At 43.3% G+C, this 126,393-nt stretch overlaps 1 protein-coding gene, 1 non-coding gene and 1 pseudogene across 3 annotated transcripts; all 3 read left to right on the top strand.

The window, feature by feature from the left end:
- The first annotated feature begins 20,797 nt into the window (after positions 1–20,797).
- On the top strand, positions 20,798–95,232 carry AGTR1 (angiotensin II receptor type 1). Of its 2 annotated transcripts, XM_029074924.2 has the most exons (3): positions 20,798–20,994; positions 87,752–87,831; positions 92,784–95,232. In XM_029074924.2, the coding sequence occupies exon 3, from the start codon at positions 92,833–92,835 to the stop codon at positions 93,910–93,912; it is 1,080 nt and encodes a 359-aa protein (XP_028930757.1). In that variant the 5' UTR covers positions 20,798–20,994; positions 87,752–87,831; positions 92,784–92,832; the 3' UTR covers positions 93,913–95,232. The 2 variants fall into 2 exon arrangements, with proteins under 2 accessions (XP_028930757.1, XP_028930749.1); XM_029074916.2 differs by lacking the exon at positions 87,752–87,831.
- LOC114817415 lies at positions 90,342–90,479 on the top strand. The gene has a single exon (XR_003765273.1). It is a non-coding gene; the product is annotated as a small nucleolar RNA SNORA7 (small nucleolar RNA).
- Positions 95,233–104,442: 9,210 nt separating the features above from the next.
- LOC100077092 lies at positions 104,443–123,573 on the top strand (annotated as a pseudogene).
- The last annotated feature ends 2,820 nt before the right edge of the window (positions 123,574–126,393 follow it).

Below are 126,393 nucleotides of genomic sequence, written 5' to 3'. Positions count from 1 at the left end.
ACAGTGAAGTGACTTGCCCAGTCTCAAACAGACAAGTGGTGGAGCCAGTATTAGAATCTATAACCTTCTGATTCCCAGGTCTGGGGTCTATTCATGAGACCATGCTGCTAAGCAACTAACCTCCTCCCACCTCAACCCCCAAAAATCAAACAATGAATCACAATCTCCTCTAAGGATATAGAACTTGATGAGAAATAGCTTAGCCCAGTGGAAGGAGGATGGGCCTGCGAGTTAGAACCTGGTTCTAGTTTCAGCTCTACCATTTGTCCGCTATTTGACTTTGGCAAGTCAATTACCTTCTCTGTCCCTCAGTTTCCTCATTTGCAAAATGAAAGATGATAATTTACTTTCTCTCTTCCCCTTCGACTGTGAGCCCCTTCTGGGAACAGACTGTGTGCCTGATCTGCTGCTTATCTTGTACCTACCCCCATGCTTGGCACTTTACAAATCCTACAATACTATTATTGATTTTTTCAGGTAAACAGAGAACAAAAGGAGTGTAACAAAATTAAGATGGGTGGAAAGACTGGCTCATTGGGTTTTCAAAATGTCAATGATGCCAGGGTCATCTCCAATGATTTCCTGTCCCTGCTTTGGTAGGGGAACACCCCAGTAGTGCTAGAGATAGTGGAGCCCTCCGTCTCAGCCACTAGGAGTGCTTCTGCCATTACAAAGTGAAAGGACATAGGAAGGTTCAATATTTTATACTGGAAATTTTGATTTTTTTAACAACTTTTTGAATTTGTCATGTGGGGGAAGGTGACAGGTACAGAAGGTCTATCTCAGAGTGGGTAAAGGGGCATAATAAATATAAAATGGAAGGGGCTGGCAGCATCCAGAGGTTGGGCTCTAGCCTGGAGACCGTAAGGGAACAGCATATGTTATCTCAATTAATCATTCATTCATTCATTCATTCAATAGTATTTATTGAGCGCTTACTATGTGCAGAGCACTGTACTAAGTGCTTGGGATGAACAAGTCGGCAACAGATAGAGGCAGTCCCTGCCGTTTGACGGGCTTACAGTCTAATTGGGGGACACGGACAGACAAGAACAATGGCACTAAACAGCGTCAAGGGGAAGAACATCTCGTAAAAACAATGGCAACTAAATAGAATCAAGGCGATGTCAGCCTTCTCTCTGACCTCCCTTCCTCCTCTCTCGCCCCGCTCCGGTCTATTCTTCACTCCGCTGCCCGGCTCATCTTCCTGCAGAAACGATCTGGGCATGTCACTCCCCTTCTTAAACAACTCCAGTGGTTGCCTATCGACCTCCGCTCCAAACAAAAACTCCTCACTCTAGGCTTCAAGGCTCTCCATCACCTTGCCCCTTCCTACCTCTCCTCCCTTCTCTCTTTCTACCGCCCACCCCGCACGCTCCGCTCCTCTGCCGCCCACCTCCTCACCGTCCCTCGGTCTCGCCTATCCCGCCGTCGACCCCTGGGTCACGTCCTCCCGCTTACTCATTGAGCAATTACTGTATTCACAGAACTATACTAAGCACTTGGGAGAGTACAATATCCCAGAGTTGGTAGACTTGCCCACAAAGCGTGGGAAGCAGTGTGAACTTGTGGATAGAGCAGGGGCCTGGGAGCCAGAGGAGTTGGATTCTATTTCCGACTCTGCTGCTTACCTACTGTGTGACCTTCAAGTCACTTAACTTCTCTAAGCCTCAATTTCCTCAAATATGTTAAACAGTCATTGTATTTATTGAACACTGTGTGCAGAGCAACATTCTAAGCACTTGGGAGAGTACCATAAACAGACACATTCCCTGCCCAAGTGAGTTTAGAGTGGGGGAAAAAACAGCAATATAAATAAATGTTACAGATATGTACATAAGTGATATGGGACTGGGAGGGGGGAAGAACAAATGGAGAAAATCAGGGTGACAAAGCAGAAGGGAGTGGGAGAAGAGGAAAGGGGGCAGTGCTTAATCTGGGAAGCCCTGTTGGAGGAGAAGTGCCTTCAATAAGGCTTTGAAGGCAGGGAGAATAATTGTCTACTGGATTTGAGGAGGGAGAGTGTTCCAGGCCGAAGGCAGGATGTGGGCCAGGGGTTGGTGGCAAAATTGGTGAGATCGAGGCACATTGAGAAGACTAGCATTAGAGGAGCAAATTGTGAGAACAGGGTTTTAGTAGGAGAGTGGCAAGGTGAACTAGGAGGAGGTAAAGTGACTGTTTTAAAGCCAATGGTGAAGAATTTGTTTGCTGAAGTGGATGGGCAACCATTGGAATTTTTTGAGGTGTAAGAAGACGTGTTGAACAATTTTGAAGAAAAATGATCGGGGCTGCAGAGTGAAGTATGGGCTGGAGTGGGGAGAGATGGGAGGCTGATGCAGTAATCCAGGAGGGATAAGATGAGTGACTCTAATAATGTCATAGTTTGGAGAGGAAAAAATAGGGATTCAACAATGACTGTTCCTCCTATTTGACTGAGCCCCATGTAGGTTAGGGCCTGTAACCAGCCTGGCTACCTGTATCTTACCTTATCTTATCCACACGGCAAGCACTTAACAGATATCATAAAAAAGGGAATTTACCATTTACAGTCCCAAATGCCACAATGAGCAGGAAATTGTGGTGGCCACCATAGAGACAATCTCATGGCTGAGATCTGAAGCAAGTCTGGATCTGTTAGGGGTTCTACTGCAAATGTAGCCTATGATGGGGATAGCTGGGGTGAAGGGAGGGCCTGAGGGAAAGAGGAGAGCCAGAGAGAGCACAGAAAGCTAGGTGACAAAGCATTTCCTCAGCTGCATTCTCTGCCCCAGAACTTTACTCATAAGGAAGGTCCAGCACAACTAGCCTAAAGTTTCCTGCATCGCCAGCCTCTAAAGTATGAGACTCATGGAGAGCAAAGGCTTATGCTGGGCTGAAGTCAAGAGGCTCTCACTGGACAGAGGATATGCATACCAACTCCATTGTATTGAGAAGCAGCATGGCTTAGTAGACCACAGGCCTGGGAGTCAGAAGAACTAATCACAGCTCTGCCACCTGTCTGTGTGACCTCGGGCAAGTCACTTATCTTCTCTGTGCCTGTTACCTCATCTGTAAAATGGGGATGAAAACTATGAGACAGGGACTGGGTCCAACCCAATTACCTTGTATCTACCCCAGCACTTAATTCAGTGACTGGTACATAGTAAGCACTTATATACAACTATTATTATGATTATTAATGTTGGGTCTACCACTTTGTGTGACCTTGGGCAAGTCATTTAATTTCTCTGTGCCTCAATTCCATCATCTGGAAAATAGGGATTAAGACCATGAGCCCTGTGGGACAGGGACTATACAGAAAGGCCTGGAGACCATCACTTCTTCATAGTCTCTTTAATGGGCAGGAACCTTTGGTCAATCCACACCCCAGGGGATTGGAAATCAAAGGGGAGGTAAAATTTCATATTTTTCTCTAAAAAATTTCTGCAGCTCTTGAAGCAGCAATTCCCAGAGAACTTTGAACAAGCAGGCAGCAGCACAGACAGGGAGCGGAGCAGAGGAATGATGCAAGAGTAGAGAAGCAGGTCAGATGAGCAGTGTCTGGGCCAGGATGAGAGAATGGTGGATGACACAGGTTTTATGGACCTGCTCATTAATAGAGCTCATTAGTGACTTCCGAAGATAGACGCTCCACAGCTGGAGCCTCACAGGCTGAAAAAAGTCTCAAAGCAACCATGGCACAAGTTGTTGTAAGGTCTCAAGTTTAGCCCAGTAGCCTTTCTCTACTCTGCTGCTGAGAAGCAGCATGGCTCAGTGGAACGAGCACGGGCTTTGGAGTCAGAGGTCATGAGTTCAAATCCCAGCTCTGCCACATGTCAGCTGTGTGACTGTGGGCAAGTCACTTAACTTCTCTGTGCCTCAGTTACCTCATCTGTAAAATGGGGATTAAGACTGTGAGCCCCACGTGGGACAACCTGATTTCCCTGTGTCTACCCCAGCACTTAGAACAGTGCTCTGCACATAGTAAGCGCTTAACAAATACCAACATTATTATTATTACTGCTAGTAGGACATCTCCTGGTGCTGTTCCAGGAAAGCTGAGCTAAATGCCAACTCCCTCCCCTCACTGCTTGCCCTTTGCCTGCCCACACGTATCGGGTTTGTAGCATGGTGAGTCATGACTGGACCTTAAGACTTGAGAGTTACATGTGCAGTGAGACCATATCTATACCAAACGCAAGATACCCTCCTCTTGGGCGTTCAGCACTTATAGCTAGATCACCTAGCAGAAGGCACTTGGTGTTTTTTGTTGTTTTTTTAAAGATAAACTGTTGACATGTCTGCAATTATTATGGTATTTAAGTGTTTACTATATGCAAGGCTTTGTACTAAGCCCTGGGATGGATAAAAGTAAATTGGGTTGGACACAGTCCCTTGTCTGGCATGGAGTTCACAATCCCCATTTTACTGATGAGGTAACTGAGGCACAGAGGACTTAAGTGACTTGCCCAAGGTCGCATAGCAGACAATTGTCAGAATCAGGATTAGAACCCATGACCTTCTGACTCCCAGGCCCGTTCTCTAGCCACTAGACCATGCTGCTTCTGCATGCTTCTTCTGCATTTTTCCTTGTTCCTTATTCCTCGACCCTTGTTCCCACTGCCTTGCCCACTGGCTCTTCATAATAATTTTGGTCTTTTGATAAGTGCTTACTCTGTGCCAAGCACTGTACTACACACTGGGGAAGATGGAGTATAAGCAGATCTAATACGGTCCTGCCCACGGGCTCGTCTTCATAACTTTGGTCTTTGGTAAGTGCTTACTATCTATCAATCAGTCCATTATATGTACTGAGTGCTTACTGCGTGCAGAGAACTGTACTAAGCACTTGAGAGAATATGAGCCAAACACTGCATTTAAACCCTGGGGAAGATATAGTATAAGCAGATCTAACACAGACCCTGTCCCATATGAGGCTTACAGTCCTAAAGGGGAAGGAGAACATCTTATCCCCATTTTTTTTTTTTTTACAGATGAGGAAAGTGAGGCTTTGAAAAGTTAACTGATTTGCCTTAAGTCACACAGCAGGCAAAGGGCAGAAATCTCCTGACTTCCAGGCACAGACTCTTTTCTCTAGGTCATGCCGCCTCTTCAGCGCCATAACGTCCTGGAGGAAGTTAGAATTTTAACACTCAAACCCATCTTGGTGGCCACTTAAAATTCGACACTAGATTTCTGATCCATAGACACCAGTCTACGTTCCAGGGTTAAATGACTTTTTAATTTAACAGCCATAATAGTCCCATTCATGTTCTGAAAATTTTGTTTTAACCACCACTTTGGATAGTTGAGTTAGGAACCAGATGTTCAGATAACTCCCTCAGTGGAGAGACATGCATTTTATAGTTACAGGAAGCTGTTAAAGAGGCTTTGGGATTAGGAGAATGGCAGCACTTCCTTTTGTTTGGAGAGGACCACGTTTTTCTTTGTGGTTAACTGGTTCCAAATCTAATTTTCAGTCAATCAATCAATCATCTGTGGCCTTTTCTGACCATTTATTGGGTGCCAGGATGTGTAGGGAAGCAGCGTGGCTCAGTGGAAAGAGCCCGGGCTTGGGAGTCAGAGGTCCTGTGTTCTAATCCTGACTTCGCCGCTTGTCAGCTGTGTGACTTTGGGCAAGTCACTTAACTTCCCTATGCCTCAGTGACCTCATCTGTAAAATGGGGATGAAGACTGTGAGCCCCACGTGGGACAACCTGATCACCTTGTATCCCCCCAGCACTTAGTACAGTGCTTTACACATTGTAAGTGCTTAACAAATGCCATCATTATTGTTACTATTAAAAAGAGCTTGGGAGAAGTTTTGTTTGTTCTTTCCCAAGTTCTTAGTACAGTGTCACGCACATAGTAAGCTCTCAAATACAATTGATTGATTACAATATAACAGGGTTGGCAAACGTTCCCTGCCCACCAGGAGCTTAACAATTTAGGGGTCCTGAATCCCAAGGTCTGGGGCTATGGTTTCCAGCTTTGATTGTAGACCACCAGAAACATCCCCACCATGGGACAACCCATTCACTGTCCCATCACACTATTGCCTACAAATATCTAACTTCTTATATATGGCACTGGCCAGAAGAGCAGGCCTAAAGGCTTCTGTTTTTAATATTGGAAGTGCTTAAGTCAGAGGCACACAGACAACTGGACACATTCAAGGATTCATTTTGCAAAAATTGCTTGCCCATTGGCCCTGTCTTTGACCCTTTTGGCTAGTTCCTCTGAAGTGCCAGGGATTTTTTGGCATTGCCTTCAGATGGTCATGATATTTTCAGTAGATGGACTGCATTTTGGTTCCTGTACTTGATGACCTTAATTGGAGCCAAGTAATATTTCAGTATATAGGAAGATCTTGATAGATTTTGATACACTGCCTTTACTCATACAATTACTCTACTCCTTTTTTCATAATTAGTGTACCATTTAAACAGTGGTGGGGATATTATGTGGATCATTTAGGAAGTAGGTCTAGTTATGGAGCTGTGTGGGGAGAAAAGGAGGAAAGGTGAGATCCCTGCCTTGAGAGTAGGGACTGAGTCCATTTATTGTACTGTAATAATAAAAATGATGGTATCTGTTACATGCTTACTATGTGCCAAGCACTGTTCTAAGCACTGGGGTGGGGAATACAAGGTAATCAGGTTGTCCCATGAGGGGTTCAAAATTTTAAATCCCCATTTTACAGATGAGGGAACTGAGGCTAAGAGAAGTTGTGACTTGCCCAAAGTTACACAGATGACAAGTAGCAGAGCCAGCATTAGAACCTAGCATTGTACTCTCCCAAGGCTTTTATATAGTGCTCTGAACCCAGCATGTCTTCAAAAAATGTCATTAATTGAAAGGAGAATGAAAAGGAAGGCACTTGAAACAGTCTATCTTCTATTGCATTCTGACTATTGCTGCACAAAGGCACATATTATGTACTGCATAGTTTTCCCTTGTCCTTCATTCTGTTCTAGTGTTTTGGTGTTTCATTGCTCCCAATGTCTGTCTCCAGTCCTCCCCACTCTACTAGATTCATAGATTGTGAACCCTTCCCAGGTCAGGATCCAAATCTAATTCCCACCTGCATATTCTTTCCTAGTGCTTAGTACAGTTATCTGCACACAGAAAGCACTCAACTATATTGATTTGGAAGGATTCCCTGGGGATGCTAGGTTGAGATCTAAATGTTTTTTTGAAAATGTGAGGCTACATAAACATTCAGGGATGACCTGAAACTATTTTTAAGAATTTCAAGGAAGTGAACTTTGTGTGAGAAACACTGTTCATCTATTCAGAAGGGCATATTGAGCTTCAGGAAATAAATGGGGTGGATGTAGGAAAAATCGTACAATTCTGCCAATTCTTCCTAAACAACATCTCCTAGATCCCACCCCTTCCTCTCTGCTCAAATTGCTGCCAACATGGTACAAGTTCTGGTTTAGACTATTGCTTCAACCTCCTCACTGGTATCCCAGCCTCAACTTCTCCGGTCTAAACTACCCATGATTACGAGGATCATCTTCTTCCAGCATCCCTCAGTTCTCATGTCTCTCCTCAAAACCCTCCACTGGCTTCTCACAGCCAAAAGCTTGTGTCATTGTAGCTTTGAGGCTCAATTCAGCCTGCTGTCATGCTCCAGCTGGGGAGTGTCTATCTTGGAAAATCACAAATGAGCTCCATTTAATGAGCAAATCAGTAAAATCTGTGTCCACCACACTTGTCTCATCCTGGCCCAGACATTGCAAGAGGTTTTCACTGTTGGCTTCAAGTTTCTCCACCAACTCACCCTCTGTAGATATTAGAGAAGGAGCATGGGGTAGTGGATGGAGCATGGGCCTGAGCATCAGAAGGTCACGAGTTCTAATTCCAGGTCTGCTACTTGCCTCCTGTGTGACCTTGGGCAAGTCACTTAACTTCTCTATGCCTCCATTACCTCATCTGTAAAATGGGGATTGAGACTGTGAGCCTCACATGGGACAGGGACTCTGTCCAACTTGATTTGCTTGTATCCATACGCAATTAGTACAGTGCCTGGCACATAATGAGCACTTAAATGTCATCATTTATTATCACTATTATTATCTGCTCTCTTCACCCATTACTCCCCAACCTATTTAATTTATTCCTCCCAAGATCTCCTTTGTCTGTGTCTTACTGTGTCACATCCCCTCTACACCTAAACTCAATGCACATACGTACCTGCTCAATGAATGGCATTTGAGTACTTACTGTGTGCAGAGCACTGTACTCAGTACTGGGCAGAGTACGACAGAGGTGTTCCCTTCCCACAATGTGCTCTTTCCCAGCTACTAATCCTTATTCCTCTTTCACTAGCTTCCAGCTCTTATTCATTCATTCAGTAGTATTTATTGAGCACTAACTGTGCAGAGCACTGTACTAAGGGCTTGGAATGTATAATTCTGCAACATATAGAGACAATCCCTGCCCAATGATGGGCTCGCAGTCTAACTGGGGGAGACAGACAGCAGAGCAAAGCAGAATGAAACAAAAACAAGACATTATCCCAATAAATAGAATCAAGGGGATGTACTCTTAACCAACCCATTCACTGTCTCTCATTCTTGCCTCCTCAACACATATCATCCACTTACTACTCACTACTACTACGTGCCTCAAAGACCCACTACTGCATCGCTGGATTGAATTGTCATCTTTCTCATCTTCTTCCTCTGACCCATGAAGACTTGAACATCTAAGTTGTTTATTGACTGCCTTCTGACCACCCACTTCCAACAAAACTCCATTCTGCTGTCAACAGATACACCTTGCAACAGCTCCACCTCACATGAATATACTATGGGTCTGCACTTCCGCCATCACTAACTTCATCTCCTACACCTTTCATTCTCTGTCACTAACATCCCCTTGTCCTCCACCAAGGCCTCTCAACAATCCCTTCAGTCTGATTATTTGAAAACATTTCACAAAGAATCCAAATTGTTCTCTGATGTCTGCTTCCAGATCCAAAAATGCTCTTGAGCATTGTGCCATTAAAAAAAGGTTGATCAGGATGGACCTAGTGTCCATCCCAGCTTAAATTCATTGCTAGTAGACAAAACATCAGACAAGGCCAGAGTTAACCATATCATATAAAATGCAAGAAGAGCATAATGCCTAAATATTGTTACTGAGGAAATGGCACAAAATTCAAAATGCCACCATCGTCACCATCTTCAAAAATAAAAGGGTAAAGGCTGGTTTTGGAAACTATCATAGGATCTCACTTCTCTCTGCCAGTTGCAAATCCTAGCCACAGACTTAGGCCCAATTGCTGAAAGCATCTTTAAATGTGTGTGACTTCTAATTGCAGTGGGACAGATATTTGCTGCACGGCAGGTGCCAAGGAATGCAGGAAACTGTGTCCAGAGACCTTTCAAAAGTTTTGGTCTCTAACAAGACTTAAAGCTTTGGTGACTGAGAAGTATCCCCAGATCCTAACATTACTTCACAATGAAATGTCTGTGTCAGAGTTGGAAGGGTTCTCTCTGATCCTTTGCCCAATATCAACAGAGTAAGGGAGTGCTGTGAACTAGATCCAGTCTTGGTATATGACCATGTTTACAGATACTTCAAAAATCATGGATGCTGGAGTCATAGTTTAGTTCCTAACCTCTGGAAAATCCTTTCAACTTGATGGGTTGAGTACTTCAGAAGTTTTTGAATCATTAATGCAGGAATTCCTAGATTTTGTGGAGCCTCTCCTGGTGGAAATCCAAACACCAGCCTGACCTCGTCCACCTCAAATTCATCCTCACACTAACTTTGCCCTCTCCTCCTCCTAGGAACACTATTTGTCCATCCTTATTGACTCCCATGCCCAGTTCCCATGCTAGCTATTTCAGATGTCTAATTACTTCTTCAAAGTCCTATCCCTCTTAACTCCCCATTTCTTTCCCCTAATGACCTGACCATGTATTTTATTGATAAAATTGACACCTTGTCCATGATCTCCCTCTGGCCCAGAACTCCCTCCTGCTTCTTTTCCAGCAGGCTAGCACTCTATCTTCAAACACCATATTAAAATCACATCTCCTCCAGGGAAGTCTTCCCTGTCTAAGCTCTCATTTACTCTACTCCCCCCTCCTTCTGCGTTGCCTGTGCATTTTGATCTGTTTGATTTAAACACTTGATATTCACCCCACCCCCACAGCACTTATGTACGTATCTGTAATTTATTTCAATGTCTGTCTCCCTGTCTAGACTGTAAACTCCTTGTTGGTAGGGCATGTGTCTACCATTTCTGTTAAAAATGGCTTTTGGCTTCTACCATTTCTATTGTACTCTCCCAAGCACTTAGAACAGTTCTGCACTCAATAATAATAATAATAATAATAATAATGTTGGTATTTATTAAGGGCTTACTGTGGGCCGAGCACTGTTCAAAGCGCTGGGGTAGATACAGGGTAATAAGGTTGTCCCATGTGAGGCTCACAGTCATATCCCCATTTTACAGATGAGGTAACTGCGGCACCGAGACGTTAAGTGACTTGCCCAAAGTCACAGAGCTGACAGGTGGCAGAGCAGGGATTAGAATCAATGACCCCTGAGTCCTAAACCCGTGCTCTTTCAACTGACCCATGCTGCTTCTCATAAATAGCAATAAATAAAGAGCACTGATTGCTTGATCAACACATACTGTTAACTAGGCATTGACAAACCCTGGTTTGAAAATGGAGGCTATGTGTAGGGTTTGCCTGATGTGAGTTTTTTTATATAACCTTGCTCTTTCTGAAGAAGATTTAGGGACTGACAGTTTTACTGAAGTCCAAAGATACATATATATATATATATGTATATATATATACAAGATACATATATATACAGAAGTCCCCAACTGGCAAACATTAGACAGAGCTTAACAGTCTCCATTTGAAAATGATAGCTGAAAGCTAGCATTGAAATCTGTTTCCTGGGGGAAGTGCATCGTCTAATGACACATAAATAAACAAGAAGGTAGAAAACCAAATCAAGACTGTAAACTCCTTGTGGGCAAGGAATATGTCTACCAATCCTGTTATACTTTACTCTCTGAAGCACTTAGTAATGCACTGTGCCTACAGTAAGCACGCAATAAAACTGGGAAGCAGCATGGCCTAGTGGAAAGAGGCAGACTCCTAGTGAGAGTCAGAGAACCTGAGTTTTAATCCCAACTACACCACTTTTCTGTTGTGACACCTTGGGCAAGTTACTTAACTTCTCTGGACCTCATTTACCTCCTCTGTAAAATGGGGATCAAAGCTGTGACCCACATGTGGGACATGGACTATGTCCAACTTGATTAATTTGTACCTATCCCAGCATTTAGTACAGTGCCTGGCACATAGTAAGCACGTAACAGATACCATTAAAAAATCATAATAAATGAATAAGTATGATTTATTGGAGAAGATAATGAGGACTTTGGAAGACTAAAAGACTGGATATGGTGGCAATATGACTTCTTCAAGATTCAGACCAAACAGAAGTTCTGTAGAGCCATTTAAGTTCCCACATTTCTTTAAGCCTATGAGAGCTAGACCATGCAAGGAAGCCACATCCCCACACTTCCACATACCCATGTTTCCCCTATTCCAAAAAAAAAACCCCTCCCTTGACCCCATCTTATTATCTCCACTTATCTCCCCATCTCCCTCCTACCATTCCTCTCCAAACTCCTTGAACAAATAGTCTATATTTATGTCTCAAATTCCTCTCCTCCAATTCTCTCCTAGACTACCTCCAATCTGTCTTCTACCACCTTCACTCCACAAAACACCCCCTCAAAGGTCTCAACTGATCTTCTTGCCAAATCCAATGGCCTCTACTCCATCCTAATCCTCCTTGACCTCTCAGATGCCTTCGACACTGGGGACCACCCCCTTCATCTGGAAACATTATCCAACCTTGCCTTCACTGACTCTGTACTCTCCTGGTTCTTCTCATCTCTCTGGCCGGTCATTCTCAGTCTCCTCTCTGGACGCCTCCTCTGCTATGCCTTCCCCCGCAAAATGTGGGGGTCCCTCAAAGTGCAGTTCCAGGTTCCCGTCTATTCTCTATCAACACTCTCTCCCTTGGAGAACTCTTTGTAGGGAGGGAATGTCACTCTTTATAGTTGTGTTTTACTTTCCCAAGTGCTTAATACAGTGCTCTGCACACAGTAAGTGCTCAATAAATATGATTGAATGAATTCCCTCCCAAGGCTTCAACTACCATCTCTAAGAGGATAATACTGAAATCTACATCTCCAGCCCTGAACTCGCTCCCTCTCTAGTCTCGCATTTTCTCTTGCCTTCAAGACACCTCTACTTGGATGTCCTCCCAGCACCTTAAACTTAACATGTCCTCATGTCCAAAACAGAACGCCTTATCTTCCCACACAAACTCTGGCCTCTCCCTGACTTTCCCATCAGTGTAGATGGCACGACCATCCTTCTTATCTCACAAGCCCGTAACCTTAGTGTTATTCTTGACTCGTCTCCCTTATTCAACCCACATATTCAACCTATCATTAAAATCTGTCAATCCCACCTTCACAACATAGCTACAATCCACCCTTTCCTTTCCATCCAAACTGCTACCATGTTAATACAATCATTCGTCCTGTCCCGCCTGGATTACTGCATCAACCTCCTGGCTGATCTTCCAGCCTCCTGTCTCTCCCCATTCCAGTCCATATTTCACTCTGCTGCCCAATTCATTTTTCTGCAAAAATGTTCAGGACGTGTCACCCCCCTCTTCTAAAAACTCCAGTGGTTGCCCATCCACCTCCACATCAAATAAAATGCCTCACCCTTGGCTTTAAAGTACTCCACCACCTTGATCTCTCCTACCTCACGTCGCTATTCTCCTTTTGCAACCCAGCTCTCACACTTCGCTCCTCTAGTGCTAACCTTCTCACTGCCCTTCAATCTTGCCTATCTTGCCACTGACCCCATAGCTCTTATCCTGCCTCTGGCCTGGAACTCCCCGCTCCCCACTCCCCCTCAAATGAGACAGTCAATTACTCTTCCCCTACTTCAAAGCCTTAATGACGGCATACCTCCTCCAAGAGGCCCTCCCAGACTAAGTTCTGACTCTCCTCTTCTCCCACTCCCGTCTATGTCACCCTGACTTGCTCCTTTGGTTCTTTCCCCTCTCCCAGCCCACAGCACTTTTGCACATATCTGTAATTTATTTGTAGTGATGTCTGCCTCCCTTGCTCTAGACTGTAAGTTTGATTGTTTATTGTTGTATTGTACTCTCCTGAGTGCTTAGTACAGTGCTCTGCACACAGTTATCATACAATAAATATGAATGAATGAGCACCTCAATGCCAACAGGAGCACAACGTTGAACTCCTGAAATCAGTATCAAAGGCCACATTTGATCAACCAATTAATTGATGGTATTTATTGAGTGCTTACTGTGTGCAGAGCACTGTAATAAGCAGTTGGGAGAGTACAAAACATCAAAATTAGTAGAAACACTCTCTGCCCAAAATGAGCTTCAGATCTTCACCTTGTGGAACATGTAAGAAGTAGAGCACTGCACCCAAAGGGCTCCTTTATGTTGAACTAAAACGGACAAAATAATTGATTAGTTTGTAAGTTGTTTGAGGATTAGGATCTTGTGAATTGCTTCTGCTTTACTGCCCCAAGCACACAACTGCTTCACGCTCAGTAAGTATCCAAAAAATACCATTGACTGATAGACTGACAGAGGACGTGGGTTCTAATCCCAACTCCGCCACTTGTCTCCTGTGTGACCTTGGGCAAGTCACTTAACTTCTCTATGCCTCAGTTACCTCATCTGTAAAATGGGGATTGGGACTTTGTAAGGGACTCTGTCCAACCTGATTAACTTGTATCTACCCCAGAGCTTAGAACAGTGATCGGCACAAGGCAAGTGCTTAACAAATACCATAATTATTAATTATTATTATTATTATTGGACTGATACATGAAATGCTGTAAAGACAAACCGAAGCCTCAAACAATAACAAAATATTTGGGAGGCAGCAGCAGAAGAAGACTGATCAACTTGATGTGCAGAAATCAGAAATAGGATGAATGTCTTAGAGCTGAGGCTTTGGGAAGACTATGACACCAAGAGGTAGAGATGAAAACAGCACTCATCTCTTTGGTTAGCAAATTCCACAATGTATTAAGAGGCCATTTTCACCTAAACATGTTGCAAATGTGATTGTCAGCCACTCTCCGCTCTTATCAGCCACTCTTGCAGACACTGATAAAATCTTACATCCTGAAGGTAGTTATATATTTAGTCACGGGAAACTAAAATAAAGTATTTCAACTCAAAACTGAAAGGAGGGTGGCTCTGTCAAGGCAGTGAAATTTAAAGATTGAAGTAGGGAAATCATTTTCAACTGCTTTCCTAAATCTTATTTTTTCATTTTTTTAACGTAATAATAATGTTGTTATTAAGTGTTTACTATGTGCAGAGCACTGTTCTAAGAGCTGGGGTAGATACAGGGTAATCAGGTTGTCCCACTTGAGGCTTGCAGTTAATTCCCATTTTACAGATGAGGTAACTGAGGCACAGAGAAGTTAAGTGACTTGCCCACAGTCACACAGCTGCCAAGCGGCAGAGCAGGTATTTAAGTGCTTACTATGTGCCATGCGCTGTTCTAAGCCCTTGGGTAATGCCAGTTAATCATTTTAAAGAACTAAGGATAATTTAGTAAGTAGTTTTACCAATAAAAGCAAACAGAAAAGTGAGTCTAACAATGAAGATTTGGCATCTGTGCTTTTCAAATGATAATTTGAGGTGCAATTTTTTGTATCATATTATGCTACACAGCCTTATTATTTCTGAATATAATGGGCATTTTAGAAATTTTTTATCAGTTCTCATTACATTAAGAGTATTATGCATACATATACATAGAGTGTACTATGAAGATCAGGGAACACTAAACTAATGAATCTTCATTTAAAAGTCCTGTTTATACTGCTCATGAAAAATTTTCCATAGTGATCAGTACTCTTTCCCTTTGAGTTTCTACAAATGAACTCTTCTAATTTGATCATTTCAATTTTTCATTCCTGGAAACCCTACTGAGTATTAAAAAAGCATGTTTTTCAACATTTCAACATTACTTTTAACACCTTTCATTAGCATTTTTAGTCTCGCACTTAGGTTACATTTTAAAATACAAACTAAGAATTGCTTTATGCTGGAAACTCTTTCTAAATATTATCCATAAAATAAAATGTTTGGTATTTTTATGAATTTTGAGTCATTCTAATGTTGCTCTTCAATCAGGGGTTCTGTGGAAAGTCGTGAATGGTGTTTGGTCAGGGAAATTCGAGGAAATAATTATAGCGATAATAATTCTGCTCTTCAAGATGTGCCAAAGGGAAGAGCTGGGAAATTATCAACCAGTTAGCTTAACCTCAATACTGGGAAAATATTAAAACTAATAACGAGGCCGTTGATCTGGAAGCACTTAGACAAAAACAATTTAATGAGCAACAAGCAGCATGAGTTCATGAGGAGACGATCAGGCCTGACAAATCCAACTTCAGATGGAAGTCCAAGACCAGTAAGCTAATGGGACTTGAAGGGTGACATATCCAAGTTTTGCTAGCTTTTTTTCCTGGAAGAATTTATAGAAGATGGCTAGTGGGAATGCCATTTTCCCCAACTATGTTTGCCAATCAAAAAAGAAAATAGAATCAACTACTAATGAAATGCCCCTTTAGCTTTCCTGGGACCTGCCCAAGAAAGAAATGGGGCAGAGTCAGTAAAATGACCACAACAGTGAGAAAATAATAATAATGTTGGTATTTGTTAAGCACTTACTATGTGCAGAGCACTGTTCTAAGCGCTGGGGTAAACACAGGGGAATCAGGTTGTCCCACGTGGGGCTCACAGCCTTAATCCCCATTTTACAGATGAGGGAACTGAGGCACAGAGAAGTTAAGTGACTTGCCCACAGTCACACAGCTGACAAGTGGTAGAGCTGGGATTCAAACTCATGAGCCCTGACTCCAAAGCCCGTGCTCTTTCCACTGCGCCATGCTGCTTCTCTGAGAAAAAAGGCAGTACATCATTGTAAGCTCTTTGTGGGAAAGGATGATGCCTCAGTTCCTCTTTCTCTCTCTCTCAAAGCCGTACTGATTCTGCTGTCATGTCTCTAGAATCTTTTCTTTCCTTGTCATCCAAACTCCTACTATAATGATCCAAGTACTTATTCCCACCTGGACTACTGCATCAACCTCCTCACTGACCACCTTGCATCCTGTCTTGCCTCTCTCCCGTCCATACTTCACTCTGCTGCCCAGATCATTTTTCTAAAAAAGGTTCAGCCGCATCTCCCCACTCCTCAAAAACAGCAGCATTAGAAGCACTGTGGCCTAGTGGATAGAGCACAGGTCTGGGAGTCTGAAGGACCTGGGTTCTGATCCCTACTCTGCCACCTGTCTTTTGTGTGACTTTGGACAGGTCATTTCACTTCTCTGAGCCTCAGTTACCTCTTCTGTAAAATGGAGAATAAAACTGTGAGCTGTATAAGGGACAGAGACTGTGTCCAACCTGATTAGTTTTGCATCTACCCCAGAGCTTCCTATAGTGCCTGGCAAATAGTAAGCACTTAACAAATACCATAAAAAAAACCCTCCAGTGGTTGTCTATCCCTCTCCACATCAAACAGAAGCTTCATAGCATCAAATTCATTATTGTTAGTAGTAGTAGTAACAATAATAATAAAAACTATAGTATTTAACTATATCACATGCTGGAGTCCCTCCTACCTTACCTCAGCAATCTCCGACTATAATAATAATAATAATTCTGGAAATTAAGTACTTACTATGTACTGGGCACTGTACTAAGCTCTGGGATGGATACAAGCAAAGTGGGTTAAACACAGTCTCTGTCCAGCATAGGGCTCACAGTCTTAATCTCCATTTTACAGATGAGATAACTGAGGCCCAGAGAAGTAAAGTGACTTGCTCAAGGTCACACAGCCTTCCCTAACTAATCTCTCAGCTACCCACCCTATTTCTCTCCCTCCTGCATTACCTGTGCATTGAATCCTTACTCCTTAAGCACTTAAGTACTCATCCTACCAACTCTCCCCACAGTAATTGAGGGTACGGATCATATCTGCCTATTCTACTGTACTCTTCCAAGTGCTTAGCATAGTATTCTACTCACAGCAAGTACTCAAGTACTGTTGACGGATTGACTGCCATACTATTCGAAAAGGAATGGAGCCCATCCATCCAGGCAGAAAAGTGAACAGCTGTCTTTTGTCCAAACAACACTGTTTGATACAAAAGTGTGAAACTGCTTGAGAAAAGACTTTCCACTGGCTCTTAGCTAGTTGTCCTAATCTCCAGCTGTGCCAACCACTTTTTCTTCACTCCACTAAAATAAATTTCTCAATCACCTCCTTCTCGATTCCCTTATCTCTGACCCATTGATCATTCCTTTCCCCAGGCTTGGGACCACCTATGAGTTTAGACTTGCCAAATAATAATAGTAATGGAATTTGTTAAAGTGTTTACTATGTGCCAGGCACTGTTCTAAGCCCTGATATCATATCATATTCATTCATTCAGTAGTATTTATTGAGCACTTACTATGTGCAGAGCACTGTACTAAGCGCTTGGAATGTAATAATAATAATGTTGGTATTTGTTAAGCACTTACTATGTGCAGAGCACTGTTCTAAGGGCTGGGGTAGATACAGGGTAATCAAGTTGTCCCACATGAGCCTCACAGTCTTAATTCCCATTTTACAGATGAGGGAACTGAGGCACAGAGAAGTGAAGTGACTTGCCCACAGTCACACAACTGACAAGTGGCAGAGCCAGGATATGAACCCGTGACCTCTGACTCCCAAGCCCATACTCATTCCACTGAGCCACACTGAATGTACAAATCGGTAACAGATAGAGACAGTCCCTGCCCTCTGATGGGCTTACAGTCTAATCGGGGACATCACCTCTCTATCAAACCCTTCTAAAAAGCCACCATCCTTCCCTATGAAGCGTTTACTGATTAATTTCCTCCCACCACCACTGCCCTTTCAGGCATTCGTTCAGCAAACATGGGTCACCTTATATGCAGTGTGGCCTAGTGGATAGAGCACTCTCCTGGGAATCAGAAGGACCTGGGTTCTAATCCTGTCAATAATATTTTTCTGCTGTGTGATCTTGGGCAAGTCATTTAACTTCTCTGTTTCTCAGTTCCCTCTTCAGTAAAATGGGTATTAAGACTGTAAACCCTATTTGGGATAGGGACTGTATCCAACCCAATTATCTTCTATCTACCCCAGCACTTAGAACAATGCCCGTCACAAAGTAAGCACTTAACAGATACCACAATTATTATTATTATGCAATTACCTGTTCGTCATTTAGTGTTTCATGCTTTTTATTTTCATCTAAGATCTCGAGCCACTCCCAAGCATGGGTCATTGGCTGTCCTACAGATGCTTATCTTCCTCATTTTAGCAAAAACTTCTGAGGATGTCCCTGGGCTCCACTGAGCATTTATGTGTGCTCAGCAATGTACTAAGCACTTGGGAGAGTACAGTTCAGCAGAGTCGGTAGACAGCTTCCCTGTCCCCCACGAGCTTGTAGTCTAAAGGCGGAATCCGTCTAGAAGATTCTAATTCTCCGCAATCGTGCGAGCGGTTGGGAAGTCAAGCATCTCAACTTGGACTATGAGGGAGAAATAATAATATTGGTATTTGTATTTGTTAAGCGCTTACTATGTGCCGAGCACTGTTCTAAGCACTGGGGTAGACATAGGGGAATCAGGTTGTCCCACGTGGGGCTCACAGTCTTAATCCCCATTTTACAGATGAGGGAACTGAGGCACAGAGAAGTTAAGTGACTTGCCCACAGTCACACAGCCAACAAGTGGCAGAGCTGGGATTCGAACTCATGAGCCCTGACTCCAAAGCCCATGCTCTTTCCACTGAGCCACGCTGCTTCTCCATGATGGACAGTGATTGAACCCTGGCCCTTGGACGAGGTTACGCCCTCTGCAGCTGTGGATGGACACGAGGCCTGGACAGTAGGTCTGCTCGAGGATTCAGGATGCAGATCTGAAGTTCCCTGTGCCAAAGGAACTCAGATTGCAGCCCCTTTGTCAAGACATTCCCCCAACACTTCCTGGCTTTCCAACCCCTGAGTGAACACCTTGGACGCATGCGCTCCAGCAGCCAACAGTAACGACCGTGCTAAGCATTCATTGATTCATTCAGTTGTAATCATTCAATAGTGTTTATTGAGCACTTACTATGCGCAGAGCACTGTACTAAGCGCTTGGAATGTACAATTTGGCAACAGATAGACAATCCCTGCCCAATAATCCAGAATTTAGAACTGTGCTCAGTGCTTAGAACAGTGCTTGGCACATAATAAGCGCTTAATAAATACCATCATTATTTACTGAGCATTTACTGTGTGCAGAGCACTGTCCTAAGCGCTTGGAAAGCACAATTCAGCAACAAAGAGAGTCAATCCCTGCCCACAACAGGCTAACGGTCTGGAAGGAGGGGAGACAGTAAAACAAGTAAACAGGCATCATTCAATAGTATTTACTGAACGCTTACTATCTGCAGAGCACTGTACTAAGCGCTTGGAATGTACAGTTCGGCATCAGTAGCATCAACGAAAATAAATCTAATTAGAGATAGATATACACATCAGAACAAGTGCAGTTTCAGAACATTTCTTGCTTCCAGACCAGCACGAGGTCTGTGCTGTTTGGGTGTTTGGGAGGAAGACCGCCACCCCTCCAAATAGCCGAACCTGTGGGACACGGAGGAAGGCGTGAGATGCTCCGAGCCAAATGCCCTTCTGAACCCCGGGGAGAAAGGTTGGAAGCCACTTCCACTCCCTCTCCGAGGAGAGTTTTGTTTTGTTTTGTTTTGTCCGTTAGGTGTCTGAAAGGAGAAGGTAAAAGGGACATCCGGTGCGCGGGATCCCACTCCCTTCCACCCCCTGACCTGAAGAAATCCGAGGGGGGGACGGGGGGAAGGAGGGAAGAGATCGGTTGAAGTTTAAATGGGGGGGAGGAGAACTTCCACGCAGCCGGGGGCGTCTCAGCCATAGCGGTTGCCCCGCGAATTATAATAATAATAATGATGATAATATTTAAGCACTTACTATGTGCCAAGCACTGTTCTTAATAATAATAATAATGGCATTAAGCGCTTACTAGGTGCCAGACACTGATCTAAGCGCTGGATGATAACGATGGTATTTGTTAAGCGCTTACTATGTGCTAGGCACCGATCTAAGCGCTGGATAATAATGATGGTATTTGTTAGGTGCTTAGTATTTGCCAGGGACTGTTCTAAGCGCTGGATTATAACGATGGCATTTGTTAAGCGCTTACTATGTGCCAGGTACTGTTCTTTAAAATGATTAAGAATAGTGTTTGGCACATAGTAAGCGCTTAACAAATACCATAATTATTATTAATGGTATTTGTTAAGCGCTTACTATGTTCGAGGCACTTTTCTAAGCGCTGGAAACTAACGATGGTATTTGTGAAGCACTTACTATGTGCCAGGCACTGTTCTAAGCGTTGGGGGAGACACAAGGTCATCAGGCTGTCCCACCTGGGGCTCCCAGTCTTCATCCCCATTTGACAGATGAGGTCACTGAGGCACAGAGACGTGAAGTGGCTTGCCCAAGATCACACAGCAGACAAGCGGCACGGGAAGCCAGGCCGGAGTCCTGCCGGGGGCTGGGGGGGGAGAGGGAGGGTCTCCTCGATGAGGAGGGTGGGGGGAGAGAGAGGAGGGGGAGGGGAAATGCAAAGCAGCCCCCTCCCTCCCCCCAGTCCCCTTCCGCCCGGGCAGCAACGCCCCCTCTATAAAGAGGGGGCCAGCTAGGAGTCGGGAGAGTCGGGGGGCCAAAGTGGGCGCAACGGCCGGGCTGCAAGACTGAGCTGCAGGAGTTGCAGGACTGAGCTGCAGGACTGAGCTGCAGGAGGAAGAGCGGCCCTGGCGCGATTTGGAGAGGCAGAGGAGCCGCCCAGCCCGTAAGCTCGCCCGCGCGTCCTGGGGGGACAGGACAGGACAGGAGAGGGGTCCATCCTTTTGTCCGTCCTTCCTTCCATCCCGTCCCCTCCTCTCCCCTCCCCGCCCGGTCAGGGTGTGCTGTCCGAGGCTTGGGCCCGGGAGGTTTTGTGCCCTGAAAGCCAGCGGGCAGGAGGCGACCCTGGACCTCTCTCCAAACTTGGGCGCAGTAGGCAGCGCTGGCAGGGAAAGCGCTGGGGCTGTGCCAAGCAAGGGCAAACCCAGACCCCCCAGAGGCGCCCTCTTTGCCCTTCTGATCCCTTTGGCCTCCACCGGCCCCGGGCGGGAGCTCTCCCCGGCTCGTCCTGTCCTCCGGCGGGGGTCTCCTTCGCAGCGTTTGGGGCAGGAGTCACCCGGGCTGGGGTCTCTGGCTCTCCGGGACCCGGCCCTTTGCCAGGGCGGTAAACGCCCCTCCGAGCTGGGCACCCCCTCTTCCAACCTCCTGGGTCTCTGTCCCGGCCCTGACCTCCCCAGCTCCGGCCCAGCACTCCTCTGGATTTAGGACCTTAGGGATCGTGCCCCTCAACTGGCCAGGACCCGGGCTCAGATCCCTACCCACCCGCCGCCCAGCCCCAGATTCCTCCCCTTCACCCCTTTGGAAAAGTGTTAGTAAAAGTATTTATTGGACACCCGCTCAGTGCGATGCAAGCTGTGATGATCATGGCATTTGTTAAGCCCTTACTATGACCCAGGCACCATACTAAGCGCTGGGGTGGAGACAAGCAAATCGCGTTGCACATAATCCCCATCCCTCATGGGCATCACAGTCTCGATCCCCACTTTCCAGAAGAGCAACCACAGAGGATTTAAGTGACTTAGGCCCAGAGAAGTTGAGTGATTTGCCCCAGGTCACACAGCAGTCAAAGGGCAGAGCCAGGATTAGAATCCATGACCTTCTGACTCCCAGGCTGGTGCTTTGTCCACTATACCATGCTGTTTCTCTGTACTACACGCTACAACAGAAACAGGAATCTGACTTCTTTGATCCTTGCCAACTCCACAACCTCCCTACTTACTCTCCAGACAGGAGATGTTTCACAGAGAAACCAGATCTTCCTAAGGTTCTCAATCTACCCCCCACCCCATGTGGATAGAGCCGTGATCTGAAAGTCAGAAGGACCTGGGTTCTAATTCCTGCTTCACCACTTGTCTGCTGGGTGACTCTGGGCACATCATTTTAACTTCTCTGTGCCTCAGTTACCTCATCTGTATAATGTGAAACGGACTGCGTCCAACCTGATGTGCTTGTATCCATCCCAGAGTTTAGTACAGTACCTGGCACGGTGTAAATGCTTAAAATGCTCTGCACATAGTAAGCGCTCAATAAATACTATTGAATGAATAAATACCAACAATTATTATTATTATTATGCTCCCCACTCCCTTTACTGATGGGTCTTATCCTGAGCTAGAAACCGGCCTCAATCAGCCTTTCCAATTTCAGATTGGTAGTGTCCAGGTCCATCCCTTTCAAGGAGAAGCAGTGTGCGCTAGTAGTTAGAGCACAGGTGGGCCTAGGAGTCAGAGGACCTGAGTCCTAATCCCAACTCCACCACTTGTCTGCTTTGTGACCCTAGGCAAGTGACTGAACTTCTCTGGGCCTCAATTACCTTACAGTAAAATGGAGATTAAGACTGTGAGCCCATGTGGAACATGCACTGTGTCCAAACTGAATAAATTAACAATAAAAATAAAAATGGTATTTGATAAATGTTTATTTTGTCGGGCACTGTACTAAGAGCTGAGTGGATACAAGGAAATCAGGTTGGACACAGTCCCTGTCCTGCATGGGGCTCACAGTCTTAATCCCCATTTTACAGATGAGGTAACTGATGCACAGAGAATAATAATAATAATAATAATGTTGGTATTTGTTAAGCGCTTACTATGTGCCGAGCACTGTTCTAAGCACTGGGGTAGACACAAGGGAATCAGGTTGTCCCACGTGGGGCTCACAGTCTTAATCCACATTTTACAGATGAGGTAACTGAGGCACAGAGAAGTGAAGTGACTTGCCCACAGTCACACAACTGACAAGTCGCGGAGCTGGGATTCGAACCCATGTTGCCCAAAGCCACACAGCTGACGAGTGGGGGAGCTGGGGCCCATGACTTTTTGACTCCCAGGCCGTTGCTGTATCCATCTACCCTGGTGCTTAGTACAGTGTCTGGCACACAGTAAGCGCTTAATGAATACCATAAAAAGACCCCTTCTGAGATGTGCCCTCACTAGTTAGAATGGGGCTTCTCAGGACTCAACCCTTTCCCGGTGGTAGTTTGAGCCCCTGAGCTGCCATCCACCCATCTCTCAGCAACCTGCCTCTTGCTCTGTCCCTGGAGAGAGTCTAAAACCAAGTCTCTCTCTGGGATCCCACTTGTGAACTCCCCTTTTGGGGACTCTGACTGCAGAGGCAAGAGGGAGCCTCTACCCCAGGGGAACATGAACTCAGGACCTTAATCACAGGGTCACACAGAAGCAGAGTCAAGTTTCTTCATTTGGTCAGTCATGAGTCTTCCCACTGCTGGGAGAGCACTGATCCTTCCCTTTCCCGGTATATGGGAAAGGGAACCCCCAAAGCCACCGTCATGAATGGGGGTGCCTGGTCCTGACTTTGACTCGCAGCCCTAGATTTCCTGGTTCTTCTCTTAAAATCTTTCAGGTCAATTGATCCACTGAGGGTAATTATTTGGTGCTTAATGTGTGCAGACCCCTGCTGTAAACACTTGGGAGAGTACAATATGCAGTAGAGTTGTCACAGCCTTTAATGTCGTGGAGCCAAACTTTTGCCACTATTCTTGTGACCCTTCTCCATGTTGGCCTCCTCTTCATTTAGGGTCCCTCTGTTTGCCCAATTACACATGCTCTTTCCTCAGGCTCTTATTCTACCTAGATGACTCTGTTTGAAAAGTTCAGCCCTAGTCTAAGATGTTGGGTACATGTGGCCATGGAACTTCTTCACAGAGCTGTGATGTATTTGAAGTTCACATTTTTTCTTTTAATGATATTTATTAGCTCTTACTTTGCTTCAGGCACTGTACTAAGCACTGGGGTTGATACAAGATAAGCAGGTTGGGCACAGTCCATGTCCCACATGGGGCTCGTGGTCATCATCCCCATTTTAAGATGAGATAACTAAGGCAAGTGACTTGTCCAAAGTCACGCAGCAGACAAGTGGTTGAGGTATGATGGTAGCAGAGCTGCTTCTTGCTGAGTGCTCCAAAGTGAGGACTCCAGAGAGCCTAGCAAGAAACAGAGCAGCAACAAGTGGAGTGGGTGAGAAGAGAAATTGCTCCCGCCACTGTCATTTCCATGCCATGCCACTTTCTCCCAGTTTCTGCCTGAACCCAGTATTGTGGAGCAGTTTCTCTCACACCAGCTACTGCTGCCTTATGCCCCAGTGAGCTTTCCCTCGTGAGGTGGGCAGTGGGGAAAGGAGGAAGGCTCTTCAGAAGACCCTTTGGGATTGTGAGTTATAGGTTCTAAAAGAATGAGTAACAAGCCTTTCTTAACTACTCAGTGGCTTTGGCTTCTGCGAGACTTGGAAAGGTTGGACAGCTGGCTTTTCAAATGAACCTGGCTGTCTGGCCCTGGGGTACCATCTGTAGGTCAGCTCTTCCCTGCTCCAAACTGTCACCCTATGTATCTGATCATTCATAAGTGTTTATCTAGGATGTGGCCCTTTCAATTTTCACCTTTCTTAGTGCATCAAGCTCACCACCCTGCCTCCTCAGACTCTGTCTCTTCCAATCTTGTGATCACTGGCCTTAATTCTTGGGTCAGATCCTCTCTGCCCCCCACCTCAACCTGACTACCATGTACTCGTGTGACTAAAGCTCTAAACTTTCTCAGAGAGTCTTAAAAGTTGTTTTATTTTTGTTTTTTGTTTTGTATTGTCATGGGCTAGATCTTCTTGCAACTCCTGCTTTTAGTATTGTTTAGGAATCTTAAGGGATAAAAACACTTCCAAGTATAGTATCCCAGAGTCTTGTTTACAGCTTTGAGAAACTTGCACTTGACTATTGCTAATTTAAGAATTATGAACCAGTGTGTGGGTAATCTAGGCCTCATAGTTCTCTCAGCCACCAAGCTTTTATGATTTGATAAGCAGCTGAACCCAGAGGATGGGAAGAGCAAGAAAAGGGGGATAGTGCTCCAGAAAGTCCATTACAGTTGGTGGGCCATTTTCTGCAATGAGGAGAGAGGGGAGAGGAGAGAGAGAAGGGGAGATGGTGAGAAGGGAGAGAGAAAGGGAGAGGGTGAGAACGGAGAGGAAGGGGAGAGGAACAGTAAGCCCAGTGTGGGCAGGGATTGTTTCTCTCTATTGCTGAATTGTATTTTCCAAGCGCTTAGTACAGTTCTCTGTACTCAATAAAGTGCTCAATAAATATGACTGACAATGAATAAAATAAGAGAGAACAAAGGGAGAGGGGAAGAAGGGAGAGCAAAGGGGAGAGGGTGAGAAGGGAGAGAAAAGGGGAGAGAGTGAGAAGGGAGGGTAAAGGGGAGAGAGAAGGGTGAGAGGGAGAAAAAAGGGGGAGGAGAAGAGGGAAGAGAGAGGAGAGAAGGAAAAGAGAAGGGTAAAGGAAGGAGAGAGGGGGTCGGGAGGGAGAGGATTGTGGAGGGAGGTAGACCAGGGGGAAAGAAAAGTATGAGAGAGAGAGGTTCAGCAGATGGTTAAAGTAAAGGGTTTGCATTCTCTGCAAATTTTTCTGATCCACCCTCTCCCTGAAACCCATCTGCGTGGATCACCAAAAGTTGGCTCGAGTTTGCTTGTCAAATTGTTTCCAGGAGAGACACTGAGAGGCAGGACCAAGGCCAGTTCGGGAAGCCCACGCCTTGCATTTATCTCATTAGTCAATCGCAAGATAAATCTTGCTCACACATTCATGGCCACATGTGAGCACCCCTCAGCCTCTTAGCAGCAGTTATAGCTAATAGAGAGAGGAAGGTTCCACTTGCAAGAAGCTGTGATTTCATGTATTTGTAAATCTAGCTATGGTAGAGTGGGGTACTAGAGACTCCTAAGTCAACTTCCACGAAGGCTTAAACAATAAATGTTTCTGTTAAAATCTGGATTTCCTCAAACTCCCTAAATGTGAGCTAGTACCTCTACATGAATGCAAGAGCAGCGCAAATTCTGAGCAAAAATTGTTTTCATCATAATGAGCTGCTTAGCATAGTTTGTCCCGAAACAAAGCATAATTTTCAAAAGTCAATGCAGAATTTTATTTTATTACGATTATAGTATTTTTATGTGCTTACTATGTGCCAGGCACTGTTCTAAGTGCTGTGATAGATACAAAGTAATCAGGTTGGACACAGTCCATGCCCCCACATGGAGCTCACAGGCTTAACCCCCATTAACTGAGGCTCAGAGAAGTCAAGTGACATGTCCAAGGTCGCACAGCCGACAGAGGAAGAGTTGGGATTAGAAGCCAGGTCCTTCTGACTACCAGGCCCATACTTTCTGGAGTTATCTAGCCCTCGCATATTTCATTGGCTTATTGATTATTTCAGATCAACTCAAAGCACTGTACTGTAGGAAAATCGGGCGGGTGAAAGCTTGCTGATATGGTCATGCATTTTTGTAGCCATTTCTCCTCGTTGTAAATGTATAAACATAATAGACATTCTTATTCATTAGAACATCAGTGTATTTTTATATTGCATTAACCAGTTGTGTTCCACCGTGAATTACATAACACTGTATTAGTGTACAATTGAAGGACTTTAGTTTTTGAGGGAGTACACTCTGTTGCGCTCTATTATCACTTTTATATTTTTTTTTTATTTTAAACCACCCTGTACCTGTATGGATCCACAAGATAAACTGGTTTGGAAAGAATTGATTGTGGTTTCTTCCTGTAGATTTTAAGCAGGGATTTTGCTTACTATACTGTACTTTCCCAAGCACTGTATACTGTAAGCGTGCAGTAATCATTCATTCATTCACTCATTTATTGAGCATTTACTGTTTACAGAGCAGTGTACTGAGTGCTTGGGAAAGTACAATATAACATTAAACAGAAACATTCCCTGCCCAGGAAATACCACTGGTTGATTGGTTGGTTAATGCTCCCAACTGTTTTGCAAGGGATGTTTTCCTACTGAAAAGAAGCTTTGGCTATTTTTTTAAAAAAAATTATTAAAAATTTTATTTGCCAACACCTGAAGATAAAAGGGACTTAATGGAGGCTGGCTGCCTGACTAGAAGAGCCGGACAAAACAGGCTGCCTTCCAGCTTCCAGTACTGATGATGGTCTTCCTTCAGATTTGTCTGTTTGTCCTTTAACCTATACATTTCTAGCATTTAACTTTCCTATAGGCAACACTGAAGGATATTTTTTGTGTATTGGATTGTACTTTTTTCACTTAGTCTGTTCAATGTTGTGACTCGTATGAGAACGTAAAGGCAACTTTCGGTGTCTGGAACAGTGTGATGATTAATAGAAGTGTGTATTCCCAAATATAAGGTTTGAGAGGTTAGTGGTGTCTAATCCCTGGAACTTTATCTTAAACCTTGAGCCAAATCCAAAAGCCTTAATCTTAAACTCCTAAGGCAATCAAGCCTCCCTTTCTTAAAAAAAATACTTAATCCACTAAAGGAACCATTGGTTCAAGTATGCATCATGTGTTTACTGTCTCAAAACTATTTCTGTCAAATCTAGGAGCCAAATGTTTAAACTTGGAACTTAAGTGCCTTCATTTCTCTCCAGCAATTCACTCTTTTTCCCTCCATCCTTTATTTCCCCTGTGTGAAAAATGAAACACATCTATGGACTTTTTCCAAATTCAACAAGCAAGGTGTACTTGGAAACAGCATCATAAATTGAAGTAACAAATACTGTATTGTAGAAAAGGGTTAACCAATCTCTCTTGCTTCATTAGTTCTGCTGAATATAAACCTCTCTGTCTAGCTTCCTTCCATATGCTGGACAAGTTACTCCCAAGGGATGGAGTAAAGGCTGGAAGCCAGTAAATTTCTTACTAACCATCCCAAAAAGGAGGTGAGGCAAGTCACTTTAGCCTTCTCTGCTCCAGAGCCAATCATATAATGACTCTCATCGTTTCGCCCCAGGGCCTTGGGGAGAGGGCCAAGGTCTAGGCAGGAAAAGAGAGTTCCCAGGAACATAAAGAAGAGCCAAGGTTGTCTATGGTTGGAGGCGGTTCACGTGGGAATCCTTGGAAGGTGGGACCAGAAGGCCTCTGCTTCCTGCTGCCTGGCCCTGGAACGTAACCTCTCTCCTCTCGACCAGTGCCCTGACTCAGCCTGCTTCCCCTCTGGGGCCTCTTGCATACCGACTAATTAAGACTTCACAAGATAGAATGTTAGGGTGTCTTCCCCAATTTGAATGTGTCTTGTGGACCATGGCACACCCTCCCTCTGGCCTGGAACTCCACTCCCTTCATATGTGACAGACCACAGGTCTCCCCACCTTCAAGGTCCTCCTAAAATCACATCTCCTAATAATAATAATTGTAGTATTTAAGTGCTTACTATGTGCCAGGCACAGTACTAAGCGCCAATCTAGATGCAAGTTAATCAGGTCAGGTTCACAGTATAAATAGGAGGGCGAACAGTATTGAACCCCCATTTTGCAGTTGACGAAACGGAGGCACAGAGAAATTTAACGACATGCCCAAGGTCACACAGCAGTCAAGTGGTGGAGCTGGAATTAGAACGCTGGTTCTCCAGCTCCTGAACCAGTACTATAACCACCAGGCTACGCTCCTTCTGAGTACTATACTCTTTCCAAATGTTTAGTACAGTGCTCCGTATGCAGTAAGCAGCGAGAAGCAACGAGGCCTAGTGGATAGAGCCTGGGGCTGGGAGTCAGAAGGAGCTGGGTTCTAATCCCAGCTCCACCACTTGTCTTCTGTGTGACCTTGGGCAAGTCACTTCTCTGTACCTCAATTCCCCTATCTGTAAAATGGGGATTAATACTGTGAGCCCCACGTGGGACCGGGACTTTGTCCAACCTGAATAACCCATATCCACCCCAGTGCTTAGAGCAATGCTTGGAACATAGTAAGCACTTTACAAATACCATCATTATATTATCATTACAGTAAGAACTCAACGAATACCACTGGTTGAAGAAACTCACCCAGACCATTAGTGGGAGCCATTTCTGGCCACACCGGAAGAATACTCAGGGCCCTTGGAGTGCTGCCTCCAACACAGACAGATGACCATGGTGCCGTGCTTCCAATTTCCGGCCACCACAGCCACCTATGGCTGCCTATCACTATTGCCACCCAAACTGTGGGAATGGCAGCGGATGACATCAACAAAGAATATTGGAGGGCTTTGGCGACAGCAGGGCTTTGGCAACAGCAGTACTGAAAAAGGTGTGGGGGCGGAAGTGGGAATGGGCATCTGTTCTTACCCATTTCTTCTATTTCCAAATCCTCTCCCTCTCCCCCATAGCACCTTCTCCCTTTCCTCCCTCAGTTCTACTCACTCTCTGCCTCTTTACCTCTCCCTAGTCCTGCTCACTGACCAGCACCTACCCTTGGGTCAACTCAGATGGTGTCAGTGGGATGCTGAGTCCCTCACACCCACAGTTGCAATGCTGGAAGGATATTGAGGTAGGGGGAATAAGGCAAAGACTGGGGTGGGGTGCAGGAGGCTGAGAGAATGTGCTTGGGGGAAGACTAGAGGGGCTGTATGAAGAGGGGGAAGAAGACCGTCTCCTCCCAGCCCCACTACCTTGTAAGATCCTTGTGGGCAGGAATCATGTCTACCAACTAAACTGTGTTTTCCAAGCACTCTGTGTGGTGTCCTGCTTACAGTCAGTGCTCAGTAAATACCATTGATTGACTGCCCATTTCCCACTCTTGTCCTTACCATTTCTTCCCATTCTTTCCTTTTTCTTGCTTCCTCATTCCCTTTCTCCTCTCCTTCCCCATTCCCCTACTTTTACCTCCCCTTTTCTCACCAAGTTTCCTCCTTGCCACCCCACACAGGACAGTGAGTGGGGTCCAAGCAGCAGAGGGGAAAGGCTCATCGGGGCATGTCTGCCAACTCTATTGCATTGATGTGTATAGTAAATGCTCAGTAAATACCATTGATGATCATCCTCCAGACTGCAAGCTCTTTATGGGCAGGGACATGTCTACCAAATCTGTTATGCTGAACTCTCCCAAGCTCTTGAGAAGCAGCATGGCCTAGTGGATAAGACATAGGCCTGGAAGTAAGAAGGACCTGAGTTCTAATCCCAGCTTCAGCACTCGTCTGCTGTGTGACTTTGGGCAAGTCTCTTCACTTCTCTGTTCCTCAGTTACCTCTCTGTAAAATGGGGATTAAGGCTGTGAGCCCCATGTGGGACATGGACTGAATCCAATCTGTTTAGCTTGCATCTAATAATAATAATAATGTTGGTATTTGTTAAGCGCTTACTATGTGCAGAGCACTCTTCTAAGCGCTGGGGTAAACACAGGGGAATCAGGTTGTCCCACGTGGGGCTCACAGTCTTAATCCTCATTTTACAGATGAGGGAATTGAGGCACAGAGAAGTTAAGTGACTTGCCCACAATCACATAGCTGACAAGTGGCAGAGCTGGGATTCGAACTCATGAGCCCTGACTCCAAAGCCCGTGCTCTTTCCACTGAGCCACGCTGCTTCTGTATCTACCCTGAGCTTAGTGCAGTGCCTGGCACATAGTAGATGCATAATGAATACCATAAAAAAGCACTTAGTCTCAGGAATAGTAAGTGCTCAATATAAACCTCTGATGATGATGATGAAAATGAAAGAGTGTAGGGAAGGTTTTCTTGTCCACCCTTTTCTCCTTTTCTACAGCAGACAGTATTGATTGGCTTGAACCAAAAATAGACTTTGGAAACAGCCGATTAGAATCGGTGATTTGGGGGACAGATGGGATCACTATGAACTGGGATCAAGTGGCCTGGATAGAGCAGAGCTGTTAGGTTGGGAGGAACGTCTCACTTGGAACAAACACCAGGGGTCCCGGATGATCTTGGAAGCAAGTTGTGCCTGATCTCTCACAGTGTATCAACAGGGTGTGTCTCTTTCTGGAATTACTTGAAATCTCAGTGCCAGCACAGATGTGAAATTCCTTTCTTGGTCAGCCATTCATTCTGGGACTTTTCTCCCACCCTTGGTACATAAATTTCCAAGAAAATGGCCCAGAGTACTTGCTTCTATGTCTCACAATTGCCCTCTGCAGGCCACATTGTTGGCTTCCAATTTTGGCACCCTCATTTTCTCTAAAAGCAAAAAGGTCGCTTTCTAACCTTAATATATCTTGTCCATTGCTGCTGACGCAGTTCTCAGGCTTTGAAGTCTACAAGGTATGGTCCCGGGATAGGAATTTCCTACTCAAAGAGCTTCTGATAGCCAAACACTTTCTGCAAATGATGTCATTTGGTATCTATCTATAACCAGATAATCTTCACACAATTCCCTGCTGGCACCTCAAGGACTAAGAGACATCACCATACAGATGCTCTGTATCTACAGTTCATTCCGTCCATTGTTATTATGCCTTGGACACATTCCACTCATTGAAGGAGACTCAAGTCTTCAATGAGTGGAATGTGTACATATTTATTGCTCTATTTTATTAATGATGTGCATTTATCTATGGTTCTATTTATTTTGATGGTAGTGATGCCTGTCATTTTGTTTTGTTGTCTGTCTCTCCCTTCTAGACTGTGAGCCGTTTGTCTCTATCTGTTGCTGAATTGTACTTCCCAAGTGCTTAGTACAGTTCTCTGCACACAGTAAGCACTCAGTAAATACTATTGAATGAATGAATGAAAAGTCTTGAGACTGATCTCCAATCACACCTGCCTTTATTCCTTCAAATCTCTGCCAGTCACATGACCTGGAGAGCTCATCATTCTTCTCCAAAAATCTCTTACTTTTGGCTTCTAGCTGAATTTCATTTATTAGACCTTCCCTGACTAAAAGCAGCATGGCTCAGTGGAAAGACCCCCGGGCTTGGGAGTCATAGGTCATGGGTTCGAATCCCGGCTCTGCCACTTGTCAGCTGTGTGACTGTGGGCAAGTCACTTCACTTCTCTGTGCCTCAGCGACCTCATCTGTAAAATGGGGATTAACTGTGAGCCTCACGTGGGACAACCTGATGACCCGGTATCTACCCCAGCTCTTAGAACAGTGCTCTGCACATAGTAAGTGCTTAACAAATACCAACATTATTATTATTATTATTATTAAGCCCTCCTTTCCTCTTCTCCCACTCCTATCTGCGTCTCCCTGAATCAGTCCTTTTACCCATTCTCCTTCCCAGCAGTTATGTACATATCTGTAATTTATTTAAATGAATGTCTGTCTCCCCCTCTAGACTTCAAGCTCGTTGTGGACAGGGAATGTGTCTGTTCATTATTTTATTGTACTCTCCCAATTGCTTAGTACAGTGCACTGCATACAGTAAACATTTTAATAATAGTAAAGGTATTTGTTAAGCTCTTACTATGTGTCAAGCACTGTTCTAAGCTCTGGGGTAGATCCAAGGTAATCAGGTTGTCCCACTTGGGGCTCACTGTCTTAATCCACATTTTACAGATGAGGTAACTGAGGCACGAAGAAGTTAAGTGACTTGCCCAAGGTCATGCAGCTGACAAGAGGCGGAGCCAGGATTAGAAACCATGACCTCCGACTCCCAAACCTGTGCTCTTTCCATTAAGCCACTCTGCTTTTAATAAATACAATTGACTATAATTGACAATTTAGTATGCCACAGGGCAGTCTGACCTGGGGAGAATGTGAAACTGCTCCCTTTATTAATCCTCCTTCCCAGTCCCACAGTATGTATTCACATAGCTGTAATTTTATTTATATTATTGTCAATCTCCCTTCTAGATTGTAAACTCGTTTTGGGCAGGGAATGTGTTGGTTATATTGTACTCTCCCAAGTGCTTACTACAGTGCTCTGCACATAGTAAGCACTCAATAAATACTATTGACTGACTATTAATTGGCCCTACTATGTATCTATTATCTTCCAGGTCAGCTCTTCAACTTTGTCAATATTCATTTCCGCAAACAGGGTGGGCAGTAATTTGAAATCGAATTTATAGGAAAGCAAATCATAATTGCCAAGGAAAATGAAATGTTAAAATATCGTGCTAAGCACAGTATTCAAGAGATTCAAGACAATCAGATCAGTAATGATCACAGTGTCTGTCCCAAATAGTTCTCACACAGGGAGTAAGAACAGGTATCTTATTCCCACATTGCAGATAGGGAAGCTGAGACATAATAAATCAATCAGTGGTATTTATTCAATGCTTATTGTGTGTAGAATGCAGTACTAAGCATATGGGAGAGTACACTATAGGAGGTAGACAAAACATCTGCCTCCAAGGCACAAATCAATCAATCAGTGGTATGGAGTGTTTGCTGTGTGCAGAGTATTGTGTGTTTAAGTGCTTACCTTGGGCAGAACACTGTACCAAGCATTTGGAGGAGTACAGTATGACAGAGTCGTTAGACATGTTCATTGCCCACGAGGAACTTAGTCACAGAGAGTACATTCCTTTTGTATAGAAAAATGTCTTTTTTTTTATTTCCTGGTATTTCCCAAGCTCTTACACCATGTGTTGAGTCCAGGAGGTCCTCAATAAATATAACTATTCTTATCCAGGGTCTTGCCCAGGGTCACACAGCAGCCCAGTGGAAGAGCTGGGATTAGAATTTAGGCTTCCTGACTCCATCTCATGCTCTTTCCATAAAGCCATACTAGTATAACCATGTAACATCAACGCTGAAAAAAATGATCTATTTATAGAAGGGGAGCTGGAGCTACTTATTATTCGTATCATTAATTCTGAGCCTAAGGATACATTTTGGGTCTCAATTATCTGGGTCTTTCAGGGTCCCAAAAGTCTCATCTAAATATTTCACCCAAATATTTCACCCAAAATAGTTTCCTCATGTGTAGAATGGGGATTCCATCAATTATCTATCAGTCAGTCATTTATTGAGCATTTACTATGTGCAGAGCTCTGTAATAAGCGCTTGGGAGAGTACACTACAACCGAATTAGCAGTAACGTTCCCTGCTTACAGTCTAGAAGAGATGTGGTATCTGTTCTCCTTCCTACTTAAACTATGGCCTCCATGTAGGACAGGGACTAGATCTGACTTGACTATCATATATTTATCTCAGTGCTCAGTATAGTGTTTGGAAAGTAAACTCGTTGTAGGCAGGGAATGAATCCATTAACTATTGTATTGTACTCTCCAAAGTGCTTAGTATAGTGCTCTGTACACAGTAAGCACTCAATAAATCCCATTGATTGACTAACAAATAGCACGATTATTATTATGATCATTATTATTCAAAAAGTTAAGGTTTATGGCTCTTTTGGCATTTATGACATTTTGCTGATGAGTTTGTCCAAGTAATTTGTAGCACAATCACAACTTTAAAGTACTCTGAATTTCTTGGTCTAAAATATTTTGCAATAGAATACTGAATACACTTAGAGTTATCATCCATTACTATCTCATTTTTTCAGATCTGACACGTGATAGAGCAGCTTAAATTGCCAAACTTTCTCCTGGACAATAATTAAACAGGAAACCATCACTATGATTTTAATTGTATCTGTTAAGTGCTTGCTACATGTCAAGCACTGTCCCAAATGCTGGAGTAAATATAAGTTATTCAGGTTGGACACAGTCTCTGTCTCACATGGGGTTCAGGGTCTAAAGTAGAAGGGAGAACAGGCATTGAATCCCCAATTTAGATGAGGAAACTGTGGCACAGAAGTTAAATGACTTGCCCAAGGTCCCATAGCAGGCACATGACAGAGCTGGACTTAGAACCCAGGTCCTCCGAAGTGTGTTCTTCACAACACTTTCCTAACTCCTAAGGCTCTCACAGGCTCCAAAAGTCAAGCATCTGAAGTTGCATCATAATTGAGGGATAGAGTCAGTGTTAGAACCCAATTGTTCTGACTCACAATTGTGTTTTTCTGTTGTTTTTTTATGGTATTTATTAAGTGCTCACTAAGTGCCACACACTAAGCCCTGTAGTAGATACAAGACAATCAGGTTGTGCCCAGTCCATGTCCCACATGAGGCTCACAGTCTAAATCCCCATTTTACAGTTAAGGTAACTAAGATAGAGGGAGATGATTTACCCAAGGTGACACAAGTGGAGGAACCAGGATTAGAATCCAGGTCTTTTGACTCCCCAGTCCCAGGCTCTTTCCATTAGGCCACGCTGCTTTATGCAATTCATGGCTGCATAGAAAAAGCAGTTTTGGAAATGATTTAGCTCTTGGAAAGATCTCTTTTGGTCCAAAAGTTGGGTGGAAACAATAGATTCTGGCACCTAGAGCACCCCCTAACTCTGGGGCTGACTCAGTGCTGGCAACCTAATCTTTCTTTGAGCCTCTAATCTTTAGTACAAATTCAGACCCCAACTCATGGTATTTCATGGATTTTTTTCAACTTCCAACCCTTTGCCTCTGTCCCTGTTACCCCCTCAGAAGCTCTGGATAAATATAGAGTCATAGAGACATGATGAATTATATAATAGATTATACATTATTACAACCTTATTATAAAAGTTGCATGATCATTGCTAACTAGATTAGATAAGTGATGAAGGGAAAATTAATAGTCTCTGAGAGGGATAGCCCTGAAATAATCAATGATATTTATTAAGCACTTACTCTAAGTGGAGCACCTGTACTTAGCCCTTGAGAAAGTATAATAGAGTCCTGTAGACTGTAAGCTCCTTGTGGGTGGGTAGGGAACATCTACCAATTCGGTCGTCCTATACTCTCCCAAGCATTTAGTACAGTGCTCTGCATGCAGCAAGGACTCAATAAATAGCATTGATTGATTAATTTGATCCCTGCCCTCCAGGAGCTTACAATCTTGAAGGAGAACCAAATGATAAAAATAAAAATTACAGGTAGAAGATTGTCAACTCTGTGGTTTTTCCAGTGACAGTGTAAGAATCCAGAAGCTGGACAGTGAAAAAACAGGATAGAAAGAACATCAATTCTTTTGAAATGTGGTGTTGGAGAAGGCTTTTGCGAATACCATGGACTGCCTGAAAAACAAACAAATGAATTTTGGAGCAAATTAAACCAAAGTGGTCTTTGAAGGCCAAATGCCTTGACTTAGATTAACATGTTTTAAACATATAATCAGGAGGACTAATTCTCTGGAGAAGACACTAATGCTAGGAAAAATCCAGGGAAAACATGGAAGAGGCAGACCAGCAGCTAGATGGATAGAGACCATAACAATGATAATGGAAGAATCATTAGGTTGCAGATTATGTCGGAGGACAGGACGTTCTAGAGAACGTATATCCATGGAGTCACTATGAATCGGAAACAACTCTGACGGCACTTAATAATGAGGAGGCATTGTATAATGATATGTACATATAAACAACTGGAGGATGTGAGTAACCAAGTGCTTGGTTGATACAGACATATTAAAGTGGCAGCTGAAGGCAGGGACATGTGTTTCATCAGGAAGGGCTTCCTGGAGAAGATATAATTTCAGAAGATAGAGTTAGCAGAGGTGCTAGATGTTAAGAGGAAGGGAATTTCAAACTGTTCTCCCTAAAAGAACATAAAACAAGCGTGATCCCGGTTTGCAGTCTGTCTGTGGCCCAAATTGATATTTCCACAGATAAAATGAGTAGAGTAAGGTCCAATAATAAGTTAAAAGCACATTCGCAGGTAACTATCTTTCATTCTTGACCCTACTACTTCCAGCTTGGAATATTCTCTCCTCATTTTAGCAAAACCCTACTCTTTATAAAGTCCTTCTGGCAAGCCACCTCCTCCAGGAGGTATTCCCTGATTAATCCACTCACCTTTCCAGTCATGCCACCTCTTAAGTCACCTCAGCAGTTTTAGGCACTTGCCTGTTTATTTGATATTGATTTATCAATTTGTTCATTATTTTTTACCTATTCTCATTATTCAGATTGCCATTTCGTAAATGTTCTTGTACTCTGTTTCCCCTATCTGTAGTCTATTTTAATGTCTGTCTCCCCCGTATACTCTAAGATACATAATAATTAATAATAGTACTTGCTAAGCACTTACTATGTAATAGTTCTAGGACCTGGGGTTGGTATAAGGTAATCAGATTGGACATAGCCTCTGTCCCACAAGGGATTCACAGTCTAAGTTGGAGGGAGCGGGATTTAATCCCCATTTTACAGATAAGGTAACTGAGGTAAAGAGAAGTTAAGTAACTTGCCCAAGGTCACACCATAGAGTCGGGATTAGAATCCAGGTCTTCTGACTCCCAGGCTCATGCTCTTTACACTAGACCTCACTGCTTCACCTGTGGACAGGTATCACATTTACCAACTCTGTTGTACTGGACTTTCCCAAGCACTTTGTACAGTGTGCAGTAGTGCTCAGTAAATACTACTGATTGATCCTTGTGGGTTTTTTTCCCATTAGTGTAAACTTGTATTGCACCCAGTAGGGGCTCAGTAATTACCCCGATTACTACTACTTACCCTCTTCAAATTGTTTCACATGTTTATGTCTGCTTGTCTCCTCCATTAGACTACTAGCTCCTCAAGGCCAAGAATCACTTCTTTTCCTTTTTCTAAATGTTCCCCAAGTAGTTGATTCCAGGAAGACAATCAAGTCGTCAGCCCTTTTCCTCTAATTCCCCACATGCATGTCTTCCAGGAAGGTTGAAAATTTTATCTGTTGGTTTGTTTCTTAGTCAGAAGTTTCTAACCAAAGCAAAAGGGGAAGGGGTGAAGTAGGTTTTTACAACACACTTTTAATAATGTTGATTTGACTCTGCCTATGGTCGTGGATGATTCACCTGTGTTGGGCAGCAGCGGCACGGGAAAGAGTCAAGGGCCAGTGATCAAAACGTTGATCGAAGACAACAGCAGAGACTCAAGTTTTTACTGTGCTGAAGAAGGCAACGGTAAACCACTTCTGTAACTTTAGCAAGAAAATTATATGTATATTCATACCAGAATAACTTTATGGCAAAATATGGGATGTTCTGGAAAGGGTGAGTACATAGAGTCGCTATGGATCAGAAAAGATTTGGTGGCATTTGAAGAAGATGATCATGGACTATGCAGTGTGAGTCATTTTCTAGAATACATATTGACATTGCTACGTTCCTCCAAAATTTTGACATAGTTTTGCAGTTGTAGAACCCTGACCCCTTATTGATTCACCCCATTATTGATTTTAACTAACTTTTGTTTCACAACAGTCAAGAAACTAGTTTATTCGGATCAAAGGGCTTATGATGAAATCTATTTACCAAAAAAACCCACAAAAAAAACAGAATAATTTGGTAGCACCTTTAAAGGAATAAGCTCTCCTTTCTCCCATGTCATCAGAACCTTAAGTAGAGGCTGTGGAATTGGAAGTGCCGATATGTTTACTAATTGAGTCTGGAGTCTCCATAGTGAAAAGCAGCATGGTCTGTCATTAAAGCAAAGTCCTGTAGTCATAGGACCTGGTTTCTGATCCCAGCTCCATTACTTGTCTGCTGTGTGACCTAAATAATGTTGGTATTTAAGTGCTTACTATGTGCAGAGCACTTTTCTAAGCGCTGGGGTAGATACAGGGTAATCAGGTTGTCCCACGTGAGGCTCACAGTTAATCCCCATTTTACAGATGAGGGAACTGAGGCACAGAGAAGTGAAGTGACTTGCCCACAATCACACAGCTGACAAGTGGCAGAGCCAGGAGTCAAACTCATGACCTCTGACTCCAAAGCCCAGGCTCTTTCCACTGAGCCAGCAGGTCACTTCACTTCTTTGTGCCTAGGTTACCTCATCTATAAAATGGGGATTAAGACTGTGAGCTCCATGTGGGGCAGGGATTGGGTCCTACCTCATTAGCTTGTAGCTATCCCAGAACTTAAAACAGTGCCTGGCATATAGTAAGTGCTTAACAAATGTTGTCCTATGCTATCGAGTCGTATCCGACCCATAGCGACACCATAGACACATCTCTCCCAGAACGCCCCAACTCCACCTGCAATCATTCTGGTAGTGTATCCATAGAGTTTTCTTGGTAAAACTACGGAAATGGTTTACAATTGCCTCCTTCCATGCTGTAAACAAGTCTCTGCCCTTGACTCTCTCCCATGCTGCTGCTGCTGCCAAACACAGGTGAGTTTTGACTTGTAGCAGATTGCCTGCCACTCACTAGCCACTAGCCAAACTAGGATATGCCTTTGCTTGACTCTCCCTCCTGTAGTCATGACTGGTAGAATACTAGAAACTCTCCAGGTGTGACCCTGAGAAGGGGCTTAACAAGTACCATTTAAAAAAAATAAAAAGCTAGCTGTCCCATGGGGTACTCATAACTCAGAGTTACCACTGTGCTGTTCCTGCCACCAAGTTGCCTGGTTTGGGGGATGGCCCTGAGAACTCCTAGGAAGGAAGTGGGTGTAGATGGGTCAGTTGGATGTCTAAATGCTCTATTACCAGTCAAGCAAACAAGATGGCAACACAATTCTGGAAAGGGCATAGAGGTAAGGCTCATATCACTTACCAGGAGTAACTTGTAATGTGGTATCAAGCAAGGATTTTGCCCCTGGCCCAAGCAGAATTTCCCACTCAAATTTCCTCTCCCTGAAATGTATTTTCCTGATAATAATAATAGTGTGATATTTGTTTGCCACCTACTATGCGCCAGACATTGAACTAAGCTCTGGGATAGATGCAAGATGATCAGGTTAGACATGGGGCTCACAGTCTAAGTAGAACTAAATAGAAAGGGGGCATGGATAATGAATGTCAACGTAACAGCTGTTTCAGCAGGCTGCCACTTCGGTTAGTGACTCAGTCCAACTGAATTTATTGAGCACTTATTGTGTGCAGAGAACTGTTCTAAGCACTTGGGAGAGTACAGTAAAGCAATATAATAGACACATTCCATTCCCACAGTGAACTTAGAGTCTAGAGGGGGAGTGTGGCAAAACAGTGGGGTATAGAAAGTCTTGACCACTTTTATCAACTTGAACCATTCCTTGTTGTGGAACTCACCTCCATTCTTCAGCAGAAGATTGGCCAGCTGTAAGTTTATCCAGGTGGCACATTTTTCTTCCAAAGAAACCATCTGGAGTTGCCAAATAAGAGAAGATTGTTGTTTTTCCAATCCCTCCTCTGATCGATTTTTCTAACTTGTTTTCTCATTTGCATCACTAGTTCTAAGGCCTGGAACTAGCATCAAGAGATTAGGTCGATGGAGACAGATTTAAGTCTCTAAAGGTTTCATTTTATTCAACATAAACTTTTGAAGAGTGCAAGTGTTGCTCTGTTTGGAAAGGACTCACATTCCTTCTCTGAGTCTACTCGTAAGTAGTTAAGATGTTATTAAGAATCTTCAATCAATCATGCTTGTTTCCATCCACCATCTAACATATGCCCCATTGATAGTTTTTGTCCCATTAAAATAGCACCAAACTCAGTTATTTTACACTTTTACCTAGTGACCTATTTACAGGTGCTTTTTTAATTAATGAAGAATTAAAAACAAATGTATTGTGTAGCTCTGGAGCATTAAGTATTTGAAGTATATAAATAATCAACTGGGAAGGGATTCGTGGGCTCCAGATTTACATCCCAGACTCTACTTGATCAAAATATTAGCCTTTTTTAATGGTATTTTTAAAGTGCTTACTGTGTATCAAGCACTGTATTATTATCATCATTATTATTATTATTATTATTATTATCATTATTAAGTGCTGTCGGAGTCGTTTCCTATTCATAGTGACTCCATTGATATACTTTCTCCAGAAAGTCCTGTCTTCTGACATAATCCACAGCCTAATGGTTCTTCCATTATCATTGTTATGGTCTCTACCCATCTAGCTGCTGATCTGCCTCTTCCATGTTCTCCCTGGGCTTTTCCTAGCATTAGTTTCTTCTCCAGAGAATTAGTCCTCCTGATTGTGTCCAAAATATGCTTATCGAAGTCAAGTCATTTAGCCTTCCAAAGGCCACTTTGGCTTAATTTGCTCCAAAATCCATTTGTCTTTCAGGCAGTCCATGGTATTCACAAGACTTCTCCAACACCACATTTCAAAAGAATTGATGTTCTTTCTAGCCTGTTTTTTCAGTGTCCAGCTTTCAAGATCCATACATTATAAAGGAACCTGTACAATAATTGTCAAGTTTAGTTGTATCTCCTTTCTTCTGTATTGGAACATAAACTGATCTCTTCCAATTATATGGCCATTGAGTGGTTAGCCATACCTGTTGACATAATTTGGCAGGGTTTTTAACCAATTCCCCTCCAGCTGCCTGAAACACTCAATAGGAAACCTATCAAAGCCAGGTGGCTTATTTTTGGCAAGGCAGTGTAAAGCTGCTCGAATTTCACTTTCCATGATGAGTGGCTCTAAAAAGGAACTTCTTCAAATACTTCTTGAATATTGCTATAGTAAATACAAGTTATTCAAGCCAGATATAGTCCCTGTCCTACATGTGGCTCACAGTTTGTTTCAGCATTCAGATATGAAAACACTCAAACACAATTTTATTTGTCCAAGTAAATAAAAAATATTAAATTTCTGAAAAAAAATTTACAAAACCTACAAATAGAGTGTAATCTGAACCTAACAGATTTAGGCAAGAGAGAACATATGGTTTGGGCTTACATGCAGTTGTTTTTCTGTAATTCTACCTGTTCAGAACACATTATTGGCACACATATAGGTGTGAATGGAAACACCATGCTTTGCATGAGTAAATATAGCCAGAATGAATTTTTAAGGTGTTCTGCATTGTAGTTCTGAATTCTGCACTAAACCACACTCCATTGAGAAGCAGCATTGCTTAATAAAAAGAGCCTGGGCCTGGGAATTAGAGGACCTGGGTTCTAATTCCAGCTCTGTCTCATGACTGCTGTGTGAATTTGGGCAAATCACTTAACAACTTCTTACCTCAGTTGCCTCATCTCTAAAATGGGGATTCAATATTTGTCTTGTTGTGGGCAGGGAACATGTCTACCAACTTTGTTATATTGTACTCACTCTTCGTTATATTGTACTCACCCAAACTCTTAGTACAGTGCTTTGCACATATGAAATGCTCAGTAAATACAATTGACTGATTGCTTGTTCTCCCTCCTACTTAGATTGTGAGTCTTATTTGGGACAAGGACTGTGTCTCTGACCTGATTATCTCACATCTTCCCTAGTGCTTAGAACAGTACTTGACACATGCAGCATGGCCTAGTGGATAGATCCTGGGCCTGGGAGTCGAAAGGACCTGGGTTCGAATCCTGACTCCCCCACTTGTCTGCTGTGAGACCATGGGCAAGTCTCTCAACTTCTCTTTGCCTCAGTTACCTCATCTGTAAAATGGGGATTAAGACTGTGAGCCATATGTGGGACAGAGACTGTATCCAACCCAATTTTCTTGTATCCACCCAACACTTAGTACAGTACCTGGCATACAGTAAGAGCTTAACAAATACCATTATCATCATCATCACTTAACACCACAATTATTATTATTTTTGTTAGTTCAGTTTACCACCCTCCCATCTGCCAGCCACTAATATTCCAGCAGTCCTAATGCTGTAATGTCATTAGTTTGCCTCTTTGCCCGTTATTGTGCAAACCTGCAGATTTGGCCTCCCCCAAGAACAACAGTTTCTTGAAGTGGAGCTCTGTGCGTTTATGCTTGGGTAGATAAATGGATCTTCGATTTTGAGCTTCTATAGATGTATCTGTGTTCCCCTCTGTGTCTTACCAGGGCAGTAATAATATTTCTTCAACCTCATCTTTAGTTTTTCCCACAAACAGAGCAGTGGACTGTTTTCTTGGGAGTCTGTATCTCTGCAGTATGCTAGAGATTTCTGGTTCTGTCTGTGTGTCTGACTGTAGCAGCACTTTTGTCTCTAGATCAGTGATCTAATGGTCTAATGGTCTCTCTCAGCATTTCTTTGGCTCTTTTTCTACGCATTCCTTTGTCTCCATGCCCAACTGTATAAGTAGCATCTATGCCTCATGAGTGAGTTTCTGTGATTATACTCTCACCTATGTTGCTGTATGTATTTCAGTTGGAATAATAATAATTATGACGGTGACATTTGTTAAGCACATACTATGTACCAGATTAAGTGCTAGGGTGGGTACAGGCAAATTGGATTGGGCACAGTCCCTGTCCCACATGGAGCTCACAGGCTTAATCTCTATTTTCCAGAAGAGGTAACTGAGCTCCAGTGAAATGACTTGCCCAGGGTCACACAGCAGACAAGTGGCAGAGCCAGGATTAGAACCTAAATCCTTTTGACACCCAGGTCCATGCTCTATCTATTAGGCCCTACCTCTTTTCCCATTTTGTTATATTTCTAGGCTGAGTGATTTTTGTTGTTGTTACAGTGTATTCCAAACAGATTTCAATGATTTTAGGTTTTTATATAAAAAGTACTGCATTACCAAACCTTTGGACTAACATTTGCCAGTGTTTTCCATTCTTCCATTTGCTTCCACAGTCACTGTGAAGTCGCATGCCATGTCAATCTGTCTGCCTTCCTTCAATCAATGGTATTTATTGAGCACTTACCATGTAAGGAGCACCCTTCCATCTTTCACCAATCCTCAGTTTTGCTGTTGCCTCATCCGTCCCTTTGGTGTATCTTTAAACTAAGTCTCTTAATTTCTCTGTGCCTCAGTTACCTCATCTGTAGAATGGGGATTAAGATGCAAGCCCCATGTGGGACAGGAATTATGATCAAGCTGATTATCTTGTATCTACCCCAGCACTTAGTACAGTGCTTGGCACATAGTAAGCACTTCACAGATACTTAGATAAAGCACTGGCTACTGGAAAAGCCCCCTCTGGCTTGGTAGATGACAGCCTGTCCAAATGACTTCAGGAGCCTAGAAATCAGCTCTCTTTGACTCTGATAGTCTTCACAGTAAATAAGGAAGACTGTGAGAGGGAGAGACTTTGAAGTGGCATGCATATGTTGGAGAGCCTACTTGTCCACAGCTCTGGGACTTCCCTGAACCCTGAAGAAGATGAGGCTTCCTGACTTTGGATGAAGGTGCGTGGTTGGGGTGGAAGGAAAGGGATGCATTTTAGAAAGGTGGGATTGAAGAAGATTGTGGAGTTACGAGATGTTAGGAATCACATATCAGAAGGCCTAGGAAATAAAGGAAATGTCACCTTATAGAATTCAAAATGGTATCTAAAAAGTAGTCATGATGGTCCTAAATAGCAATGAGGTCTAGTGAAAAGAGCAAGGGTCATCTGGGAGTCAAAGACGTGAATTCTAATCCCTGCTCTGCCGCTTGTCTTCTCTAACTATCCCAGTGTGTAGAACAGTGCTTGATGCATAGTAACCACTTAACAAATATTACTATTACGATGAACATTATTGTTATTATTATTGTTAAATATCCCTTCCAAATCCAGGCCAAATATTTTAGTGGACTGTATCCTGAAGTCATTTTCTGATTTGATTTTGTGTGAATTTGGGGACCTTGAAATATATACTTCAGGGCTTCAGTGACCCTGAGAAATTACTAACAACTCTGTCTTGGAGCATCTGCCTTGAAGATGCAAACAAAGGGTGCAGAGAAGGCAGAAACTGTGGATGGAGGGAAACCTATTTTTTTCTTTTATTGCTTGGATGTAAGTAATGTTGATTGTTTGAGGGGTCTCCCAATCCATACCCAGAGACCCACTTAATTATTCAGGGTTAAGAGGACAGAAAGTGCAGTAATAAGATGAGAACAAATGAAATCAGTAGAGCCATTAGCCATCAATCAATCAATGGTATTCATTGAATGCCTACTATGTGCAGAACACTGTACAAAGTGCTTGGGAGAGTACAACAGAGTTGGTTGTCTTGTTCTCTACCCACATTGAGCTTACAGTCCAGTGGGGGAGCAAATAATAATATAAGTAAATAAATTAACCATGCCTGTATTTTAAGAAATTCACAGTCTGTGACAGAACGGGACTTGCAAGCCAAATAGGTATGACTTTGGAGTTCCCCAGTTTGAAAGCTGCTGCAGTAGGAACTGTCCCAGGTAGCTAGGGCCAGATTTTTGGTGGACTAGCCTTTCTATTCTCTTTTTAAAGGAAGCAACAATTAAAAATAAAAAGTATCTTTTTCTGTCCTCCTTTTCATCACCATTTTCTAATGAGGGTTAGGAAACAGTCACATTTAGAAATCTGTTTGCAGGTTGGGAATGAGAAAATGAAGATTAATAGTTGTTTCTCTCCTGCTAATTTGATTTTTGCAACTCCTCTCCTGCCAGCTCGGCAGAGAGGGTTTAGTAACTCTTTCCAGCTGATGGAGGCAGGAAGAAGGTGAAAGTGCCATGACGTCATGCCTCCCAACACGAGACCAGCTGGCTCGCTCTTCAATTAAAGACTTTCCGCTCATTCAGAAATGAGGATCCACTTGGACCTAAGTGAGAAAAACCTCACTTTCTCTTCTCCGACCATATAGCCCCTTGGCTGGAAAAGAAGGATTTAGAGGAATTTCATTCCGAAAATGAAGCTAGACTCTGCTCTCTCTTCTGCCCGATGCACAGCTTGTTAGCTGAACCCTGTCCCTGTCCCCATCACTCTCCTGACTGGAATTATGACAGAACTATTTTAGGGCTGGCCACCTCGTTGGTGTCCCAGTAGTGAGGAGGGCAGACAGTATTTCAAGTCTAGAAGTATATTCAGGTTCTGAAAGTGGCAAGATTCTTAGGATTATATTGCCATTCTACTAAGAATTGTTACTGATTTCCCATGGTCTCCCATTCAATTTTGATCCTTTCCATGCCTATCGGAATGATAATAGCAATAATAATGTATTTGTTAGGCATTTACTATGTCCCAAGCACTGTACTAAGATCTGGGAAGGTGCAAGGTAATTAGGTCCGACACACGGACCTGTCCCAGATGGAGCTCACAGTCTAATTAGGAGAGAGAACGGGATTGAATTGGATTCCCATTGTACAGATGGGAAACTCAGGCACAGAGAAGTTAAGTGTTTACTATGTGTCAAGCACTATTCTAAGCACTGGAGTAGATACAGATTGGTCAGATCAGACACAGTCTCTGTCCCACATGGGGCTCACAGTGTAAGTAGGAGGGAGAGTTGTTACTGAATCCTCATTTTTCAATGAGGAAACTGAGGCACAGAGAAGTAGCGTGGCTCAGTGGAAAGAGCCTGGGCTTCGGAGTCAGAGGTCATGGGTTCGACTCCTAGCCCTGCCCTTTGTCAGCTGTGTGACTGTGGGCAAGTCACTTCACTTCTCTGGGCCTCAGTTACCTCATCTGTAAAATGGGGATTAACTATGAGCCTCATGTGGGACAACCTGATTAGCCTGTATCTACCCCAGTGCTTAGAACAGTGCTCTGCACATAGTAAGCGCTTAACAAATACCAACATTATTAAGTGACTTACCCAGGGTATTATAGCAGGAGATTTTTTTAAGGGTATTTGTTAACTGCTTACAGTGTGCCAGGCACGGTACTAAATGCTGGAGTAAATGCAAGCTAATCAGGTTGGACATAGTCCATGACCTGCATGGGGTTTGGTCTTAATTCCCATTTTACAGAAGAATAACTGAATCCCAGAGATATTAATTAACTTGTCTGCTGTGTGTGACCTTGGGCAAGTGGTGGAGCTGGGATTAGAACCCAAGTCCTTCTGACTCTCAGGCCAGGACTCCTTCTATTAGGCCACACTGCTTTTAGGAGTCAGATTGTTTGTGCTATAAAAAAATTTGATGAAAAATTAGCAAGTGGACCTCAACCATCTTCATCAAAAAGAAATTCATTCATAGGAATAAGCCAATCCAGTGGTAATCCTTCCAGAAGAGCTTTTGAGTCTCTCATCATTCAGTGTTCAGGATTTGAGACCCTTTTTGATTATTAGCTCCTTGTAGGCAGTGATCACTTCTACCAATTCTGTTTTATTATATTCCCCCAAGAGCTTAGTACAGTATTCTGCATACAGTAAGCACTTATCAAATAACATCGATCTGTTTGTGTTCAGGCTTCTAGGTTAGGGAGAGAAAGTGTGAATTCTAAGGAATATTGGGAGGGTAGGAGGATGAACAAAGGCTGAATGTCATGAGGTTTTATGCACAGCATCAAAAGACACCTTTAGGGTTTGCGTCTGGAAGCGTGACAACCATGATGCAATAGATCTCTCTGCCTGTGACTCGCTGGGTGGGATTGAGAATTATTTTTGTGGCTGAGGTCTAATTTCAAATCTAAATGAAATCACCACATCAACTATCACCTATAATGCCACAGGACCTATCCACTGGGGAAACAGGATGGTAGAGAAAGGACATTTTATAGCCCTGGACAGCCCCAACCTAGAATTGGCTTGTGAGGTTCTCAATTCCAGTGCTCCTACCAACTCATCAAATCACTGTACATCACCAGGGACATGCAGTGTCCACCAGTTAGAACAGCCTCATGTGGTAATAAATCAATGGTATTTATGAAGTGCTTACTATGTGTAGAACATTGTTCTTGAGTATCATTTGAGACAAAATTATTCAAACAGTGAATGTTATTCAGCTGACAACACCAACAATTGTAGACAATCCCTAAAACTCCCAACCTGAACATCATCAGTTTCTGGACAGGAGGAAGAAAGCAGTTTAATAATTACAATCCACCAAGCTGAAAACTGACAGGAAATTCAAGCTTACTTAGCTCCTTTATACCCCAAGGTTTGTAACTGGAGTAATTTCATACACTTTGCACTGGGTACCTCTCGATAATGACCCAAACTGGGCTTGTTTCCTGTGCTTGATGGAACTCTAAAGAGTTCAAAAAATACTTAGAATTACCTGTAGGAGCTTTGGCAAGAGTTTATTTTTTAAGTATTAAGTTCTGAGGTGAATCCAATTGATCTTCCAAATAACATTTTCAAACTATCCTGATTTTCTGAAAGTGACAGTTTCATACTGCTTATTCTCCTCAAAACATCCAGTGCATCTACATGATGCATTAATGCTTCTTAAAAGAGAGAGAGGGAGAGAAAGAAGCCTTTGGTTTTACACTTTGCCTTGCAAAACATGTAGTTTTTGCAGTGGAAGTGCTAGAATTATACTCCATGACAATCATGCATTAATCACTCCCAAGCTTAACGTAAGAGTTAGTAAATCATGATTCTTAGGTCTAGTAATTTCCAACAAATACATTTCATTGAATGGAAGGATACATATATTTTTTTTAATTAAATAAGTCTAACCAAAGGAAAGGCAGACCTAGTTTGACCAGGCATCGCTATTAGAGAAGATCATTTCATCTTACCCACAATGCATGGGTATTTTATTTTTTAATCTTTGCTTGTAGAACTTTCTGAACAACACAATAACTCTCATCATCCCCATAAAGTCACAGGGCATAATGACATTTTCATCATGACCCAAACCATAAAATGTGGTTAATAACAAAAGGAAAAGGGAGTGAATGAAACTATGGACTCGCAATTAAGGATGGAAAACAGTGGTTTTGTTTTTTGTAGTTCCTGCCACTCTCTAGTTGAAAATCTGGGTTTGTAGTGTAGTCCGATATAGGATTCAAGTGCCCCTACTGATGCACTTGCTAAATATAAACATTGAGGGAGTGAAAACTTTGTGGAACTTTCAAATTTGGGAAATGTAAAGGCAGCAACATCTCTATTATGTAAGAATAATTGTTTTGTGGTGTAAAATGATTTTGAGTCCAGGTTGTTTTAAGGTTTTAGTTTAAAGCAAGATGAAGCAATTGTGAAGCGAGGTGAAGGGTACATGAGAAGCAGCGTGGCTCAGTGGAAAGAGCCTGGGCTTGGAAGTCAGAGGTCATGGGTTCTAATCCTGGCTCTGCTGCTTGCCAGTTGTGTGACTTTGGGCAAGTCACTTAATTTCTCTGGGCCTCAATTACCTCATCTGTAAAATGGGGATTAAAACTGTGAGCCCCACGTGGACAGCCTCACCTTGTATCCCTCCAGCACTTAGAACAATGCTTTGCACATAGTAAGCTCTTAAATGCCACCATTATTATTATTATTATTACCAGTGGACAAATGTGAGGCAGCATCTATCAGTGGTTTTTATTGATCAATCATTCATATTTATTGAGCCTTGATTGTGTGCAGAGCACTGTACTAAGTGTTTGTATAGTACACTATAACAGAGTTGGGAGACATGTACCTTGCTCAGAAGAAGCTTACAGTTTAGATAGGGAGACAGATATATGTAAGTAGGTGCTGTGGGGCCAAGGGTGGGGTGAATAAAAGGTACAAATCCAAGTTCAAGGGTAATGCAGAAGGGAGAGGGAGTTGAGGAATGAGGGCTTAGTCAAGGAAGACTTCTTGGAGGAGATGTATTTTTAATGAAAATGGGGAGAGTGATCATTTTTCAGATATGAGGGGCAGGGAGTTCCAGATAGGAGGCAGAACGTTGTGAGGGATCTACAATGAGATGAGATCAAAGTACAGTGAATAGGTTGGTATTAGAGAAGCAAAGTGTTCATGCTGGGTTGTAGAAGAATATCTTTAGGTGTCAAGGGGACATCCAAGTAGAGATGTCCTGAAAGCAGGAGGAAATTCAATACTGAGGAGGAGGATCAATCAATTAATCAATTGCATTTATTGATCACTTACCATGTTCAGAGAATTGTACTACACACTGTGAGAGTACAATATTAGTAGACATGTTCCCTACCAGGCTGGAGCTGTTGATTTGAGAATCAGCCACTTCTATTAGAGATGGTAGTTGAAGCCACAGGAGTCAATGAATTCTCCAAGGGAGTTGGTGGAGATGAAGAATAGAAGGGGACCCTGAGCTGAGCCTTGAAGAAGTCTCACAGTCAGAGGGTCAGAGGCAGTGGAGTGGGCCCCCAAAGAGACTGAGAATGAGTGACCAAAGAGATAGGAGGAGAACCACAAGAGAAAAATATCAGTGAAGTCAATTTAGATGTTACTTCCCAGAGTAGGGGATAGTTGACAATGTTGAAGGTAGCTGAGAGTTCGAGAAGAATTAGGAGAGAGTAGAGGCCATTGAATTTAGCAAGAAAGAAATCATTAGTGACCTTTGAGAGGGCAGTTTCTGTGGAGTGTTGGGGACAAGAGCCAGATTGGAAGGGGAAAGGAAATGGAGGCAATGAGTGTAGACAAACTGCTCAAGGAGATGTTTGAAAGCATTAGGGAAGAAGTGAAGAGTTGAAGATGACAGGAAGGGAAGAAGGGACAGGGCAAGTGTTTTGATAAGGTGAGAAGGGTTGGGGTCGAATGTACAAGAGGAGATGGTAGATTTTGAGAAGCGGTGAGAAAGCTCCCTTTGAACTACTATTAGGAAAGATGAGAAAGTTGAAGAAGAGGCAGGAGGAAGGAGGGGCTGGGAGAGAAACGGGAGATTTTAGGGAGATCACACCTGACGATATGTGGCCAGATCATTTGGTGTAAGAGATGCAGGGCCAGGGGGACAGGAGGTTTGAAGAGGGAGTTGAACATCTGAAACAACTGGTGAGGACAATGGAGCATGGGAACCAATAAGGATGAAGAAATAATTGCCAGGTGGAGGAGAAGGCAGAGTTAAAGCAGCGAGATGAATTTGAGATGGACCAGGGTCAGCCTAACATCTGTATTTCCACCAACAGCACTCTGCAGCATGTGCACAGGAGTGAAGGAAGAGTTTTGTGGAGAAGATCTAGGAGTTTGTTATAAGAACTGAAGGGATAGGGGAGAGAATGAGTGGAGTTCAGAAGAGAGGGTGGTGGTTGAGGGTGTCAATTTTGTGCATTGAGGAAAGGTAGGGTTTGGAGTCTAAATGAGGTATGATGACTTGTGAAAATTTGTGGGTCCAAAGATTGGGGTCTCTGTTAAGGAACAGATATATTTTGGGGAGGGGGTGTGTAGAAAAGAAGGCAGATGAGGAGGTCATGGTCAGATAGAGGGAATTCAGAGATGGTGAGGGTAGCAATTGAACAGTGACTAGAGGTGATGTGGTCAAGTATGTGTCCAAGTTGATTAGTGAGTGAGGTGGAGTACAGCAGGTGGAGTTGAGGAGTGATGAGAAGTGGATAATGGACAGGTCATTGGGAACATCCTTATGGATACTGAAGTCCCCAAGGATCAAAGTAGGGATAGAGAAAGAGAGAAGGAATATGAGAAAGGGATCAGATGGTTCAGAAATTTGGAAATAGTGCCTGAGGGGACAGTAGATAACTATGACTAGAAACTGGATTGGGCGATAGAGACCCTCTTCAAAGGAAGAAAAAGAAAGGGATGGGGGAGGTGGAATGATTCAACAGCAGCATTAGGGAGTGAGAAGGTAGCTGACTCCTCCATCTTTCCCAGTGAGTTTTGGGAAGAGAGAGAAGGTGAGGCACCCTCTAGAGAAAGTGACAGGAGTGACTGTGTCATCTGGGAAGAAGTGCGGCCTAGTGGATAAAACATGGGCCCAGAAGCCAGAGACCCTGGGTTTTAATTCTGGCTCCATCACTTGCCTGTAATATTACCATAGGCAAGTCACTTAACTTCCTGTGCCTCAGTTTCCTCAACTGCAAAATGTGATTTCAGTACCTGTTCTCTTTCCTACTTAGACTCTAAGCCCCATGTGAGGCAGGGACTGTAGCTGGCTTTATTTACATTTTTTAATATATGTGGTATTTGTTAATAATAATTATAATAATAATAATTGTGTGGTATTTAAGCACTTACTACGTGCCAAACACTGTACTAAGTGCTGGGGTGGATACAAGCAAATCAGGTTGGACACAGTCTCTGTCACACGTGGGGCTCACAGTCTCAATTCCCATTTTACAGATGAGGTAACTGAGGCAGAGAGAAGTGAAGTAACTTGCCCAAGGTCACACAGCAGACAAGTGACAGAACAGGAATTAGAATGCATGATCTTATGACTCCCAGGCTCATGGTCTGTCCACTACTCCATGCTGCTTCTCTTATCTGTTAAGCACTCTCCTCGTGGGGCTCATAGTCCAAATAGGATGGAGAACTTGTGCTTGACACATACTAAGCATTTAACAAATTCTATTAAAAAAGTCTTGGGGCCCAAGTCTTCTCCTTGATGGCCAGGAGAAACTAATAATGTTGGTATTTGTAAAGCGCTTACTATGTGCCAAGCACTGTTCTAAGCGCTGGGGTAGACATAGGGGAATCAGGTTGTCCCACGTGGGGCTCACAGTCTTAATCCCCATTTTACAGATGAGGGAACTGAGGCACAGAGAAGTTAAGTGACTTGCCCACAGTCACACAGCCGACAAGTGGCAGAGCTGGGATTCGAACTCATGAGCCCTGACTCCAAAGCCCGTGCTCTTTCCACTGAGCCACGCTGTGACTGGGGCAGGAGTAGGTCAAAGATGCAGGGAAACTTTCCCATGATGGAGTGGGGGTTCCACAGGCCACACTTGGCTAAGGCTTGGTGTGGGAGGGGAGGGAAGCACAGCTTGAGGGGTGTGGAGGGATTAGATGGGAATGAGCTGGTAGGGGTCAGAGCAGGGGGTGGGAGATGAGGGACTGCTTGAGAAAAAACAATAATAATTGTGGTATTGGTTTAGCTCTTACTATGTGCCAGGCACTGTACTAAATGCTCGGGTGGATACAAGCAAATCAGGTTGGATTCAGTCCCTGTCCCATGTGGAGTTCACAGGCTCAATCGCCATTTTATAGATGAGGTAACTGAGGCCCAGAGAAGTGAAGTTTCTTGCCCAAGATCACACAGCAGACAAGTTGCGCGGAAATGGGATTAGAATTTATGACCTCTGACTCCCAGGCCCGTGCTCTATAAGGACAAGGATGGGGCAGTGTGGCGGGGAGGGGATGCTATGAGGAATGGGATGGGGTTGAATGAAGGCGGTGCTGGGAAGAAGTGACAGAGTGGGCTGATTAGAGGGAGGGGACTAAGGGAACATGGTGAAATCAGAAAAATTTAAGACTTACTGTGTGCAGAACACTGTGCAAAGTCACCCAATTGTATTTATTAAATGGTGGTTGTGTGCAGAGCTCAGTACTAAGCACTTGGGAGAGTACAGTATAACAATAGAACAGACAATTCCCGTCCCACTTTGAGCTTACAGTCTAGAGCACTGTACTAGGAGTTTGAACTATAGAGTTAGAAGACCTTAATAATAATGATGGCATTTGTTAAGCGCTTACTGTGTACCAAGCACTGTTCTAAACGCTGGGGTAGATATAAGGTAATCAGGTTGTCCCACGTGGGGTTCACAGCTTTAATCCCCATTTTACAGATGAGGTAACTGAGTCCCAGAGAAGTGAAGTGACTTGCCCAAAGTCACACAGCTGACCAGTGGCGGAGCCGGGATTAGAACCCACGACCTCTGACTCTCAAGCTCGGGCTCTTTCCACTAGAAGAATGTACAGTCGAGCAGCAGTCAGAAATTGGTGACTGTTTTAGAACATAGGCTTCGGGAAAATTGTGACATAAAGTGAGAGAAATAAAAATGGTGACAGCAGCCCCACTAGACTGTAAATCCATCGTTGGCAGGGAATTTGTCTACCAACTATGTTATATTGTACTCCGTAAATAAGATTGATTGCAGCAAGATAAAATCTTGACATCTTGAGGAAGGAATCAGGAATCTCAACCTGGTCAACATCTACATGCTGAAAATCTCCCTATTAGTAGTGATTTTCGAATCTAAAAGACTGTGATTTATGACTATTATGATAAAATGCCATCCATGAAATTTACAATTGGGCAAAACAAAATCATTTTTAATGCAGGTTAGGATCAGTCAGGAAACAAAAACTCATGGAACCTCAAAAACAAAACAATCAAAAAACAAAACATTAAATTGTGAAACAAATGTCTGAACCAATTAAGCCTGGAGTTAATTAAAATTACTTTCAGTTTTCCTCTTCTGCTAACAGGAAAACATGCTGCATAAATGATAAATCACAGTAATCATGAAAGAACTGAACAATACAAAGTTTAAGCATTGGTCATTTTCATTTTCATTTTCAAGGAAAATATTTTACATGGTACAAATGTGTTTTCTTGATTTGGTTGAGGAAATTCAAGGAGAAAAAATTGGTATTCTAAGCAAAATTAATGTTGACTTTTGTTTGTGATCTTACTTTGTAATATTATAGAGCTGAGTATTCATCAATAATAACAAAGTAATGTGAAAATCCCCCAAGTAGGCCTACAGAATTACTTCTGGTGGGCCTGTCTTCTCCACTTCTGAAGAACCAGGAGCCCTCAAAATCTCCCTTATTTGAAGCAAATACTTAATGTTGACATAGTTGAGTAATTACAAGTTGGTAGACTGGAATTTTTTTGAAACAGGTAATACAGACCTCTAGCGGTGGAAGCACATATATTTAAAAGGTTCTTTATTTTTTTTTTCTGCCAAAGCAGAGTAGCAAAGTCCATGTGAACAGTGACTATTATTAAACAGTCCTTTCTGCAATTAAAAAAGCATGCCTCAGCCACAAATAAATGCAATTTTTTAACTATTTTAAGGGATCTGGTTTATTTTTTCATATACCAATTGCAAAGTCTGGGATGCGGTCCAGTATCTAGTTTAATCATATTAGCAAGCATTTTGTCTCAATGAGGAGGTGTAGGTGACTGTGGGCACAGTTGTGAGACTTTTTGGTAGTTCCCTTGAGTTTCTTCCCCTCTAGACAGTAAGCTCCTTACGTGCAAGGAACATGTCTACTAACTACTCTCACTAGTGCTTAGTACAGTGCTCTGCTAAGGGCTAACTAAATACCATTGATTGCTTGTTTTCTTTTTTAGCATTTTTGCAAATATTGAACCCTCATCCTATTTTTTTCCCATGTGTCTCACTGTAGAGTTTTAAAACAAAAGTTATTTTCTACGTGCCCATTCTCGGTTCTCAATGCCCACCTTTTCTGTTTCAAATAGTTTAGATCTCAAGTTCAAACTCAGTTCTTTGAAAAATAATGTACTTAGTGGGCTACTTTTTTGAGTGGGTGAGAACTCCTGTCTCTCAACCCATGAATTTCCTGTACAACTGCGGGGGTAATAACACCTCTAATTACCTAGTTTGTGGGGAAAAGAAATCATTGTAGGTGGGAGGAAAAATTCTAAAGGTCCAAGTTGCATCCACATTGGAAAATGACAGAATAAATAGCACTGTTTGATAGCATAATAGTCACAGATCAGATTGAATAATATGGAAACTTATTTTCAGATGAATTCTATTGAAGTAACTCAGCTGGAGAAAGCTTTAGTACATTATCAAGCCATGGTGTGAAAACCATAATTTTGGTACACCCTGTGTCATGAACTAGTCAGAAAGGGCAGCCTAGAAACTTTTATCATTTATTTTTCAATAAAAATGATATTAAGCTTTTGCTGGCAAGAAAAGAACATAAATTATTAGGCCTGTATGGTAATTTCCATACTCTCCTCAAGCATGACTTAGCTGAAATAATTATGTACAATACTTAACAATATGAAAGTTATTAGTCTAACTGCCTCATTCTACCACGGCCTAAATAAACACGTCATCTAAATAAATGTTAGAATTTTATTTGATTTCATTTTCTTGTCAACTTTCCATTTCAGTTAGTTGGGGTGTAGTGATTTTGAAGTGAAACTGAGCTTCTATTCAGTCAGTCAATCAGTGATACTTATTGAGCGTATTCCATGTGCAGAGCACTCTAATTACTATGTGCTTGGGAGAATACAATACCACAGAGTTGGTAGTCTTGATCCCTGCTCTCCAGGAGCTTAAAATCCAGTGGGAGAGATGGACATTAAAGTGAATTACAAATAGGTGAAGCAGCAGAGTATGAGGATATGTTCGGAACTGTTGTGGGGCTGAGGGTGAGGTAAGTATTAGAGTTCTTAAGGGGTACAAACACAAATGAATAGGTGATGCAGAAGAGAGGGCAAAAAGGGTGGGGATGCATGGATGGAACTGTAAACTGTTTGTGGGAAGGAATGGTCTGTTTATTGTTGTAGCGTACTCTCCCAAACACTTGTATAGTATGCTGCATACAGTAAGTGTTCAGTGAATATGATGGAACGAAGTGAATGAATACAAATCTACCATTTTGGTTAGGGAACTTCCATCATTCATGTTTTTAATGAGTTCTCCTTCTTGGGAGGGGTGAATATTAAAGTTCTTAAAGGGTGCCAACCCAAATGAACAGGCAATGCGGAAGGGAGAGTAAATAAGGTAGGGATGGATGGATGGATACAGACTTACTATTTTTTGTTTGGGTAACTTCCACCTTTCATGTTTATAATGAGTTCTCCTTCATGGGAGTCCCATGAAGATTGTTATCTCATTTTGGGAAATACAATGGTATTTGTTGAGCACCTACTATATGCCAGGCACTGTACTAACTGCTGGGGTGGATACCAGCAAATGGAGTTGGACACAGTCTCTGTCCCCTGTGGGACTCACAGTCTCAATCCATTTTACAGATGAGGAAACTGAAGCCCAGAGAAGTTATGTTGGTATAAGCGCTTACTATGTGCCGAGCACTGTTCTAAGCGCTGGGGTAGACACAGGGGAATCAGGTTGTCCCACGTGGGGCTCACAGTCTTAATCCCCATTTTATAGATGAGGGAACTGAGGCACAGAGAAGTTAAGTGACTTGCCCACAGTCACACAGCCAAGTGGCAGAGCTGGGATTCGAACTCATGAGCCCTGACTCCAAAGCCCGTGCTCTTTCCACTGAGCCACGCTGCTTGCCCAAAGTGACACAGCAGAGCAGTGGCAGAGCTAGAATTAGAACCCACATCCTCTGACTCCCAAACCCGTGCTCTTTCCACTAGATACGTGCATCAAACAGAAACTCCTTACCATCGACTTCAAAGAACTCAATAGCCTTGCCCACTTGTACCTCATCTTGCTACTCTCCTACAACCCAGCCCTCACACTTCATTCAGTCTTCTAATGCCAACCTATTCACTGTACCTCAATCTCATCTATCTTACTGCTGACCTCTTGCGTACATCCTGCCTGTGGCCTGGACACCCTCCCTCTTCATATCCAGCAATCACTTTCGCCTCCTTCAAAGCCTTATTGAAGGCACATCTCCTCCAAGAGGTCATTTCCTTTTCTCCTACTTCCTTCTGGGTCATCCTGATTTGCTCCCTTTATTCACCCCACGCTCAGCTCCACAGAACTTATATACATATCTGTAATTTATCTGTAATTAATGTCTGTCTCCCCCTCAAGACTGTTAGTTCCTTGTGGGCAGGGAATGTGTCTCATATGGTTATATTGCCCTCTCCCAAGCGCTTCCTAATAATAATAGTAACGTTGGTATTTGTTAAGTGCTTACTTTGTCTGAAGGACTGTTGTAAACACTGGGGTAGATAGAAGGTAATCAGGTTGTCCCACGTGGGGCTCACAGTCTTCATCACCATTTTACAGATGAGGTAACTGAGGCACAGAGAAGTTAAGTGACTTGCCCAAGGTCACACAGCTGACAAGCGGCGGAGCCGGGATTAGAACCCATGACCTCTGACTCCCAAACCCGTGCTCTTTCCACCAAGCCACGCACTGCACAGAGTAAGTGTTCAATAAATCTGTTTGATTAATTGAGGGACACAAAAGAAAGTATATCTGATGCTCCAGGGTCCAGGTTACACAGGTCTACCCCATGGAGTCTTCTCCCACAGAAAAGAACTCTAACATGGAAGATTTTGCCTCTAAAGACCCCTATATGGCACAAGGACTGTGTCCAATCCATTTATCTTATATCTACTCCAGAGCTTAGAACAGTACCTGACATATAGTAAGAACTTAGCAAATACAACAATTATTATTATTAATGAGAAAAAGAAGACGAGCTTCCAAGGGGGAAAGAGTCTCATCCTCTTCCTTTTTTTCCCTTTGGTACTTGTTAAACATTTACTATGTGTCAACCACTATTCTAAGTGCTGGCAAAGATACAAGGTAATCTGGTAGGACACTGTCCTCTTTCTCACGGGCCTCACAGTCAAGAGCAGCATGGCTTAGTGGGTAGAGCATGGGCCTGGGAATCAGAAAGTCATGGGTTCTAATCCCAGCTCTGCCACTTGTCTGCTTTGTGACCTTGGACAAGTCACTTTACTTCTCTGTGCTTCAATTTCTCATGACGTCACTTCACTTCTCTGTGCCTCAGTTTCCTCATCTGTAAAATGGGTATTGGGACCGTGAGCCCCATGTGGGACAGGGACTGTGTCCAACCCCATTGTCTTGTATCCACCCCAGCACTTAGTACAGTGCCTGGTGCACAGTAAACACTTAATCGGTACCATAATTATTATTAATAATATTAGTTACTGACTCTCTGTTTTACAGTTGGGAAAACTGAGGCATAGAGAAGTGAAGTGACTTGCTCAAGGTCACACAATAGACAAATGGCAGAGATGGGATTAGAACTCATGACCTTCTGACTCTGAGGCCCTTGCTCTATCCACTTCACCATACTGCTTTTGTACAGTGTTTGGCACATACTAAATTTATTACATTTAATAAAATGGAGTTGGTAAACATGTTTCCCCTCATACAAGGAGCTTACAGTCTAAAGGATGAACTTTATACATGTTTTAGAATTGCTTGTTGGGATAGAGAGGCCAAGAACATGGAAGTAGCCCAACTGGATAGAATTTCAGGGGTGAATTAGGGTGCCAGCCCAATCAAGAGGTACATATATGAAGGCTATCACTGTTACCGCCGTTCAACTGTGAGGCACGCCAGTGATTGGGAAGGGAGAGTCGTGTGGACGGCTTAGTAAATCACATACATAGTCACTAATTCCTGGATTAGACAAACTTCTCTCTCAGGGGAGGAGAGGACCCAGAGGGTCCCAATATCTGTAGGGGGCAAACACATAAGGAGAATGCCAGTCCTCGGAAGGCAATCGTAGGAAACAGCATGGCACAGTGGGAAAAGCCTGAGCTAGGAATCAGAAGGACTTGGGTTCTAATCCTGACTCTGCCACTTGTCTGCTGTCACTTCAAGTCACTTCACTTCTCTGTGTCTCAGTTCCCTCATCTGTAAAAGGGGGATTGAAACTGTGAGCCCCACTTGGGAGGAGGCCGTGTCCAACCTGATTTGTTTGTATTCACCCCAGTGCTTAGTGCAATGCATGGCACATAGTAAGCACTTAACAAATACTATTATTATTATGCTCTCCCAAGTGCTTAGTCCAATGCTTTGCATACAGTAAGCACTAAGTAAATACCATTGATGGAGAAGCAGTGTGGCTCAGTGGAAAGAGCATGGGCTTTGGAGTCAGAGGTCATGAGTTCGAATCCCGGCTCTGCCACTTGTCAGCTGTGTGACCGTGGGCAAGTCACTTAACTTCTCTGTGCCTCAGTTACCTCATCTGTAAAATGGGGATTAAGACTGTGAGCCCCACATGGGGCATCCTGGTTCCCGTGTCTACCCCAGCACTTAGAACAGTGCTCGGCACATAGTAAGCGCTTAACAAATACCAACATTATTATTCAGAGAAAAGACATTATGCAAATTCCTGGTAATAGCAGGATTGTGCCTCCCTCACACAAAATATTATGAATTCTCTAAAAGTCACAAAAGGTCTGTCTTTCCATTCCACCAGCTTTACTGAGATTAAGACATCTCTGTTATATTTTCCAAGGCATCTGGACATTTTGTTTCACTGGCTAGGATATTTTATTAGAACTAGAATCCCAAATGTACAGTTCGTGTTGCACTATTCAGTTAATCAGAAACGTACTGGATTCATCCCATATTCACCTCGCACTAGGCACTAAAACTAATTCAGTCAATTCATCTGCTTAGTCTACAGCTCTATATTTTTAGCCCGCTGGTTATGAAAACAGAAATGAACAATTATAATAGTCGGTAAAATCTCCTCTTTACACCTTGCACTCTTGGTGCCCAAATCAAGAATGAGCAAACTCATCAAAGATGATATTAACAAAAGATAGTATGTAGCTTTGATGTCTTTGATATTTACATTTATGGAGCAAATCTCATTTTGAAGAGAATTTTATTTCTTTAATGAACCTTTTTAAGTGGAGAATATTTTCTCAACATAAGCAGGCCTAGATATAAAGGTTTGTAAATGATCTATATCACTGATGTCATCATCAGTATGTATTCAGTACCCACTGTGGATCTGGAGGCATATCGGGTGCCAGAGGGGTTTACAGAGCAAAAGATGGAAGTCCTGCCTTGATGGCTCACAATTGTTTCCACAAGCCTAGGAAAACCAAGAATTTCCAGGATCCTCAAATATAACATGATAGTCACATTGCTAGTGATTAGCAGTCACAAGGCAAGGAATATATAGCAGATGACCCTTCTGGCCACTGCAGGACCAGGAAAATGCTAAATCCAGGGAATAAAAATCATAGACTGATCCTAAGGAAATTGAATTCATTTACTTTAAACTTGAAAGGAGCTACTTTTCCTTTGGCAAGTTAGCGTCCTCCACATCGAACATTCACACAGTACCTCCATTTTCTAGATGATCCAGGTAATTGGAACCTAAATCAGTCAAAATGTACTTGTCTGCCATGACACCTTGGGCAAGTCATTAATTCCTCTGGGTCTCAGTTATTGCGTCTGTAAAATGGAGATTAAGACTGTGAGCCCCATGTGAGGCTGTGTCCAACCTGATTAACTTGTCTCTACCCCAGTGCTTAGAACAGTACTTGGGATATAGTAAGCACTTAACATGTACCAAAGTAATAGTAATAATATCATTATTGTTATCTACTCCAGCACTTAGAACAGTGCAGCGTGGCTAAGTGGAAAGAGCCCGAGCTTGGGAGTCAGAGGTCATGGGTTCGAATCCCAGCTCCGCCACTTGTCAACTGTATGACTTTGGGCAAGTCACTTAACTTCTCTGGGCCTAAATTCCGTCATCTGTAAAATGGGGATTAACTGTGAGCCTCACGTGGGACAACTTGATTACCCTGTATGTATCTACCTCAGTGCTTAGAACAGTGCTCTGCACATAGTAAGCACTTAACAAATACCAGCATTATTATTATTACTTGGCACATAAGTATTTAAAACAAATACCAAAATATTAATAATAATATTAATAATTACCCCATACATACATATATACAAGAAAAACCACATGGCTTAGTGGAAAGACCCCAGACTAGGGAGTCAGAGGACATGGTTTCTAATCTCAACTCTGCCACTTCTCTGCTGTGAGACCTTGGGCAAGCCACTTAATTTCTCTGTACCTCAGTTACCTCATCTGTAAAATGGGGATTAAGACTGTGAGCCCCATGTGGGACAACCTAATTACCTTGCATCTACCCCAGCTCTTAGAACAGTGCTTAGCACATAGCGCTTAACAAATACCATAATTTTTTATTATTGTAATCATTATTATTAATGCACTTTGGGGATATTTAATGCATACTTTGTAAGCCCATCAAATGGCAGGGACTGTCTCTATCTGTTTCCGACTTGTTCATTCCAAGTGCTTAGTACAGTGCTCTGCACATAGTAAGCACTCAATAAATACTATTGAATGAATGAATATTTTGACGTGATACTATTAGTGGTGATGATGATGATGGTGACGGAGCCAGGGGTATTTTAATTCCAAGGATTTTTATCACTTTGATATCTAAATACAACTTTCGCTTTTACAATTTTTCAAGTGAACTGAAAGGGAAAACCAATAAAAAGTAAATAAAATAGCCATTTAACTTGTTACGGTGAATTTGCAGGACCTAAAATTCAGACTCCCAAGCCTTCTTTCTCTGGTTAAGTGCTTTAATGCAAATATATCCAATATGGTTTTCTAATTTATTCATCAGCAAACACATGTTAATGGTAGTTTAATGCACTGTGTGGATAATCTCTCTGATCGGTTAATGGGTGGGTGGAAACCCATCCCTAAGAATTGTTTATACAGTTATACATACTGGAAGAGCAGTGATTTTTACAAAATCAGACGGCTTGGAACCTATACCTATCAAGGGAAGGGAAGAAATGTGCCATTTACAAAATGTGCCTTTTACAAGTCCAAAGACTTCTCATGAATTATAATTCAAAATCTGGCTTGAAATATATCTGAGTAGAGAACTGTTGAGTGAAATATTTTCAGTCTTTTAATTTTTAGTTCATTGTTTTAGCAAAGTAAATTGATAGACATGAAATGTAGTTCCCAGTAACAATTTAGAGGTGTGTAATTGATAGACTGTAAGTATCACATGGAGGCTGTGTGGCCTCATGGAAAGAGCACGGTTCATGGAAACAAAGGTCATGGGTTCTAATCCCAACTCAGCCACTTGCCTACTGTGTGACCTTGGACAAGTCACTTAACTTTGCTGTGCCTCACTTTCCTCTTCTGTAAAATGGGGAGTCAATTCCTGCCTCCTTGTTACTTAGAATGTGAGCTCCATGTGGATCTGGGACTCTGGCCCACCTAAATATCTTTTATCTGCCCCAGCACTGAGAACTGTGCTTGACACATTATAAGTGCTTGATAGAAACCATAATTAGAATTGTAAATTAATCACAAAAGTAGAGTAAGGGACCCTCAGTTTACAACACAGCTGAGGAGAGATTTGGAAGAGAAAACTTCTTGAGGTCTGTCCAATATGGGGTAGCTTCCCCAGTTGAGTGACTGAAAGGTCACCCTAACCTCAAAGTATAAGAAGAGCTTGTTTTCCCATTCCTTGACTCCTGATAACTGGAAAACCATAATGTTAAGGTACCCAGTGTCCAGCTCCATTACTCCTGTCCATCCCTGAAGAAGAGTGAAGCATGGACTTGGCTTTCTGTATTCAATGAAGAATTTCTACTATGTATTTTTATTTAATGGCATTTGTTAAGGGTTTACTGTGTGCCAAGCACTGTACTAAGTGACTATCCAGTGCCAGCCCAGTGAAAGTGGAGACTGAGGTTTTGGAGTCATGCTTCCCTAATCTCCTTTCTCCCACATGCCCTAGGAGTTCACATGTCAATGTGTCTACAGACTCACCAGGCATTTCAGGATTTTCAGTTCCATCAGGCCTTCCTGCCCCCTCTCAGTGTCCAGTTCCATAATATGGAGCTCCATATAGGGAGGGGGTCCCCAGTTGTCCCAAAACCAGATCCACTGCTGGTGAGTGTGGTTTAACAAATTTAAAAGGAGATGGAGTCCCAGGCAAGGGGAAGGACATGAGCAAGGGACTGTAGGTTGGAGAGGCAAGAGTTTGGGACAGTGTCTACAGGAAATGTGTCTACCAACTATAATATTGTACTCTCCCAAGCTTTTAGTACTCTTAGTACAAACAGTAGGCACTCAATAAATGTCACTGATTGATTGGAGGAGCTGGGGAAGAGAACCAAAAAGTAATTGATCAATCAATCAGTGGTATTTACTAATCGCTTAATGTGTGCCGAGCACAGTACTAAGCGTTTGGGAAAGTACAATACAAGAGAGTTGGTTGACATGGTCCTTACCTTCAAGTAGTTTTCCAAATATTTAAGTTATTTTCTGGAGTAGATAACCTATTGGACATAGACTGTGCCCCATGTGGGACAGGGACAGGAGAGAGCACAGGCATTTAATCTCTATTTTACAAATGATGAAACTGAGGCATACAGAAGTTGTGATTTTCCCAGGATCATCCAGCAGGAGCCAGGATCAGAACCCAGATTCCTGATTCCTAGGTCTGTGCTCTTTCCAATAGGGCATGTTGCTTGGAGAGAGAACTAGTGAAGAGCCTTGAAATCAGTAATCAGGATTGAGCAGTTTTTGTTTAGTGTAGCGGGGACGTGGGCATCCGTTGGAGAGTTCTTTGGTGGAAAAAGACATGAGTTGAATACGTTCTTAAAAAGATCTGGATCGATAGTATAGATTGAGAAGGGAAGAGGTTGGAACTAAAGAGACTTTCAGGAGGCCACTGCAGTAATCTAGTTAGGAGAAAATGACTTTGAAATAAGGTGCTGGTCATTTGACTAGAAAGAAAGAGGCTAATCTGAGAAAGATTATGGTAAATAATGGCAAGATTTAGCAGCTAAATGAATGAGAGTAAAAATATGAGTCAGAGTTGACTCATGGCTGTGAGTTTCAGGGTAAAGTGGTGGGAAACTGAGTTGAAGATCTAAGTTTAGGATGGAAGTTGAGTTCTACTTCAGTTCTGTTTTTTAATGGTATGTGTTGTCCTTACTAAATGTTCAGCACTGTTCTATGCACTGGGGTAGATTCCAGTTGATCAAGTCATACACAGTCTCTGTTCCACATGGGACTCACAGTCTAAGTATCAAATTCCCATTTTTCACTTGAGGAAACTGAGGCCAAGAGATGTTAAGCAACTTGCCCAAGGTCACACAGCAGGCAAGTGGCAGAGCTGGGATTAGAATCCAGGACCTCTGATTCATTCATTCATTCAGTAGTATTTATTGAGCGCTTACTATGTGCAGAGCACTGTACTAAGCACTTGAAATATACAAATCGGCAACAGATAGAGACAGTCCTTTGACGGGCTTACAGTCTAATCGGGGAAGACAGACAGACAAGAACAATGGCAATAAAGTCAAGGAGAAGAACATCTCATTAAAACAATAGCAAATAGAATCAGGGTGATGTACATCTCATTAAACAAAATAAATAGGGTGTTGAAGATATATACAGTTGAGTGGACGAGTACAGTGCTGAGGGGATGGGATGGGAGAGGGGGAGGAGCAGAGGGAAAGGGGGGAGAAGAGGGTTTAGCTGCAGAGAGGTGAAGGGGGGGTAGAGGGAGCAGAGGGAAAAGGGGAGATCAGTCTGGGAAGGCCTCTTGGAGGAGGTGAGTTTTAAGTAGGAATTTGAAGAGAAGAAGAGAATTAGTTTGGCGGAGGTGAGGAGGCAGGGCATTCCAGGACCGTGGGAGGACGTGGCCCAGGGGTCGGCGGTGGGATAGGTGAGACCGAGGGATGGTGAGGAGGTGGGCAGCAGAGGAGCAGAGCGTGCGGGGTGGGCAGTAGAAAGAGAGAAGGCCCATGCTTTTTCTATGAGGACACTGGGTGCCAGGGAATTGATTGTGCCAACAGGCAACTACTTGGAGCTGAACTGGAATGAGGAGAAAATGTGAGATGATAGAGCAGGTGACAGGTTGGAGCCAGTGAAGCCAATTTGGGAGACATCCGCCCAGAGCTGGAGCCATGTAAGTGAGTGAGAAGAAGTTAGAAGAGAAGGGGATACAAAGCCTCGAGGGACACCCACAGTCACAAGACGAAAGGTGGGTTAAGAGCTAAGGAAAGAACCTAAGCAGGAGTGGTCAAAGAGGTAGCATAAAAAACAGGTTTTTAGAGTGTCAAAGGTAGTAGCATCTCTGGGAGAAGAGACCAGTCAACTCGTGTCAAAGGCAACTAAGGGGCCAAGAAAGGTTAAGGTAGACTAGAGGCCTTTGGGCTTGGCTGAAGGTAGTCAAAGAAGACCTTGGCATGTCTGGCCTCAGTAGAGTGAAGGGCCCAAAGTTCAGTTTGCAGAAGATCAGAAAGAGAGATGAAGCAGAGGAAATAGTGAAAGCGGCTGTTATCAGTTAATCAGTGGGATTAATTGAGTGCTTACTTTGAGCAGAGCACTGAGCTAAGCGCTTGGGAGAATAAACATAACAGAGTTGGTAAAAATGTTCCCTAACCACAAGGAGCTTACAGTCTAGAGGGTGTATTGTTTGAGATGTTTATGTAGGAAAGAGGGGAGGGAGATGGGGATTCAATACCAGTTCTTCCTCCTACTTAGACTGTGAGGCCCATGTGGGACAGGGACTGTGTCTCTCCTGATTAACTTGAATCTACCCCAGTGTTTAGAACAGTGCTTGGCACATACAGAGTACATGCTTAACACATACTATAAAAAAATAGGGTGATAGCTGGAGGGAGTAGTGAGATTCAGAGGCTTTTCAAAATAGGAGACTATTATTTGCTTGAAGACTTGAGGGGAGAAGCCAACATAGATGCTCCTTGAGATCGCATTTGAACCGTGTAGATTCTCTTGGGTTTCTTGAATCTTGGCAATGCTCGAGTGGATCAGATTGCAAGAAGAATTAATGGGCTCTTTTCTTCCCTTGTAAATCCAAGAGGAGGCAACAGAAATAAGAGGGTGAGAAAGTAGCCTTCATCCTCTTCCTGAGTCTTGATTGGAAGCCAGCCTTAGCCAGCTGGAGAAGAGTTTAGTGAAGCTAGGAGGAGAGAGAATAGGTTTCCCTCAAAATTTCCTTCCTTACATGCACAAAGCTCTGGCTCAGTGGAAAGAGCATGGGCTTAGGAGTCAGACATCATGGGTTCTAATCCCAGCTCTGCCACCTGTCAGCTATGTGACTTTGGGCAAGTCATTTAACTTCTCTGTGCCTCAGTTACCTCATCTGTGAAATGGGGATTAAGACTGAGCCTCATGTGGGACAACCCAATTACCCTGTATCTACCCCAGTGCTTAGAACAGTGTTCAGCATATAGTAAGTGCTTAACAAATACCAACATTATTATTATCATTATTATTATCCCATATAATAGACATGTTTTATGCAAATGATCACTTGCACCGTTAATCAGTCAATGGTATTTATTATGCATTTACTATGTATGCAGTACCACACTAAATGATTGGAAGAGTACAATACAACAGATTTGGTTGGCACATTCCCTGTCCACAGTGAGTTTACAGACTAAAGCACCTGGGATGGGTCTGGGATGCCAAATCACATACCAGCCCTAGGCATCATCAAGACAAAGGAAGAGCTATTTTTCCACTTACTATGGTGCATTCTTCCCCTTTTGGTGCAGATGGAATTCATAGCCTGATAGAAAGAACACAGACCTGGGAGTCAGAAGGACCTGGATTCTAAACCCGACTCCCCCACTTGTCTGCTGTATGGCCTGATTTACCACTTCTCCATGCCTGATTTACCTCATCTGTAAATGGGGATTAAAACTCAGATCCCCATGTGTGACATAGACTGTGTTCAACCTGATTAATTTGCATCCCAGTGCTTAATATAGTGTCTGGCACATAGGAAGTGCTTAAATACCAAGAAAAAGTGATCGCGTGTTTCAACAGCTATTCCAACTTCCCCCTTTACTGAAGTAATTGTGTGACAGTTTGAAATTGCCAAGGGACACAAAACTTTATTTTCAGCCAAAGTATTTGTTTATAAAACCAGGGAGGACTCCGCAAGTCTGTCGAGTTAGCTTGTCATTTTCCATTTTGGGGACTAAACTGAAATTTAGTCTCGTGGGGGTTCTCTTCTTACAACATTGACTTTGGATGGAGGCCTGTTAATTGTGTGGACTGAAAAGCAGCTCATCTGTAAGGAAAGTGGGACAGAATGCAATTTTGGGAAGAAGCAGGTGAAATATTGAAGTTGGCTTTTTTTTTCCCATCTGGGACAGAAAGAGAGAAGTTTGGCAGCTTTTGCCTTTCAAGACCTTGTGGTTATGGTAAAGGTAGAAACCACATAATAGTAAAATAACCATATAACAGAGAAGCAGCAAGGCCTAGTGGAAAGAGCACAGGTCTGGGAGTCAAAGGACCTGGGTTCTCTTCCTGGCTCTGCTACTTGTCTGCTCTGTGACCTTGGGCAAGTCAGTTAACTTCTCTGTGCCTCAGTTTTCTCATGTACAAAATGGGGATCTGGTACCTGTTCTACCCCCTACTTAGACTGTGACCCTTCTCTAAGACCTGTTGATCTTGATCTCCCATAGTTTAGTATAACATTTGACACCTGCAAGTGCTTAACAAAAAACACTACTTTTGTTATGCTAATAATAATAGTAATAATTATAGAACAGATTTAATACTTAATCTGTGTTTAGGCAGTGGGATGAAAAGAAGATAATCAGGCAACGTTTGGAAAGGTGTGAACACAGCAGAAAGAGAAATAGCTGGGGTGAAGTTCAAGAAAACAAGAGACAACATAACTCTTGGAGTGGAACAGAATGTTCCAGCCCAAACCAGTTCTTAAGGAGTTCCTGCGGTCTGAGGAACACAATGTTTCACTCTCCAAACCTCTACAAGCAGAGGGACATGTCTTATTTTGCATTTATAGGAGGAACAAATAATCCATCAATCATTCTGAAAGAATTGTGCATTTACATTACTCAGCTCCCTTGCAGGGAGTTTGACTTCCCTATTCATAGTCAGTCTGAACCCAAATCCTGGAAATATATTTTAATTTCAACTCTCTGATGGGTGACAGCTGTTTACTCATTTATTGCTAATGGAATTTTCACGGGAAGCAGGAGCCACTGATATCTCATCTTATTTTTCATTTGGCCAGTGTTGTTTGCCAGACTTAGCAGTTTAATTAGAAAGCAGATATCTGAACTTAGACAGTGAGGGGTGATATAGAGTGGATAGACTGGTCTGAGGCATTGCTTGCAATCAATGACCTATTTAAATTGAGATCGTTTATGAAAGTGTAAAAACTAGATAATAAGAGGTCAGCAACTTAGCATTCAGTTAATCAGTCAAGGGTATTTCTTGAGCCTTTACCTGTGCAGAGCATTATACTAAGTTATTAGGAAAGTTCAGTATTGTAGTTTATAAATACAATTCCTGCACTCAAGGATACAACCTAAGGGAATTTAACAGAAGCATTACTATAGGACAGAATAACAAGTCACATCCTTATGTCATCAATTACTCTCCAGCTTTTTGGCAAAAATGTCCACAGGGCTGACAACTTTATATATAAACTACTACTCTCCCAGTTCTTTTATGATTTGATTTTATCAGGGATCACCAGGATTTAAACTAAATTCAAAGAATTCATGTTTTATACGGATAAATACAATGCCAACAGATTTCAGCTTTCAATTTACCAATCCCATCTGGAAGCTTGCCCATTTCTCCTCTCCTCATTACGGAGATGTGAGACTGAAATTCCTATTTTATGTAGCATGGAGTGAATTTAGTGAATAAAAAGATTCATTTGATTAAGGTTTTTTCATGGAAATTCCACATGAGTCTCTGGAGGCAGTGAACTCAACTCCAATTGGAGTTTTCTTTGAGTAAATTCTATAAGACCTACAGAATTGGTGACGATTTATTCAGTAAAGATAAAATGTACCAAATGCACATCTATTTTTCCAATCAACTGGCAGAAAGATTAACTAGTGACAGTGTCCTGGGAAAAATTAGTTTCCAAGAGGCCAAATTTCCTCTCCCCTCTCAGGATCGCATCTGGAGAGTTTCCAGTACTCTACCATTCTCTAGGGAAGGGAGAGTCAAGCAGAGGCATACTTAATCCATTCCTAGCTTGGGTAGTGTCTAGCGAGTGGAAGGCAATCTGCTACAAGTCAAGTCTCCCCTGTGCTAGGCAGCAGTGGCATGGGAGAGAGTTGAGGGCAGAGACTCAAGCTTACTGCACGGCAGAAGGTGATGGTTAACCACTTCTGTATTTTTACCAAGAAAGTTCCATGCATATACTACCAAAACAATTGCAGATGGACAGTGGGGCGTTCTGGGAGAGATGTGTCCACAGAATCGCTATGGGTTGGAGACAACTCGATGGCATAATACAAGACAAATTTCCTCTAGTGTTTACTCTGATATCCCTGTGCTGCTTCAGAATTCTCTGCACATTTCCAGTGGTGGGTATTCTCTCCTAAATAGAATGAAAACACAATGAAACCTTAGAAATGGAAAAAGCCAACATAATTGTTTTCATAGCTGTTTGCCAGTTCCCTTTAAAAAGCTGGTAGATGTTTAAGTAAAAATGTTATTTGTGATATAAGCTAGTTTAGGCCGCAGAGATTAAAAAAGGAATGGAAGCTTTTGCAGAAACAGGAGTGCTGGGTTTTCAATTATTCCCGATGACTGAGGCAAGAGCATTAATTAGAGATTTTCCCTCTCTATATAAACATACACTTGTTTTCTCAACTTTTTTTGTTTTTTTGTGAGAGTTCATAGGCATGAAATTCCAACTTCTTGGACTGGGTGAAAAATGCCAATAGATGATCAGTAAATGTCAACAATCAACAGTGGGAGACCAAACAATTAAAAAAGATATCTTTATAATAATTATGATATTAAGCATGTACTATAGTCTGGAGCAATATGTTAAGAACTGGGATAGATAGATATACAGTGATTATTACAGTGGAGGAAGGAGAGCATTCCAGCATCTACCTGGTCTTTGCTGCCACCAAACAATTGTCCAAAGGTCCAGCCTTCAGGAGTGGGAAATTCTACTGACCTTCCCTCCTGGTGTCAAACCCACCCTAGGATCCAGATAGTTTCCATGACAGCCTGAGGGAAATCACTTCCTGAGGAGGTGATTTGCATTTGCCGATTTATCAGCCCTTCCCAGTCTCCTCCAAAAAGCCATGCCCTCTCTAAGGTCATCAGTGACCTCCTTCTTGCCAAATCCAAAGGCTGCTTAATACATTTTAATCCTTCTTGACCTCTCAGATGACCTCAACACTGTGGACTGCCCCCTTCTCCTGGAAACATTGTCTAAACTTAGCCTCACTGACACTGTTGTCTCCTGGTTCTCTGCTTATTCATCTCTTTCACAGCTCCTCCTCTGCCTCCTTACCATCGGCTTTAAAATACTCAATCACCATGTCCCTTCTTAACTTACCTCTGATTTCTTACTACAACCCAGAGTGTGCTAACCTCCACACTCTATCTCAGTCTCATTTACTTCGTCGCTGACTCCTTGCCTGTGTTCTCCTGGGCTGGAACTCCCTCCCCCTTCATATATGACAGACCACAAGTCTCTCCATCTTCCCCAACTCCCTCTCCCTTCTGCATTGTCCATTCACTTAGAACTGCACCTTTTAAGCACTTGATAGTTCATTTACTCAATTGTATTTACTGAGCACTTACTGTGTGAGAGCAATGTACTAAGCTCTTGGGAGAGTACTAAACAACAATAGACACATTCCCTGCCCACACAAGCTTAGGGTCTAGAGGAAGGAGGCAAACATCAATACAAATAAATTACAGATATGTACATAAATGCTGTGGGGCTGGTAGGGGGACAGAACAAAGGGAGCAAGTCAGGATGAGGCCAAAGGGAGTGGGAGATGAGGAGGGTCATCCCACCTTCAGGCTCGCAGAATTTATATCCATATCCTTACCTCTCCCCAATCCCCTATCAGTATTTTTTTAAATGTCTGTCTTCCCCTCTATATTGTAAACTTGTGGGCAAGGACTGTGTCTACCACCTCTGTTGTATTATACAATCCCAAGCACTTAATACAGTGTTCTGCACATAGTAAGCACTCCGTAAGCACTTTGATAGATTCATTACCATGAAAGTTTGGAATCAAAGATTTTTGGCATCAAAGATTATTTAACATATAATCAATTGTATTAACTGAGCGCTTACTGTGTGCAAAACACTGTACTAAGCGCCTGAGAGAGTACAGTATACCAGAGTTGGTAGATGCAGTCCTTGCCCACAGGGAGTTTACAGTGAAGAGGGGAAGACAGATATTAATATAAATAAATTATGGATAGTGTTAGCAGTGCTGGAGGGCTGAGGTGGGATGAATAAAGGGTACAAATCCAGGTGCAAGTACCATGCAGAAGAGAATGGGAGAAGAGGAAATATAGGCTTAGTCGGGGGAAGACCTCTAAGAAGAAATGTGATTTTAATGTCTCTGAAGGTGGGGAGAGTGATCATTTGTCAGATATAAAAGGGGAAGGAATTCCAGGCCAGGGGCAGAATATGTGGGCAGAGGGTCAGTGGGAAAATAGACAAGATTGAGATATAGTGAATAGAGTGGCATTAGAGTGAAATGTGCAAAGGGAGAAGGGGATTGGGTGATTTAAATCCAATGGTAAGGAGTTTCTGTTTGAGGTGGAGGTGGATGGGCAACCACTGGAGATACTTGAGGAGTACTTGAGGAGTGGGAAAACTTGGACTGAATTGTTTTGTAAAAAATGATCTGGGCAGCAATGTAAATATGGACTCTAAGTGGGGAGAGGCAGGCGGCAAGGAGGTCCACAAAGATGCTGAAGTAGTAATCATAGTGGCATAGGATAAGTGCTCGGATTAACATGGTAGTAATTTGGATGAAGAGGAAAGGGTGGATTTTAGCAGTGCTGTGAAGGTTGAACCAACAGGGTTTGGGAACAGATTGAATATGTGGGTTAAATGAGACTTTGGGACTGTAAAATCTTTGTGGCAGGCCACATACCTGTTACATTATACTCTCCCATGTGTGTAGTTCAGTGCTTTGCACACAGTAAGCACTGAATAAATACAATTGACTGACTGACATGGAGCTAGTGAAGGGTTAGGCCAAGGTTATGGACTTATGGGTCAGGGAGGATGGTGGTGCTCTCTAGAGTGATGGGAAAGTCAGGGAGAGGACAGAGTTTCTCTGTTTTGGACACGTTAAGTTTGAGGTATCAGCAGGACATCCAAGTAGGAAGAAATATGAGACTTCAGTGAAGAAGAATGATCAGGGCTGGAGAAGTAGATTTGGGAATCATCCATGTAGAGTTGATGCCATGGGAGCATGTAAATTCTCCGAAGGAATAAATGTAGATGGAGGATAGAAGGGGATCCAGAACTGAGGCTTGAGAAACTCCCACAATGAGGGGGTGGGAGACAGAGGAGGAGCCCACAAAGGAGACTGAGAATCAGCTGCCAGAAAGATAGGAGAACCAGGGGAGGACCGTGTCAGTGAAACTAAGTTTGGATAATGTTTCTAGGAGAAGGGAATGTTCTACTGTGTGAAAAAAATGTGAGGCACCCAAAGCTGTAATTGTAAAGATCCCTCAAGCATTTCCTCATTGTACTAAAGATTGCTGGAAATCACTAATGATGGGGCCTCCTGTCGAGAATGACAGATGGGCATCAGTCCTAACACTTTAGGATTGAGAATCATATAAAGGAATTGATTATAAGCACTAAAAGCTAGGGACATTGTGAGGAACACAGTGTGTGGGAAGTGACTCATGGGGAGTTTTCTGGACTTGTTTCAAGGAAAAGAATTTTGAAACAACTGTACAGTAGATGGCAATTCGGATTATGTTCTGATCATGTACTATAGGAAATGCAGTGCCAAGAAACAAGAACTGTTCATCTTGTTAAACAAAGCTCAAATCAAAAAAAACTGTTCCACATCAAGCCATGTGTATAAGTCTAAATGCCTGCCTGATTTGCATTATTACTATAGATAGATGACACATCATTCTCATTTTCAACTTTCCCTGCTACTAACCTCTTGCTCATGCCCTTCCTTATTCAAGGTACTCCTTCCCATTTCACATCCGTCTTCTTCTCCTAGAAGCCTTCCCCAGTTACTTTTTACGCATCCCACCTTATCTCCCAAGAGCTTGGTACAGTGCTCTCCACATAGTAAGTGCTTAATAAATAATTGATCGATTGATGGATATACCCACCCCTACTATTTCAGCACTTTGCCTTTAAGCACTTAAATTCCCAAAAACCCCTGTAGCACTTAAATATGGTTCTTTATTATTTGATTACTTCCTCCAGTCTGTCATTTATTTTAGTGTCTATTTTCCCCGGTATGATATAAGTTTCTTAAGGGCAGAATTTCTATTGCAGTTCTCCCAAATGCATAGTTCAGTTCTCTGCAAATGGATGACATTCAGTAAATTCTTTTGACAGATGGTTGCTTGAGAGACCAGTAGCCTTATTGTAGGCATATTGAATCAATCAATCAATCAGTGGTATTTATTGTCCACTTACTTTGTGCAGAGCATTGTATTAAACATTTAGAAGTGTACTTTGTAACACAGTTGGTAGACTTGTTCCCTGTCCAGAAAGAGCTACAGTCTAGAGAGGAGCTTACAGTCTATTGAAGATTGAACTCTACATCTCCAACCTCGGCTTTGCTGACACTGTCCTCTCCTGAATCTCCTCCTATCTCTCTGTCCACTCATTCTGAGTCTCTTTCGCAGGCTCCTCCTCTGCTTCCCACCTCTTAACTGTGCATATCCCCTTCTATTCTCTGTCTAGACCCACTCCCTTGGATAACTCATCTGCTCCCATGGCTTCACCTATCACCTCTATGCAAATGATACCCAAATCTACACCTCTAGCCTCAATCTAATGTCCTAACATCCCTCTCTGCAGTCTCACATTTCTTTCTGTCTTCAAGACACCTCTACTTGGATGTCCTCCCATCACTTCAAACTTAACATGTCTAAAACAGAACTTATCTTGCTACCCAAACCCTGTCCTTCCCTTGACTTTCCCATCACTGTAGATGGCACTACTATCCTTCCTGTCTTACAAACCCATAACCTTGGCATTATCCTTGACTCCTCTCTCTCTTTCAACCCACATATTCAATCCATCACTAAATCCCTCACAGCATCGCTAAAATTTGCCCTTTCCTCTCCATCCAAAGTGCTACCACATTTATCCAATCATTTATCCTATCCACTTTGATTACTGTATCAGCCTCCTTGCTGATCTCCCTGCCTCCTGTCTCTCCCCACTCCAGTCCATACTTCACTCTGCAAAAATATTCAGGCCATGTTTCCCCTCTCCTCAAGCACCTCCAGTGGTTGCCCTTCCACCTCTGCATCAAACAAAAACTCCTCACCAATGGCTTTAAAACACTCAATCATCTTGCCCCCTGCTACCTCACCTCGCTATTCTCCTACTACAATCCAGCCCACACACTTCACTCATCTAATGCTAACCTTCTTACTGTACCTCTGATCTCATCTATTTCTCCACTTACCTCCTGCCTATGTCCTACCTCTGGCCTGGAATGCCCTCCCTCCTCAAATCTGACAATTACTCTCCCTTCCTTCAAAGCCTTACTGAAGGCCCATCTCCTCCAAGAGACCTTCCCTAACTAAGCCCTCCTTTCCTCTTCTCCCTTTCCCATCTACATTATCCTGACTTGCCCCCTTCATTTATCCCTTCTCCCAACCCCAGTGCACTATGTACATATCTGTAATGTATTTGTGTAATGTATTTTCCCATCTACATTATCCTGACTTGCCCCCTTCATTCATCCCTTCTCCCAACCCCAGTGCACTTATGTACATATCTGTAATGTATTTGTGTTTATTAATGTCTCTCTTCCCCTCTAGACTGTAACTTTATTGTGGGAAGAGAATATGTCTGCTATACTGTACTTACATCTCCTTTATAAACCCACTGTTTTGCCTGAAATTTAATGCATAGGGCCACTTGATCAGCTTTCCAGAAGAGGTTCGTGTCTTCTTGGTTCCATTTTCCACTCATTCGTCCGTCACTGTGGCAGCTTTGAATGCCGTTATTAACATTGGAAATGTTTGGTTGTGCTTTCAATTCCCTTGGTGTGGTTGTTACACAAACTCAGTTATGCTGTTCTGGGCACTTTTCTTGTTTTCTATTTGCAATAGAGATCTGTCTAAAATCTCACTGACATTCAGGAAGTGCCTGGATGTCACTGTTTTTCAGAAGCTGGTTCAGAATGAGAAGGGGGTTCAGAATGACTCTAGCTGTGTCTGCTCTGTGATCTCCCAGCAGGAGAGAACACTGAGCTGCTATAATTGCCCGCAATCAGTTTTCTCACCTTCTTGAAGATAATGTTGATGGTGACATCTCTTATATCTTATGGTATTTTCTAGGCATGCCATATATTCAGAAGAAATCATTGCAGCAAAGGACTACATTTCTCTTTTCCTTGAAGATCTTGGCCCATAAACCATCAGCTCTGAGAGCTTTACCTTTCTTTTTTATGTTCCCCAGATGACAGTGTCTCCCCTGCCACTCTCTCTAGAGGAGTCTTCATCTTCTCCCACTCCCCAAGACTCCCTGGGAAAGGGGGAGGATTCCGCTTCCCTCTCGGTCTCCAGTGCTGCCTTTGTACCATTCCACCGCCTTTATTCCTCTTGTTCGCTTCCTTTGAAGTCCATTATCATCTGCCTCTACCACCCACTCCATCTACTAGTCACAGTCATCTACCACCCCCCAAGCCCCACCTCCAACTTTCTGGACCATTCTGATCCCTTTCTCACATTGCTTCTCTCTTTCCCTCTAAACTGTCAGCTCACTGTGGGTAGGGAACACGTCTACCAACTGTGTTATACTGTTATACTGTCTCCCAAGTGCTTAGGTCAGGGCTCTGCTCACACTAAGTGCTCAATAAATACAATTGATTGATCGATTGATGCCCCTGCTTGACTTCCTGACTAATGAACATTCCTCACCTGTTGGACTTGAAGAGAGGTCCGTGATGAATTTCCACAAGTAAGAGTTCTAGAAATGCAGCAAACAACTTTGAGGTTGACTGTCCTTAGGCATTTAGAGTGCGATATCCAGCCTAGATGAGATTGAGCTGTTGCTGACCACTCCATATCCTTGGATGGCTTGACCTCAGATGCTGCCTTCAATTCCAAGAAGGAAAAAAAGTTACAGCAGTAAACTCAGGACACATTTGTCATCTGGACAATGTTCCTTGCTTCCCTAGTTCAACTGCAGGCCTAACTAGTTTGGGGACTTAATGGTTGGAATCAGAATGAGGAATTTGGAATCTAGAAGGTCAAGGATATTATTTATATTAATTATTCTCCCTTTAGATGTTTGCCCGACTTTCTTCCAAGATGTCTTTTTTCCTTCCTACCAGTCTCCTACAAGCGACAGAAAGGCTTTCTTTCTTAAGCACAAACATTTTTGGCCTTATGGACTTCACATAACAGGAATATTTCCTACCAAATCGAAGTCAGAGGGAATATTCAAGTATGTAGATTAATCTTTTTAATGCATTGGTGTGTTTTTCTGGCCATGAATTTTTTTTCTTCCCTTGTGGAAAAAAAAAAAGATGATAAAAATAACCCATGATTTGGATTTAGGGAGAGAAGCAGAGAGGGAGAAGGGGAGGAAGAGAAAGAGAAGAGCTGAGACTGGAGGAGGAGTTGAAACAATTATATCAATCAGAGGGCTTAGACTGCAATTTGCAATAAGACTTTTAAGCTCTTGACTAGATTGTAAACTCCTTGAGAGCAGGGTATATGTCTACCAGTTATACTGAATTGTACCCTCTGTGCCTATCTCATCTGTAAAAAATGGCAATTAAGAATTTGAGCCCAGTGTGGGATAGGGACTGTGTCCTACCTGATTAACTTGTACTAACCCAGTGCTTAGAACAGTGCTTGGCACACAGTAAGCACTTAACAAGTACCATAATTATTATTACTCTCCCAAACTCTCAGTATAGGGTTTTATGCACATAGTAAGCACTTAATAAATACCCTTGATTGATTGATTATTGTTTGGGAGTTGGAGAGAAAATGGAGGAAGCAGTTGTATAATAATGTTGGTATTTGTTAAGCGCTTACTATGTGCAGTGCACTGTTCTAAGCACTGGGGTAGATACAAGGTAATCAGGTTGTCTCACATGAGGCTCACAGTTAATCCCCATTTTACAGATGAGGTAACTGAGGCACAGAGAAGTTAAGTGACTTGCCCACAGTCACAGAGCTGACAAGTGGCAGAGCCGGGAGTCAAACTCATGACCTCTGACTCCCAAGCCCAGGCTCTTTCCACTGAGCCACACTGCTTCGGACCAGAAGAGGAGGAGAAAGGTAGGTCGATAGCTGGATAAAGTCTTTTCTCTGGAATGTTTTTCCTTTAAATTAAGGAGGATGTGAGCATGTTTGAAGAAAAGGGGAAGGTACCATCGAAGATGAGTAGTCGAAGGTATACAGGCCTTCTCCCCAGAGACGCTGGGAGAGTTTCCTCAGCTGAATTCCCAGACTTGCTCACTCTGGATCTCCACTCAGGGCAGAAAAGACCCAAAGTGGTAGTTTTCTGACCTATCAACTCTCTGAAGCCTGCCCCATCCTAGTCAGCATCTCCTTTAAAGCCCTGGTCTCCTTCTTAATCCATGCCCAAAGGGAAAAATAGTAAGCCCAGGTGTTTTTAGAAGGTGAGAAGGGATGGGCTCAATGAAACAGGTCGATTTTCAAAGCAGGCGGGGGACCTCCTCTTTGGGACTCCACCTCCATCTCACAAAGGACTTGTCTGTGATTATATGCCAAGTACCTGGGAAAACATTAACGGGAACCATAAGCTCCTTGACAGCAGTGATCATGTCTACCTACTCTACTGTTCCCTCCCAAGTGTTCTGCACACAAGTGCTCAATTTATTGAATGATGGTATTGAGTGCTTAAGGAAGAAAAAGAGATCTCCAATTAATCATCATTGTATTCAACACTATCATTAATCAGTGGCATTGATTAAATGTTTACAGTGGATGCTGTACAAAACTCTGGGGAGAGTCGATGGACACAATCAGACACAGTTCTAGGCCTCCAGGAGACTCACAGTCTGAATGAGGAGTAGGACAGACATATGAGGAAAAACATTGCAGTCGAGGAACTGCAACTGAAAATACAAGAGTTTGTTAGTGCTGAGAAGGAATGGTTTTCAAATACCTCTTTCCCAAAAAGTCCAGGGGCAGCAAGCAGAACAGGAGGCCAAGAAATGGGGATAGGAGCTGAGTCATGTGGAATCAGGAGCTGGGAGAGGCCGAGGTCTGAGGAGCAGGTGTCTGGGTGGAAAAAAGACTGCCTCATAATAATAATATTAATAATGGTATTTAAGTGCTTACTATGTGTCAAGCCCTGTTCTAAGTGCTGGGGTAGATACAAGCCAATCAGGTTGGACACAGCCCCCATTCCTTATGGGGCTCACAGTCAATCTCCATTTTACAGATAAAGTAACTGAGGTACAGACAAGAGAAATGACTTGCCTTAGGTGCACAGCAGACAAGTGGTGAAGCAGGGATTAGAACCCGGATCCTTCTGACTCCAAGACCCCATCCTCTTTCCAGTAGGCCATGCCGCTTCTGGTTGGGCTGGGGAGACGGAGGCCTCGGGAGAGAACAGAGCCACTCTTAGGGCAGAGTGGACAGTGGGCCTGCCATCCTCGCTTCTGGGACCAGTTTCCTGGGAAGGGGAAAGAGGGGAAAATTGGATCCCTCAGCTTCCACCTGAGGAAGCCAAATCCAGTATCTGCTACCTGCCTCACTTGACTCCATCTCACCATACTCTGGTTCTGGGTCCTGACTGAGAGACTTGGGGAGGGATAGGTTGGGGAGAGGCCAGTGCAGTCTGGGAACAGAGAAGAGAAGCGAGAGCAGTCATCCGCAGGGAGGGAATGGTGCAGAGGAGAGTGGTAATCTGCAGGCTGGGGTTGGCGGATGCAGAGGAGAGCAACTGTCTATAGCTGCAGCTGGTGGGAGGGGTGCAGAGGAGATCAGCTACCTGCAGGCTGCTGTGAGGGGCATGCAAAGGAGAGCAACCACCTGCCCACTTCCGGGGGTTGGGGGCGATGCAGAGGAGAGCAGCCATCTGCAGGCTACGGTGAAGGGCATGCAGAGGAGAGCAAGTGTCTGCAAGCGGCAGCAGGGAGGTGCAGAGGAGGGCAGCAGGTTGCAGTGGGGGAATGCAGAAGAGAATAATAATGTTGGCATTTGTTAAGCGCTTACTATGTGCAGAGCACTGTTCTAAGTGCTGGGGTAGATACAGGGTATTCAGGTTGTCCCACGTGAGGCTCACAGTTAATCCACATTTTACAGATGAGGGATAACTGAGGCCCAGAGAAGTTAAGTGACTTGCCCAAGATCACACAGCTGACAAGTGGCAGAGCTGGGATTCGAACCCATGACCTCTGACTCCCAAGCCCGGGCTCTTTCCACTGAGCCATGCTGCTTGCTCGGAGCTGTCTACAGGATGCAATGGGGGCATGGCACAGGAAAGCAGCACTCTGCAGGATACAGTAGCGGAGTGTGGATAAAGTGCAGAGAAGAATGGAAATGGGGAAAGGACGGACTGGAAGTGATGGGTGTGAACCACTGCTTCGGAGATGACTCAGAGGACTAAACCAGACACATGGGCTTTGGCTGAAGCCCAGGGTAAGAAGAGGGTCCAGGGGACAACTGAGTCCTCAAATGGCTGTTTGGCTACTCTGGGAAAGAGTGCAATTTGCTGTTGTCGTGTGTGCACTACGATGTACTATGTCTCGTGATATATGAGGGGTAGCTCTTTGAACCCCACTTAGCTCTTTGAACCCTGCTTCATTCAGGACACACAGCCCTAGGGGTAACCAGTGTGTACCTATTTATCCTCTTCTCATTCCACTGTCGTCCGTGCTCTCCAAGAATTCCAACTACAGTGGACACAAACCGTGGCTCAGTGGAAAGAGCACGGGCTTTGGAGTCAGGGCTCATGAGTTCGAATCCCAGCTCTGCCACTTGGCTGTGTGACTGTGGGCAAGTCACTTAACCTCTCTGTGCCTCAGTTCCCTCATCTGTAAAATGGGGATTAGGACTGTGAGCCCCACGTGGGACAGCCTGATTCCCCTATGTCTACCCCAGCGCTTAGAACAGTGCTCGGCACATAGTAAGCGCTTAACAAATACCAACATTATTATTATTAATCTACAAAACTCAGCTCAGAGAGCAGTTTATGATACGAATTTGTCAACATGATACATCAATCTCGTCTCTTTTCTCTAATTCTCATGTCCATTCTTTCTCTAGGCCATGCTGCTTCTAAAAAAAAAAAATGGGGAGGATGGTTCATTTGAGGGAGGAGAAATAGAGGCCAGCTTGTCAGAAGATTCCCAGCCAATGCTTAACCCATGTCCCTATTCCTAAACCTAGCCACCTTCCCAGGTGGGAAAGGAGTGAGGAAGAAGAAGTGCAACTCCCCATGCCAATGTTCTAGAAGCATGGAGAAATTACCTTAAGTGGTGGGGACAGTAAGGGGGAGGGACAATGGGGGGGACCTTGATTTTGCCTGGGGTGATCAGGTTTGGAATGCATACATGCACTTAGTGCAGTGGGTAGAGCACAGGTTTGGGAGTCAGAAGGTCATGGGTTCTAATTCCAGCTCAGCCACTTGTCTGCTGTGTGACCTTAGGCAAGTCACTTCTCTTCTCAGGGCTACAGTCACCTCATCTGTAAAATGGGGATTGAGACTGTGAGCCCCACATGGGACAGGGACTGTGCCCAACCTGATTTGCTTGTATCCACCCCTGCCCTTAGTACAGTTCCTGGCATACAATAAGCACTTAAATACCACAATTATTAATATTAGGATTATTAATAGTAGTATACAGACACACACACACACAAACACGCCTCTAACTGCCTCTTTGCTCCCCAAACCATGCCAGACCAGAGTGCTGGCATTGGTTAAGGAATTAATTACGATGGTAATGGGTAATAATAATAATAACAATAATAATAATAATGGCATTTAAGCACTTACTATGTGCCAAGCACTGTTCTAAGCACTGGGGGGAGTGATATAGGGTGATTAGGTTGGTCCACGTGGGGCTCACAGTCTTAATCCCCATTTTCCAGATAAGGAAACTGGGGCACAGAGAAGTGAAGTAACTTGCCCATAGTCACACAGCTGACAAGCAGCAGAGTGGGATTAGAAACCATGACCTCTGACTCCCAAAATCATGCTCTTTCCACTGAACCATGATGCTTCCCAGCCACGCTGCTTATGAACCAGGGGATAGCTTTCCCATTCCTGGGCTCTTCCCATCAACCAAATGACCACCGTCCCGAAATGGTAGTCAGGGAAGAGGAAAAGACACTAATTGTGATATTTTAAAATTGTCTACTATGTGCCAAGCACTGTACTAAGTGCTGGAGTAGATGCAAGATAATCAGGTCCCACATGGGGCTCAGAGTATGAAGGAGAGAGAACTGAGGCAAAGAGAAGTTAAGTGATTTGCCCAAGGTCACAAAGCAGGTAAGTGGAAAAGTTCAAGAGTCCACTCTTCTCCTCTACAAGCCTATACAACCCCCAGGCATTTCTCAAGGGCTCAAGCCCTTCCGAAGCAGTATGGCTTAGTGGAAAAGAGCCATCCTTTCCTGCCTTAACTCTGCCCTCTCCTCCGCCAGGCAAAACTTCTTCTCCTCCCTCATCGACACCCATGCCCGTCACCCCCGCCGATTGTTCCAGACCTTTAACTTTCTCCTTAGGCCCCCTGTTCCTCCCCCTCCCCCATCTCTCACCCCCAATGATCTGGCCACCTATTTCCTCACGAAAATCAACACAATCAGGTCTGAGCTCCCCAAAGTCACCCCTCCGCCTCTCCCCTCCCCCCAACCAACCCTCTCCCCTACTTTCCCATCCTTCCCTGCAGTATCCTCAGAGGAGATCTCCTCCCTCCTTGCAAGTGCCACCCCCTCCACCTACGCCTCGGACCCCATTCCCTCTCACCTTATTAAAACCATCGCCCCTGCCCTCCTCCCTTCCTTAACTTCCATTTTTAACCACTCAATCTCCAATGGCTCCTTCCCCGCTGCCTTCAAACATGCCCTCGTCTCCCCCATCCTAAAAAACCCCGCCCTTGACCCCACTTCCCCCTCCAGTTATCGCCCTATCTCCCTACTACCCTTCCTTTCCAAAATCCTAGAACGAGTCGTCTACAATCGATGCTTAGAATTCCTTAACTCCCATTCTCTCCTGGACCCCCTCCAATCTGGCTTCCGTCCCCTCCACTCTACCGAGACTGCTCTCTCTAAGGTAACCCATGACCTCCTTGCCAAATCCAATGGCTCCTACTCCATTCTGATCCTCCTTGACCTCTCTGCTGCCTTTGACACTGTCGACCATCCCCTCCTCCTCCATACCTTATCTCACCTTGGCTTCACGGACTCCGTCCTCTCCTGGTTCTCCTCTCACCTCCCTGGCCGGTCATTCTCGGTCTCCTTCGCTGGTGCCTCCTCTCCCTCCCATCCTTTAACTGTTGGAGTTCCTCAAGGGTCAGTTCTTGGCCCTCTTCTGTTCTCCATTTACACTCACTCCCTCGGTGAACTCATTCGCTCTCACGGCTTTGACTACCATTTCTACGCAGATGACACGCAGATCTACATCTCTGCCCCTGTCCTCTCCCCCTCCCTTCAAGCTCGCATCTCCTCCTGCCTCCGGGACGTCTCCACCTGGATGTCGGCGCGCCACCTAAAACTCAACATGAGCAAGACTGAGCTCCTCATCTTCCCTCCCAAATCCGGTCCTCTCCCAGACTTCTCTATCACCGTGGATGGCACGACCATCCTTCCCGTCTCTCGGGCCCGCGATCTCGGTGTCATCCTTGACTCGTCTCTCTCGTTCACCCCACAGATCCTATCCGTTACCAAGACCTGCCGGTTTCACCTTTACAATATCGCCAAGATCCGCCCTTTCCTCTCCATCCAAACGGCTACCCTACTGCTACAGGCTCTCGTTATATCCCGGCTAGACTACTGTGTCAGCCTTCTCTCTGACCTCCCTTCCTCCTCTCTCGCCCCGCTCCAGTCTATTCTTCACTCCGCTGCCCGGCTCATCTTCCTGCAGAAACGATCTGGGCATGTCACTCCCCTTCTTAAACAACTCCAGTGGTTGCCTGGACCTCCGCTCCAAACAAAAACTCCTCACTCTAGGCTTCAAGGCTCTCCATCACCTTGCCCCTTCCTACCTCTCCTCCCTTCTCTCTTTCTACCGCCCACCGCGCACTCTCCGCTCCTCTGCCACCCACCTCCTCACCGTCCCTCGGTCTCACCTATCCCGCCGTCGACCCCCGGGCCACGTCCTCCCGCGGTCCCGGAATGCCCTCCCTCCTCACCTCTGCCAAACTGATTCTCTTCCCCTCTTCAAAACCCTACTTAAAACTCACCTCCTCCAAGAGGCCTTCCCAGACTGAGCTCCTCTTCTCCCTCTACTCCCTCTACCACCCCCCCTTCACCTCTTCGCAGCTAAACCCTCTTTTCCCCCTTTCCCTCTGCTCCTCCCCCTTTCCCTTCCCATCCCCTCAGCACTGTACTCGTCCGCTCAACTGTATATATTTCCATTACCCTATTTATTTTGTTAATGAATTGTACATTGCCTCGATTCTATTTAGTTGCCATTGTTTTTACGAGATGTTCTTCCCCTTGACTCTATTTATTGCCATTGTTCTTGTCTGTCCGTCTCCCCCGATTAGACTGTAAGCCCGTCAAATGGCAGGGACTGTCCCTATCTGTTGCCGACTTGTTCATTCCAAGCGCTTAGTACAGTGCTCTGCACATAGTAAGCGCTCAATAAATATTATTGAATGAATGAATGAATGAATGAATGAGTCAGAGGTCATGGGTTCGACTCCCAGCTCTGCCACTTGTCAGCTGTGTGACTGTGGACGAGTCACTTAACTTCTCTGTGCCTCAGTTACCTCATCTATAAAATGGGGATTAACTGTGAGCCTCACGTGGGACAACCTGATTACCCTGTATCTCCCCCAGCGCTTAGAACAGTGCACGGCACGTAGTAAGCGCTTAACAAATACCAACATTATTATTGACCTCAAGCAGCAGCCACCCATAGGGGAATTAAGTATCAAGAACTGATTCCAAAGTAATGGTCTTTGGTCTCAACATACTTATTGAGAGGGGTCCAACCTAATAGATGAATTTAGAGATACATGCCATGGTGTATATGCCCTTTTAGAACCTTGAAATCATCTCAATGGCAGATTATTCGGAAATATAATTACTTTGTCTTTGTTTCTTCCCTATTATCAGAGGATACTGTGGGGCTGTTGTTGTTTTTCCCCTTTAGATTGCAATCTCATTATAAAGCAACTTGTAATGAACAGTTTAATTAGATTGTTTTCAGCTTGCCTGAAAGCAAAAGAAGGTATTAATATACTAATCAAACGTTCTTGAGGGGAGGGAGAAAAGAATTTGTCACATTTGGAAAGAATGAAAAGAACATGTTTTTAGAGGTATTTGGGTTGTTGTGAAAAGCTGGGAAACATTTTTTTTATTTTTTTAATGGTATTTGTTAAGCACTTACTATGTACCAGGCTCTGTTCTGAGCCCTGGGGTAGATACAAGATAATCAGGATGTACAAATCCTTGTCCTACATGGGGCTCACAATTTTAGCCCCCATTTACAGATGAGGTAACCAAGGCATAGGAAAGTTAAGTGACTTGCCCAAGGTGACGTAGCAGACAAGTGGTGGAGCTGGGATTAGAACCCAGGTCCTTCTGACTCCCAGGCCTGTGCTTTATCCACTAGACCACGCTGCTTCTCTAACCTGCAGATAAAGTAAGCAAGCCCCCAGAGGAAAATTCAAAGAACAAATGTCTTTCAAGCCGTTAATCAGGCTTCTGTTAGAGCAGGCCAAAAGTCTTCCCCTGTTGTTTGTTCGATTTGTTTAGCTACCAAAAATGGCATTTTTCCCCAGTTTGAAAGCACAAGGGCCTTCAAAATGTGGACAGGTTGATACTTTTAGCCATTTTTCTGCTGCTGGGAGAGCTTACTGAATACAAAAGAGTGAATTTTAAAAACAAATCTTGATTCCATATAAATCTGTGAACTGAGATTATTGTATCAGCCTCCACACTGAACTCCCTGCCTCTTTTCTCTTTCCCCACTCCAGTCCTCATTTCAGTCTGCTGCCTGGATCATTTAAAAAAAAAAAATTCAGTCCTGTCTTCCCAAACTCAAAAAACTCCAATTGTTGCCTACCCACCTCCACTTCAAAAAGAAACTCCTTATCATTGTATTCAAGTCACTAAATCAGCTCCCCATCTTCTATCTTACCTTGCTGATCTCCCACTACAACCCAGCCATTATACTTCATTCCTCTAATAATAATAATAATGGAATTTATTAAGTGCTTACTATGTGGTGGGCACTGTACTCAGCGCCAGGGTGGATGCAAGCAAATTGGGTTGGACACAGTCCCTGTCCCAAGTGTGGATCATAATCTCAATCCTCATTTTCCAGATGAGGTAACTGAGGCCCAGAGAAGTGAAATGACTTGACCAAAGTCACACAGCGCACAAGTGGTGGGGCAGGATTAGAACCCATGACCTTCTGACTCCCAGGCTCTATCAACTATGCCATGGAGCTTCTCATGCTGCTTCTTATAAAGCTCACTTGTACCTTCATTTCTTCTACCTCACCGCTGATCCCTTAACCACGTCTTCCCCGCTGGCCTGAAACTCCCTCCATCTCCATGTCACCACTCTTCTCACCTTCAAAGCCATCCTAAAATCACATCTTCTCCAAGAGACCTTCCCTAAGTCCTCATTTCCCCTACTCTCTCTCCCTTCTGTATCACCTATGCATTTGGATCTGTCCCTCGTTTATGGTATTTGTTAAGTGCTTATTATGTGCCAGGCACTGTGCTAAGTGCTGGAGTAGATAGAAGATAGGTTAAACACAGTCCATGTCCCAAATGGGGCTCAGAGTTGTAATCCCCATTTTACAGGTGAGGTAACTGAGGCACAGAGAAGTGAAGTGACTTGCATAAGGTCAAACAGCAGACATGTGGCAGACCCAAGATTAGAAGCCAGGTCCTTCTGATTCCCAGGCCTGTGCTGTATTCACTAGATCATGCTGCTTCTTCTTCCCCTGCAAGCAGTTGATATTCACCCTACCCTCAACACCACAGCACTTACAAACATATATCTGTAATTTATTTATTTATATTAATTCTGTCTCCCCCCTACACTGAGCCCCATGTGGGACAGGTACTGTATCCAGCCTGACTTTTCAATCAATCATATTTTTTGAGCACTTATTGTATGCAGAACACTGTATTAAGTGTTTGGGAGAGCACAACATCAAACACATTCCCTGCCACAGTGAGCTCACAGTCTACAGGGGGAGACAGACATTAATATATATAAATAGATAAATAAATTACAGAAATATGCAGATATACGTATGTGCCATGGGGAAGGGAGAGATGATGAATGAAGGAGCAAGTATGAGAGGTGCAGAAAGGAGTGGGAAAGGAGGGCTCAGTCGGGGAAGGCTTCCTGGAGGAGATGTACCTTCAATAAGGCTTTGAAGTGGGGGAGGGAAATTATCTGACTGATATGAGGAGGGAGGGCATTCCAGGCCAGAGGTAGGATGTGAGAGAGAGGTTGACGGCAAGGTAGACGGGATCTAAGTACAGTGAGAAGGGTAGCATTAGAGAAATGAAATATGCGGGCTGGGTTGCAGTAGGAGAGTAGTGAGGTGAGGTAGGAGGGGGCACTTGGGAGAGTACAATATAATAGAGTTGGTAGACACATTCCCTGCCCTTAACTTGTATCTACCCCAGCACTTAGAACACAACTTGGCATATAGTAAGCTCTTAACAAATACCCCACAAAAAGCAAACACAAAACAGAATCAGGTGAGATAGCCTACATAACCAACAAGAAATCCTGCTGGTTTCCCAGCAGCCTCATATAATCCCTTGGTTATAAGAGAGAAGGTTTTTCCTCAAACTCTTTGGAGAGCAGAGTGAGGGTGAGAAATAATAGTATTATTATTATTATTATTGTGGTATTTGTTAAGTGCTTACTATGTGCCGGTCTTGTACTAAGTGTTGGGGTGGGTACAAGCAAATTGGATCGTACACAGTCCCTGTCCCACATAGGTCTTACAGTCTCAATCCCTATTTTACAGATGAGGGAACTGAGGCACAGAGAAGTTAAGTGTCTTGCCCAAGGTCACACAGCAGACAAATGGTGGAGCTGGGATTAGAACCCCGATGATAGGGACTAACCACTGACCACTCTGTAGAATACTGCCTCCCTGATTCATATCTGATTCCTGCCACCAACCCCACTCATATAACTCTTTCTAAAAATATGAAAAGGATTCAATACCTGTTCTCTCTGGTACTTGAGCCACCAGCCCCATTTGGGACAGGGACTGTGACCAATTTGCATATAACATATCTGCCCCAGCACTTAGCACAGTGCTTGAAACATAGTAAGCACTTAAATACCACGATTATAATTACTTACCCTATAATTATTGTTATTAACAGCAATAAAATCTTGCGGTAGTCACTGAAAATGAATCTTTGGGCATTCGTTTTCATAGTGTCTTTACTTTCTTTTCAGTAAAATGAGTATTTGGAGTTTATCTGGATGGGTGTTTGCAGAAAATCTGTGAAACTGTCCTGTGCCCTGTGAAATCAGAGGTAAAAAGACCAAATCTATTAGTCTCCTATCAATGCAACACTTTTTTTCTAGGCTAGATTTTTTCTAAGCAGCATGACCTAGTGGAAAAGGCACAAGCCTGGGAGGCAGAGGACCTGGCTTCTAATCCCGGCTCTGCCATTTGTTTGCTGTGTGACCTTAGTTAAATCATTTAACTTCTCTTTGCCTTAGTTTCCTCATCCACCTAAAGGGGAATTCAATACCTGTTCTGCCTTCTACTTATAATGTGAGCCCTATGTGGGATCTGATTGTATTGTGTCTACCCCAGCACATAGTACAATGCTTGACACAGAATAAGCACTTACCATTTACCATTATTATTATCACTACTGTTAGTATTATTCTCATCTAGAATTTCATCCAGTTGCTTTCACAACTCGAAATACTATTTATTGGCAGATGCTTTATCATTTATCAGGACTGAGCATTTAAAAATACTGATAATCCACAGCTATGTGAAGAGTTTTAACCAGACCTATTCCTGGTGAAATCTATTTTCTTTTCTTTCCTATGCATTTTGATGAATTTGTCTAGAGAATCTGGCATTTATATTAATGACTGTCTCCTCCTCTAGACTGAAAGCTTGTTGTGGGGAAGGTCTACCAACTCTGTTGTACTGTGCTCTGCACAGAGTAAGAGCTCAATAAATATCATGGTGATGATGAGAATCAGCGTGGCTCAGTGGAAAGCGCCCGGGCTTGGGAGTCAGAGGTCATGGGTTCAAATCCCGGCTCTGCCACTTGGCAGCTGTGTGACTCTGGGCAAGTCACTTAACTTCTCTGTGCCTCAGTTCCCTCATCTGTCAAATGGGGATGAAGACTGTAAGCCTCATGTCGGACAACCTGATTACCCTGTATCTACCCCAGCGCTTAGAACAGTGAGCTGTACATAGTAAGTGCTTAACAAATACCAACATTATTATGAATAACTCTATTCATAGTAAAACAAAATATCCTTTCACCAGCAGTCCCTCTATTTCACCCCAGGACAAGACTTTGCCTCAACCTTAAGTATAGAAGTTTCCCTTGAACAATATTGTATCAAAAGATACTTTTTATATCATTTAATAAATTCCCCTACCTAGTTTATTCTGCAAGAATGTAACTTCCTGAAACTGTAAAGGACAAGTATCAACACCTGGCTAAAACTGCAAGTCACAAAAACTCTAATCCATTTTATTGTTAAATATATCTATTTTATTCACAAGGGTTAATCAAGCCATCAGTGGTATTTACTGAGTACTTACTGTGTGCAGAGCACTGTACTAAGCGTTTGAGAGAGTACATTGCAACAGTGTTGATGGGAAGATCTGAGGTAAATTGAGAAGATTAATTAAAAGCAAAAAAGTTGGGGGAACCTGAAACCCACTACATTGCTTTTAAGGAGATGAAGTCATTGACTCCAAAACAAGTGATAACAGAATCGGTGCCAGAAAATGTAATGATGATTATTTTAAGGTACTATGTGTCAGGCAGTGAACTAAGTGATGGGGTAGATGCAAACTAGATTAGACACAGTCCATATCCCACATGGGGGTCGCAGTCTAACGTGAAGGGCGTAGGATTTAATTTTACAGATGAGGAAAGTGAGAAACAGAAAAGTTAAGTGGCTTACCCAAAGGCAGCAACAGACAAGGGGTGGAGGTTCAAGAGGATATTGGCTTAATTAATGCATAGGTGGCCCGTAAATGGATTTCTAGAGGAAGAATTGCAGTGTAGTGGGAAAAAGTTAGGATTGTAAACTGTAAACTCCTTGTGGGCAGAAGACATGTCTTCCAATTCAGTTTCATCATACTCTCTCAAGCAGTCGGCATATTGTTCTGCACACTGTAAGTGCTCAGTAAAACCACTGATTGATTGATTGATATATCCCTAACCCATTAGGACAAGTAACCATCTCTTTGACCTTCTGAACATCTTGAAAACAGAACTCTGGTCTGAATGAACTATTGCATTGGTCCAGACTTGACATCGCTTAGCTTCTTACGTTCAGAAGTAGCCAAAACCCTATAGTGCTCATTGATTCGAACAAACTCTCTGCATTCTACCCTGTCCCTCTACACTGAGGAGATAATTAGGTCTGAACCTGGGCATGAGGAGTGCACAATTTAACTCTGTGATAAAGATGGTGATTTCAAGAGGTGATTTGTATAACCCCGGAGCTATGATTGAGACAGACCTAATTAGCCTCCTCTGCCTTCGCAGCAATTCAAACTGAAAGCACTCCATTAGGATTTTTAGACAATCCTGGTGGAAAGAATCCAGCTGCAAACACTTTTACACCACCCTCGTTCACCTGAAAAGTGGATGCTTTCTTGGGAATTTAATGTACTCTGTATAAAAAAGAAAAAGTGAACTTAAAAACATGTTTCATAAATTAATCAAAATACAGATAGGAAATCTTTTCTGTTTTCTAACTAGTATAAAGTAAAATTGAATGGTGGAGGTGGTAATAGCAATAATAGGAATAAGAGTACAAGTAAATTACTTGTCACCTCTCAGCATCGCTCCTTGAGAGTTTCCGGTACTCTACCAATCTCGGCTACGAGAGGGAGAGTCAAGCAGAGGCACACCCATTCCATTCCTAGCTTGGCCAGCGGCTAGCAAGTGGAAGGCAATCTGCTACAAGTCAAAACTTACCTGTGCTGGGCAGCAGCGGCGTGGGACAGAGTCAAGGGCAGAGACTCGGGTTTACTGCGTGGAAGGAGGCAGTGGTAAACCATTTCCACATTTTTACCAAGAAAACCCTCTGGATCCACTACCAGAACGATTGCAGTTGGAGGTGTGGTGTTCTGGGAGAGATGTGTCCATGGCGTTGCCCTGGGTTGGACATGACTCAGTTTAAGACAACAAATTTCTTGTGGGCAAGAAACATGTCTACCCACTTTGTTATAGAGTATTCTCCCAAGCGTTTAGTAAAGTGATCTACACTCAGTAAGTACTCAATAAATGTCATTTATTGACAATAGTGGGGGTAGTAGTAGTAGAATTAGGAGGAGGTGGAGTAATCATAATAGTGATAATAATAGTAGTAATAGTAGGAGTAGTAATAGCAGTCATATTCATTGAGTGCTTACTGTATGCAGAATACTCTATTAAGCACTTGGGAGAGTACAACAGAATTAGCAGGCATGTTCCCTGCCCATAACGAGTTTACAGTCTAGAAAGGGAGGCAGACAGTAAACAAATTATGGATTTGTAACATAAATGCTGTGAGACTGAGGGAGGGGTAAATAAGCGTGGCTCAGTGGAAAGACCCCGAGCTTGGGAGTCAGAGTTCATGGGTTCGAATCCCAGCTCTGCCACTTGTCAGCTGTGTGACTGTGGGCAAGTCACTTCACTTCTCTTCTCGGTGCCTCAGTGACCTCATCTGTAAAATGAGGATTAAGACTGTGAGCCTTACGTGGGACAACCTAATTACCCGTATCTACCCCAGCACTTAGAACAGTGCTCTGCACATAGGAAGTGCTTAACAAATACCAACATTATTATTATTATTCTCTGTGCCTCAGTTACCTCATCTGTAAAATGGGGATTCACTGTGCGCCTCAGTGGGACAACCTGATTACCCTGTATCTACCCCAGCGCTTAGAACAGTGCTCTGCACATAGTAAGTGCTTAACAAATACTAATAAAGGGTGCAGATCCAAGTGCAAGGGTGATCCAGAAGGGTGTTGGAAAAGAGGAAATGAAGGCCTAATTGGGGAAGGCCTCTTGGAGAAGATTTCTCTCATTAAGATTTTGAAAACGGGGAGAGTGATTGTCTATCAGCTATGAAGTGGGAGGGCATTCCAGGCCAGAGGCAGGAATGATGATGAGAGGTGGGCGGCGAGATGGATCAGATTGAGGTACCGTGAGTAGGTTGGCATTAGAGGACTGAAGTGTGCAGGCTGGGTAGGAGGGGGAAAGCAGCATGGTAAGGTAGAAGGGGGTAAGGTGATTGAGTGCTTTAAAGCCCACAGTAAGGAGTTTCTGTTTGATGGGAAAGTGGATGTGCAACCACTGGAAGATCTTGAGGAGTGGGGAAACACGGATTGAATTTTTTGGTAGAAAAATGATCCGGGCATCAGGATGAACTATGGACTAGAGTGGAGAGAGACAGTTGGCTGGGAGGTCAGCAAGGAGGTTGATGCAGTAATCCAGGTGGCATAGGAGAAATGCTTGGGTTAACAGGGTAGAGTTTGGATGGAAAGAAAAGAGTGGGTTTTAGTTATGTGCTGAAGGTCGAAATGACAGGATTTAGTGATAGATTGAATATGTGGGTTGAATGAGAGAGAAGAGTCAAGGATCACGCCAAGGTTACGGGCTTGTGAAGCAGGAAGGATGGCGATGCTGTTTCCAGTGACAGGAAAGTCGGGAGAGGACAGCGTTTGGGTGGGACGATAAGGTGTTCAGTTTAGCATATGGTGGTAGTAATAGGAATAAGAGGTTGAGGACTAATGGGATAGTGTATAGAGCCCGGGCCTGGGAGTCAGAAGGTCTTGGGTTTTCTAATTCCGGCTTTGCCACTTGTCTGCTGTGTGACCTTGGGCAAGTCACTTCACTTCTCTGGGCCTCAGTTACCTCATCTAGAAAATGGAGGTGGAGGCTGTGAGCCCCATGTGGGACAGCGACTGTGTCCAACCTGATTTGCTTATATCCACCCCAACACTTATATGTATCCACGTGGCACATATAAGTACTTAACAAATACAGTAATCATTATGGAGCCCCCACTGGAGGCAATGAATTATACTCAGCCCTTGGTGAGGTGAAATAGAGGAGAATTTTCCTTTGTCTCGCAGATGATGATGGCTACAGTGAGACTGCAGCTATAGCTTTTAAAGAAAATGAGATGGAATTAGTTTATAATTTCTTAGGGAAAACAGTGATTTTAAACCTATAACAGCAAAAAAAAACTTGAAAAATTCATGATTTTGCTTTTCCTTCTCTAGATGAAATCTACCTAGAGTCCAGAACTGACCTGTCATCAAAGGAACCAAAATGATTCTAAATTCTACTACCGATGAGACTATTAAAAGAATCCAAGTTGATTGCCCCACGGCAGGAAGGCATAATTACATATTCATCATGGTCCCTACGATATATAGTATCATCTTTGTGGTGGGCATATTTGGAAACAGCTTGGTGGTGATTGTCATTTACTTCTACATGAAACTGAAGACTGTAGCCAGCATCTTCCTGTTGAATTTAGCCCTGGCCGACTTGTGTTTTCTCATGACTCTGCCTCTCTGGGCAGCCTACACTGCCATGCAGTACCGCTGGCCTTTTGGCAACTGCTTGTGTAAAATTGCCTCGGCTGGGGTCAGCTTCAACCTCTACGCCAGTGTCTTTCTCCTCACGTGCCTCAGCATCGACCGCTACCTGGCCATAGTCCACCCGATGAAGTCCCGTCTCCGGCGCACCATGCTCGTGGCCAAAGTGACTTGCATCGTCATCTGGCTGCTTGCCGGCCTGGCCAGTCTGCCAGTGGTGATTCACCGGAACGTGTACTTCATCGAAAATAACAACATGACCGTCTGCGCTTTTCGCTATGAATCGCACAACACCACCCTTCCGGTGGGGCTGGGCTTAAGCAAGAATATGTTAGGCTTTTTGATTCCCTTTCTGATCATCCTGACTAGCTACACCCTCATTTGGAAGGCACTGAAGAAGGCATACCAGATTCAGAAAAACAAGACAAGAAACGACGATATCTTCAAGATCATTGTGGCCATTGTCCTTTTCTTTTTCTTTTCCTGGATTCCACACCAAATATTCACCTTTCTGGATGTACTGATTCAGTTACACATCATACACGATTGCAAAGTCATCGATATTGTGGACACAGCAATGCCTATCACCATCTGCATAGCATATTTCAACAACTGTCTGAATCCCCTATTCTATGGGTTTTTGGGGAAGAAGTTTAAAAAATATTTTCTCCAGCTTCTGAAATATATGCCTCCAAACGTCAGATCTCATTCAAGCCTAACAACAAAAATGAGCTCCCTTTCTTATCGCCCATCAGATAACTTAAACATGTCTACTAAGAAGTCTTTTGGGGGCTTTGATGCTGAATGATATGCAGTAAGCATGATCCTGGAATGATATTGGGAAGGAAATCATGGGAAGAACTCATGACTTACAGAACACAAGATTTATCCCCCTAAACAATCTGAAAATGACCTGAATTTTCTTTTGGCAAACTCTGAGCAAGATAATTCTTTTTTTTTCTTAAACTGAAAGACAGAGCTAAATTTTTCATCACTTCCACATCCTCAGATTTGGGATTCAAACTAGAGAAAGAAAGAATTTGGAAACTGGGCAAATGATGGTTGAACATTTAAAACTTCTAGTGGCCTTCTGGCTGGAGAAGGGATGGGGGGGGGGGTCGAGTCTCCCCCTGTTGCAGTCCTTTCTGGAGTAAGACTTTAGAACTGGCCTAGAGGAAGACCAGAGCATAAAATGTAAATTGCAGTTCATTCAAAACCTTGTCATTAAGCCTAAATGTTGTTGCCTAACTACCAGATTTCTAAATCAGGTGCACTGTTAAGGAAATGATTGAGGTCAGATGATCCTCAGGCCCCAAGTCTTACCTGAGGGTACTGTGGGCCTGTACATAATATTGTGCAAGATTCAGGAATCTTCAGTGAAATTCACTTGGTGTGGATCTACCCTCCTGGCAAGTGCTGTGGATTTGCACTGCCAAAGTGGTTTCAGTTTAACTCCTTGTTGGTTAGATGCAAGTGGTTCATGTTGTTATTTTCTGTGGCTTTTTTCCTAATGATACTTGTTGGCTTTTGTGTTTGTAAAGAAAAAAGATGAAAAATATATAAACGTTCTCCAGTTCAAATGTCACGTATCACAATGCACGTTGTTGTTTAAAAACTCTCCACCCCCTGTTCAGTATATTTAGCCATTCACTCCTAATTCATCTATGGAATAGGCCTATTTTCCATGAAATAAAATGTAATTTAATATATATCTTCTTTACTGTTGTGAATATACAGAAATCCAACTTGTGAATCCTCACTTACTGGACTCATACTGATGTAAATACTGAACATATGGAAATAGGTTCATTTCATAAAAATATTCCCACTCATGACCATCTTAAACACAGATATGTCATTTGGAAAATCAAAATACCTTAAGAAAACCAACCTTAACATTCCAGATAGTTTTCCCTTTATCCTCTAAAGCTATAATATGTTGAGTTTCTCTTTTCTTTAAGAATGTATTGTCTGTTCATTTTTCCAACTTTCCATTAGATTGTAAACTCCTTGTTGGCAGGGATCATTTCTTCTACCTCTATTGTACTTTTCCCAGTGCTTAGTACAATGCTGTGTACACAGTAAGTGCTCAATAAATATTACTGGTTGATTGACATTATTTTGCAAATATATGTGTCTAATCTGCAATCATAACCGATCAGTTTTCTCCCTTTCAGTTCACATGTACATAACATTTTATTGCAAGGAATCTCAAACAATGTGTATGTGGTTCTGCCTTCTTCCATAATATTATTATTATAACAATAATAGTAATGATGATAATAATAGTAAACATTAGTAATAATAGTAAAAATTGCTTCAGTACACTTCAGGTGACTTGGTACTGATTGATGTAATGTTTCCTCCCCCTGTAAAGTGGGGTTTAAAAAGTGATCACGGGGAACTGTCTACCAACTCTGTTGTATCATACTCTACCAAGCATTTAGAACAGTGCTCTGCATACAGTAGGTGCTCAATAAATACCATTGATTGACTGACCATCTCCAAAACTGTAATGTCTTATACTCTTTATTTAGCAAAATTGTCCTTTTGTGATTCTTATAAGGAGAAACTATTAGAACTCCCTGGAAGCATTTCTTAAGGTTCAGTTGGTATAAATTGATTTATTTCTGCCCTGGTCTAGGGAAAAAAACAAAGCCTGGGAATCAGAGAGCTTACTATGTGCCAGGCACTGTTCTAAGTGCTGGGGTAGAGATACAAGAAAACTGGATTGGACACAGTCCCTGTTCATTCATTCATTCATTCATTCATTCACTCAAACGCCTTTATTGAGCTCTTACTGTGTTCAGAGCACTGTACTAAGTGCTTGGGAATGTATGGTACAACAATAAACAATGATATTCCTGCCTACAACGAGCTTACAGTCTAGAGACGGGGAGACAGATATCAAAACAAATAATAAAATTGCAGATATGTATGTAAGTGCTGTGGGAGGGGGGAAGAACAAAGGGAGCAAGTCAGAATGTCGCAGAAGGGAGTGGAAAGGAAAGGCAAGAGGAAAGGGGGGGCTTAGTCTGGGAAGTCCTCTTGAAGGCCTTCGCTCTCACCTTCACAATGTCGCCAAGCTCCGCCCTTTCCTCTACATCCAAACTGTTACCATGTTAGTACAGTCCCTCATCCTGTCACTAATGGATTACTGAATCAGTCTCCTTTCTGATCTCCCAAACTCCTGTCTCTCCCCACTTCAGTCTATACTTCACTCTATACTATACTTCATTCTGCTGCCCAGATTATCTTTCTCCAGAAACGCTCTCCTCAAAAATCTCCTTATCAAGCAAAAACTCCTCACACTGGCTTTAAAGCTCTCCATCACCCTTCCTACCTCACCTCGCTTTTCTCCATGTCCATCCCAGCCCACACACTTCACTCCTCTGGTACTAACCTCTGCACTGTGCCTCCATCTCGCCTGCCTCGCTGCCAACCCCTGGGCCACTATGTCAAGGTGAACTAGGGCACCGGCCATCTCAAGGTCAAAATGCTACCTGTAACTTTTCTGTTCACAGAGGCACGTGGAACTCACAGTCTTGCTCCCCATTTTGCAGTTGAGGTAACTGAGGGACAGAGAAGTTAAATGACTTGCCCAAGGTCACACAATAGACATGTGGAAGAGTCAGGATTACAACTCTGATCCGTCTGACTCCCAGGCCTGTGCTCTTATCCACTAGGCCATGCTGCCTCTCTGAAGACTTGAATTCAATTCCCGGCTCCACCCCTCACTGACCAGTGATGTTGTGAAAGTCGCTTAACTGCTCCGTGTCTCAGTGTTTTCCTTTGTAAAATGGGGATAGAATACCTGTTTGCCCTCTCTCTTAGGCTGTGAGCCATGTGTGGTACAGGGACCATGTTTGATTAGATTTTCTCATATCTACCCCAGGATTTAGTGCAGTGCTTGGCACATCTAAGTACTTGCTAAATGCCATCATCATTATTATTTTGAGAAGGAATTTTTAATTTGAATATTTGACTCCTGGAGGTGGCTTTCAGTCTGTGGAATAAACACTTTAAGGTTCTGTATCTCTAACAGTAAACTTGGCCAGCGTGGCCAGCATGACAAAAATCTCCTCCAGCTCTCTCCCAGGTAAGTCATTAATACTTTCATCTCTCCCTACCCCACCGTCTCCTATTTCCCCACCTCTTATGCACCAATCCCTCGAATCCCTCAGAATCTCAAATTTGCCCTAACTACCATTTTTTGGTTCCTTATTCCCTGCTTTTATCCCAATCTCTGCCATGTCATTTCTATCTGACCCACACAGCCTCGACAGCCTAAAACTACCGGGAGACTTCCATTCTGCCAGCCAACAAAAGCAAGCAAATGTATCCCACTGACATGGAGCCCTTGATTTATGGGTATTTTATGGTTCCTCTCAAAAAGTAAAGTGGCATTTATCTGTTCATTAATTCGATTCATTCAAGTGTATTTACTGAGAGATTTCTGTGTGCAGACCACTGTACTAAGTCCTTGGGGGAGCATATAATGCAACAATAAAAGATACATTTCCTGGCCACAAGGGGCTTACAGTCTGGGGGCGGGGAAGACAGACAGCAATACAAGTAAATTGCAGATATTTGGACTGTCATACCACAAAGATCAACTTCACTGAGAAAATGAAAAGGGAACACGTCTACCGATTCTGTTGTATTGCACTCTATCAGTACTGTGCTCTACTCACAGTAAGCGCTCAGTAAATACCATTGATTGGTTGAGAAAATGATAATCTGGGACCAGTGGCTACATGCACAGATTCTCATTCTAATAGAAAGTAAGAGATGTTTTCCACATGAATTTCTCCAGAGATGCCAAAGATTTTCCAGGCTGGATAAGTCCCAGTTAATGATACCTGAAACTGAGACAAGAATTCAGGAACCCAGTCACAGAATCTTTCTTTCTTAAGACAGAGGAGGCTAGAGAAGGTAAGGAAACTACTTCTGCTGACCTGCTGAGGTATCTTCCTTTTCTTCATTAAAGTCCTCTACTTATCTGTGTCTGTTGTACCGGTGACTTCCTGCTGATATTGATCTTGCATATAGTAATAATAATTATTATTATTATGGTATTTGTTAAGCGCTTACTATGTGTAAAGCACTGTTCTAAGTGCTGGGGTTGATACAAGGTAATCAGGCTGTCCCACGTGGGGCTCAGTCTTAATCCCCATTTTACAGATGAGGTAACTGAGGCATAGAGAAGTTAAGTGACTTGTACAAAGTCACACAACTGATAAGTGGAGGAGCCAGGATTAGAACCCATAACCCCTTGACTCCCAAGCCCATGCTCTTTCCACTAAGCCACGCTGCTTCTGGCTAATTCTAATTCTTGCTAATTCTTTCTAATGCTATCATCAAAAAACCTATTAAGGTCCATCTACATTCTGCAGAAAGTTGTGAAGATGTGTAAATCCACAAAAATCAAGAAACTTGGGACCGTGTGACTGTTGATGTTTTCAACCATGTGCGACAAACAGAACAAGGCCTGAAATGAATATCAAGTATCATTTTTAAATGGCTGTGCTCCTGCATGTTTTGAACAGATATTACTGAGAAAATGGCCAATGCTGTTATTTTCTGCAGTTAAGCCCATAAAAATGTATCTGTAATTATTTGTATTATTTCTCCCTAGTGTAATCGCGGCACTCCCGTTTGGTTAGCTGAGTTAATAATATTGCCGTATAGGTCATGAATAAATGACTTTCACCAAGACAGTATGCTTTCCTATTAGAAATGTTAGCAAAGGTTAAGCACTCAGTTTATTGTAATTAGCTGATAATTACTGTGACTTTTGAGGGACATGGGGAAAGGGGAAGAACACTGAGATGGATTCAAATGAAATTCACACTGCATATATCCACAAGCATCTGCGGACTGGAGGGTCCAGGGATCAGGGCTCAAAAGTCTGAAAGCTTGCAGCACTCTTGTCCTGTCTCAGAGAGGCACGTGTGGACACCATGGGAGAGTAGCAGATCATCACCCAGTCCTCTCATTCCAGCACCAAGTTACCACCATTTCTCATCTGAAGCAGTCTGGCTTAGTAGATAGAGCACGGGCCTGGGAGTCAGAAGGACCTGTGTTCTAATGCCGACTCCGCCACCTGTCTGCTGTGTGACCTTGGGGAAGTCACTTCACTTCTCGATGCCTCTGTTACCTCATCTGTAAAATGGGGATTAAGAGTGTGAGCCCCATATGGGGCAGTGACTGTGTCCAACCTGATTAACTTGTGTCTACCCCAGTGCTTGGAACAGGGCTTGGCACCTAGTAAGCACTTAAGTGCCGTCGAGTCGTTTCTGATTCATATACTTTCTCCAGAACATCCTTTTCTCTGCCATAATCCGCAACCTTTCTAATGGCTCTTCCGTTATCGTTGTTATGGTTTCTATCCATCTAGCTGCTGGTCTGCCTCTTCTACGTTTTCCCTTGACTAAAGTACCATAATTATTATTACGATTGTCATTAACATTTAAAGGACAAATGTATCAAGGATGTAGTCCTTTTATAGAGCCATGGGAGGAAGTCCGCAAGATTTGTGTATAGTGAGAGATTTAAATTTCAAGAATGTTACTAAAGAGGATATTTCAAGGGAAGAAGAGACTTTTCCCCATTTGTCTCTACAGATGATTCAATATGAAAGACATATAAAAAGGAGCTGATAACTGGCTGCAACTCTGGTTTCCTTCAAGTTGGCAAGGATTCTTAAGGAAAGAGATCCTTAATTAAGGGATGGTGGTATCCTGTATAGTGCCTAAATTACCTCATCTGTAAAATGGGGATTGAGACTGTGAGCCATGCTTGGGGCAGGGACTGTGTCCAAAATGATTTGCTTGAATTCACCGCAGCACTCAGTAATAATAATAATAATAATGTTGGTATTTTTAAGCTCTTACTATGTGCAGAGCACTGTTCTAAGCGCTCGGGTAGATACAGGGTAATCAGGTTGTCCCACATGAGGCTCACAGTCTTAATCCCCATTTTACAGGTGAGGGAACTGAGGCACAGAGAAATTAAGTGACTTGCCCACAGTCACAAACTGACAAGTGGCAGATCTGGTACATAATAAGTGTTTAATAATAATTATTATTATTATTAGCAAGTTTTTCCAGCTGATGAGATTTTTCCAAATGAAGGGCTTCCTCAACCTTTAGGTATGGCTCTTTACTTTCAAAATTATCTGACCAACAAACTCACAAGTACATTACAGCCAAATCTGTACAAAATGTCAGTCAGTCAGGTAATAGTAGTAACCAAGCTCTCGAGACCCAAAGCACAATGGGAAGAACCACAAATTAGACCAAGATATGATATTTGTTAAGCACTTACTATGTTCTGAGAACTGTACTAAGCCCTGGGGTAGATACAAGTTTTTCATGTGGGACACAGTCCATTTCTCACATGGGGCTTACTGTTTTAAACCCATTTTATAGATGAGGTAACTAAGGCATAGAAACGAGAAGTGATTTGCCCAAGATTACACAGCAGATAAGTGGTGGAGCTGGGATTAGAACCTAGGTCCTTCTGACTTCCAGAATCAAGTGACTGGTATTCATGTCCCATCATGCTCATATCCCACTTTGCACTGACCCAACAGGCACATGCTCCATTATGCTCTCTTCACACCAATCTGTCCGTCAAAGGTAACCATCATTCAAAGGCAAGAATTGATCATTTTGAGTTGCTGAAGATTCAGTTTCCACTACCAAATATTCAGTCGACTCCTCAGTGTCCTAAAAACTAAAGTGCTTTCATTTCTTTAGAAGAGATGCAGGCTATCCAAATGAAGAAAGTGTTCCAACCTATATCCACCTTTCTAGAAGGCTGAGGTACTGAAACCATCATGAGTACATTTTGTCTGGGTGATATTATCAGTCACTGTTTTCATATTACCATGTGCCAGACACTGTACTACATGCTTGGGTAGCTACAGGCTAATCAGGTTGGACACAGACCATTTCCCACATGGGGCTCACAGTATTAATCACCAGTCTTAATCCCCAGTGACCTCCTTCTTGCCAAATCCAACAGCTCCTATTCTATCCTAAGCCTCCTCAACCTCTCAGCTACCTTTAACACTATGGACCTTCCCCTTCTTGACACGTTATCCAATCTTGACTGACTCTGTCCTCTCCTGGTTCTCCTCTTTTTGCTCTGGTCATTCATTCTCAGTCTCTTCGCAGGCTCCTCCTCTCCCTCCCATCCCCAAACTGTGGGGGTCCCTCAAGGTCCCTCTTCACGCTGAGAAGCAGTGTGGCTCGGTGGAAAGAGCACGGGCTTTGGAGTCAGGGCTCATGAGTTCGAATCCCAGCTCTGCCACTTGTTGGCTGTGTGACTGTGGGCAAGTCACTTAACTTCTCTGTGCCTCAGTTCCCTCATCTGTAAAATGGGGATTAAGACTGTGAGCCCCACGTGGGACAACCTGATTCCCCTATGTCTACCCCAGCGCTTAGAACAGTGCTCGGCACATAGTAAGCACTTAACAAATACCAACATTATTATTATTATTATTATTAAGGTTCAGTTCTCTGTCCCCTTTTATTCTCCATCTACACTCATTCTCTTGGAGAATTTGTTTGTTCCCATGGCTTCAACTACCATCTCTATGTGGATGATTCCCAAATCTACATCTCCTCTCTGGATCTCTCACCCTCTCTCCAGGATCACATCTCCTCCTGCCTTCAAGAAATCTCTACTTGGATGTCCTCCTGTCACCTCAAACTTACATCCAAAACAGAGCTCCTTATCTTCCCTCCCAAACCCTGTCCTTTCCTGTCAGTTTAGATGGCACAACCACTCTTGACTCTGCTCTCTCATTCAACCCACATATCCAATACATCACCAAATCCTGGTGGTCTCACCTTCATGTCGCCAAAATCCATGCTTTCCTCTCTATTCAAATCGTCACCACAATAGTACAATCACTCATCCTATCCCACCTAGATTATTGCATCAGCCTTTCTAACCTCCCAACCTTCTATCTCTACTCACCGCAATCCATACTTCACTCCGCTGCCTGGATTATCTTTTTACAGAAAGGTTCAGGGCATGTCACCCCCCTCCTCAAAAATCTCCAGTGGTTGCTCATCCACCTAAGTGTCAAACAAAAACTCCTCACCATTGACTCCAGAGCTCTCCATCACCTTGTCCCTTCCTACCTCATCTCCCTTCTCTCCTTCTACAACCCAGCCCGTATACTTCTCTCCTCTGGTGCTAACCTTCTCACTGTGCCTCCATCTCGCCTGCCTCTCTTCTGACCCCTGGCCCACATCCTTCGTGTGGCCTGGAATGCTCTCCCTCTTCAAATCTGCCAAGGAATCACTCTCCCCTGGCTTCAAAGCCTTACTGAATAATATTGATAATAATGATGGTATTTGTTAAATGCTTACTATGTGGGGAGCACCGTTCTAAGCGCTAGGGAGGTTACAAGGTGATCAGGTTATCCCATGTGGGGCTCACAGTCTTAATTAATCCCCATTTTACAGATGAGGTAACGGAGGCATAGAGAAGTTAAGTGACTTGCCCAAAATCACACAGCTGACAAGTGGCGGAGCTGGGATTAGAACCAATGACCTCTGACTCCCAAGCCCGTGCTCTTTCCACTGAGCCAAGCTGCTTGGAACTAAACCCAACTTTTCCTCATCTCCCATTCCCTTCTGTGTCACCCTGACCCGCTCCCTTTGCTCTTCCTCCCCTCCCCGCCCAACAGCACTTATGTTTATTTCTGTAATTTGACTCATTTATATTGCTGTCTGTTTATTTGTATTGATATCTCTCTTTCCCCCCTCTAGACTGTGAGCTTGTTATGGGCAGAAATTGTATATATCTCTTTATTACTGTATCGTACTTTAGTGCAGAGAAGCAGCATGGCTAAGTGGAAAGAGCATGGGCTTGGGAGTCAGAGGTTGTGGATTCTAATCCCGGCTCCACTGCTTGTCAGCTGTGTGACTTTGGGTAAGTCACTTAACTTCTCTCTGCCTCAGCTACCTCATCTATAAAATGGGGATTAAGACTATGAGCCCCATGTGGGACATCCTAATTGCCTTGTATCTACCCCAGCGCTTAAAACAGTGCTTGGCATATAGTAAGCACTTAACAAATACCAACATTATTATTACAGTGCTCTGCACACAGTAAGCCCTCAATAAATATGATAGAATGAATGAATTTAACAGATGAGGGAACCGAGGCAGAGAGAAGTGAAGCGACTTGCCCAAGGTCACACAGCTGACACGTGGTGGAGCCAGAATTAGAACCCAGGGCTTCTGACTCCCAGGCCCATGCTCTAACCACTAGGTCCCACTGCCTCTCATATTCAAAGTCAATTTCCATAATTTTGGAAGGCAAAGATAATACAATTCCATTAAATCAGCCTATCACAGAAGCATTTTAAGGAACTGAATGCAACTGAAGGATAAATATTCCAGTTCTCAGGGCCCAAGATATCATCTAAAGCATTCTGTAGGGACCAGGGTGAAAGTCTCACCCAAAGTTCTCAGAGAGTTCATAGCACCAGAGGGAGAGAAGCACTGAACCCACCTCTTGGAAAGGAACAAGAGAGAAGGGAAAGGAGAAATGAGGAGGTTGGGGAGAGAGGGAAGAGGGAGAAAGAGAAGAGAAGCAAAGGGGAAAGGAATGAAGTTTCCTGGCCTCTACTGCTTTCTCCCTGGCTGCCTTTTCTGCCCAGCAACCTCAGAGGTGACATGGCCCTGGTCAATTCTGTTTAACTGAGACCCCATTGCTTCTGCCTGGGTTGTTGCAGGGGCAATAAGTGTCAGAACTGGGCCCAGGTAAACCGAACCACCTCCACTAGGGCCATGGGGTTGCCATGGAAGCAGTGAAAAACATCCACTAAGAAAAGGACATGGCCTAGTGGATAGAGCATGGGCTGGGAGTCAGAAGGACCTGTGTTCTAATGCTGACTCAACCACTTATCTGCTGTGTGATCTTGGGCAAATCACTTCACTTCCTTAGTTACCTCATGGGGGGGTAAAATGGGGATTAGGACTGTGAGCCCTCTGAAGAACAGGGACTGTCTCCAACCTGATTAGCTTGTATCTACCCCAGTGCTTAGAACAGTGCCTCACACATAGTAGACACTTAACAAATACCATAAAACAAAAATAAATCCATCACTGATGCTACCTCATCCCTTGAAAAAGCAAAGAGCCTTCTGTACTGTAAACTCCCTGTACAGGGATCATGTCTACCAACTCTATAGTATTGTACTCTCCTAAGCACTTAGTACAAAGCTCTGTACAAAGTAAGTGCTCAAATACCATTGACTGACACCCTTGCTGTACTAGCCAGCTGGCCCACCAGAAAGTCCTATTCAGTCATGGTGGTGATGGTGGTTGATGTTGCCGAGGAGGAGAAGGAAAAGGAGAAGGAGGAGAAGGCGGCTCCACTCTGCATCAGTTGCTACCACCATCAGAAATGTCATCTTTTTCCTTTTGAGTTCTGGGGCAAAAAGGAGGTGTGCATTTTACCAAGGGGCTGAGAATGAGGAGAGGACCGGCTTCAAGCAATTAGTAAGCTAGAAAGCCACCATTTTGGCTCTTTTCCAGGAAGTCCTATTCAGCCATGGTAGTGATGTGGTGATGATAGTTTATGCTTCAGAGGAGGAAGAGGGGAAGGAAGAGGAGGAGAAAGAGAAGGAGGAAGAGGAGGAGGAGAAGGATGAGGAGGAGGAAAAGAAAGAGGAGAAGGAGAAGGTGGCTCCACTCTGCAGCAGTTGCTACCACCATCAAAAATGCCATTTTTCTATTTTGAGTTCTGGGGCCAAAAGGAGGTGTAGATTTTACCAGGGTGATGAGAATGAGGAGAGGTCATAGAAATGAGCAGGTCAGAAAAACACCATTTTGGATCTTTTCAGTCATAGCTGGAAACACTCAAGTCTTATCAGAGACCTGGTGTGAACAAGGCAGGGAGTCCAGCTTTGAAAGTCTCCACCACTCCAATCCCCACAAAAGAATGGGCCTGTATGGCCACCATCCCCACTGCCCAGGACATTCTTTATGATGGTGGCTCCCTCACAAGGACCCAACTTAGCTGATGGAAAAGAACCCTGAAAATCATGACCAGCCCATTCGTTTCCCAGTGACTAGCCCCTAGGCTGCCCTAAGGAGGCTGGTGGCTCCACTGTCAGTAATAATAATAATAATAATGGTATTTGTTAAGCACTTACTATGTGCCAAACACTGTTCTAAGCACTGGGATAGATATAAGGTAATCAGGTTGTCCCATGTGGGGCTCACAGTCTTAATCCACATTTTACAGATGAGGTAACTGAGGCACAGTGAAGTTAAGTGATTTACCCAAAGTCACACAGCTGATAAGTGGTGGAGCCAGGATTAGAACCCACAACTTCTGACTCCCAAGCCAATGCTCTTTCCACTAAGTCACCTGCTTTTCTGAGCTAGCATTCTATCAAGCCTAAACAGAGTAGAACCCTCTTGTTTTTATCAAGGAACTCCAAGGAACTCATCCAATGAGGCCCCAGAATAGAATCGCAAACCCAGAATACTTTTTCTTCCTCAAGCCACTTTAGCGGGGCTTGAGGCACAGTAAGCAATATTCCCTGAGGAGGAAAATCAGCATTATCATTATGTTTCCATCCCTTACACCACAGGTGGGTTGCGTCAGTCTGAGAGTATGTTTAGAACAGGTTGTCAAAGGTTTATAAAATGTGGCAGAAAGTTCTTTTTTCACTACAAAAATAAGAAACGTTCCTATGAGTCAGATTTTCAAGGCAGCTCTGCTCCCATGGAGGAAGCTAAATCCATTTGGAGGTGATTGAAGGCTCAGTTAGTCCCTGAGGGCTCACATTAGCTACAAAGGAGCTTGAAAGAGCTAATGTCTCTCATGGGTCTAACTCAAAGAACCAAAGGAAGCTTGGGCCTTAGAGATAATAATAATGATGGCATTTGTTAAGTGCTTACTATGTGCAAAGCATTGTTCTAGCACTCAGAGCTCTCAGTGTTGTGGCTCACTGCATCCCTCATTACCTGCAAGGTGGCCTGGTCAGTGTGGAGGTAAAATTCTGATTTATCTGCCTGTGGCTGGATCCAGAAATGTCTATGTGTGTATACTTGGGCTGTAAATTTTACAAGTAAAAGACATTCCTCTGGAAACTCTTCAGGAACTTTGCTAATATGATTTCTTTGCTTCAAAGATCTAAATACGGTCAGGAAGCTGAGAGCTTCCAAATCTTGTAGTTCGAGTCTTGATTTCTATCTCAAACAATGGTATTTATTGAGTGCTTTCTGTTTGCAGAACACTACACTAAGCACTTGGGAGGATACAATAGAATTAGTGGTCATGTTTCCTACTGGTAATGAGCTTAAGTCTATTTCCTGAAAATTGTCCTCTTCCATCCCACATAACAAAACTAATAGCAATAATAATGATAATAATAATAATATATTAAGCACTTACTATGTGTCAGGCAATGTTCCAAGCACTGGGAGAGATACAAGCTAATCAGGTTGGACAGAGTCCCTGTCCTACTTGGGGCTCAGAGTCCAAGTAGGAGGGAGAATAGGTATTGAATCCCCATTTTACAGTCGAGGAAACTAGGACCCAGAGAACTTAGATAACTTGCCCAAGGTCAAACAGTAAGCAAGTGGCAGAGCCTAAATGAGCTCCTCTGACTTATAGGCCTATCCTTTTTCCACTAGGCCACACTGCTTTCTTCATCTTTCAAGTGCAAAGCATGATGGAAATAGGGATCCTGAATATAATACTGTAAGAATGTAAGAGAGCAGTGTGGTTCAGTGGAAAGAGCCTGGGCTTGGGAATCAGCTGTGTGACTTGGACAAATCACTTCACTTCTCTGTGCCTCAGTTACCTCATCTATAAAATGGGGATTAAGACTGTGAACCCCACATGGGGCAACCTGATCACCTTGTATCCTCTCCAGACTTAGAATAGTGCTTTGCATATAGTAAACATTTAACAAATGCCATCATTATCATTATTATTATTATACTTAACACCACCACTTGACCACCACTTATTCAAGACCTAGTTTTGTGTAAGTTCTTATCCTGTAAAGGGAGGGCAGAACTGCTGCCTTTTTAATCAATTAATCATTGATATTTATTGAGCGCTTACTGTGTGCAGAGCACTATACCAAGCACCTGGGGAAGTACAATAGAATTAGAAGGCACTATTCCTGCCCACAAGGATCTTACAATCTAATCTTCTTTCTAATAAGTAACATAACAGGTGGAGAGAAATCTAGAGAGTATATTTTTTTCCAAAACATAGAGGTGTGACTCTCCAAGATGGAGTGATAATCTTTCTGAAGTGAGTCAGGGGTTTGCAGAAACTCATGGTTTCCACCCTGCCCCTCATCTCAAGCCCATTCTAACTACCAGGAAGGTGTACGCCCACTTCTGCCCTTCCCCACTTTGGCCCTAAGCCCCTTTCTTTCAAGACAATGGTGATTGATTATTCTGGGCTTTCTTTCTCTTGGTAGAATGGATGGAGTAGAAGAATGTTTAGGTGGGTTTCTGATTAAGAAGACCTGCTCCAGAGACCCCATGCTGTGGAGGAAGCCACCACACTCCTCAGGAACAAATTCCATTTTAATAATAATAATAATAATAATGTTGGTATTTGTTAAGCGCTTACTATGTGCCAAGCACTGTTCTAAGTGCTGGGGTAGACACAGGGGAATCAGGTTGTCCCACGTGGGGCTCACAGTCTTAATCCTCATTTTACAGATGAGGTAACTGAGGCACCGAGAAGTTAAGTGACTTGCCCAAAGTCACACAGCTGACAAGTGGCGGAGCCGGGGTTCGAACCCATGATCTCTGACTCCAAAGCCCGTGCTCTTTCCACTGAGCCACGTGTGTGGCAGTGTGTCTGGAGGGGTCAGCTTTCCCCAACTCTGCATCCCTCCCCTCTCTCCTTTCTCCAGCAAGGAAGATCATGTTTTGGTGGCCAAGCCTTTAGCCACCGACCAACCAATCAATCAATTAATGTTATTAATTAAGCACTTTCTGTGTGCAGTTCATTGTACGAAGAGCTTGCGAAACTAGAATACAACAGAGTTGCTAGACACAAGGATTTCACAGTCTAGTACTATAGAGATGTGGCCAGCGAGACCCCCTTCTCCCATGTCACCACCCCTTTGAATTTGTAACCAGTGACCATCCACTGGCCCTGGCCAAATGCAGCTCTGGGGAGTCAGGGGCCTGTGATTCTCCAGGCCCCCTGCACTGGGTTCAGCTGCCGAAACTGCACAGGGTCCAGCGTCCTGCCTCTCCAGTGCTAGTGGTTGGTAAATAAAAACCAGTTTAGGAGAAGCAGCCTGGCCTACTGGATAGAGCACAGGCCTGGGATCCAGAAAAACCTGGGTTCTAATCCCAGCTCTGACACTTGTCTGCTGTGTGACCTTGGGCAAGTCAATTCACTTCTCTGTGCCTCACTTCATCTGTAAAATGAGGGTTAAGACTGTGATACCCATGTGGGACATGGTCTGTATCCAACCTGATTACTTTGTATCTACTCCAGTGCTTAGAACAGTGCCTGGCACAGTAAGCAAATAACAACATTAAAAAAATTGGAACAGTGATGCTACTCATCAGTCAGTGGTATTTCTTGAACACTTACTGTGTACAAGCACTTTATTAAGCAATTGGGATAGCATAATGCACTAGAGCTGGTAGATAAGATCCTGGCCCTCAAGGAGCTTACATTCTAGTGATAATTTAATGATTTCTATTTATTTGGAGGATAGAAGGGTAGGGATGTTATAAACAGTGATTTCCCATTTAGTCTTAAGACATCGCCATGGACAGTCATGGAGTAACCACAAAGTTAAGCTAAGAAAGTAGACAAATTAGAAGTTTACAAACATTCTTTTATCTTGATTATAGGTGAATTTTTTTTAATTAAACAGGCCCACAGGGTGCTTGTTTGGCTTTTTAATAAGGGACAGTCCTAGAATTATGAATTTGTGGCATAATGTGGGTTAAATTCTTAAGAGATAGCCATTGCAAATCATATTTAAGTTGAATTATATAAAATACCATTGAAATAAGCATGATCAAAAGGCACCCAAAATATTGTGCATGATTCTTTATTCAAAACTCATTGCAAGTCATGTTCACTCTATATTAAACTGATATGTCTTGGCTCGCAGAAGGAATTTCAAATAGTCTTTGTCCTTGAAAGTTGGGGTCCTTAATGGAAACCACTAATTGACCCTTTGCAGTGTAGCATTGAATTTGCATTTATTGTAATTTGATTTTGAATGAGTTTATATAATGCCTAGCAAATAAACAAGACTAAGACTGTTACAGTAATTAGTTAAATAGCCTAGTTTTTCATGCAGCCAGGAATTTAGATAGCATTTTGCTAAATGGCCAAAAAAAAATCCCTACATGCATTTTTCAGGCCAGATTTTTACCTTGTTGAAGGCAGATGAAATGATGGGCTATGGACCAAACCTATATAATAGGATGCATTTCAAATGGATGTTTTTGCATCCAGCTTTCAATTACCTCTACAAATAAAGGGGAGAAAAAAAAACATAACTGATGAAATCAAACAGTGCAAGTGACTTGGACCCCATTTAGCCAGGAGGGGAAGGAAGAAGGGAGGCAGCTTCAAGACCTAATCTGTGGAATGGAAAGAAGCAGCCCTGAAGGGGAACATGTATGCAAAGTGGAGAAGAAAGGAAGAAAGGATTGGCGTTGGTGAGAGCTTCCTCGGAAAATCCAGAAAATTATTAATCCAAATAGATAATTTAAGATTCACTATACCTGAAAGTGAATCTTCACAGCTTGGACTGGGGATATTTAGGGAGGGAGAGAGTGGAGGCTTACTCCTCAATTCTGAAGAAAGCAGAATACTCAAACAGGGTGAAGGAAAAGGAAATCACTTTCTGCTGGGATGTGGAAAATGGAAAGTTGGCCTTATAAAGAATAGGGAGGTGATGTTTGAAGCCATGAGATCAGATGAGCTCCCCAGTATATCACTCAATGGTATTTACTGAGTGTTTACTGCATTCAGAGCATTGTACTAAGTACTTGGGAGAGTTCAAATCAATAGAGTTGGTAGATATGATCCCTTGACCTCTAGGAACTTATACTCTAGTGGAGAATCAATCAATCAATGCTATTTTTTGAGTGCATACTGTATTCATTCATTCAGTCAAATTTACTGAGCGCTTACTTGTGCAGAGCACTGTACTAAGTGCTTGGAAAGTACAATTCAGCAATAAAGAGGGACAATCCCTGCCCACAATGGGCTTACAGTCTGGGAGGGGCGGGGAGACAGATGTCAAAACAATTAAGCAGGCATCAATATAAATAGAATTATAGATAGATATATAGATAGATATGGATAGATAGGTAGATAGATATAGATAGTTATATATACACATCAAAAGAAATAAACAGACATCAATATAAACAAATAATAATAATGGTATTTGTTAAGCACTTACTGTGTGCCAAGCCCTGTTCTAAACTTTGGGGTAGATAAAAGGTAATCAGGTTGTCCCACAAAGGGCTCAGAGTCTTAATCCCCATATAATAAATGAGATAACAGGCACAGAGAAGTTAAATGACTTGCCCAAGGTCACACAGCAGACAAGTTTTGGAGCTGAGATTAGAACCCATAACCTCTGACTCCCAAACCCATGGTCTTTTCACTAAGCCACGCTGCTTCATATATAGATAAGTACCTTGGGGCTGCGGGGGAAGAGCTTAGTCTGGGATGGTCTCTTGGAGGAGGTGAGCCTCCAGTAGGGCTTTGAAGGGGGGAAGAGTGATCATTTGGCAGATTTGAGGAGGGAGGACATTCCAGGCCAGAGATAGGATGTGGGCCAGGGGTCGACGGGCAGAACAAGGCGAGATGGAGGCACAGAGAGAAGCTTAGCACCAAAGGAGCGGAATGTGCGGCCTGCGATGTAGAAGGAGAGAAGGGAGGTGTATTGAGTGCTAGGGAAGTGTATTGAGTGCTTGGGAGGGTATAATACAACAGACTTAGTAGACACACATTCCTTGCCGGTTTACAGTCTTGTGGAGGAGACAGACATAAAAATAAGTTTCAGGTATGTATGTAAGTCCTGTGGGGCTGAGGGTGGGGTGACTATCAGGGGCTTAAAGGGTATAGATCTAAGTATACAGGTGATGCAGAAGGGAGAGGGGATAGAGGAAATAAGGCTTAGTCAGGGAAGGCTTCTTGGAGGAGAAGTGATTTTAACAAGGCTTTGAAGATTAACCAATAACAGGAAAATTTGTTCACATTCACTAACCCAAATTACATCACAGGATGTAGTTTGAGGAGAAAAGGGGACTTTGAACAAAGCCTTGAATGTCCCCCAAAGGGAGTGGGAGAAGGGGGAAGAACCAGTAAAAGAGACTGAGAAGGATCAATGAGAGAGATTAGAGGAGGACCAGTAGAGAACTGTGTCAGAAAAATCCAAGATTGTCTGGGAAAGACTGAATGGATAGGCTCTTGATAAGACCACTAAACCTAATAATAATTGCAACTGTAGTGTCTGCTAAGTGCTTACTATCTGCACAGTATTAAGCACTGGGGTAGATACAAGATAATCACATCCCACAGGGGCCTCGCAGTCTAAGTGGGAAGGAGAACAAGTATTGACTCCCCATTTTGCAGATGAGGGAACTGAGGCAGAGAGAAGTTCAGTCATTTGCCCAAAATCACACAGTAGGCAAGTGGCAGAATCAGGATTAGAACCCCGAACCCACTCCCAGGTCCATCCTCTTTCCAGTAGGCTATGCTACTTTTCAGTTAAGTTGGCAGCATCCAGGTTCCACCCTGCCCTGAGCCTGGATTATTATGTATGTTCGTTGTTGTCTTTCCCAGTCTGTTTTCATCAGTTTTCATCAGTTAGAAACAACACTGGGGGAATGGCAGAACCCAGGCAGTCCTGCCCAGCTGGAGATGGCACCATTGAGGGTGAGATTTTTTCACTATATGTCAATGTGTCTGAAAAGACTGGTTTGGTTGGCTGCGGGCTCTTTGTAAAGCTTGTACCTTGTTGTCCGGTTTCATTTCCTTCCCCCAAGGCCTAGCACTGTTTTCACATCTACCCCTTGATTTCAGAATCTTTCCAAACTCTCCACCTTAAAAATCATTCCCTGTCTATTTAATGTACAATAATCAAGCCTGTCTTCTGCTTCTGTCTCTCAGCTGTCCACGACCATGTCACTGAGTTGGACATTTGGCTTCATCTTGTCTTGAAAACATTTCCATTGGTTCCTCTGTTTATCAATAATAATAACAATAATGATGGCATTGGTTAAGCCCTTACTATGTGCCAGGCACTGAACTAAGCACTAGGGTAATACAAGCAAATTGGGTTGGACCCAATCCCCGTCCCACATGCTCACAGTCTTAATCCCCATTTCACAGCACCAAGAAGTAAAGTGACTTGCCCAGACAAGTGACTATAATACACCTATTTCCACTCACCGAAAAGCAGCTGTTGGGGTATCCTCCTACACTCCACTCCTTTCACATGTCCCACATCAGGTAGGTGTAAAGTGACTAGTTCAACTTCGACACAGATGATCTCACCCTGCTCCATGATCTTATAACCAGCCCCAATCTTTTGGCAAAGAGATTAGAAAGCACCCACTGCCCAGGATCCTTTTCAGAGCACTTCAGATGACTCTGCTGCTAGTGCCATCTGATGAAAAATCCAAATATTTAAAAATCAAAATCAATATCTAGCAAACGACCAGCAGGCCAACTGACAAGCACGTTCAAGACTAATGGAGTCATCACGTTCTCCTAAACTCTAAGGCTATAATTTACAATTGGCTGATGGGGGATTGGCTTGGCAGATGTGATTGACTTTACTGAAATTCAAGTTGAGTCCACATTCCCTTGTACTATGTGTTCTTCCCTTAACTGTCTGAGAATGTTATATCCAGAGCACGCTATGAACTGCAACATGCCAAAGCGGAATGGTCTAGCTGAAGCAGCATAGGCTAATGGAAAGAGCACAGGCCTGGGAGTCTGAGGACCTGAGTTCTAATCCTGGCTCTGCCAGTTGTTGGCAGTGTGGCCTTAAGCAAATCACTTAACTTTTCTGGGCCTCAGCTCTCCTGTTCTTCCTCTTACTTAGACTGTGAGCCCCATGTGGCACAGGGAATGTGTCCAAAAGCAACAGGGCCTAGCAGAAGCAGTGTAGCCTGGTAGATAGAGTAGAGACCTGGGAGTCAGAAGGAACTGGGTTCTTATCCCTGCTCTGCCACTTGTCTGTTGTGTGACCTTGGGTAAGTTACTTAACTTCTCTGTGGCTGAGTTTCCTCTTCCATGAAAAAGGGATTGATAATGGAAGCCCTATGTGGGATAGGAACTGTGTCTAACCTGATTATCTTGTATCTACGCCAGAATTTAGTACAGTGCCTGGCACATGGTAAGCGCTTAATAAATGCCATGATTGTTATTGTTATTATTATCATTAATGTATCTACACCAACACTTGGAACAGAGTTTAACATAATTTAGAACAGAGTTTAACAGAGCCCTTAAGTGCCATTAAAATATACATATATGTAATTTCTAACTTTACATCTTTCAGCTTGTCATCTACGCTTCACATTGGAGAAGCAGTGTGGCTAAGTGGATAGAGCAAGGTACTGGGAGTCAGAAGGACCTGGGTTCTAATCCTGTTCCTGCCTCATGCCTGCTGTGGACTTTGGGCAAATCACTTAAATTCTCTGGGTCTCAGTTACCTCATCTGGAAAATGTGGATTAAGACTGTGAGCCCCATGTGGGATAGGGACTGTGTCCAACCTAATTAACTTGTACCTACCACAGCGCTTAGAACAGTGCTTGTCACATAGTAAGCACTTAACTACCGTAATTATTATTATTATTATTATTATTTATCCTCCAAGAAAAACAAAGAGCAGAGGAAGGGCTCACTGTGGGCAGGGAATGTGTCGGTTTATTGTTCTATTGTACTCTCCCAAGTACTACACTCTCTGCACACAGTAGGTGCTCAAAGAATGAGATTGAATGAATGGATGAATGAATGAATGAATGAATGAATGAATGAATGAATGAATGGAGAGTTTTACCAACTTGGTGAGGGCAAGCACATAAGGAATGAGGAAGGAGGAAGCAAGAGGAACAGGAGGCAGGGGTGGATACTGCAACTTTCATGGCCCCCCATCTGTCAAAGATACAGTCAGCAACTTCTGCACTCCAAGGACCCGAACACCCGCGTACATATCTTTAAACCGAAGAGTAGAAATTTTTTTTTTTCAATTAATGCCTATCCCCTCCCTTAGACTGTAAGGTCATTATAGGCAGCAAATGTGTCTGCTAATTATGTTGTATTGTACTCTCCCAAGTGCTCAGTACAGTGCTCTACACACAGTAAAATGCTCAATAAACACCAATGATTTATTGATTGATTGATTGCTGGGAACAGTGGTGGCCATAATACTCATCAATTGGAGACCCAAGTTTGGCTCATGGACCATATTTTTCCCACCCTGGTGGTCTAAAGGCTGGAAAGCCCCACTTCCCCAAATCCAGGGCTATGGAGAAAGGAGAGCTGGGCGGGTAGAGCCCGGCATCAAACAATCAATAGGACTTATTGAGCACTTATTGTTTGCCAAGCACTGTACTAGGCACTTGGGGGAGTATAATAAATTTGGAAGGCACACTCACTGTTCTGAAAGAATTTACATTCTAGTAAGGGAGACAGACATTAGAATAGATTGCAAGTACGGCGAAGGAATAGAATATAAAGATATTCTCCTACTCTGCTATTACAACCCAGCCCGCACACTTTGCTCCTCTAATGCTAATCTTCTCACTGTACCTTGATCTTATCTATCTCACCATCGACCTCTCTCCTACGTCCTACCTCTGGCCTGGAATGTCTTCCCTCCTCCTATCTGACAACTACTCTCCCCATCTTCAAAGCCTTATTGAGGGCACATCTCCTCCAAGAGGTCTTTTCTGACAAAGCCTTCCTTTTCTCTTCTCCCACTCCCTTCTGTGTTGCCCTGACCTGCTCCCTTTATTCATCCCCACTCCCAGCTCCGTAGCACTTATATACATATCTGTAATTTATTTATTTACATTAACATCTGTCTCCCCCTCTGGACTGTAAGCTCATTGTGGGCAGGGAATGTGACCGTTTATTATCATATTGTACTCTCCCAAGTGCTTAGTACAGTGCTTTGCACATAGTAAGCACTCGATAAATATGATTGAATGAATGAATGTATGAATAAATGGAAGAGAAGTATTCAAGGGCTAAGATGATGAGGAAGTTCTGATGAGTCAGAAAGTTCAGGAAACAGACTAGGGAAATGAAAAACTATGTGGAGCTCTGTCCCCTTTGATGTTTTTTCTGTCTCCCTTCTCTCTCAGGGGCTGCTGGAATAATGTACCACTGGCTTGAGCAGTGGCTTAGGGAAGAAGGGAAGATTAAGAGACTAGATATAAGCAGCTTGTTTAAGAAGCAGTGCTACCTAGAGTATAGAGCACGGGCCTGGGAATCAGAGGACCTGGGTTCTAATCCGGCTCCGCCACTTACCTGCTGTGTGAAGTTATTTAACTTCTCTGTGCCTCAGTTCTCTCATCTGCCAAATGGGCATTCACTACCTGTTCTCCCTCTAACTTGGGCTTTGAATCCTATATAGGACTTAATTAGCTAGGTCCAAACTTAGGTCACACTAAGAGCTTAATAAAAACCACAATTGCTATTTTTATTATTACAAAACAGTGAGAGGCACTGGCAGTGGCAAATAATTCAGTACAGAAAAGGATGAGCTATATAATAATAATAATAATAGTTATATTTGTTAAGATATGTGTCAGGCACTGAAAGACTCAAACCCCCTTTAGAACTTTTCAAACCTAGCTAGCAGGGAGAAGATATCAACCAATCAATACTATTTATTGAAGACGTACTCTGAACTAAGTTTTGGGATGAAAATAAGGATGGTATTTATTAAGTGTTTACTTTGTTTAAGCACTGTTCTAAACCCTGGGGTAGGTAGAAGTTAATCAGGCCAGGCCCAGTCCCTGTCCATAACAGTCTTATAGCCTAAGTAGGAGGGAGTTGAGGTAGAGCGCCATTTTATAGATGAAGAACCTGAGGCACAGAGGAGTTAAGTGACTTGCTTAAGGTCACACAGCACGCACATCCTCTGGCTTGCAGGCCCCTGCTCTTTTCACTAGCCATGCTGAATGCAGTAGAAGCCAAAGACATTGTCCTTGGCTTTAAGCAATCTAACAGGGGAGACAAACACAAATTAATGACAAATTGTGGAAGCAAGAGGAAAAATAAATATATACGTGGTTATAGCAGGACTATAGAAAGATGAATAAGTGAATAAATAAGTAGAGAATGTAAATGTATTCATACATTAGTGCTAAGGATGGCTGACCTTGTGAACCAACACTGTTATATCATACTCTCCCAAGTGCTTAGTATAGTACTTTGCATGCAGTAAGCGCTCCATAAATACCATTAATTATTGATTAAATGACCAATTATTGGGAAGACTTGCTTTGAATAGTAGAAATGAGTTTTGGAAGGCTTCCTAAGGGAGATGGATTTTAAGGGCAGCTCTGAAGATGGGAAGAGCTGTGATCTGGCAGATTTGAAAAAGTGGAATGTTCCAGGTCAAGGGGGACAATCTGAGCAAGGGACTGGAGGTGAGAGAGTCAAGAAGGAGGCACAGCGAGAAGGATGAGATTGGCGAAAATGAAGAGTACAAGTCAGAAAGTCATGGGAAAAAATGATCGGGAAGAAAAGAATAGAGGGGAAAAAGCTGGAGGAAAGTCTTGAACTGAAAGGACAGGAATTACTACTGGAAGCAGAGGGAAATGGGTAGTGGGGCCTTATTCTTGAGAGACAGCATAGCTTAGTGGGAAAATCACAGAACTGGGAGTTAGAAGATAAGGGTTCTAATCCTGCCTCTGCCACTTGCATACTGTTTATCCTTGAGCAAGTCACCTAACTTCTCCAATCTTAGTTTCCTCAACTTAAAAATGGGAATAAAAACCTATTCTCCCCTTCTCAGGCTAATGATGATGATGGTATTTGTTAAGCACTTATTATGCGTCAAGCACCATTGTAAGAACTGGGATAGATACAAGTTAATCACAGTCCATGACCCACAGTCCCTACCCCAGTCTAAGTAGGAAGGAGGGCAGGCATTAAATCCCCATTTTAAATGACGAAACTGTGGCCCAGAGAAGTTAAGTGACTTGCCCAAGGTCACACATCAGGCAGTCGACAGAGCTGGAATTAGAAGCCAGGTTCTCTGATTCCCAGGCCCATGTTCTTTCCACTAGACCCTGCTGTCTGTGAGGGACAGAAACTATTTCTTATCTTATTATCTTTGTATCTACTTTAATGCTTAGCTCAGTGTCTGGGACATTTCATGTGCTTAAGAAATATCATCATCATCACTGTTCTTCAGGAGTAGAGAGCCAAAGGCCCAGGAAACAACATGGCCTAGAAGAAATAGCAGGGGCCTGCGAGTCAAAGGACCTGGATCCTATTTTTAACTCCGTCACTGGTCTGCTTTATGATCTTGGGAAAATCACTCAAGTTTTCTGTGCCTCAGTTACCTCATCTATAAAATGAGGATTAAGGCTGTGAGCCTTATGTGAGAAAGCGACTGTGTCCAACCCCATTATTTTGTATCTACCTCAGCATTTAGTAAAATGCCTGGCACCTAGTTAGCATTTAACAAATACCATTATAAACAAAATGCTGTTATAGAAAAATGATCTTGGCAGCCATTTACAAGTGTACTTCTCAATGTAAAGTTCTTAATACAATGCTCTGTAACCAGCAAGTGTCCAGTACAGTACCCTGCAAGCTTTATTGAAGGCACATCTCCACCAAGAGGCCTTGCCTGATTAAACTCTCATTTTCTCTTTTCCCACTCCCTTCTGCATCACCCTGACTTGCTCCTTTTATTCACAACACTTTATTTAAATATCCATAATTCATTTATTTATATGAATGTTTGTCTACCCCTTTAGACTACAAGCAGAGTGTGTTGGCTATATTGGTTGTGTTGTATTCTCCCAGCTACTTATTACAGTGTCCCACACACAGTAAGCGCTCAATAACTATGATTGGCGGATTGACTGATTAAACGCCCAGCTCAGTGCCCTACACACAGTAGGAGCTCAGTAGAGTGCTCAAAATGTAGTAGGAGGCATTCAATCTATCCCCTGAATCCAGTAGCCATAAACTGAGGAAACTGAAAATGATAAGCTATTCCCTTCCCATGCTTCTATTGAAAGTTTGGACACAGCCCCTCAAAGGTGGTGTTTCTGTCCAGATGTGAGCTTGAGCTACCGAATTTGAAGTCTACCAAAACCAAATTCCTAAAAAGAACCCTCGCCAAAGCACCTTGGAGAAATGCCACCTGTTTCATGCTGAGGAATGCAAGTTATTGGTCACAAATCAATTAAGACTCCAGGAAACAAGGTAGATTCCCCTCTTCTATAACTTAGGTGTATTCACACAGAGAACCACTTTGAAAATGTCCATCCACCTTCTTTCAACTGCTCCCACGCACATTCCAAAGTTTCTCAAAAAGTGTTCTGAACCATTGAGGACCTCGGATGAGTCTAGCTCTCTCATTCACTCCAGACATCCAATCCGTCACCAACACCTGCCAGTCTCACCTTCACAATATCACACAAGATCTTCCCTTTCCTCTCCATCCAAACCGCTATCGTGCTGGTACAAGCTCTCATAATATCCCTTCTGGATTATTGTGTCAGCCTCCTCTCTGATCTCCCTTCCTCCTGTCTCTCCCCACTCCAGTCTATTCATCATTCCGCTTCCCGGATCATCTTCCTACAGAAACGCTCTGGGCGTGTCACTCTCCTCCTCAAAAACCTCCAGTAGTTGCCTATCAACCTTCACATGAAACAAAACTCCTCACTCTTGAGCTTTGAAGCCCCCTCCTACCTCACCTCCCTTCTCTCTTTCTACTGCCCACCTCATACACTCCACTCCTCTGCCGCTCACCTCCTCACAGTCCCCCATTCATGCCTATCCTGCCGTCAACCCTGGCCCACATCCTACTGCTGTCCTGGAATGCCCTCCCTCCTCACATCCGCCAAACTAACTCTCTTCCCCTCTTCAAAAGCCCTGCTGAGAGCTCACCTCCTCCAGAAGACTTTCCCAGACTGAAAGTCTATTCCCCCTCCCCTCCCCCCCACCCTCTGCTCTTCCCCCTTCCCCTCCCCTCAGCACTGTGCTCATTTGTATATATTATTTATTATCCTATTTATTTTGTTAATGAGGTGTATATCTCCTTGATTCTATTTATCTTGATGATGATGTCTTGTTTTGTTTTGTTCTATTTTGCTTTGCTGTCTGTCTCCACCATTTAGAATGTGAGCCCGTCATTGGGCAGGAATTGTCTCTATTTGTTGTTGAATTGTGCATTCCAAGTGCTTAGAACATTGCTCTGCACATAGTAAGCGTTAAATAAATACTATTGAATGAATCAGTGAATCTTACTTGGAGCCATTCTGAAGGCTTTACTTTGAGGAACACAAAATCATGTCTACCTACTCTATTGTACTTGCCAAGCATTTAGTAAGGTACTCTGCATGGACCGAGCACTCAATAAATTCTACTGGTTGCCTGAGATTGTTTGATTAATGTCTTACCTACTAATAGGAAGATCTTGAGGATATACTGAGGGAAGACTTGGGGCCTGTGGAAAAGCAGGGTCTCCAAAAGACTAGCTAGATTGTGAGCCCGTTATTGGGCAGGGATTATATCTATTGCCGAATTGTACATTCCAAGCACTTAGTACAGTGCTCTGCACATAGTAAGCACTCAATAAATACTACTGAATGAATGAATGAATGAATGAAAAAGAGGGGAAAGATTTAGCTCCCCTCCTTCCGCAGGATGTCACTTAATCAATCACTATTTATTGCTTGTTTACTAGGTGCAGAGCACTGTACTGAATGCTTGGAAAAGCATTATATGATAGAGTTGGTAGGCATGACCCCTGCCCACAAGAGGCAAACAGTCTACAGAGGGAAACAAACATTAAAATAAATTACAGAAAGAGGAAGTAGGAGAGCATAAGGATAGGAATTTAAATGCTGTGGGGCTGGGGTTAGTATCAAGGCATGCAGCCAAGTGTATAATTGAAGGTGATGGGAGGATAGGTAGGGAAAATGAAGATGAACTCAGAAATACCTTGCTGACATGAACATTAATTATCCTGCAATTTACCTCTGAATTAAAATTGCCTCAAAATATTTCTGCACATAAAATATACTTGTTTCCCCTGTTAGAGTGTAAGCTTTTTGTGGGTGGGGAACGTGGCTCTTCATTAGTCTGTACTTTCCAAGTGCCTAGCTCAGTGCACAGCAACAAGTGGGTACTCAATAAATGCTGCTACTTCTACTACTGTGTGACTTTGGACAAGTCACCTAATAATAATAATAATAATAGTTACAAGCTTACTATGTGACAGGCACTGTTACTAAGCACTGCTGTAGATACAAGATAATCAGGTTGAACACAGTCTCTGTCATCCATGGAACTCACAGTCTTAATCCTCATTTCCAGATGAGAAAACTGAGGAACAGAGAAGTTAAGCGACTTGTCCAAGGTCACACAACAGAGCTGGAACTGGAATCCAGGTCCTCTGATTCCCAGGCCCATGTTCTTTCCAGTAGGCCATGCTGTTTCTCTGTCCCTCGATTTCATCTTCTGCAAAATGGTGATTCATTACCTGTTCTCCTTCCCCTTTAGACTGTGAACCCCATGTAGAACAGGGACTATGTCTGACCTGATTATCTTGTAACTGCCCCAGTGTTTAGTACAGTTATCATTATTATTATTGCCACTTATTAATGGAAGACTGCATATTTGCCAAGTCTGTTTTCAACCATTTTCTAAGATGGATGCCGTCAGAATTTACATTATCCTCTTCCATGAAAATTATAAAGTACTCTGTTTCAGGCATGCTGCCCTCAGGTCCCTTCATTATTTGAAAATAACTCCGTTGCTGGATTCCTTCCCCCTTTGTTCTGCAGCACCAAGGAACAATCTAAGGTAATGGCACAGTGTTGCTTGGTAACCCATACGCCAGTATAAAGCTACAAATTGCAAACCGTCATAGCAGCATAAATACTTTAACTGGTGCTTAAGCATATTTTTCCCTGATTGAAGCCCAGAATCCATGCCACGGTGGCAAATCCCCACAACTGATGGCAGCCAAAGCTGCTCAGATGCCTGATCCTTCCAAAGCTACTTACATTAATTCATTCAATCATATTTATTGAGCGCTTATTGTGTGTAGAGCACTGTATTAAGCACTTTGAAAATAGGATACAACAATAAACAGACACATTCCCTCCCACAGCAAGCTTAAAGTCTAGAAAGGGGGAGCCAGACAGCAATACAAGTAAATAAATTACAGGTATGTTGGGTCTGGGAGGGGGCTAGAACAAAGGAAGCAAGTCAGGGCGAGGCAGAAGGGTGCTTGTTTCAGAAGAGGAAGCATAAAGCAGCATAGCCTAGTGGAAAAAACCTGGGGCCAGGGCATCAGAGGACCTGGGTTCTAACCCTCACTCTGCCAACTGCTTGCTGCGTGGCCTTGAAAAGGTCAATTAACTCTTCTGTGCCTCAGTTCTCTTGTTCTACCTCCTACTTAGACTATGAGCTCCATGCGGGACAGGGACTATGTCCAACCTAATTAACAGGTATCTACCCTAGTGTTTAGAACAGTGTTCAACATGTAATAAATGCTTAACAAATACTATATTAAAAAAAAAGCCTCACAAGGCTGTGCAAACTGAGGAGACAAGCAGTAAATTCACCATGACCTGAACTTTCATTACCAACTCCATCCAAACACTTTCCGGCCTTAAAAGCCACCACACACACGCTAGTGTGGGCACTCTGGCTATTATTATTATTATATTTGTTAAGCACTTCCTATGCACCAAGCACCCTTCTAAACCTTAGGGAAGATGCAAGGCAATAAATTTGGACACACTCCCTCTCCCACATGGGGCTCACAGTCGAAGTAGGAGGGAGGAGGATTTAATCTCCATTTTACAGATGAAGTAGCTGAGGCACAGAGAAGTGAAGTTACTTACCCAAGGTCCCATAGTAGACATGTGGTAGAGCCAGGATTAGAACCCTGGTCCTCTGACTCCTAGGCCCATACTCTTTCTGCTAGGCCACGCTGCTTCTCGCGCTGCTTTTGCTAAGCACAAAGCTAGGAGATCATCGCGCAGGGCACAGGCTATGCACCAATAAGGGGCATCGCTTCTCAAACGGGAATTGTAATCAAAGTAAGAGACCAAACTGGTGTCCTTAAAGGCTAGAAGGCAGGAATACTGATTATCCTTTACTTTTGCAAATTTGTAAATATAATGAACTGAAACAAAATATAAAACCAGATCCCCTACGCCCCAGTTGATATAAGCCCTACTCTCACCTGAGTGCCTGATCAGACAAGATTGCCGTGGACTGTGACTTGCCGTGGGAGGTGGACTTGTTGATCACACTGGTCTTCCAGAACCATCACTACAGCTTGCAGATGGCCGATCACCACTTCCTACGCCGTGACGGGCACCTCGTGGACTGGCCCAACCCCGGAACCGGCTACACCCTTGAGTTCTGCTCTGCTAAGGATGGCGACAACAGCTACCTGACCCCCTCGGGCACCAGCAGTACCCTCAGGGCTGGGAAGGCCACCAGGGTGGGCAAGGATGAGCTGTTTGTCCTCAAGCAGAGCTGCCCCCAGGTCGTCCTGCAGGCGGGAAACAACAGGAACGTCTCCACCCGCCAGGGAATGGACCTCGCTGAAAATCAGGATGCAGAGAGTGACCAAAAGACCTTCCAACTGGAGATCAATAGGGACACCAAGAAGTGTGCTTTCCCGATCTCCATGGACAAGTACTGGACCCTCACTCCCATAGTGGTGTGCAGTCAACTGCTTCAGTCAAGAATTCCAGTTGCTACTTTGATATCAAGTGGCTCGACAGGAGGATCACCCTGAGAGCTGTCAACGGCAAGTACGTGACAGCCAAGAAGAATGATCAGCTGGCCACCTCAGTGGAAACTGTGGGTGAAACCAAACACTTTTTGATGAAGCTGATCAACCAGCCCATCATCATCCTGTGTGGAGAGCTTGGTTTCATTGGCTGCCGGAAAGTAATGGGGACCAAGGACTCCAACTGGTTTTCTTATGACATGTTTCAACTGGAATTTGATGATGGCACCAATAATAAAGATTTCACTGGGAAGTACTGGATGGTTGGATGGTTGACCAGAAGCAGCGATACCCCTGTGGACTTCTGCTTCAAGTTCTGCAACTGCAACAAAATGGCCATCAAAACCAATGGCCAGTACCTGAAAGGCATCCACGCCGGGGTCCTGAAAGCTTCTGCCGACTCCACTGCCTCTTCCACACTCTGGGAGTACTAGGTGGACTTTAGCAGCATCAGCTTTCCACTCCCTGCCCTGGTGCCCTGTTTTTCAGTTCTGTCTGTTTTCTGATCTGCCCTCCCAACCCTGCCACCTCCTCCTCCTCCTCCCTTGTTTCCCAAACCCTGTTCTCTCCCTAATTTTCCCATCACTGTGGATGGCACAACCATCCTTCCCATCTCACAAGCCCACAACCTTGGTGTCATCCTTGACTCCGCTCTCTCATTCACTCCACATATCCAGTACATCAAAAATCCTGCCAGTCTCACCTTCACAACATCACCAAAGTCTGTCCTCTCCACCACGTTAATACAGTCACTCATCTTATCCCGACTGGATTACTGCATCAGCCTCCTTTCTGACCTCCCAACCTCCTGCCTCTCTCCACTTCAGTCCATACTTCACTCCGCTGTCTGGATTATCTTTCTACAGAAACATTCAGAGCATGTCACCATCCTCCTCAGAAATCTCCAGTGGTTGCCCATTGACCTCTTTATCAAACAAAAGCTCCCACTACTGGCTTCACCTCCTTTCTGTCCTTCTACACCCCAGCCCACACACTCCACTACTCTGGTGCTAACCTTCTCACCTCAATCTCGCCTGTCTCGCTGCCAACCCCTGATCCACATCCTACCTCTGGCCTGGCGCATATTCCCTCCTCAAATCTGCCACATCACTCTTCCTTCCTTCAAAGCCCTCCTGAAGACGCACCTCCTCCAAGAATCTTCTCAGACTAAGCCCCACTTTTCTTCAGCTCCCCCTCCCTTCTGCATCACCTTAACTCACTCCCTTTGCTCTTCCCTCACCCCACTCCACAGTACTTATGTATATATGTATATATCTACAAGTCTATTTATTTATATTGATTCCTGTTTACTTGTTTTGATATCTGTCTCCCCCACTCTAGGCTGTAAGCCCTGGGTGGGCAAGGATTATCTCTCTTTATTGCTGAATTTTACTTTCCAAGCACTTAGTACAGTGCTCTGCACATGGTAAGTGCTCAGTAAATATGATTGAATGAATATAAGATGATACTATTAATGGAGGCAGCATGGTGAAGTAAAAGAGCACCTGTTCAGAAGCTGGAGGACCAATTCAAATATGATTTTGCCACTTGCCTGTTGTGCAACCTTGGGTAAGACACTTAACTCTGTTCCTCAGTTTCCTCATCTGAAAAATGGAGATAATAATAGCTGTCTTTCTACCACTCTCACAGTTGCTGGGAAGGCAAAAATGAGATAAGTAATGTGAGAGTGATTTGGGAATAAAAGCTCTATACAAAAACTAGGGTGTTTAAAGATACTGAAGTGGTTGGGAACAATTTTCTTTCTAAGCTTTATAAAATGTTCCATTTTGCAGTTTAGACTGTTGAACATTTCTAGGTCATAAAGAAGATTTCTTGTTATTTCACAATGGAAAATTGCCTCAACCATTCAATCTTTGAATGACAAAGAGCACTGATACTTTGGCAAAGATAACAGAGTTGTGAATTTCTATGGGATCTAATGGCAGGCCACAGGAACTTATGTCAATCAGTCAAGAATATTTATTTATTGAGCACTTGTGTGTAGAGCACTGTACTAAGCCCTTGGGAAAGTAAAATATAGTTGGTAGGTGCAATTCCTGCCCTCTAGGAGCTTACAATGCCTTCCCCCAAAATCTTTCAAAAGACCACTTTATGGCTCAAACAAGCATTCCTCAATTCCAAAATGTGTATTAGCAGCCAAGAAGAAAGCAAAAATTTGATAAACCGATAATTTGTTCTTGTCGAATTGTAGACAGGAAAATGTTACAAGAAAATGGTTGTGTTTTTCTCAAAAGTCATTTCATCATCATTCCAACCATTTCATAAAGCAAGGTTCAGTTTTAGCTCTATTATCCTCTTTAGAATGAGCTCTTAGAGAAGCATCGTTGCTTAGTGGACAGAGCATGGGTCCTGCAGTCAGAAGGATCTGGGTTCTACTCCCAGGTCCGCCACCTGCCTATGTGATTTTGGGCAAGTCACTTCTCTGTGCCTCAGTTCCCTCATCTGTAAAAATGGGGATTGATGTAAAAACGGGACATGGACTGTGTCTAACCTGATTACTTTAGCGCTTAGAACAGTGTCTGGCACAAAGTAAGTACCTAACAAATGCCCCCCAAAAATGAAAATACAATCATTAAATATAATTCACAGCCCTCAAAAATGTAAAGATTATTTGACGTTCCATAAAGTGTTAACCAATGTCCAGATTCGGGTTGTCTGTGGGCTTCTGACCACCCTGCTCCCTGGGATTGAATTTCTGGGAATGAATCAGTGGATGTATGGCAGTTTCCTCTATCCAGACTGTGAAGGAACTGGAATTGTGTTCTGCTATCAGTGTCTTTGCTCTCAGTTGTATCACAGCCTCTGTTTCCTGCTCAATGCTGAACCCCGGCAACTTGCAGGAAGTCCGTAAGAGGGACAAGGCAAAATAATCACAATCATCTTGAATGAATGCCATCAAGAGAAAGTGAATTGGGACTCAAAAACTTTCTATAATTCCTACCAGAGGGAATGTTACCTGGCCAGTGTGTGCACTGACATCCTAGGTTACTCTTTCTGGTTCAGCAGACTTACTAGCAATTACACTGGGTTTTGCTTTTTTCCCTCAGGTTGGGCAAAATGATGGAAATAATAACAATAATAATAATTTGTTATGTGCCTACTATGTGCCAAGCACTGTTCTATGCACTGGAATAGCTACAAGGTCATCAGGTTGTCCCATGTGGGGCTCACAGTCTTAATTCCCATTTTATAGATGGGAACTAAGGCACAGAGAAGTTAAGTGACTTGCCCAA

This window comes from Ornithorhynchus anatinus, chromosome 1 (genome assembly GCF_004115215.2).
Source record: "Ornithorhynchus anatinus isolate Pmale09 chromosome 1, mOrnAna1.pri.v4, whole genome shotgun sequence".
Classification (NCBI taxonomy): Eukaryota; Metazoa; Chordata; class Mammalia; order Monotremata; family Ornithorhynchidae; genus Ornithorhynchus; species Ornithorhynchus anatinus.
Note: the sequence above shows the minus strand (reverse complement) of the source record. Positions and strands in the feature narration are given on the sequence as shown.

Bases quoted from the DNA above. Each gene is read 5' to 3' on its own strand.
- AGTR1 (XM_029074916.2), top strand. From the start codon at position 92,833: ATGATTCTAAATTCTACTACCGATGAGACTATTAAAAGAATCCAAGTT.